The sequence below is a fragment of the Bubalus bubalis genome, chromosome 5, assembly GCF_019923935.1.
Source record: "Bubalus bubalis isolate 160015118507 breed Murrah chromosome 5, NDDB_SH_1, whole genome shotgun sequence".
Classification (NCBI taxonomy): domain Eukaryota; kingdom Metazoa; phylum Chordata; class Mammalia; order Artiodactyla; family Bovidae; genus Bubalus; species Bubalus bubalis.
The window spans coordinates 50315281-50458993 of record NC_059161.1 but is presented as its reverse complement, the minus strand read 5'-3'; the positions used below and the strand labels follow the sequence as shown (position 1 = coordinate 50458993).

The 143713-nt window shown below is 38.6% G+C and overlaps 2 protein-coding genes and 1 pseudogene across 3 annotated transcripts; 1 reads left to right on the top strand and 2 right to left on the bottom strand.

Moving 5' to 3' along the window:
- Window positions 1-7357: 7357 nt before the first annotated feature.
- LOC112585102 lies at window positions 7358-14524 on the bottom strand (annotated as a pseudogene).
- Window positions 14525-27905: 13381 nt separating this feature from the next.
- Window positions 27906-125707, bottom strand: CNST (consortin, connexin sorting protein). 2 transcript variants are annotated; one of them, XM_006062416.3, is made up of 11 exons: window positions 125573-125707; window positions 93723-94151; window positions 67317-67522; window positions 58708-58738; window positions 56570-56656; window positions 56028-56142; window positions 53821-53842; window positions 53544-53640; window positions 43774-44660; window positions 32485-32620; window positions 27906-30859 (listed from the first exon to the last, which is right to left on the bottom strand). In XM_006062416.3, exons 2-11 carry the CDS (start codon window positions 94099-94101, stop codon window positions 30654-30656), a joined length of 2166 nt encoding a protein of 721 aa, XP_006062478.3. In that variant the 5' UTR covers window positions 94102-94151; window positions 125573-125707; the 3' UTR covers window positions 27906-30653. The 2 variants fall into 2 exon arrangements, with proteins under 2 accessions (XP_006062478.3, XP_044799016.1); XM_044943081.1 differs by lacking the exons at window positions 93723-94151; window positions 125573-125707 and adding an exon at window positions 89656-93716.
- Window positions 125708-125951: 244 nt separating this feature from the next.
- TFB2M (transcription factor B2, mitochondrial) lies at window positions 125952-143188 on the top strand. Its single transcript, XM_025286021.3, has 8 exons — window positions 125952-126408; window positions 127222-127310; window positions 132893-133046; window positions 133380-133528; window positions 135562-135651; window positions 138146-138208; window positions 140851-141002; window positions 142460-143188. The coding sequence occupies exons 1-8, from the start codon at window positions 126099-126101 to the stop codon at window positions 142635-142637; spliced, it is 1185 nt and encodes a 394-aa protein (XP_025141806.3). The 5' UTR covers window positions 125952-126098; the 3' UTR covers window positions 142638-143188.
- Window positions 143189-143713: the final 525 nt, after the last annotated feature.

The following is a 143713-nucleotide window of genomic DNA, read 5'->3' as shown; positions in this document are numbered from 1 at the left end:
CTAAGCATAGCACAGCATAGGTGAGGTTACTAGCCATATGAATAGTTCTGGGAAAAGTGTCTCAGCAGAGGAAGCACATGTGCAATCTTGGACATCTCCTTAACCTCAGGAGTGATAGATGTGGTCATCTTATCTCTTTGCTCCAGCAGAGCTCAGCTCCTGCCATTAACTTTGTCCTTGAACTGAACTGAGGTATCAGAGGAAACAAAACTCCAGTTCATTCCACTTGACGAACTCCAGTTATTCAATCCAGGGGCCCAACTACCTCCTACCTCAGTGTGAGACCAAGTTTGTTTTATCCTAAGCAGCTAAAAAGATAGGTATGAGAAGGTTGTAGCTGATTTTTGGTTGAAGTAGAGAGAAAGAGATCAGAAGTAAGGTTTTAGGCATGTTAAGTTTGAGAAGTTTCTCAGACAGCCATGTGGAGATGCTCAGAAAGTATTTACGATATCAGTTCAGTTCATTCACTCAGTTGTGTCCAGCTCTTTGCGACCCTATGGACTCACAGCACGCCAGGCTTCCCTGACCATCACCAACTCCAAGAGCCTGCTCATACTCATGTCCATCAAGTGGGTGATAGCATCCAACCATTTCGTCCTCTGTCATCCCCTTCTCCTCCTGCCTTCATTTTTTAACAGCGTCAGGGTCTTTTCCAATGAGTTAGTTCTTCCCATCAGGTGTCCAAAGGATTGGAGCTTCACTTCAGCATCAGTCCTTCCAATGAATAGTCAAGACTGATTTCCTTTAGAATGGACTGGTTGGATCTCCTTGCAGTCCAAGGGACTCTCAAGAGTCTTCTCCAACATCACAGTTCAAAAGCATCAATTCTTTGCTGCACAGCTTTCTTTATGGTCCAACTCTCACATCCATACATGACTACTGGAAAAAACAAAGCTTTGACTAGACAGAGTAATATCTCTGGCAAAGTAGTATCTCTGCTTTTTAATACCGTGTCTAGGTTTGTCATAACTTTTCTTCCAAGGACCAAGCATCTTTTAATTTCATGGCTGCAGTCATCATCTGCAGTGATCCTGGAGCCCGAGAAAAGAAAGTCCGTCACTGTTTCCACTGTTCCCCCATCTATTTGCCATGAAGTGATGGGACCAAATGCCATGATCTTCGTTTTTTGAATGTTGAGATTTAAGCCAGCTTTTTCACTCTCTTTCATCAAGAGGCTCTTTAGTTCTTCTTCACTTTCTGCCATAATGGTGGTGTCATCTGCATATCTGAGATAATTGATATTTCTCCCAGCAATCCTGATAGTTCAGTTGGTAAAGAATCTGCCTGCAATGCAGTTTGATTCCTGGGTCAGGAAGATTCGCTGGAGAGGGATAGGCTACCCACTCTAGTATTCTTGGGCTTCCCTTGTGGCTCAGCTGATAAAGAATCTGCCTGCAATTTGGGAGACCTGGGTCTGATCCCTGGGTTGGGAAGATCCCCTGGAGAAGGAAAAAGCTACCCACTCCAGTATCCTGGTCTGGAGAATGCCACGGACTGTATAGTCCATGGGATTGCAGAGTCGAATACAACTGAGCAACTTTCACTTTCACTTTCCCGGCAATCTTGATTCCAGCTTGTGCTTCATCCAGCCCAGCATTTTGCATGATGTACTCTGCATAGAAGTTAAATAAGCATGGTAACAATATACAGCCTTGACATACTCCTTTCCCAATTTGGAACCAGTCCATTGTTCCATGTCTGGTTCTAACTGTTGCTTCTTGACCTCCATACTGATTTCTCAGGAAGCAGGTCAGGTGCTCTGGTATTCCCATCTCTTTAAGAATTGTCCACAGTTTGTTGTGATCCACACAAAGGCTTTAGCATAGTCAATGAAGAAGAAGTAGATATTTTTCTGGAATTATCTTGCTTTTTCTATGATATAATAGATGTTGGCAATTTGATCTCTTGTTCCCCTGCCTTTTCTAAATCCAGCTTGAACACCTGTAAGTTCTCAGTTCATGTACTGTAGAAGCTTATACAAAGATCCATGTATCTATGCATTTACTTATTACCTATAAACCTGTTCTATTTTAATTTTTAATTCAATGGTTTTGCATGATTATTCTTTTTATATTACTGTCTAATGAAACTTCTACTTTGTCTAATGTGAGTGAATCAGTAATTGGCCAATTAAAAAGCTCAAATTGGCAGATGCATAGCTGACTGTTCCCTTGAGATCAATGCTCACAGATAGATGTAAACTACAGAAAAAAAAATCCTCATTTGATATTTTAAGGATTATGGTAACATATATTTTCTAGAAATGTTTAAGGCAAAAGGAGATGAGAGCAGCAGAGGATGAGATGGTTGGATAGCATCAAGGGACATGAATTTAAGCAAACTCTAGTGGATAGTGAAAGACAGGGAAGCCTGGTATGCTGCAGCCCATGGGGTTGCAAAGAGTTGGATACAACTTAGCAATAGAACAACAACAATAAATATTTTCTAGAACCTAAATTTTTCCCATGGAACAAATATAATTGGTAACATTAAATATTCAGATAAATATGTTGTGTTTTCATATGTAATTCAGTCATATATGCATGTAAGTGGTATAGATTTTAGAAATACAATCCCATATTCCAAATTTCAAAAATGTTGATGTTTACTGAAAGAGATACTGTCTGAGTTACTGGCCAATTGGCCACCTGAATCAATCAGTACTTACTGTAGAAAAAGACATATTTATAGGTTTTCAAGTCAAAGGTATCAAATATAGGGAATCAGACACTTGGAAAATTGTTTAGGTACTAAAGAATTAAAAGCCAAGGGGAGAATTTGTAGGTTTCAAATTTTACTCATGAGTTTTGGGGCTTCCCTGTTGCCTCAGATGGTAAGGAATCTGTCTGAATTGCAGGAGACCTGGGTTCGAACTCTGGGTCAGGAAGATTGCCCCTGGAGAAGGAAATGACTACCCACTCCAGTATTCTTGCCTGAAGAATTCCACGGACAGAAGAGCCTGGTGGGCTCTAGTCCATCGGGTCACAGAGAGTTGGACATGAGCGAGCGACTAATGCTTCACTTCACTTCTCCCCTCACCACTTTGTCAAGATACTGTCACCATTACTGCTCCTGCCTTGTAAAGCCAGGCAAGTGCATGAGAAATAGGTGGGGAAAGACCCCGAACCCTCACTTATAGAAAAGCACACAGTTCTGGCCTTTCAGCTGGAAGCACCATCTTCCAGTAATTCACCAAAATGACTGAAACAAAGGGAAAGAGGGGAAGCACCTGCTGTGTGATCTCTGTGTGCTCAGTTGCTCAGTCGTGTCTCTTTATGACCTCATGGACTGTAGCCCACCAGGCTCCTCTGTCCAAGGGATTTCCCAGCAAGAATACTGGAGCGGGTTGTCATCTTCTTCTCCAGGAGAATCTTCCCGATCCAGAGACGGAACCCACATCTCCTGCATTGGCAGGCAAATTCTCTACCACTGAGCCACCTGGGAAACCGTAGGCCTTCAGAAAACATGGAAATGTTCCTTTGGCCACATACATGTGAGTCTACAAGAAAGCTGATATTGCAGACATCAAGGGAATGGGCATTGTTCAAAAGGGAATGCCCCACATATGTCACCACAGCAAACCTGGAAGTCTATAATGTTACCCAGAATGCTATTGCCATTATCATAAACAAGGGCAAGATTCTGGCCAAGAGAATAAATGTGTGATTGAGCACATTAAGCACTCTAAAATCCTAGGTTGCTTTTTGAAACATGTGAAGGAAGATGATGATAAAGAGGAAGCCATGGGACTTCCCTGGTGATCCAGTGGCTAAGACTCCACGCTCCCTAGGCAGGGAGCCCAGGTTCAATACCTGCTTAGGGAACTAGATCCTGCATGCTGCAACTAAGATCTGGCTTAATCAAATAATTAAATATTTAAAACGAAAAAAAAAGAAGGAAGGCAAAGAGAAAGATTGTTGGGTTCAGTTGAAGCACCAGCCTGCTCCACCCAGAGACACACACTTAATGAGAACCAATGGAAAGGAGCCTGAATTATTCTAATCCATTCCTTGTGAATTCATGGCATAACAGATGTGAGAAAAAATAAAAGACCTGGATGGTAAAAACCACATATAAAAACAAACAAACATGTACTTCTGCTCACCACTACTAACAGGAAGAGATATAAGACATCTACTTCCTTTCTACCTTCTCAATCTCATGCAAGCTTATCTCGTTGATAGAACTTAAACAACCCATCCAGAAATCTGGAGAAAAGGAAGTTGAGATATTCCCAGGCTTACAGTCCTCCAACCAGAAGGGAGAGCAGAGAAGGAATTTGGAATTGATGTTGCCAAAATGCATTCTTTCTCAGAGTTCAACCCAATGGCTTATATTTTAACTTTTGAACGACGGCAAATTGACAATAGCATGTGTTAATCTAAGATAATACAAACCATTCCTCATTTAAGTGAAAATGTCCTCAAACTCTCTCAAGGTAGAGATCCACAGTTGAATCAATCACTGTATCCATCTCTGGGGAATGGTTATGTCTTGTTTTTCCTAATGAAGATACACTGTTCTATGATAATTAGAGATAAAATTATAAGGTAGAGGTGCACCAACACATCTTACATGTAATATTTAGGAAGAAAGAAAACAATGGCTAATATATGCTAATTAAAATGAAGAATTTTTTGCTGCTGCTGCTGCTGCCAAGTCACTTCAGTCATGTCTGATTCTTAGTGACCCCATGGACTGCAGCCCACCAGGCTTCTCTGTCCATGGGATTTTCCAAGCAAGAGTACTGGAGTAGGGTGCCATTGCCTTCTCTGAAGAATTTGCTATTTCTAAATGCTTAAAACTAGTAATGAGATGCTGGTGCTTTTAATTTCACTTTTCCACTACATAGTCGGTCTCTCTCTTGCCCTCAAATCATTTTTGTTGTTTATGATTATTTACTTGGTGAAAACTTCTCAATAGCCCTACATGCACTAGATTCAGGAGTCTTCAGGGAGTACAATGAAGTACCCTTTGGAAATCTTCTGGATTCCAGACACACATCCCTTCATAACCATTAGGTAGCAGGATCAATCACTCCAACCACCATAATAACCCACACAATTGCCTGCTGGTTTCAGAGCCATGAAGCACTAACTATCTAGGATGCAGTCTCAATGTTCAAATCAATCTAAATCCTTCTGTATATATTCAGTTGAAATTTAAAGGTGATACTTCTTCCTAATTAATGCTCTAAATTTCATGCAAGACTTAGTTATGCTATTAATTCATTCACCTCTTAATTCTGGGGCCAAAAGTATTAGATGGGGCTATAAAAATAGCTGTGTCCTGCTACTATAAAAATATAAAAGATCAGGACTTCCCTCGTGGTCTGGTGGCTAAGACTCCACACTCCCAAAGGAGGAGGCCTGAGTTCAATCCCTGATCAGAGAGTTAGATCATGCTACATGCCACAGCTAAAGATCCCACATGCTGCAACTAAGACCGAAGATCCTGTGTCCACAACTAAGACCTGACCCAGCCAAATAAGCACATGTTTTAAAAAATAAGTAAAAGATCACTTAAGGGTGATTGAAATGCTCTTTTTATCACATTGCTTGAAAGCTCTTTTTATCACATTTTGACTGAGAATTTAAATTCCCAAACTAGTAATTTCCCACTTACAGGCTATTCCATGTTGACAAAGTCAACCAGTCCACCATCAAGTCTTGTAGTGATTAATCTTTCATACTGTTTCTTTTATAACAGCTAGTTTACCTCCCTAACTAAGCCATGCCGTCAAAGAGCACATTATTCAGGCACGCATAATAATTTAAGGAGTTATTTGCTATTTCATACTGTGGGAAACCAATATATATTTTCCACTCAGGACCTTCCAAAACAATCTGCAGAAGTAAAACAACTTCCAGCTGCCATTTTTGATGATCTAGTTCTTGGAAACATTTTTGGTTCTCTTTTCTATTGTATTCAAGTCATGTAAAGAAGCCAAAAACCTCTAAGTATTCCAAGCAAGCAAAAGTTAACATAGAGAATTGGTACTTACAAAACCATTAGAAGTATTAGATGAATGAAATCTTCAGATTGCTTTTTGGGTTTTTTAGTTGTGATCGAATTAATCAGAAATTTACTGTTAGGACAAATGTTATAAAATGTTAACTGGAAATCCTCACTGATTACTGAGACTTCCATGAATATTTGTGGGGTCAAGGGAGAATAGCGGCTTCCCACGTGACACACTGGTAAAGAATCCACTTGCCGGTGCAGGAGATGCAGGAGACATGGGTTCAATCCCTGGGTGGGGAAGATCCCCTGGAGAAGAAAATGGTAACCCACTCCAGTATTCGTGCCTGGAAAATTCCAGAGACAGAGGAACCTGGTGGGCTACAGTCCGTGGAGTAGAAAAGAGTCAGATACAACTGAGGACAGCACATACAAGGGAGAATAACTTGCAGGACCTGTAATGTGTGATTACAGGACTCACACAGAAGGGAAGGAAATAAATTCTACTGAAATAAAAGAGACAAGAAAAGACCTCAACATAGACGTCCACCTCGGGGTTTTGATGTAAAGAACATGGAAAATATGATAAAGATTGTTGCATTTTGATTCACATTTTAATGGATACTCTCTAAATGATACAACATGAAAAATAGTTAACCTTGAGAAAGTTACAGCAAACATTCTCTCTCTTCTCCCACAACTTACAGTCTAGGGAGAAATACAGATGAGTAAGCAGAGTATCTAGGGGCACTTTTCCAGATTCATGAATCGATCCTTCTCACCCCTGGCTCTGGAAGAGCCAAGAAGGCAGGGGCAAAGGGCCCTAAGGAAATAAACCACTTGTATACTGAAAATTTCAAAACATTGCTGAAAGAATTATATAAGACTCATTAATTGGAATGACATGCTATCTTCATACACTGCAAGACAACATTGTTGACATTTCCATGGGTAATGTTGACATTACCCAAAGTGATGTACAGATTCACTGCAACACCTAACAGAACTCCCGAGCCATTTTAAAAGAAATGGAAAAAAAATTCTTAAAATACATATGGAACCACAAAGGACCCCAAAGAGCCAAAACAATCTTGACAGCAAAGAACAAAGATGGAGGTTTCACATGTCCTGACTTCAAAATATTACAAAGTCTGTAGCAATTGAAACAGAATGGCACTGGCATAGAAACAGGCAGATAGATCTATGGACCAGAATAAAGAGTCCCAAATAAACTCACACATACGTGGCCAAGTGATAATCCCTGAGTATCTAAGATAACACAATGGGGAAAGGATAGTCTCTTCACAGTAGCAGAATGAAAAGGCAACATACTTGCCATCCTTATACCTTAAAAAAAGACTTACACCCCAAATACATAAGAACTACTACAACTCACTTGAAAAAAATTTTTTTTAATGAATGAAAGAGTTGGATATATATTACTCCAAAGAAGACATACAAATAGCCAACAGACATTTGAAAAGTTGCTCAGCATCGCTAATCATCATGGAAACGCAAATCAAAACCCCAGTGAGATATCACCTCACATTTGCTAGGATGTGTATTTTAAAGAAAAAAAAAATTTAACATAGCAAAGTTGGCGAATAAGTCGAGAATTAGAACTTTTGTCCGCTGTTGATGGGAATGTAAAATGGTGAAGCTGTTATGGAAAACAGTATGGAGGTTCCTCAAAACATGAGAAAAGAAGTCCCACTTCCAGAAACATGACCAAATGAAACGAAATCGTTATAGCAGAGAGATAACTGTCATTCCCTGTTCATTGCAGCGTTTTAAACAATAGCCAAGAAAGGTCAATCTCAGGTGCAGTGGGAAGCCTGGAACTCACATGTTCCAGGACCAGGGGAGCTTGTCGTTGCACTGAGAGGACGCAGCAGGCAGAGCTCCCAACCCTGGCCCAGCCTCTCAGCATACCCATCCTTGCCCTGGACGGGCAGGTATGTTTACGTAAACTATTAATATTTCCAAGCCATTGTCTGGGACACCTTTGTTGGCATACACTGTTCCCCAGAAGTACTCCAGGTACTTCCAAGTATGTCTGCACAGCCTGAAAAGCCTTATAATTACCCTATCTGCAACACTCCTATTGCCACAGACAAGAGGAAAGATGAGATGGTAAACACAAAGAGCTGTGTATTCCTCTGCGAGAAACTATTCACACATTTGTATTTACAGATGACATCCTCCCTGTGATTTCAGGCCCTTGGGTAACTGTAAGCTATTTGGAAGGCCCCCAGGGGTTACTCCTGTGCAAATGAGCAGCCCTAAGATTTCCATCTCCCTCAAAACAATCGTTTTCTTTCTTCCAGGCCCTTCAATTCATTAGTAAGGTGACTATATGTCCCAGTTTGCCTGAGACAACCCCTGTTTGCATCTGCTGTCCTGGAGTAAGTAGAACAGCTCCAGAGTATCCTAGTTTGTTCCATAAATTGTAGACCATCCTATCCCTTAGCCATACCTGTGTTTCAAGTTAATTCTGTCCTCTAGTGGTTAGAGAGTCTCATTACACATATCCCAGACACAGATGGCCCTGGAGGAGGACCCTCTAGGGTAACATCTCGGCCCTCTGGGATCCCAACTTCAGTGAAAAGCTGAGCTACTCTAACTGGTGTAGATGGAAGTGACAATGAGTCTTTGTCCAATTTAAAATGCTGATTATTAATGAATTCCCAGGGCTACCCACGGGCACTCACCAGGGAGGTGATCTTTCTGGGGGAAGGGGTGACTCAGGTCAAACATTTGCATAACTGGGTCTAACTTGCTTTCTTGAGGATTTGAGGGATTCTGGTCAATTGCTGAGCCATATCTGGAAGACTCCCGTATTCCATCTACTTCCTTCCCCTGCTGGTCACCTGTTCAGCCACTGACTTGATGGAGAAGACCTAGGTCACTCAGAATGACCTCAGGCACCTTCTAACCTTTCTTCTCTGTCCCCTCACCCTCACCGCTCTTCTCTGCAGAAGTTGGTGCCTGCCCCTGAGCCCTTGGTCTCTCTCTCCCTCCTCTTCTGGGGAGCACAGGCCATCAATCATTCCTCTCCCTCATCCTCATCCCTCCTCCCCACACACCTCCTCTTATCTGCACACTTCTCTTGACCTTGCTGTTCCTTCCAGTTACCTCCTCTTTCTTTTTAATTTCAAACTTACTTTTTTCTGTTTGAAAAGCATTATCTGTATATTAGAGAAATTTGGAAAATACAAAAAGGTATTGGAAGGAAAAAGATTACCTATTATTCCACAACCATAAGACAACCACTTTTAAATTAACAGTCCTGTTGATGCCTAAATTCCTATGTGTGTACAACATACATCTTCATAAACTTGGTGGCCTGTTGCATTCACTATGTTATAAAATAATTTCCCATTTAATGTATCTTGGACAATTTGTCATATGATATTGTTAAAATATATATTTTATGATTGCTATCTCAAAATGTATTTAACCAATTTTTATTAGATATTTAATGTTTTCTATCTTTTTTCTTTTAAAGAGATAGTTATTATTTTAAGAATTTTTATACTGAAGAGTTCAAAAGAGGTGAAAGTAAGTGTTACTCATTTAGTTGCGTTAAACTCTTTGCGACCTCATGGACTGTAGCCCGCCAGGCTCCTCTGTGCATGGGATTCTCCAGGCAAGAATACTGGAGTGGGTTGCCATTTCCTTCTCCAGGGGATCTTCTTGACCCAGGGATCAAGCTCACATCTCTTGCACTGCAGGCAGATTCTTCACCGTCTGAGCCACCAGGGAAGCCCATCCAAAAGTGGTAGGTGTTTTAAAATTTATTGATCTGTATTTAAAAGGAACGTTTGACAAAGATTCATTGGAAATAATCCGAACAAACAGGAGAATAGTTATTACTACTGAAACCTACAAAAACAATTCCAGGACATACAGTTTATCTGATATAACGACACCTCTAAATACTGTCACTGATATAAAACCCTGGTTCTCACTTTTGCAGACACACACTGGTATAATTAATAATATTCAATCACTTCTATTCTTTATTCAGTATATAAAAATTAAAATATCAATTAAAAATGAACATATCCTCCTCTTTAAATGCTTCTCACAGATACAATTTCAATATTTTTATTCAATAGTGGTGTGGTTTAAGAGATTTTTCATTCATGAGTCCAACAACAATCCACCTCAAAGGGAACTGACAGGCTATAGGCTCACAGTGCAAATAAAAGAGTTCAGGAATGCAGCAACAGACATTTCTAAAATACAAAACAGATACAATTCTTAGAAAATACATGCAATAAGCTCTGCTAAGCAGCTGGCCACAGAACTAGAAGATTTAGTAATTCTACTGATGATTTCCATGGGACTCCAGATGTTACCAAACTCAGCCTGAACTCTCAGCTTTGGATTTGTATTTTGCTTTTCCAGTTTCACTAATGACACAAAGATGATTCAAATCCCTGAAGTATTCATTATAGTCAAGGGCATACCCTATTACAAACTTGTCTGGAATTTCAAATCTAACAAAGTCTGGTCTATAGCCAATGCTTCGAGGGGTCCTTTTCACCAGCAAGCTGGCAACCTCAACCATCTTTGGATGATGCTGCTGGACCAAGGATAGGAAGATTTGCATTGTTTTGTGCAAGTCAATTATATCTTCAACAATCAAGATGTTCTTTCCAGCTAAAGTTGAGAGATTATCTCCACCAAGGACTTGGATGGCACCTTTTGACTGGTCATTACAGTAGCTCTTAAAAAATCTAGTCTGATAAAATCTACAGTCATAGGAATGAACCTATCACTATTTCTGTTCAGTGCTTTAACGTAGTCCAGCAGGTCCACAAAGAACGTATAGCCCACCTTGAGCACACGGAGGGCCACGATGTGGTGGCCTCCCATATCCCCCACCACATCTTGAGCCAGCTTTTCCGTCCTGTCCAGAATGAGTTCTTGAGGAATAAACACCTTTTCCAAATTCTCAGCATAATGGTTAGGTACACAAAATAGATCTAGGTCATCACCTGGCTCCTCATCACTAATTGTGACGCAGGGGCTGCGGCGCGCCATAATGGACTTGGCTGGTGCGCGGGCCGAGGGCAGCCTGGCTAGGCGGCGGCGGCGGCGGGGCGGCGCGGCGCGGTGGAAGCCAGAGGGCCCACCCGGCCTAGTGTCTTCCTAGTGTCTGCTGTTTTCTGCTGTCTTAACTGTGGCCATCGTTTATTATTTATGGGAATAAATTCCTAGAAACGTAACTATGGGCGTATGTCAACATTTTTCAGGCATTTGCTATTTTATCAAATTATGAGCCAAAATATTTGCATAAATGTGTATTCTCCCAACAACTCTGTGTTTGCCTTTTCTGAGCACCTCCAGGGGATATTCCCTCCCTCAATGGGGTATTGCCGTTTTAGACAGTAATTGCTTTCCCTGTGCTATACAGTAAAAGAATATGGAAAATAACATATATGTATGTGTGAATAACTGAGTCACTCTGGTAGACAGCAGTAATTAACACAACATTGTAAATCAACTATAATTTTTTTTTAAGTTGCTAATCTAGCAATGTTCTCTGTCTCCAGGTTTTCCACGTTTTCACCACCTATTTATTTTTTTAATCTCTTGCAATGTGACTTCTGGTCTCAGAGCTTTTCTAATTCAAAAGTCTTTTTCAGACTTGATTCTTCTTGTTCCTTTGATTTATTTTCTCAATCTCTTGAGGCTCTGCATGCCATGCAGCCTGGAGCCCTGAAGTTAAACCTTCTGTTCTGGGGCTCCTCATTGGCAGCCTCTCTCAGTGAGCTTGAGATTCCGGACTTTGGGGGCAAAGTTTAATATACCCCACATCCAGATGGATGGGTGGATCATAAACCTATGTCCTCTCCTTGGGCTCTGGCTCTTCCTACCCCTTCAGCTTTCCTGCTCAGACTACAAACACCTGTCTCCTTCTACCACCAATAGTCTCCTTTTCTGCTCCAGTTGGGGGTGACATCTCTAGGGATGGATCCCAGCTTACCTCTCTACCCAGATACTCAATCCTGAGACCTGGACAATTTCTATGTCTGCTGAACGTCTTCTTCTGGACTTCTGTCCACTTCATCAACTCCTGTTGACAACTTTGATATCAAAGTCTCCCTCTTTCTCTAAGATCCTCTTCCTTATTTCTTCTACTTTTGTGTGTGGCTAAAGGGACCATGACACACTTGACTCCTCTTCCCCTCTTGCTCTCTATCTACCACCTATTGTCCACCAAGCCCCATAGGAGAACATCTTCCTGGTGGGTTTCTCCATCTGCAGCCCTCTTGCCAGTCTCACGGCCACTGCTTTAGCTCAGGCCTTCGTCTTCTCTTCTCTGGACAATCTCATTAATTTCTTTGCTACTGGTACCCTTCGCCTAACCTCTCCTTGCTCCAATTCAGCCCATACGCTCAGTGGTTACCAAAGGCTCTTACCTGAGCCGTCTCCTTGAAGCATTTCTAATCATCTAAATTATCTGCTTAAGATTTGTCACTAGTCAGTAGTTCCTCACTAACCACAGAATACCCTCCTCAACCTCTTCAGCCTATCTTTTAAAAACACTTTCAGTTTTAGCTCTGGCCTTTACTCTTAGCCTAAACTCCCACCCCACCCAGCAAAGCTCAATCTGACACGATTACTCACATGTTACAGGAACGTGCTTTACTCTCACCCATCTATACATCTTTGTTGATGTCATTCTTTCCAATTGATTTGCCGTGATTCAGGGACCAGATTAAATCTTACATCTTAAACAGAAACAGTCCTCATTCTTAAAAAAATTAAGTGACCCTTTACCCTCTGAATTCTTGTATCATTTACAAGTAACATACTTGAACATCCTTGTGTAGGCTTGTCTGGCACGGAGGAGGGTTCCTGAGATGAAGGTTGGAGGCTGGAGGGACTGGGATGAGCTAATTACTACACGCTCCTAGTACTTACTACAAGATCCCTTAATAGTGCTAGCGTTTACTGGGCATTTACATGAGAAAGCATAGTGCATACATTGCCTCGTTTAATTTTCACAGTATATGAGGCAAACAGGTAGCTATATAGGAGGGACTTAAGGGCTGCCGTCTAACTGGAAGCAGAAAATGCCAAGTAAATATGTTGTTTTTACTTAGATTTTATACTGATTCAAGGTGGCTTTGGAGGATGCTGAGAGCAGTTATGGAAAAGAGGGACAAAATCTTCCCAGCCTACCACTTGGAGATGCAAACTGCTACTGTAAGAGTTATTCTTATGCTCATTACACAAATGAGAAAATTGACGCTTAGAGAGGTGGAGTGACTTGCCCAAGGTCACACAGCTGACCCAGGTGGAGCTGGACCTTGAGCCCAGTCCTTGCGATGACAAAACCCAGGTTTATGGCATCATCATTATCACAGTACAGCTTGTCTTACCAAAAGTTTCCCTCTTTGGAGGTAGGAGTTTGCTTTTTTTACAAAGTTATTTTTCCCAAATCAATTGTCACAATGCTTACCATGTAGTTAGAGCCCAATGATTATGGTTTGAATGGATGAATAAATGAATAGGGAGTGAATACAAGAGACAAAGCCATCATAGTAGCCTTTTTCTTTTTATACTCAGATTACTATCCTCAGAAAATCCAGTGATCCTCTTATGTCCAGAAACTCCCCTTGTCCCTCCTTGGGTATAGAGTCTATGTTTGCCTGCATACATTGGTGTAAATACACTGGCTGGCCTGGCCAATGCTAAGATTTCCTGGATGAAGTAGTGTGGATATAACGATACTCATAGCTACTAGATAAGAAAACAACAGTATTTTAAAAAGCTAAGATTGTGGCATGACTCACAGCTATCAAGCATCCTTTATTCCTCTAAGGGAAGGAACCATTTCCTGTAATTTTCAAAAAACTTATAATAAAGAGAAGCCATGTATTTTAAAAAGGCTATGATTGGCTTCTTGTTTAGCAACTTTAATTATGTAGCTGTACAATTACTCATTCAAGCATAACCTGGCTAGCTCTGTTACTGAGTTTGGTCTTTTACAACACTGGGCTGGATGTGTGCTGAAGTGTACTGTCGATCTGGAGTACAGTAAAACCTCGGGATTTTGTTATGGACTGAACTGTGGCCTTCCAAAATCCTTATATTGAAGTCCTAACCCCTGTACCTCAGAATGTGACTATTTGGAAATAGGGCCTTTAAAGAGATAATAAAGGTAAAATGAGGTTATATGGGTGGGCCCTAATCTATCATAACTGAAGTCTTTATAAGAAGAAGAGAAGAAAACACAGACACAAGGACTTACCCAGTGATCAAGATTCCGCCTTCCAACACAGGGGGCGTGGGTTCAATCCCTGGTCAGGGAACTAAGATCCCACACGCCAAAAGGTGTGGCCAAAAATTAAAAGTAAGTAAATAAAAAGTTTGCATGTATGCACTTCCACTTACCACCTCACTCTGCTTGACTCCCTCAAATTGTATGTAATCATTTTATATTGTTAAGTTAGTCATGTTCCCATTATGGCTTGCAATTGTAATTATCTGTTGTTGTTTTTTTTTTTTGTCTGGCTATTGGTTGTGAAAACTGATAAACATGTTTTACTATTGTGGAAAAACAAAACAAAACAAAAAACCAGGGACTTCCCTGGCAGTCCTGTGATTAAGACTCACTTCCACTGCAGAATCTGTCTGCAATGTGGGAGACCTGGGTTCGATCCCTGGGTTGGGAAGATCCCCTGGAGAAGGGAAAGGCTACTCTCTCCAGTATTCTTGCCTGGAGAATTCCATGGACTGTATAGTCCATGGGGTTGCAAAGAGTTGGACACAAATGAGCGACTTTCACTTTCACTTTCCACTGCCGGCAGAGCAAATTTGATCCCTGGTGAGGGAACCAAGATCCTACATGCCACGTGGCCTAAATAAATAAAATTAAAAACAAAAACAAAAACAAAAACAAACAGACACAGAAGGAAGACTATCTGAAGACAGGGAGAAAGCAGTCTTCAGCTAACCTAAGGAGAGAGGCCTCAGAAGAAATAAAACCTGCTGACACCTTGATCTTGGACTTCTAGCCTCCAGAATGGTGAGGAAATAAATTTCTGTTGTTTAAGCCACACCGTCTGTGGTACCTGGTTATGGCAGCCCTAGCAAACTAATACAGATCTTAAGGTCTTGATGTGGGAAAAAACCTGGAGGCCATCCGGTCCATCCACCCTTAGGAGTCTTGCTTTCACCACTTCACATCCCCCTCATCTTTCTTACAGTGTTTTCCTTTGAACAGCTCCTCTTTGAAGATCTCCTCACCTTCACAAGATGCTTATTTCATCTCAGGCAGCTTTGACTAACAGTGAGCTTTGCAGATAGAACAAAATCTTTGTCCAAATTCTGAAGGCAGCTCTGCAAGTGTGCTATAACCAGCATAGAGCAGAGAACTGGCACAATTTCTTTGCAGGATGGGTTCCCTGGGATGCAGACTCTGAAGTGGAGTTTAGGGGGCAGGATGTTTATAAAGAAGCGTCCTCAAGCTCAACACCTATGGAAGAGAGGGGGCCAAAGCAGGAGTGAGCAGAGAGAGACATGGACCTGAGTACAGCCCCAACCACAGCCCTGCAGAACCCACAAGGGTCTCTGGCTTTGACTCATCATTGGATGTGGCCCCCTGGGTGGGGCTGTGATCTTGAGAGGCAGCTCATGGAAGCTGAGGGAATTCCAGATGCAGAAGAGACGCGTATGTGGAAGAGCCGCCTCTCAGTCAAGGCCTAGCCTGTGGAATCTCTTATCTGAGGATGAACAGTGAGAGCCTGCCATGGAGTTTATGACACAAACTCACTCACAGAGCTTCCCTGAGCAGCTATCTCCAGGAATCTTTCTAGCTCAACTAGAACTGGAGCTGGGTCACCAAGTAATCTCAGCATAGCACCCCAGCAGTTGAAGCGACAAGTCTGGGCGGGCTCTGGAAGCACACCACTGTGTTTACCACAGAAGCCTGGGTTTACAAAGGACATTTGTATGGAAGCACATACCACTATTGGCTTTTAATGACTGTCTGTGCACGCATGCCAAGTCACTTCGGTTGTGTCTGACTCTTTGCAACCCTATGAACTGAAGCCCACCAGTCTCCTCTGTCCATGGGGATTTTCCAGGCAAGAATACTGGATTGGGTTGCATGCCCAGGGGATCTTCCCCACCCAGGGAATCGAACCCACATTTCCCGCAGCTCCTGCATTGCAGGTGGATTCTTTACTGCTGAGCTACTAGGGAAGTCCTAATGACTGTCCACTGAACCCTTAATTTTTTTTTAATCTCTGCCTGCCTAGATCCAAAGGACCCATGAGACTGGTTTTCTTAGAATGAAATTAAAAAAATTTTAAATTTTGAAACCTGTACCTGTTTCTTCCCTCGTCCTCACCAAATGCCTCCCAAATAAAACTCCACTTGCACAAGAATTTTATTAGGCAGTGACTGGAGGGACTGTACTAGACTGATTTCTTTAATCAGAGATCTGTATTGCAAAGGGCAATAAATTCCATTTAATGAATTAGGAAAAATTTTCTTTGTCTGCAATGTCAAAAGTCCTGGGAACATTTGTGTGGAAGTGATATGCGTTCGATTTATTTCTGTGATGATTCAGACTCTTACTGCCCAGTGAAATGGTCTGGAAGGGCTTCCATTAATCTGGTTTTATGGGAGCAAAGGGGAATGTGAAAGACAATGTTCCTGCAGAAGTAGGAGAGGCGCCAAAGCAAACACTCCCAAACATTATCAACCCAAATGACTGGAAGGAGGAAATAAGGGGAAAAATAGCTGAGCATGTGGTCCAGAGTTGGGACCATGCCCACAGAATCCTGGGCCTTCTGACAGAGGGAGCTTGAAGCCACATGTGCAAACAGGGAGGGGTGGTCTCTACCTGTTTTGCTCTGCCACCCTGCACTCTGTTTTCAAGACACACATAGGGGTCTTTAAAAAAGACAAAACAATCCTGTTAAATTTAAATTCTAAAAACTGCCCTACCTTGCCCTGCCCTCCCTTCTCTTTGCTCTTCTCTTCTTTCCTGTAATCATAGGAACAGAGCAACAAAGACCTGGACTTACAGCATTTATGCAGAGTCACCATCAACCTACAGGATGAAGCTAATTCCCATGGGCTTTGATGAAAAAACGCTTTCTTTTTGTCTGCAGCCTTGATTGGTAGATAAGAGTTAGAAGGTTGGCTCTGCTGGCAGGGGAATTGATGGGCAAGGGGGAGGGTGAAAGCCCTGATTGGAGGAAAGATGAGGAGATGAGGGCCTGGCTCTGATTGATAGGGGAGCCTGCCATTCGCAAACCCTTGAGTGGTGGCGAGGAGAGAGGAGTCATGCTCTGATTGGCTGGGAGTTCTCTGGGTGTAAGCCATGTTTACCTCTGTGCCTCTGAGAACTGGTGTTGCCTGTTTCAAACCTCTTGTCCCCAGCGCTCCATGTCTCCAGCATGGGGTCCACTTTGGAATCTGTCTGGGTGCTAATCCCTCCTCACCCCAGAGGGGTGCTGCTGAATCCTCACCTGCCATGCTGTCAGCCTCCCCAGGTTGTAAGAAGGGCTGTCTCCAAGCCACCCACTCTGCACTTTTTTCAAGGGCAAGGCCCAGCTTGGCCCCAATGATCAGTGTTGCAGAAAAGATGACAGGCATTAAAATGGCATGTCAGTAATTCTCTTTGAAATTTACTAGAAAATATGAAAAATAATGCACCTCACCTCCTTGTCCCCATCTGTAGATTTAGAAGCATTACCGAAGAAAGCAAAAGGCTTTATTCCCAGTGCCTGACTCCTCATTGGTTTAACTGACTTTGAGGACATGCATTAACATCTGCTGAAGACAGGCTTTGTGCCCTTTCCAGCCCCCACTTCCATCCCCTTCTCCAGCGGTCCATGTGTTTTCACGAGGTCTTCAGGCTCAGATTGGTGTACCCACCAAACATTCCTTCTTGTAATCATGTGAGGCAAGAGCTGATGTCTCAGAAAGGCATCTGGAAATTGAAAACTGGGTTTCTCTCCTTTTGAGGTCTCTGAGGCTTCTCACTTCTCTCAGTTTACCCTTAATGGGAATAATAAAACTTTTCATTTTTACCAGAGTATTTCACAGAAGAACTAAACAACAACAACAACAACAACAACAACAACAACAACAAACCTATAGGTGACAATGTAGGGAAAAACAATACTATTAGAAATAGGAGCTAGAATATTTAAGGAGGAAAGGGCGACGTGTGGGAAGGTCCTAACCCATAAGTAACCCAAGAAAGAATGTGGTGGCTGACTGCACTTTCCACCTTGTAGCTAAGACAACATACAGAATGTGAGGTCACAGAAAGGTTGCTGTGGAAGTTTCCCCAGGGACACTGTCTCTGGGCCTCTGGGGAAGGGAAACACAGGCGCTGGGGCAGAGGTCTGTTGGCTGTGTGAGCACCTTCTGAACAAAGGCTTTTGCAGACAGGTACCTCTCATCTCAGGGCTTCCCTGATAGCTCAGTTGGTAAAGGATCCGCCTGCAATGCAGGAGACCCCAGTTCGATTCCCAGGTTGGGAAGGTCCCCTGGAGAAGGGATAGGTTACCCACTCCCGTGTTCTTGGGCTTCCCTTATGGCTCAGCTGGTGAAGAATCCACCTGCAATGTGGGAGACCTGGGTTTGATCCCTGAGTTGGAAAGATCGATCCCCAGGAGAAGGGAAAGGCTACCCACTCCAGTATTCTGGCCTGGAGAATTCAGGGGGTCATCTGAATGTAATGACCCCAGTTTTCAATTTCCAGATGCTTTTTCTGAGACATCAGCTCTTGTCTTACATGATTACAAGGAGGAATGTTTGGTGGGTGCACCAATCTGAGCCTGAAGACCTAGTCCATGGGGTCACAAAGAGTGGGACATGACTGAGTGACTTTCACTTTCACCTTTTCACCTCTCATCTCTTCCCACCCTGTCCTCATTCAGGCCTGCATTTGGGATTTTTGTTTTTTATCATTTTGATGTTAGCCATATGAATTTATTGTTCTTTAAATGATTGATCTCTTAAGTGTTTATGCCTTGCTAGTCTGAATAGTAATGAACCAGAGGGGGGAAACACACACACATACACACACACACACACATGCTCAAAATGGATGATTTCTGAAATCCTGTTTATCTTTCATTGTTTTCCCCTCTTTTCTTACTATATTTGCCTCTGACAAATCAAGGCTGCTTTGCAGACGTGTAGGCAGACATGGCATTTACTGTGTCCTATATTATATCTGCTGCAGCCGGAGAGCTCTGGGGAGGGTGCTTCCCAGGCTGCACTAGGAGCCTAGCATCTGTGAACAGACTGTGGCTCTGCAGGGCCCGGCCTCGCCTGCTCCCCCACCCTCCCCTTCCTGTCCTTTTGCCAATTCATCACTCTGCGCAGAAGGGAAGCAACCAGATGGATTTTGGCCACCGCTAATGTACTTCTATTTATGAGTAATCATTTTAAACAGAAAATGGGGTTTGCTGTCCTGAGAGAAGGTCAGAGAAGACCAAAGCTCTCATCCTGAGAATCCGGTTTCACTGAGTGAAGACAAAAAGGTAGAGGGGCTAAAAGGTAGTTGTTGGTGAAAAGCGGTGGCAGCCGAAAGCTAAGCCTATGGATACACCAAATGGAAAAGCCATCTTTTTTCATTAGAGGAGGAAGTAAATAATTTAGTTTTGGCTAGGTACAACCACCCCAGTCATATATCTGGAACAAGGGCTCAATAAAAGCTAGATGACCTAGGAGCTAAAACAAAAGTAGTAGAGACTATATCTTCTATTTGTGTTATTGTTGTTCAGTCACTCAATCGTGTCCAACTCTTTGCGACCCCATGGCAGCACACCAGGCTTCCCTGTCCTTCACTGTCTCCCGGAGCTTGCTCAAACTCATGTCCACTGAGTCGGTGATGCATCCAGCCATCTCGTCTTCTGTCATCATTAGGTGGTGCCATCTGAAAACCAGGAGTAAAACACAATTCCGTGAATTCAGATTGTTGACAGTCACGAGCACCGTAGGACAAACACCACACTCTAGATCCACATTCGGAAGGCTTTTCACCTCAGGTAAAGTCCTACATTAAAGTTTCTGCATCACATTCTAAGCTCTGATTAGATTCTCATTTCTGTGTTAGATTGAAAGCGCTTTAAAGCCTACAGACTAAGTTTTGAGTACTCCTTGTGTGTGCGTGCTCAGTTGTGTCCGACTTGTTTGCAGCCCCACAGACTGTAGCCCACCAGGCTCCTCTGTCCATGGGATTTTCCAGGCAAGAATACTGGAGTGGGTTGCCATTTCCTTCTCCAGGGGATCTTTTTGACCAACAAATTCTGTCCGCTTTCTGCCCTTTTGTAGACACGTTGATTCTAATTGCTGAGTTGATGTGCTGTCTTCTGTTTATACACCGAGACACTGCAGGGGCTGAGGGAATCCGGAAAGGGGGCTGAGCGCTGCTCCCCAGAGCTCCTCGCGCCTAAGCCGCTCTGCTTCTCTGGCTCTCGTGAGCCCCTCCCTCTTGTTCTCTGTGTCTGTGCTATGCTGTGGCACCGATAGGGGTTGCCTTCATTTAGTGAACAAAGATATAGGATGCCCATAAATCTGAATTTCAGATAAACAACAAACAATTGTGTAGTATAAATTTGTCTCATGCGATAACTGGCATCCTGTATTTTATCTGGCATCCCTAGGCTATGTTTAGACTGTCTGCCAGGGAAGCCCCTGCCTTCTCACTAGGGTCCCTAGAGTCCATTACACCAACTGCCCCATGCCTGTGGCCTGCAGTACGGAGTACCTGCCTCTGCTGTTTTTTCCCACGTGTAAGACCCAGAGTGGACTTCCCTGGTGGCTCAGTAGTAAACAATCTGCCTACCAATGAAGGAGTCACAGGCTTGATCCGTGAGTCAGGAAGATCCCCTGGAGAAGGAAACCCACTCTAACCCACTCTAGTATTCTTGCCTGGGACATCCCATGGACAGAGGAGCCTGGTGGACTACAGTCCATGGGGTCACAAAAGAGTCGGACACAACCGAGCAACTAAACAAAAACAAAGACCCAGAGTAATAGTGATCTAGGGCACAAAGTTGTAGCTAATAAAAAACAGGAAGAGGAGGATGCAGTGGCACCCCCACTCTGAGGACAAACGCTCTGTAGATATTTCCAACTTCACGTTGATAAGTGGGAAATCTTTGACTTATTCTCTTGATCTTGACCTTAAGGAAGTCACTGGAACTCCCTGGATCCCAGCTTCATTTCTGACACAACAATTCCCGCCTGATAACTCTAAAGGAACATGGTTTTAAAGAGCCAGGCAATACTTACATACAAGAGCTGTTGCTTAGCTAGTTTGTCCTCTTCATTTGCAGGGAAGAGATACTTTGCAAGGTCACCAAGTGCCAGGGCTTCTGGAAATGGAGTGTTGTTTGGGTGATGGATCTTGGTGATTCCAGACATTTCTGCTCTCTGCTCTGGAGGCTCTGTTGTTTGGGGGACTGCAGCTTATGTGGTTTCTCTGATGTCTGCTCCACTTCTCCTTCTTCCTGTTTGCCAGGGCTGGATGCATAGTCTGGACCCCAAATTCTAAGGACCTGAGAGAGGATCTGCTGAGGCAGATACTATTAACTGAAACTCCTGATTCGATGTTGTTTTGGAGACTAGACATGTGTCCAGATCACCATCCTTCCTCATGTTCAGGCGTGAAGGAATGCATCAGGCTGGGGTACCAAGCCCCAGATCTAAACAACTGTGGCCTGAGTTTCAGGATGATGGGACACAGCACTTAGCACTTTGTTGAGAAGGGACCACCTGGCAGTCTCTTCCTCCAAAGGGGCTTTGGGCACAGTGGGCACTTCAAGTTTCTGAGTGGATTTCCACCTTTTATCCTCATGCACAGCTTCAAAGAACCTCCACCGACCCTGATGCCACCATTGCATTTATCCACCAAATACAGACTTCCAAGTGGTCCTTCCTCCGTGATGGCAAACAGAAAACTTTTGGTTATTCAAAAGATCATGAAGTTACATTAGAAATATATAGAAGAAGGGGTACTTCCCTGGTGGTCCGGTGGCTAAATGCTCCACTTCCAGTGCAGGGAGCCGGGGTTTGATCACTGGTCAGGGAAGTAGATCTAACATGCCACAACTAAAGACCCCAGATCCCATGTGCTGCAGCTAAGACCTGGCACAGCCAAATAAATAAAATACTTAAAAAAAAAAAAGAAATATATAGAAGGGGAAGCTGACTAAACAGCTAGTTGCTGTGATCTCATTCATCATCCAGATTCCAACTGTGGGGACTGCCTCCCTTCTTTGCCTTTTATTTACCACTAAACTATCCTATATGCTAATCTCCTCTCTGGTGATGGCCGAACTACTATTCCTATCTAGATAATTTAGTTTTTCCAATCAAGAAAAAATGAAATTAAAGAAAAAGCAGACTGCCTATATTTATAGTTACTTTTAGACTAAGTTCCTGTCTGGACCAGAAGCTTAGGCAAGGATTTTTTTTTTTTTCTTCCTTGTTTAGTTTGTGCAGATCTTGTCAACCCCCCAATCTTGTACTTGGAAAATAACAAGCAGCCATTTATGGGCTGTCATCATTCTGATGAATGATATGAGCCTTCTCTGTTCCCTAAGTGCATATCTTCTTCCTGACTCTTGATCCGAGGCAATTAAGAAAAGCAATAAAATCACAAAACCTCACTCTTGATCAATGTATTCTGGCCAGAGGGAGATCAGGTTGTCCTTACAGAATACCTATAATTAGATTGGGTTTGAAATTTGGACTGCTGCATCAAGTAGAAAAAAAAAAAAGGCATAGTCTTTTTTCTATGCATTTTTTAAGCATAGAAAAAAATCACCATCCCAACATTTCTGAAAGAGCCAGAGCGATCCAAGAGCTGTGAACAGACTTAGGACTGAAATCAAGGCCTTTCGAACTAGGGCCCTTATTGTGACACTTTCTAAGTAGCGAGTTGTGTAGTCGTTAGGTCTTGTACAAACAAGGGGTGGTACTTGGAAGTCACCAAAATTTTTGTGTAGCCCAAATAAGCAACAACAGTGAAAGGGAATAAAGTATTCTAATAGCAATGATTCCCTTACCACTCATGATACCTTGAGATGCTGTGAGGCTACAATCTGAACTTCTTTTTTAATAACAGTTTTATTGAGGTATAATTTATGCACATAACTGCATCTATGTAAAGTGTACAATGCATTTTGAAAGATGTATAAATCCATGAAACTATGACCACAATCAAGGTACATTTCTATCAATTTCAGAAGTTGCCCTGTGACCTTTATAATCCATCTTCCCACCATCCTTTGCCCCTCAAGGATCTGTTTCTGTCACTGTGGGGTTAGTTTGCACTTTCTAAAATTTTATATAACCGGAAACATACAATATATAGTCTTTTGTCCCTGGCTTCTTTAACTCAGAATAGTTAAGAGACTTAACCATGTTCGTCTGTGTATCCATAGTTGGTTCTTTTTTATTGCTGAATAATATTCTATTGTGTTTGTGATGAACTACGGGGTGTTTCCATTTTTTGGCTATTATGGCTGCTATGGACTTTTGTCCATTTTCTCTCTCTTAGGTAAGAACCTAGGTGTGGAATTGCTGAGTCATGCAGAGATCTGTACTTTATAAGAAACTACCAAGCTGTTTTCCAAATGGTTGGTGCCATTTCATATTCCCCCTTGTTGTGTATGTGAATTTGGTTGGTTCACAACCTCACCAACACTTGGCAGCAAGTGTGCACACATGCATGTGTAAAATGTGTAACATAAAATTTGCCATTTTAACTATTTTTAAGTGTACAATTCAGCAGCAATAAGTATATTTACAAAGTTGTGAAGCCATCGCCACCATTATCTTAAAGAAAAATTTATCCTCCAAACAAAGTTAAGTTTTAGCTTTTACATTTAGACTCATATAACTTTCCTTTCCCGCTTCCCTCAGCCCGTTAACCATTGTTCTACTTCCTGTCTCTTTGAATTTGCTATTACAGGTATTTAAGTCAAGTCACACTATTTGTTCTTGTGTCTGGCTTATTTCACATGACGTGTTTTTGAGGTTTGTCCATGTTGTAGTATGTACCATTTCATTCATCTTGTGGTTTTGATTTGCATTTCCCTGATGATCAATGCTGTTGAGCATCTTTTCATGTATTTATTGGTCATTTGTAGATCTTCTTTGGAGAAATGTGTATTCAAGTCTCTTGCCCATTTTAAAATTGGGTTGCTTGTCTTTTTGTTGAATTGTCAATGATCTTTCTATATTCTGGATATTAAACCTTCACCAGATATCTGAATTGCACATGTCTTCCCTTTCTGTGGGTTGTCTTTTCATTATCTTGATAATTTCCTTTGATGCACAAATTTAAAAAATATTTTTTGAGGAAGTCCTATTTACCTGTTTTCTCTTTTGTTGCTTGTGCTTTTGGTATCATACCTAAGAATCCATTCCCAAATCCATCGTCATGAAGATGTACCCTTATGCTGTATACACCCCTAAGAGTTTTGTGGATTTAGCTCATATTTAGGTTATCAAACCATTTTGGGATGATTTTTGTGTATGTTGTGAGGCAGGGGTTCAATTTCTTTCTTTTGCATGTGGAAATCTAGGTGTCCTGGAACTCTTTCCTTACTGAATGAACCTGATGCCCTTATCATAAATCAATTGGGCAAAGAGGTACAGGCTTGTTTCTGGATTCTTAATTCTATTCCATTGGTCTATGAGTGAATGAGTGAGTGAGTGAAGGTCACTCATTTGTGTCCGACTCTTTGCAACCCCATGGACTATACAGTCCATTGAATTCTCTAGGCCAGAATACTGGAGTGGGTAGCCTTTCCCTTCTCCCAGGGATCTTCCCAAGCCAGGGATCGAACCCAGGTCTCCCTCATTGCAGGCGGCTTCTTTACCAGCTGAGCCAAAAGGGAAGCCCCCATTGGTCTATAGGTCTATCTTTATGCCAGCATCATACTGGCATAAAGGTTACATACTGAAGTTTTGCAGTGAGTTTTGAAATTGGGAAATGTGAGTCATCCAATTTTGTCTCTTTTTTCAAGACTGTTTTGGCTTTTTGGGCCCCCTCGCAGTGCCATATAAATTTTATAGTTGGCTTTTCTATTTTGGCAAAATAGGCTCAAAATAGGGATTACATTCAATCTGTAGATCACTTTAGGTATTATTAACTTAACAATATTATCTCCCCATTCATCAATATGATACCTTTCCATTTATATAGATAATTTCATTTCTTTTATAATGTTTTATAGTTTTCAATGTACAATTTTTTCTTTCTTGGTTAAATTTATTCCTAGGTATTCTTTCAGATTCCATTGCAAATGAAATTGCTCTTACTTTCCTTAATATCATTAAAGAATGTTGAATTTTGTCAAATGTTTTTTCTGCATCAATTGGGATAATCATGAAGTTCTTTCCCCTTATCCTATCAATATGATGAATTACATTGATTTTCTTAGGCTGAACCACCCTTGCTTTCTTGGGGTAATGTCAGTCTTCTAATCATTCTAGCAGGTGTGTGGTGGTATCAGTTTTCATTTGCATCTTGATGACTAATCATATTCAGCAACTTCTCATGTGCACATTAGGCATTGTTTATATATACACAATGCCTAATGTAAATAAATTTATCCAGTAAAGGCCTTGTATTCAGTACTGAAAGGGGCTTTCAAATGGGTTGTCATAATATTGAGTTGCATGAGATCGTCACATATTCTGAATACAAGGCATTTACTTGATAAATTTATTGTGAATTTCCCACCCTCCATCTTCAGCTTGTTTTTTCATTTTCCTAACCATGTTCAAAGAGCATTGTTTTAACAGTCCAGCTGATTAATTTTTTCTTTTATGGTTTGTGCACTTTGTATTCTAAGAAATCTTTACTTACTCAAAGGTTGTGAAGATTTTCTCTTGTTTTAGAAGCTTTATAGTTTTTAGCTTTTACATTTAGATCCATTTATTTCAAGTTAATTTTTATGTTGTGTGAGGTAAAAGTTTAAGTTTATTCTCCAGTGGGACATAGAGTTGTTTCAGCATTATTTGTTGAAGATGTCCTTTCTCCCCTAACTGCCTTGGCATGTTAGTAGATCATTTGAACACATACACAGGGCTTTCCTTTTGCCAAACCACAGTTTTGATTATTGCAGCATTCGGTTTTGAAATCAAGAAGTTCAAGTCTACCAGTTTTGTTCTAACAAATTCACTGCTATCTTCTAGGTCATATGCATCTCCAAATATATTTGAAAATCAGCCTGTCAACTTCTAAAAATTGCTGGAATTCTAAAAGGGACATTGTCAGGTCTATGGATCAATATTATTTTCGTAAAATGAATTAGCAAATGCATTTTCTCCTTTTGAAAGAGTGTTTTGTTGGATAGGTACTATTTCTTACTTAAATGACTGCTAGAATTTACTGGAGAAGCATCTAGATATGCAGTTTTGTGAGAAAGTTTTCCACTGTGCTATTTAGTGCTATTCAGACTTTAGATTCTGAAGAAGGTTCCTACCAAGAAGCTTTTTACTCTTGGAAAGCCCATCCACTATCAATGCCACAAATGCTAACAAGAAGCAAAAAGGAGCAATTACCAGAATTTTGGCTGGAGAAGATTCCTGTCTATCAAGGTGCTATGCAGGTGGCCTAGACAGACTTTTACTTTTACTCCTAATGCATGATACATGGTGGAAAGGAATGAACTTAAGCTTCCACCTCCATGAGCAGTAGTATTCTGTTCCTTCATTCTCCCCTCCCTTTCGCAAATATATTTACCTTGCCAGATGCTAACTTCTTTAAGCTGGTACCATTTCTTGTTTTGAGAGCCCCAGCACCCAGCTCAGTGCTAGGTAAACTGTAGGCACTCCAGTTTGTCAAGGTACAGATAACAATTAACACTGTCCCTCATGGTACTGCAGTGTTTTTGGAGCAAAAGGCAAGAGACTGAGTTTAGGACTTAACTCTTCTTAGGACTGCGAAGAAGAGATGCCTAGTAGCCTCCATCAAGAGAGACTGAAATGCTACCAGAATTCCTTAAAATTCTTTAGCACATAAGGCTCACTAATTTATCCTTGAGGTTATTAAAATATCAGCTGGCACCAGAATTTGTACCATAAACCTTAGATCACTCTTACTCTTTTTGAAGATGGAAGCAACACGATAGAAGAGGATGTATAATGGATTCTGGAAGTACAAGGCCTGATTTAAGGGATGTATGCTTACTGATCCAAGCACCAAATGAATACACGTGCAAAATCTATGTACACTTCATAGTAAGTATGCAAGTGTACTGAAAATGTTAGTTGGTCAGTTGTGTCCGACTCTTTGTGACCCCATGGGCTGTAGCCCACCAGGCTCCTCTGTCCATGGAATTTTCCAGGCAAGAATACTGGAGTGGGTTGTCATTTCCTCCTCCAGAGGATCTTTCTGACAGAGATTGAACCCACATCTCCCGCATTGGCAGGCAGATTCTTGACCACTGCGCCACAAGGGTAAGTTAATATCAACTGAGCCCACAGAAATGAAGAGTTATAAGGTCACCTTAGTGGGAACACAAACACTTAGTCTCTCTCTGGATTGGGGTTAAATGCCACAAAGTCAGCTTCAGCGATACAGGTACTAGGTAAAAGATTTCTTTGTTCTTTTCCCAGTCTTCCCTCTTCATTTCTCAATTCCTATCCCTTTCTCCACCTTACCATTTCGGCAAGACCCAATTCACATCTGTCCTTTCAAAACAAAGCCTACCTCCAAATTTTAAATCCTCTTAGCATAATACACAAATTCACAGCTCAATATAGTAAACCTCCCAGGGAGATTTGATTTTTAAATCTGAAGGAATGAATTTTTACAGTGAATTTCAGTGGCTGTTTCAGGCAGATGGGGAGATGTTTTAGAAGCACAGGAGCATTATGTAGGGACCTATTAGACTATCCAAAGTAACCTACTTACGGGGCCAGACCAACTTCTGAAATTACTTTACTTTCACTTTAAATAAAACGGTTTTTCTCAGTACCCAAGAGGTTCAAATAAACTCTCTGAGACATTTTGTTGGTGTAGATTTTAAATTACAAGCTTGATCTGTTACCCCCAAATACAGTTTTTAAGGAAGATTAGTTACAAATCGTTGTCAGTACTTTCCAATGACAGGAAAAAATTACATGATAGTAAAACTGGATGAATTCTTTATGTGAGAGATAACAATTCTCTCATCACCAGATGGAATTACTCCAATTCATGCAATAAATTACCATTACATTTTAAAAAGCTGCCCTAGTTTTTCTAGGTGAGATTTCATGCCTATTTTAAATCAAGACATCAGTATGCTCTTGAGCTCAGCTCCCTCTCCATGGGACGCAGTGAGGACAAGCGTGGCTTTCCTGAGATGCAGCTGCCTCCAGGGACCAAAGCGTCATCTCAGATCTTTCCCCTCAGTGTGAAGGCACCTGGGAAATCTTCAGTTTCAGAAGCAATGGCCCTGGTGGCCAATGTAATACTACAGATTATTTAGAACTTCAATAGTGATTGAAAAAAGGAACAGGAAGGAAATTTTGACTTATCTTGACATAAAACCGGCAGAAATCAGCATTGCCAAATTTCTGTAACTAGAAATCATGAGGGTAAAACAGAAGAGGTTCGTCTATGTTGGGGATACCCACACAGTAGACTCTGTGAATGTCTCTTACAGAACCACATAAGATAGTACCATCAACATTTTATATATTTACATACAAGTTGAATACAAATTCTTAAAATTTATAATAGAACATTAAAATAATCTTCTAATAAAATCAGCCTTAAGTATAAGGAATCTAGATTTCAGTATCTTGTACACTTCTAAATAAATATCTTTGATCTATAATCCTTGAAAATATTATAGTTTATGGTGGCATGATAGAGACAAGTCAAACAGTATTGTAAGTAAAAATAAAACATCAATTTAAAAATAAGCCTAAAAACACACTGAGTTGAAATTATAGAAAATAAAAACACTAAGTATACAGTAATTAAATATCAGGTATAACCAAATGCGTGCTAAATGACACAATTTCAACTTCTATAAAAAGCCCTTTTAAAAATCATAAGTCTAAATAAATAAGCTGAAACACGAAGGGATGTACTGTACCAGCCAGTAACAACTAGTAAGAAAATTCTCTTTTTCTTTCAAATGATTCTAACTGAAAAACATGAAATAATGATCATTGCTAAAAAACTATAATTCATGTGTTTTGTTTCTTTTAGAATGCTATCAATGAGATAAAAAGGTTAAAGAAAGGCTTCCTAATTGTTAGATCACTGTACTTTAGAAAAGGAAAACTGACAGATTTAAATAAAAATCAGACATTTGTCTATTTAAGATATGATTGGATTTTCATCTAATGACCCTATATTAGGTCTGAATTAAGCCCATGATACGAATGCATATTCAAGCATCTGAGTGTCTGATCTGTTAATACTGAATTATATATGATGATTTAATTTCATTCATTAAAGTATTAGTTTATTTTACCTAAGACCAGAATCAAAACATCTAGAGCAGGAACTAATATCTTATTTACTTTTGTAGAAAGGGTCTTAGATTCTCAGAACATAATAGGTGCTCAGTAGGTCTTACTGAATTGAGCTGAATCCGGCATTCATTACAGGAAGCATTGAATCCATGATGAAACTGGTTGCCTGAGACTCAGGGGGAGCTATTCAGCTTTATCTCTAGGCCTGTGATGAACTTCTGGCTAGTTAATCAAGGTAACTGTCACTGTGTCTGTCACAGTTTCTCAATTCAGGGCCAAGACTTCTATAATTCATCTGTTCCACAGTTACGCCTTCTTGAAAGTTTTGTGCCTGCACATTTATAGTCATGTTGAAAGGATAATCTTTGTTATTCTATGTTGGGTTTTTGCTTATGGTAACTGTCTGAAACACACACACACACACACACACACAAAACCATTTCGCAAGTGGAAAACAGAATCTGGAAAGAGTGCACAAAGCCTAAATTATATAGCTCCCAACGTGAACTAAAAAAGACACTGAAACCATAAGGAAACTCCTTTTCATTACACACAAACTTATTGCGGGATGGCTGGAAGCAACGTCTTTGGACCAACAATTGTAAATCAAGAGTGTCCTTTAACCATTAGCTTAGTGAAGTGAAGTCGCTCAGTCGTGTCCGACTCTTTGCAACCGTAGCCCACCAGGCTTCTCCGTCCATCGGATTTTCCAGGCAAGGGTACTGGAGTGGGTTGCTATTTCCTTCTCCAGGAGATGTTCCCGACCCAGGGATTGAACCCGGGTCTCCTGCATTGTAGGCAGACGCTTTACCATCTGAGCCACCAGGGAAGTCAACCATTAGCTTGAAGGTAGCCAAAAATGGTTTGGCTCCAATACTGCCCCGTCTAATTCTGCTCAGTGCAGCTCACTACACTGGGAGGCAGTGAGGAGGAGGTGGACATGCTGTCCAAAGACCATGCCTTCCATCCACAGTGCTCAGATCAATAGCGCGTCATTATGTGATTATTCTGAGAGTTCCTCTGGATTGCCATTTACAGTTGCTGTTGCTGATGTTTGTTGTTCCTCTGTGGGGAGTGGGGTGGGTGGGGGGCGGTGGGGAGGGCGGGCGCATGTTACGGAACTCCTGAAATAAAAGCTGCTTAGAAAGGTTCACTCTTTGATTCTCACTGCCAGCATGCCTGTCCCTCTTGAATGCTTGCTAGGAGAGGTAGATCCAGTGTTTAAGTTCTGCTATTCCCTGTAGTAACTTAGTGTAATAGAAGTCCACGTTGTCTGCAAAGTCTGTACAAACGGGTGACTCCATGTCACCAAAAGTGCAGTATAACGCAGTTCCTCCCACACTAAGCAAAACCGTCATTATGCACAGCAAGACCAGTAAAATACAGGAACCACCTCCAACTTCATCTGCAAATAGGAAAACAGAGTAAGGTTAAGCTGACTCAAGAGTCAAATTCCAGTATCTTGTCTCACCGATTAAGATAACCAGATGTTTGTAATGTTAGTCCTCTAAGGATGGTCCCTGATAGAAAGCTAGTGTACCAATGACTACGAGGACCTGTTACCATAAAGATACACACTTGTGGAACTTGTGAATGCTAAAATGAAAACTAGTTCATTTATCCAACGGATGTAACCACTTCCATAAAAAAAGAAGAAAAAATCTGGCAGTACATCTCAAACACATGTGGTTAAGGATTTTTATAGAAACAGGATTATGTAATTGTATTCTCCTTTGACATATTTAGTTTAGTAGCTCTTCATAGTTAATAGACCTTAAGAGATTTAATAGTTTATACTTAGTATACTTCTTATACATACAAATAAAAAGGACTGTATCATTTGTGCTGTGTTTCTTAAGTTTTTTGGGGGGTTTTGGTCAGTTCAATACTTTTATCATCTTTTCTGTTTTTGCCATGATTCCCACTCACCCTCTTATCTTTGTTAGCAATCTATTTTATGTATTTTTTCAGCTATTTCTTTATCATATATTTATGTACAAACATTTAGATATAATTTATTTTAAAACACCTATTTTGTTTTATTTATCTACATGCACTGACACGGTTTAGAGCTGTGCTGTCCGGCATGGCAGCCAAGAAGCGCAGGTGGCTACTGAGCACAAGTTATATGACTTAGTCTAAGATGAGATGGTTCCTAAGGGAACTAGGGACTGTCAGTTCCAAATCCAGGGTTCCTCCTACTAAATTCAGTACCAATTGGTACAAACAAAGAACTGAGCACTTTATCTAGAGAAGACTCTGATAGGTACAAGCAAGGTTCAGAGGTAAAAATGAGGAGTGAGAATAGATTATTTCCACGGCTCCTGCCAGCTTTATAGTTGTAAAAATTTAGAAACATCTACAGCTATCACTTTATGTCATACTTAGAAACTGTGTCTACACGCTGACATCATTATTTAATAATGCAGTTGTTTTATAAACATGAAAAGCACACTGAGAGATTCTAGGCCATGTTTCTACTCACTCTGATTTACCCAGGCCTTAGGTAAACTTAACAACAACCTTAAATACTAGCCCAGGAGGAAAGAAAAAAATCAAACAACAGCAACAGTGTTAAACTACTGCTCTTGAGAGACACTTTTTCCCATAGAGTTGAGAAGAAATCACCAAAGAGAATATATTTGTAATTTATAAATATTTTCCACAACAATCAAGGAGTACTGACTGCCACTGAAAAGAAGACAAAAACAGCAGGCTCACTAAAAACAAAAAGTCAGAAAACAAAACACTAAACAAGAAACTGAAATGAGCTCTGAACACTGACAACTATCTGTGGGCCAGGCAGGCAAGGAGGTGAATTTTGCAACTGGTCACTTATTTGAGCAAACATAACACTTAGGACTTACTTAAGAACTTATGATAGTTCACTTCTCTGTGTTCCTTTATATAATGCAACTAAGTCTACATATTCTTTACAAATCCTATTAACAAACATCTTATTGTACATTAATTCATTCTTTTGGCAAACACGGATCAAATCTGTGCCAGACACAGTGCTGAGCACGCTACCTTGATCTAGGCTGTCGTCTATTTCTTGGAACCTCACTCTTCGCTTGGATGGTTTCTGCTGCATCTGGGCAGGACGATCTCCTACAGTATCATTCCTCTTCTTCAATATAGAGACCAGTCCTTCAGCAGGAACAACCTGTCAGAAACGACAAGCACCGTCTGTTATATCATGGTAAGACACCTCAGGGATATTTTACATGTAATGGTGAGAAGGCTAATTCAATTCAACAAGTGTTGGAATGCCTATTAGAGTTTTAACCATAGGAAAAAAAAAAAAAACATAACAATTATCAAAATTTTACAAAATAATACTTTCACTTGTATTCAGATACTGCCAAATACACACTTCTAAAACACTGATTTCTAAAGCCTTGAATTGAATCCAGGGCCAGGCAGCGTGACACAGCATCGACTGGAAATCAGGCCTCCTTTAAAGCTCCCCTTACCTGTTATGTCATCTATAAAATGATTCCTTTCCGACTCTCTTTGCTTAATCATGAGTGCTGGGTTTTGCTTTACAACAGAGGCTTTTTTTTCATTCATCAGCAACTTTTAAGAAATGAATATGTGAGGCTAAAAATATACTTGATACCAACTTTTTAACATCAAAATCAGTGTTGTCCTCAATTTCTCTGAGAAACTACACGTTTACTAAGTAATGTTACAGTGCTCTAAACACTAAGAACTTCTCTTCTAGAATATCTCTCAGACCCAGTTTACTAGGCACGTATTACCCTGTAGTATGCATAGTGTGACAAATTATGGCCACTAGGCCAAAGGTCCACGGCCTAGCTCTGTAAACACAATTTAATTGGAATACAGCCAAGCTCACTCATCCACATATTGTATGTGTCTGCTACAAAGGGAAAACTAAATACAGGCCATAACATCTAAAATATTCAATACTTGGCCCTTCATAGAGTTTGGTATTATCTCTTAAGTCCCCCACCTCTGCCCCTTTCTACGCTGTCTTTCTGGTTTTCACTTGGGATACCTCTCCTCTCCCTCCACCCCACCCTTTATTTAGGATCAAAGACAAAACAGAAACCCTTGCCATTTTGGAATGAAAAGACTCCGAAGTGTAGGGAGAAACGGAAGAGAATTGGTTCGTAGAGCCAGGCTGGGAGACTAGAGGCCTTACCAAAGGCCCCCTAAGCAGTATGTTGATTCACACAGGTTGACTTGAGGCTGCCTGCTTGGACAAGCTGCAGGTGATGACACAGTTGGGCACTGTGTGCCTAACACTGTACATGTCAGTGATCTGTAGGTATCACATCACTGTAAGCTGGCCACTTCCTGTAATGTCATTTATCTGATCAATGGTATAAAATACTTAATATGACTTGGAGTTCCAGCCAACCATCTCTGATAATACATTATTTGGAGTTCCAGCCAACCATCTCTGATAATAAATTATACATAAATATTATAGATTCTATTAGTTCTTTTTATAACTCAAGGCTTTTAGGGTCAAATAACTCAATATTGTCTTCTACTGGGCTTCCCTGAACATGGGTCTATAGAAACCATTATCTCAAAAAAAAAATCAATATCAGTAATTTATTCTTTTTATAGAAAATATGTATTTCAGATGATGTATTTCTTTTGAGAAAGCTAAAGTACTTTAGTGACATTAAAATGGTAAGTACAAATTATGTAAAGGAAGCTTTCAATCTTTCATCAGAAAGTAAAACATTAAAGAGAATCTTCATAAAACAAAGAAAAACTTTACAAGCATCATGCTGAAACTGGGTACTTAAGGGAGAAAAAGAAGTCCTAATACGTTTCTAAAGGGCAAGACATGGAAAATGGAAATTAACTTTTCATTGACTCATTTACTATCAATTTTCTTGATAAAATAGTATTTACCAAAAGTGATGGCACCTATCACAGGTGCTTTCAAATTGCTTTAACTACTTAGAATAAACAATTCTGTTAAGAATAGCTCTGAAGAAGACCCCCAGAATTGCATTACTATTAACTGTATATCATTGTGATCTGAGTTTTGAATCTGTAAATTCAAGAAACAGACTCAACAGAAAATCTAAAGAACTGCAACTATGAGTAAATGGATGGTGAAAGGCCAAGAGAAACTCTCAGAATCATCTGGAAAGACACAGATGGTGCTTCTAAGACCTAGAAGCTATACTAGGTGCAGGAGCTGTTAGGCCCCCACTTTAGCTTCTGCCTGGCCTAATTTGGGGTGTTTGGCTCCAGAAGTCAAGTAGTTACGGGATACAAGCCTTTCCAAGTGGCCCCATCTTATTTACCATGGGTGGCAGTGAACTTTGGCAAATTTTTTAAAGAGGGAAGAAGAAAGAGTATGAGAAATTACAGTTATGTGGGATGAGCCAACATGCTGTCTTGACACCCTCCCCACTCAACCCTTAATTCCTAGCAAAATCTAACCACAGGCTTTACTTTCTTTTCCTTTTTCTCTCCCACCAAGAACATGTTTCAGCAAGACAGTGTCTGAAGTGAAGGAATGTGCTGTTTTCCGTTATTTCCCTTCAGTCTTGCTCAGGGATCTTCTCCAGGGATCCTTTTCTAACTGCCCTTTGGTCCTACAGACTATAGGGATGGTGGGACCAAGTTTAGGCATAGGAGATGCAAGCCAAAAGGGAAACTCTTAGAAGACAGGTCTTTTCTGTTCCGTGAGGAGCTTTGAAAGGTCTTAGAACCTACCCCTAGCGTGGAAATTCCTACTTACCATGCTAAGGCAATTGAACAAAAAATTAAAGAAATGGCTTCGGTAGAGTTTAATTTTATGGTAGAAGGGCAAGTTAGTTAAAACAAGATCATGGTGTTAGTCTTGGGTCTCATTCAAAAGTTTGCCAAGTGTTTCTAAGTTTAGGTGACACAGAAATGTGTCTTCTTCAAACTACTTAAAAAAATTTCTATGCTTCTATGCCTTTTAATTTTTTTATCATAATATCAAGATTAAAAGGTTAAGAAATTTTAAACCTCAAAAAACAAAGCTTTAAAAACTAAATTTAGGTAATTCTCTGGTGATCCAGTGGTTAGGACTCTGTGCTCTCACTGCTGAGGGACCGGGTTCAACCCCTGGTTGGGGGAACTATGATCCCACAAGCTACATGGTACAGCAAAAAAAAGAAAAAAATAAAACTAAACTAAATTTAGTTTCCCACTTCAATTACCAAATTCCTTTCCTACTAAAACAAAGTATACCAAGCCTTTACACTGATAACAAGAAGAATGTCTAAGCTGCAATTAGTGTAACTGTTACTGGTCTACACTATGAATTAGTGCAGAATTAAAAAAAAATAATGAAATATCCACCTGACCTAGCTCTGCATGGGCTTCCCAAGTGGCATCAGTGGTAAAGAACCGGCCTGCCAATGCAGGAGATATAAGAGACACGAGTTCCATCCCTTTGTAGGGAAGATCCCCTACAAAGGAGGAGGGCATGGCAACCCACTCCAGTATTCTTGCCTGGAGAATCCCATGGACAGAGGAGCCCGGTGGGCTACAGTCCATAGGGCTGCACAGAGTTGGACACAACTGAAGCGAGTTAGCATGCATGGTAGCTCTGTATATTTGTAAATAAATAGCTCTCCTGCACTTCCCCTCAAATATCAATGATCATCACAAACAGCATTTTAAGAATGAACTGGTTATAAAAACAAGATTATTCTGCAACTCTGCTGGCACAAGAAATCATAATATTACAAGGAAAAAAACAGACAGGCCTTGCTATTAAATCTGCCTCCTTAAAGGAGAAAATAGATATGAAATAATATTATTTTATTGACCTAGGCTTTGCTCAACCCAGAACCTTAAGGCTGGTAAATTTTGCTTGGTTTGCAACTAACTTGATAATATTCATAAATCATATTACAAATAGCTTGAACGCCAGCATTCTCACTGTAGAAACACATGTCAAGTTTTCTGTTACTATTCTTCACTGAAGGAAAAAGTCATGGTTCTCTGTTTGGTCCTTTAGATCTAGGTTCCATAATAAGAACTATAGTTTAGTGAATCTCCACACTTTCTGTAAATACATTTACATAATATGTCATACTTAAGTCCTATTTTACAGATGAAGAAGTCAAGCTGAGACAGATTAAATAACTTGCTTACATTTGTAGCACCAGTTATTGGCAGAGTTGAATACAAAGACAAGATTAAACCTCCTGCCATGTCCTTAATGTGAAGAGATCTTATTTTCCATGATTATTAAAATTTTGCTTAGTGTCATTTGTTATATACTACAATTAAAGTGAGATGAACAGAACTTTCAAATGAACCTAATAAGTTTCTTTTGTCTTTCCAAAGCACTTTATACAACAAATCCTTATCTTATAAGTCACCTGAATTAAGAGATACTTAAATTAATGGCTAAATCTATCTAGAGACACGGGAGGAGATGGTTAGATGAAAGATCATTTGTGTCATTCAATTCATCTGGAAGTAGATTAATGTCATGGCTACTACAGCAAATTAACATGACAAGTCACAGCTGGAGCAACAGGAGCTGAGGCTAAATGGAGGAAAGTCATCTTCTAGAAAGAACACAGTGGTTATCTCCCCACACTGCTGCATCTTAGAACACACTGCAATTCGGAGAGTGAAAAACAAATGATGACGAAGTACAGTGATACTGAATTTTTCCAAGATTAATTTAAAAAGGAAAAAAGTTTTTTAAAATAAAAATATGAGTTTTATAATGCACCTAAGTTTCTAAATTAGGCACTATCTCATATTTTTGTATTTAGGTTTTATTTGTTTAAAGGGACAATTTAGTAAGTATAAAATAGGAAAAGAAACGGGTAAGAATGTCAAGACACCATCCCACGTTTTAATCCCCAGTAAATCATTTTAAATGATTCCAAAGGTAGATTCCAAAACAGAACTCCTGATTCTCTTTCCCTCAAAACTGCTCCATTAGCAAATCTTGTTAGTTCCTCCTTCATAAATATATATCTTCACCACATCCATTGCTACTGAGTCCTTCACTATTTCTCACTTGAATAATTGCAATAACTGGATTGATCTCCTTTCTCTGGCCTCTGCCTCCCCTTTTCTAGTCTCCGTAGAGCAGGCAGGAAACAAATAAAATCACATCTTCTGCTCAAAATCCATCTCAAAATGTTACCACTGATTAAGTTAATTCCAGTGCCTTATCTTGGTCTACGAGGCCCTCAGGGAACTCGCTCAGCTTGTCTTCTCCACCTGCATGTCCACCGTTCTGTTCGCTGTGCTCCAGCTTCGCTGGCCTTCCTGCTGGTCCCCTCACTGCCCTCCCCTCCACCCTGGTTAGCCAGAGCCCATTCCTCCACCCTCCCCAGCACTTTGGTCTCTCTATACCCCTTCATCCTGCTAAAATTTCTTCACAGCCATTATCAATATATAAAACGGTACTGTTTATTTTTATGTGAACTTAACTTATTATGTGTCTCTCCCTCTAGAGAGTAAGTATCATGAGGGCAGGCACTTGATCTGTATTCACTGGTATCTCCTTAGTTTCTAAAATATAGTAGGTGCTCAATAAATATGCCAAAGAGCAAATAAATATACACATGAGCAATTTATATAAAGCCCCTAGCCTATACTTACTCAAATAACATAGCCTTTCCCCTTAAAATAATCAAAACCAAATCTATCCTTAAAGGTGATTTATTTTTCTAAGTGAACTAGGTCAAAATAAGAAAAGAGGAGCAGAGGAAGGCTTATTGTATACAGGTGGCTGTTGGGCTTTGCAGAGAATACAAAAATGCATTCAACAGGATCCTCGCCCTTCAGGAGCTTGCAATTTAGTGAAGAGGGCAATATACAAACACGTGTGTGTGTCCTTTAATAACAGGACAGGTAGATAGAACTTTGGGAGGAATGATGTTCAGGCCCCTCCCTCATCTGCAAGTCAAAGGAAAAAACATTATGGACTTTGGTGATCAAGAAACAATGCCAGCAGCTAGCATTTATTGAGTACTGCCCATGACGGGCACTGTGCTTGGCACTCTACATGCTAAAAAGGCAGAGCTTAGACCTCGAGAGTGGACAAGAAATAAATGTGTGGGGAAAGAGTTTGTCACTCCAGAGCAGAGTAAGACTAACACAGAAGGTGAAGACCAGAGGTGACAATATTCGAGTAATTCCTGGGAGGCAGCAGGGAGGCCAGGCTGACAATAGTTAACAGTTTGAGAACAAAGGAACAGCAGGAGATGGTGTTGGAAAGGCAAAGTGGGCCAGATCACCAAGTGTCTGGAACATCAAGCCATTACTATAGAGCCCTTATCCTGGAGCCAAATGGAGTCATGGGAAAAGACAGACAAGCAAACATTATTTTATAGCAGAGGTTTAAACTCACAGTCTATGTGTTAGATCCAGACCCTCAGGTGTGTTTGGTTGCACCTAGAGAATTTCAAAAAGCTATTCAGCTTTCTAGACAAGAAATGGGAACGTTCCCCCATCACCTATAACCGAGTCATTTCATTTACCCGTGTTGCCTGAGTGGCTGGGGGATCCTATCGAGACACGACTTTTATACAGTACTAAATATAAGACCATTTGAAGGAGGAGAAGATGATATGAGCAATGGGGACACTTATTAAGTAGCTACTGCAAGAGTTCAGAAAGAGGCAGTAAAGATGTAAATTTAAAGAACGATTTAAATGGAAAAGAAAAGGAGCTGGGTCCACGAGACCTGACAAATAAGAGATGAAGTAAGTAGTCAGAAAATTTAGAGGGCAGGATAAAAAAGAAAGGCAAAGATGAGACCATCTGGCACAGAGAAAGGATAGGTAATCCCTGGATAATCCTCTGGGGCTCATTAGACACTTACATAAATCCTGGGTCAAGCATTTTCCATGCACCCTCTTACGTTATTAGAAGACTATATTTCCTCTATGGTGACGAAGCTGGGTTAACCCTGCTCCCCTTAAAATAGTCATTCAAGAAAACACCATGATTGCTGTTTCTAAGATTCTCCTTTGTCTGAGATCCACGGAAGAGCTAATTATATGATTTCCTAAAATCCTGCTGCTTGATCTTAGCCTTGCATCTTACATTGGTAAGGGAATCCCACAGTGGTTACTTAATGTAACTTAATCCCCGATCCCACCCAAGAGACAGAGATGACTACTGCACAGAAGTCACTTAGATTAGTTTCTCTGGAGACAAACTCAACACCAATTCTGGGTTGTTACCTTTCTCCCCATCAGAAAGTTCTAGGTTATGTCCTTCCCTATTTTGGTTCCCGTGAGACAGGTAGACCTAAAGCTAAGTAATGCTGCCGATATAGACACAGGACAAGGAACACGTGTTGCCCTCTTTCAGATTAAAAGTTTTTTTAAAGACCCAAGCAGTAGTAAAGCAGTAAAGAAATTATGATATTATTTCTAAAAACAAAAATCGCTTGAATCTGAAGCCTTTAGTTTTCTGAACATATGACATCTCTGCCAACAGATTACACATACATATGTTAAATGAAAAATGAATGGTTTACTTTCATATGGCATATCATGTTGCCAAAATCTGCTCATAAAGGGATCTCTGAATTACATACTATGATTATTTTCAATGTGAATAGATTAACTTTTGTAAAAATTTATCCAATACTTGATGTGATACTTATTTAGAAAACAAAACAACTCCCTCTTCTCCACATATGTAGCAGCCTACTATGGGCTGAGTGGACTTTTATTATCTATAGCAGTATGAGGCTGGTTCCTAATGCCTCCTTGAACTTGTACAGCATATTTCCTCCTAAGGTTCTGATGTTAGGAATAGCTAAAGAGTTTAAAGAGACGATAATGCAATCCTCCCAGGTTCCAGAACAAAGCAAGTCAATGATGTGTTAGCATTACTAGGTTGCTGGGTAAGAGGAGTTTGCATTCTGACATTAAAATGTCAGGGTATTATGGGTATTGAGAAAAAATTTCATCTTTTTCTAGAAACTAGGATAGTCAAATTCAGTAAACAGGTAGCACCTGCAGTCAGACAACTGTTAGACTGAGGCTTCACACATATAGCATCCTTCTCTGAATTTTTAATCACTGCATCTGTAATGTCATGGCACTCAGAAGTTACATAAAAATCACTGAATGAGGGGATAAGTGAGTGAATCGCTCTAACGTACAGACACTCCACATATGATGAACTTTTTTCTTAAGAATCTATGAAATGAACATAAATGTTTTTGATGCTTTTTGAAAACAGTAGAGAGGGGTAGAATGGGGAGGGAGGTGGGAGGGATGTTCAAGTGGGAGGGGACATGGGTAAACCTATTGTTGATTTCATGTTGATGTTTGCTGGAAATCAACACAATACTGTAAAGCAATTATCCTTCCATTAAAAACAAATTTTTTTTAAAAGATTAAAAAAAAACCATTAGTATGATACGTTTGATGACAGTGTGTCAGGTTCTAGGTTCTTTTTTTACATAAGAAAGAACAGCAATGCTTCGGATACTAAGCTATTATTTTACTTAGCAAAATTATTCTGGCTTTGAAAACATTTCCCAAACCTAGAAAAGTTTCATTTATACATATTTCTTTATTAATGAATTAAATTACTGTACATGTTTTTAGTTCTTTTTTGTTTTGTTTTGTTTTTAGTTCTCTATGAGATTTTGTATACATTATCTCATCTTAATGAAATAATGATGTTTAAGAAAAACAACAAACACTTCCACTGTGCTGGTAATGGCTATCAGGGCCAAGCTCCACTGAAGCCAAGGCTGAGCAATGCAGAAATGGCAAGAGAATGAAGGCAGAGAGAGATATGGCAATGAGAGAACATACCATTATATTCTACCATAAACACAGTGGTAGAAAGTGTGACAGGCTGTGAGGGGGTCTGTGAGGGGCGGAGTCACTGACAAGAAATGATGAATTTGGGAGAGAAGGACTCACAAGGAGAGCACAGTTATGTGGAGGAACACAGGCTAGGAGCCTCAGTGGCTCCTGAGGGCAGGAAAAATATCCGTGAATATTATTTAGTTATTAAGAAATTATGTTCTTTATCCTCTGTTCACAAAAGTATGGACAAGTGTGGCAGCAGAGAGCCCCTCAAATGCCATGAACTTCATCTGATTCCTCACTGTATCTTCATCACCTGACACATGGAAGACATCCTTAACGCAATTTCACTGAAAGCATGAAATAAACAGTGTTTGGATTAAAAAGAAGTTTGCGCTTAAAAGCAAACCCCCTATTACCTGAACATTTTACTTAGCTCAAAACTTCATTCTTAAGGCACTAAGGAAACAGTAAGCACAGTGATTTTCAGTTTCAAAGTTTAAAAACTTTTCCTGACACAGTTAGGCAGATTTTATGAAAGTATATTTTTTAGGATGGAGAAGGAGTGTTCAGAAAACAGTCTGTTTAGCATTATCATAGAAAAGTAAACTAGCTTTGTCAGTCATATGCAGCTTCTGGGGTTTTAAAAACAGTACAATTTAACAGACTAACAGACTTTTAGGAAAGGGGACCATCGTGCATAAAAAGTAATTTCACAGGAAGGACGATTTTAAGATGTACATAGCATAATCTCCATGGAGGAAACCTAGGAAGAGCTGACATTATGAGTTTTAGGAAGGACTATTCCATTTAGTTGTAGTACAGTGTTAATTCAACAGTAATTCCCCACCATAAATGGGGAGGAGAGACTCAACAGGAGTCTCTCTTAAGGCAGGAAGACTCAACAGGAGCACTCTGTCCTTCTCCGCAGTTTATACTTAAAAAAGTAAAACTAGACCGTACAACAAGTCAGCTTGATTCTTGAAAAGAAGCAGTTAGACAGTAGTAAAGTTCTGGTATTAAACCTAGATTTGGATATGGTTGTGACTTTGCTTTGATAATTCCCTGTACCAGAAGTCTGATGAAAATAAAGAGAAAGGAGTTCTGGGTCCAGTGTTATACTATTAGATCTATTTAAAATCTTTTTTTTTTTTTTACTATTCTTAAAAATTATGATACAAAAATTATATATACATACACACACACACATAACATTGCCATTTTAACCATTTTTAAGTGAAATTATATTCATGTTGTATAACCACCACCAGTATCTAGTTCTAAAATTTTCATCATCCCAACAAAAACTCTGCACTCATTAAGCACTACTAAACAATTTTCAGGAAAAAAATTAAGAAGAAAAGTCAGTTTATGGAGGGTTGACTGTCAATGGCAATAAAAAGATCTAGTTAAAAAGAATGACTATTTTATCTATTTTGTGAAGAAAAAAATTTTAAATATCATAGTTAATAGAGAGTTGACTATAAAATGCAAGAAAGCAAGCTAGTAACATGACAGTAATTATCTTAGAAAGCTCTCACAGGGTTTCATTTCCATATGTATTCTGTTGTCTACTTTGGCTTGGCTACATTTCCATCTTCTAATTGATGGTTTTTTATTTCAGTGATAATGCAGAATCAGAAAACAACAGATACAAATTAAATTAAAAGCTTAATTGGAAAAAAATATAAGATGAGACAAGAAGAAAAGTAGTTAGCATCCTAATTCTCAAAGAAATAAACAGAATTAGATGGTAGCTCCATAAGGCTGGTAACAGTATTTGAAGTCAGTATTTGAAGGCTGAGTCAGTATTTGAACTAAGGTTGTCACATACCGCTCTTTCTACTAGGTCAGGCTGCCTTTCGGAGGTGCTGTAGTTTTGGTATGGTACCTGCCGCCCTGGCCTGAACTTTAAAAAACTGTATTTTCAAACAAAGGATTTGGTCACTTTGATATTCTCTCCTGCCCTCTTTTTTGGTTTTGATTAGCTTAATTACTATTTAGAGAAACTTTAAAACTTTGAATTATTTGTAAAATTTGACTTAGTCAAGGAGTATTTAGTTTGTTCAAACCTAGAGCTGATAAATCCAGTCTGTATTTCCAACTCTTACTGTATTTTAAAATGTTTCATTCATTGTTATACTGTTTTAAAGAATTTCAAAATATGTTAGTATTAAGAAGAAACAGTAGTATTTTATCTTCTAGATGTATGACAAGAAACGTAAGATTTCCTTACAAGAATGTAACTAATCTTGTCTTATTCATAATTCCCAGGCCTGCCGAATGAAAATCGTAAAAATACGAAAAATGGTGTATATAATATTTACTATACTGGAGGCATGCAATATAATTACCTGAGGTATAAACATCATGATTATACATTGTGAGTCAAAGTTTATGCTAACTAATTTTCCCTGTCATGTTTGAGGCCAGAGAAAAATTCACAAAAGCAAGGCAATACTTAACATATATGTGCTTTCAAATTTCATTTTACTTTTAAAATTATATTTATATTAAATCTCAAATTTACCTCTGCGATCTCTATCCTTTTTGCAAGATCATCGAGAGAGAGACAGCTTTCATCAGAAGGCAGGTTCTCCTGTAGGCTATAGGATGCTTCTTCAGGAGAAAGATCTTGAAGGAAATCAGAGTCTTCCTCTTGGTTATCTTCATATGAGAGGGAATCTTCAGTATCTTTTAAGCATCCTTCTAAAAGGCTGTTCAAATAGTCGTCTGTCTCTTTACTGACTTGTTCTTCCTTATCTCCCTGTTCCTCTGGGGCCATATACACCTCTGGTAGCACTGTACTTAAATCAGACACTGGATTATTTTCACAAAGTACACTCTCAGAACCCTCTGAGTCAGCCTGCCCCTGTGGTGATTTTCCATCACGCTCTGTGAGATCAGGTTGCTGCAGCTCATTTAATTCATTGTTCTCAAGTTGGTCTGTGGGCAACGCCTCAGAAGCATCCCGGAGTGGCAACCGGAGTTCCTTTCTCTGTGAGTATTTACCCTCAGAAATCAACGCAGGAGGTATATGGTCAGAGCCTGGTAAAATCAATGGTTCTGTCACTGACGGGCTGGAAACCTTAGGGTCCTTAGCAATGCGCTCTGTTTCGGCCACGTCTTGGCAGGCCTCTGTCTGAGCCAGCTGCAAGCGGCTGTCATCCTCAGGAGCGTTCCCTGAGGAGTGGGGGCTGGACCTGCTCCCTGCCGACTCCGAGGGCTGGGCGTGGAGCTCCTGCGTGGCTTCAGAGCTGCAGAGTGGCTCCTCCGTGTGGCCCTTCCCTGCAGTTACCGGGAGGCTCCGGGGATCTGCCTGCCTGACCATCTCATTACAGCAGGGACTGCTCTCCGGGGTCTCTTCTTTATGTTGGCTTTCTTTTCCTGATTCCATGACAAGACAAATTTCACTCTCTGAAGATGAAGAAAAACAAGTGGTTTTAAGATTCAACACGGCACTTTGTACAGAAGGGAAGAGAAAGGACATGAATTATACGTGGGACACAGTAATGCTCTGCACCTCTGAAATGGAAATTCAACCTGTTGGATTATAGCATCTTTAAGTAGAGGAAATACTCTAAACATTTAGTAAGTAATCCTTTAGATATAAAAATTAACAGAGATTATTCAAAAGCATGTTAAGAACAAGAATATATTGCTTAGTCTTCATTATAATTGGAAAAAAACGTCATTTTTCAAAGGTTTAAAAGACATTCTAAACTTGATTAGCTGCATCTATTTAAACAAATATTTTAAAGTGTGGGAGAATTATTTTCAGTATGTTTATGAAATATACTGTATCATATTGTAAGAAAAACAATACTGGTTCTGATCTATTAAGGCTAATTAAGGAACATGCTGTGCTGTGCTTAGTCACTCAGTCATGTCTGACTCTCTGTGACTCCATGAACTGCAGCCCACCAGGCTCCTCTGTCCATGGGGATTCTCCAGGTAATAATACTGAAGTGGGTTGCCATGCCCTTCTCCAGGGGATCTTCCCAATCCAGGGATTGAAACCAGGTCTCCCACATTGCAGGTGGATTCTTTACCATCTGAGCCACCAGGGAAGCCCAATAATACCGGAGTGGGTAGCCTATCCCTTCTCTAGGTATATTTCTGACACAGGAATCAAACCAGGATCTCCTGAATTGCAGGTGGATTCTTTACCAGCTGAGCTTCCAGGGAAGCCCCTAAAGAACATAAATCTGTTTAAATTTATTTAAGCATCCTGAATAATAGCATCTTTAATTAATGTATTAGAAAATTACTTGTAACTTCTCAAGGGGAAGTAGTAACAGGCAGTGGTAAAAAGCAAAGCATAAGTCTTGGAACCAGGCAGAAATGGGTTTGGAATTTTGATATTTCTTTCAATTTCTATTTTAAATAAAATCAATTTAAAATACTTCCCTTTGACTTAAAAACTTTCACAAAATATATACTGAATGCATACATAAACTAGTAGATCACAGAGAAGCTTGTTCTTGATTCAGCTTTTGGTTGACTGTGCTACGTCACTTTAGTCACTTTCACTTCAGCTAAGTCAAAAAGTCACTGACTGTGATCCTATGGGCTGCAGCCTGCCAGGCTCCTCTGTCCATTGGATTCTCCAGGCATGAATACTGGAGTGTGTGGCCACGCCCTTCGCTAGGGGATGTGCCCGGCCCAGGGATTGAACCTACGTCTCCTGCATTGGCAGGTGGGTTCTTTACCACTAGTGCACCTGGGAAGCCCTTTTGGTTGATCAAGCATTCCTAACTCCTGGCATGCTGCACTTCATGGGGTTGCAAGGAGTCGGACTTAGCAACTGAACAACTATCACAGAAATTTTAACTTTTTCTTTTATCATATATTATTTAAAAATGATGTAAATTAAATAATACATGATGGGCCAAAGGTTAAAATCAAGGATGCAATATAGTGATGATTATATTATACCTTTTCATGTATTGGTACTTCAATAATTACCAGTTAGCAATGGTGGCACATACCGTAACAAAGAAAAGGCAGGACGTAAATGCCATCTTCTGATTTCAGAGAATCAGGGAAAGAAACTGGCAACCTCAGCTCTGTACTGCTGAGTTCATATTACCTCTCCCAATGCCTTAAGTCAAAGTCAGATGAGGAGAGGACAAGGAAAAAGAGGTCTCTTTGGGGGAGAAAAAGCATTCTTTCTTTTGTTCTACTCCAAAGAATCACTCGGGGAGATTGTAAAGCTCCACGAGATGGTGAAGGACAGGGAAGCCAGGCATGCTGCAGTCCAAGGGGTAGCAAAGAGTTGGACATGACTGAGTGTTGAAGAACAACAAAGAATCATTCAAAATTGGGAAGACTGCAAAAAACCATTTTAATCCCCATTAGGTTGTCAGCTTCACCACTGAGCTTGCTGGTCTGCCTCTCTGTTAAGATGGGGGAGGTCAGAGCAAGGAGGGCCCCAGCCAGCTGCAAAGGGATCCAAGCTCTCCTCCCCAGCTTCCCAGTACCCAAAGGTTCAGAAGACAGCCCTCCAAACACACCCATAGAATTCAAAGAGTAAAGAGCATAAACGCATGGCAGAGAGGCCCTCACATCAGAGGAATGGGTATGCTGTCTCAAGCTGAAGGTCAGTTACCTGAAGGACCACAAATGTCCAGGAAAGTGACTTGGTAGTAAGCTCCTCCGCACTTGGTCCTGCTGGAGCCACCAACATCCCTATAGACTAGATTCAGGCCTATGCACTAATCTAGATAGCTCAAAAGGGAACAGACCATGCGCCCAGCCCTTGCAGAGCTGGTGGACAGAGAAGAGCTTTGAATAAAATGAGATTTAAGTGTTAAATTTGGAACAGAATAGGACTAAGTCATAAAGAATCAAAATGAGAGTATTTAATAGCTCTAAGTTACTGAAAAGTTAGGGAATCAGCCTGAGATGGCATTCTATTGTAACAGGGAAGAGCAAATTCTGACTTTATGTTGGATCTGTTTCTTTTACTTTAACCTTTGCTTTTTATGCTTTTGTTATTATAATCACCGTCTACCACTGTAAGCATACACAGTGGCCTGCCACAGGGAACCCTGCCCCTCCAACCTGAATGTTAAACTAGAGTACCTTTGCTCAGCTCACAGAGAGACCTTCCGACCCTGCTCACCTGTGAAAGGCTGCAGAAAAGAAATTAACATAACCCCTCCACAAGACTGGTTATTTCCGGAGATTTCTGCACGACTTAGGACCTTTTTACTTTACTTCCTCACCTCCTTCCCCTCTCTGTTCTATAAAAGAACCTAACATCCAGGCTCCCATAAGATGGTTATTTTGAGACATTAATCTGCCATCTTCTTGGTCTGCCAGCTTTTTGAATAAAGTTGTATTCCTTGCCTCCAACACCTCATCTCTGATGTACTGGCTTGTCGTGCGGTAAGCAGAGTGACCTTGGACTTGGTAACAATACAACCAGAAAGAGAAGTGGCTGACTATAGTTACCAGATAAAACACAATCAATTTAAGTAGTTCCTAATGAAGCAAGATAGCACGTAAGTGGTGTGTAATAAAGACTATCATTGGTACAATGTATTATTTATAAAATACTAGCCTGAGAACAGTTGCTTCATTCCACTATTAGAAACAATATAAAATATAAAAAATTTAGTAATTTAAGATGTAAAGGGCAAAAATTTCAGACTAGATCAAGACAGTAGCTGTAATTTATGTGTGATGCCATATAAAGTATAAATGATGTTTTTAATACATATTCAGTCTCCAAATCAAACAAGACATATGCTATTTTATAATTTGTTGTATCAAATTATGCTTTTGGAGAAAAGCTTAAAAACCTGTCTTTACTGGTAATGCAAAACAGTCTTCTGCCTTAGTCTTCCATCTGTCTGATTCCTGCTCTCTAGGGGCAGCTACTTTTCAATTCCTTTAACTGTTTCTGCTCATATTTACCCTCCATTTCTAGAGAAGACTTCCATTGTTATCTATTGACTTTTCAGTTTTAGAGACCACCTACTAACTTCCTACTAAGGAAGAGAGTTAGTTCTCATGGTTCTTTAGATTCTTTGCCCCCACAGTGATGTTTTCTTTCCCCTCTCGCTCCCATTACAATTCAACATAAATCTGGGGCAAATCAATATTTAAGGTTTACAGTACTATGGCTTTGTAAGTATTATTCACAAGATACCCAGACTGCATTTTTCTTTCTCATTTATGCTGTTTTTTTGTGTGTTGATTACTGCCTCATTACTCTGTTAAAAATAATTTTAATCTATGCATCTTTGAACTCTGACAGATGGACAACTATGGTATATGTAACAACAGATAATCTTTCAGCTTTAAAACATATTCTTCTTGAGTCCCTGACCTGGAACTCCTTTCCAGGCTTGCTACACAGGTATTGTCCTGGAATTTCCTTTCCCAATGATCCTAGGAATTCATTTTGGCTCTATTTTGGAAACCTTGTTTTCTCTCAATCCCAGGTCTTCCTCTTTGTTTATTTTCTCTTATTATAAGGACACTTCCTAAGAAAACGTACATGGAAGGTAAACTTTTTAAGATTATTCACATCTTAAAGTCTTTACTCCTTCACCACTGACTAAAACTTTGGTTGGGTAAAGTTTTCTAGGTTAGAAATCCTTTTCTCTCACAATTTTGAAGACACTGCTGTATTATGTCTAGCTTCCAATAGGGCTTCCTATTTGGTAGAGAGGGGACATCAAGGTCTAAATGCTTCCTACACAGCTTTTTAACTTAAATTTAGAGGTACTCTCTGTGCTTCCAATTCCCAAACCCTGTGCTCCCAATTCCCAAACCCTCTCAGGCAGAAATCAACCTTTTCCCTGTAGACACTTAGTTTTTGGCTTTCTCTGGTATGTAAGTTGGGTTTCCCAGGTGACTCAGTGGTAAAGAATCCATTTCCAATGCAGGAGATGCAGGTTCTATCTCTGGGTGGGGAAGATCCCCCGAAGAAGGTAATGGGAACCCACTCTGGTATTCTTGCCTGGAGAATCTCATGGACAGAGGACCCTGGTGGGCTACAAACCATGGAGTTGCAAAGACACAACTGAGCGACTGAGCATGCATGGTATGTTAAGCCAGTTGTCATCCATCCATCTGCTTCCCAGCTTCCAACATTTTCTGGATGTCGTATCTGCTGCTGGTTCCTTGCCAATTCTGTCCTTCTGGCTTTCTGCCTTTAAGGATTCCTTTGTGACATTTCAATAGTATTTAAAAAAAAAAGTAGAAGTAAATGGTCGATCCACTATGTTTAACCAAAAATATATTTTGAATTTTCTTCAGGCAGGTATCACAGTATAAACTTATTGCTAATGTTTCTGTTAATACTAACATGAATTTCTGTTAACTTGCTTTCTTGAGCCCAAAGATGTAGTAAGGTAAGTCTACTAATCCCTATTGCATTGACTTAAGACACACTAAAAAAAAAATTCTACTCTGATGAAATAACAATGGAATAATAGTTGAAAGTATGACATACTTAATAATACCAAATTAAGGAGGTAGTTCTCAAATGAGAAGTTAGACTTAATCTAAGTTCTAACATGTGCTCTACAAATGCACATGCCTTTGAGTTACTCTCGCAACCCTCCTTCTGCCATGAATTCTCTTTAGGGCAAAATTCCCTATGTTATTTATGGATGAGACTAAAGGATTCATGAATTAACATGTTTCTTATACTTTCTCAATATCTCACTAATTATCATCAGGTAAAAACATTTGAGTGATATATCAGGCTTGAAAAAGAAATTTTCAATGTTAATATTTATTTTGGCAGATTGATGAAAAAAATGTGCCTTTATTAAGTCTGAAATATTGATAATAGTATAAATTAAGTACATCTTCTACAGAGATTAATGCAAAACTAAAAATGTATACACTTGGTCCTCAGGGAAAAACAAGTTAAAAACCACAATGACATTCATATCTACTAAAATGACTTAAAAAAAAAAAGACTGACAATATTAAATGTCAGCAAGGATTTGAAATTTTCATATATTGCTGGCAGGGTATACAATGGGACAACAGCGTTGTAGAACTGTTTTGACAGTTTCTTACAAAGTTAAAAATGTACATTCCATATGACCCTGATTCTACTTTCAGTTCTTTACCCAAGAGAAATGAAAACATATTATCTACAAAACAAACAAACAAACAAACAAACTTCCTATTAGTTTTATTCATGATATCTCCAACTTGGAAATTACTCAAATATCTATCAACAATTATGTGGATAAACGAATTGTGTAAAGTTAAAAATGGAATACTACTCAGCAACAAAAAAGAATGTATTAATGGTACATTTAGTCATAAGGGTAACTCTCAGAAGAAAGTATTCTGAGCAATTCTATTTCTATTACATTCTAAAACAAGGAAAACCTATTGATAATAACAGGAAGCACTGGGTTGCCTGGGACTGGAGGTGGGAGAAAGATTTTGGAGTGATTAAAAATGATCCATATTCTGACTGGGGTAGTAGTTACATGAGTGTACAAAACTGCCAAAACTCATCAATTTGTACACTTAAAATGGGTATATTTTATTACATGGAAACTGTACTTCAATAAAGTTGATTAAAAAGTGGGAAGGGAATGATAAATGGAGAACTCAGGATAATGACTACCTTGGGGCAGGGGAGTGAAGCAGGTGATGGCATAGAAAGGAACACAAAGGTAGTTTTAACAGGAGGACTGACAATAATCTAGTCCCTCTGTTGGGTATAAGGTTCATAGGTCTTCATTTTTTTTAATACATTGTTATAATGTATATATGTAACATATTTTCACATATAAGTAATACTTAATAAAAATGAATTAAAATATTATAAAATACATGGGCTTCAAGGCCAGAAAACAGGGTTTTAACTTTGTGTTCTAATTAGTTCTGTTTGGATAAGTCACTTACCTTCCCTGAGTTTCTTAAAATGACTTAGTCTACCTTAAATTGGTTGTTAAGAGGAAAAGATGAAATAATATACATAAAAGTACGCTGAAAATATAAAGTAATATGTAAATAACTTGGAGACTTTAATCATGGTAGATTAATTAGAAAAGTAGGAGTCGGATGCAACTGAGGGACTTCACTTTCACTTTTCACTTTCATGCGTTGGAGAAGGAAATGGCAACCCACTCCAGTGTTCTTGCCTGGAGAATCCCAGGGATGGGGGAACCTGGTGGGCTGCTGTCTCTGGGGTTGCACGGAGTTGGACACGACTGAAGCGACTTAGCAGCAGCAGCAGCAATGAATAACACATAGAGAACATTAATGGAATACTAGCCATAGGGGGTGGTGATAACATGGGAGGAAGTGGTGGAGGAAGGGTAATGAGAGCTGTCAGCACGTAGATTTCTTACCTTGTGCCAGGTACTGTTCTAAACCTTAATGAAATTACTAACTTAATCCTCATAAAAATCCTATGAGGTAAAAATAATCCACATTTGGAGGTGAGCAAAGGCAGGGACAGAAAAAAGTTAAGCAACTTGTCTATGGTCACACAAATTTTTCCTTTTGGCCACGTGGCATGCAGGATCTCAGCTCCTCAACCAGAGATTAAACCTGTGCCCCTGCATTGGGAGTGCGGAGTCTTAACCACTGGATTGCCAGGGGAAGTCTCTTAAGGTCACACAAATTTAAGTGGTGGAGAGAGGATTCAGACCAGACAAGTTTGATACCAGAAAACAACCACACACAGAGAAAAGCAAGTTACTTATTATACAAGGAGCTTAAGACCAAGACATATATAAAGAAAGAAAAGCAAAACTCTAAACTGTAGAACACATAAGATATTAGAGTATCTTATGGAATATCTTAAGGAATACGGGGTAAAACAAAGAGAATATATTAAATACAAATCATTTAAAGTAATATTTTCATATTTCTATTTTTTTCTTATTCTTTCTTACATTTCTCTGTATTTATTCATAGAATAACCTGTCTGAGTAGACTATGAGAGATTTGACATTTTTCTTTAAAAGATACTATTTTATCAGACTTGGCAAGATTTCTTTCTCTAGAATTTAGTTCACACCCTTCCCATAAAATGGTTATTAATGAAACGTCTGCACTGTGGAATCGGATAATCCACACAACTTCCTTAGCAGAAGTCTGCTGCAATTCAGTTAGAAACCAGAAGACACAGGTTCTGCTTGTGAGTCAAAGCACCAAGTAAGTGGCTTATGTGTGGTATCTCAGTTTCCCTGTCTGTGCCACTCATCCTGCGGCAGAGGCTAAGCTGGAAGTAGTGCCGAGCTATTGCTGGGCAGTGTCAGACTCAAACTTAGAATAGCCTTCTTCCCAATGTGCACAACACAGAGACATATTCACACCCAAACTAGGTGACTACTTTGTGATGTTTTCCCATAGGATGTTTATGAAGCTCATTATATTCTGATTTCCATAAAAATGACCAGAAAAAAGAGACAGGAAGAATAGAATATAGTAGGATTGACCTAAGGCAACCCAAATTTGCCACATAAGAAAAGAGGGGATAAAGTAAAGATCTGAGGGGAAAAAACTTAAAAGAGAAAAAGGCAAGTGAAATTGAAGGCATCATCATCATCATTTTATCTCTTCAGGCAATTCAGTTAAGACACATGATGCTGCCTGTTTAATATCAGAGTTTTCAGGCCCAGGAATATAAAGTAGTACTAAAATCATATACATGGAAAAACAAATACTCTAAAACACATTTTTAAAAATCTATCTTTAGTTTCTAAAGTTTTTATAATGAACATACATTATTACTATAAGAAAACAAATTTCTAAAACTCGTAACTTTTGATATAAGACACAGTGATATAAAACATAACTATAAATGCTTTAGAAATATATATATACAAATTAAAGTATACCATGTTAGCCAACAAAAAAGGAAGAGAATAAATTACTACAGATAAGCTGTCAAGATACAGAGCTTATCTTGATAATACCTAGATTTACAGAAAAAAATTTCTGGTAAAGTTTGTAAAAAAATTGTTGGTTTTTATACAGAAAAGAATGCCTTAATGCACTAAAACCAATTCGCTTTCACAGCTTATTTGCAGTCTTGTCATATTCTCTTAGATACATAAAACCACCTACTGAAAACATGAAACAATTTTATGTTTTTATAAGAATTTAGATTTTATAATTTCTACTACTAGATATCTAAAAATAGGATTATACAATGTTAAAAAAAAAAAACCTTGCTTTGCTGTTTGTCTAGGAGCAGTATGCGTAAAAAAGCTCCTTCACAGCAACTCAGATGTAATACTTGTAAAATATTATATGAGGCAGGCATTTTTAATGTCTACTTCTAATTTAAAAACATACCCAGCTCTTTGGCTGTAGCTCCTCTTTCCTTTGGATCTTCAGACACTATTAACTGCTTAAAGCATTTCCTTCCCAGGGACTTCTGGACAGCTGCTATCTAAAAAGTTTTTCAAAAAGAAAAAAAAAAAAAAAAAAAAACTTTGGGGGAAACTGTTGCATTAAGTTAGAAAGCTGAAAACAATTTGAGGAAGGTTTCATTCTTTTCTAAACCAGTCCATACAACAAAACATGACACTCTACGTTTTTCCTATAAACATTTTCAAAGAAAATCTCTTACCTTATCTTTGGATAAAAGAGGACTGTAGGAAAAAAGAGAGAGAGGGGAAAAAAGAATTAAAAAAAATATTATAGCAGCAAAATGCTTCCAAACAAATGTCACTGAAACGGCTGTAAAAAAAAAAAAAGAAAGAAAAAATACAGCTTCTCTGGATTCTAATATTAGCACAGAACATTTCCACTGCTGAAACATTACCACTGGTTCACACAGTTCAAAGTGCAACTATATCATGTGTTAATCTTCTTAGATGGCCAATAACTAATGAAAAACCTCCAAAGAAGCTATAAATACTGAGAGTCAGCAGGGGAAAAAAATGTCAACCTTTGCTATTCATGTATTTCAAGAGTATTTTACACATATCAAAATTTCAGTTTATGTCATTATCGTCTAAAGTTGATTATGGTAGAAGATAATTTTATTCACATTTTCCACAGAAAAGGATAAAAAAAGACGTAATCTGTAAATATATTTTAGGAAACACTCAAGATAAAAGAATGCATACATTCACCAAAAAGTATACACAGTAATGTTCACAGCCATTTTATTCATAATATTAAAAAACTGGAAACAATCCAAATGTCTATTAACAATATAATGGATAAATAAATTGCTGCACAGTCACATAATGAATCCACACAGGAGTAAAGCAGAGCAAATTACCACTGCAGGTAACAACATGTAACAGACGTAATCATGCACAAAAAAGCTAGATACAAAAATCTAGTCTGTGTGGTAACATTTATGTAAAACTGCAGGACAGGCAAATACAGTGTTACAGAACTCAGAGAGCAGTTACTATCTGAGGGGGTGGGTGCTGGCTTTGTACACAAATTAGGGCGCTAATTCTGAGGGGCTGGACTGTTTTGATTCTTGGTCAGAGTATTAGTTACATATATGTATCTGTACATGTAAAAATTCAGCTGTGTACTGTAATATTCAAACATTTTGTATTAATTTTAGGTGTATAATTTTGGGGAATTATCAAATATAAGCATAAAATTTTAGGTTTGGTTTATAATACTATCTACTGTTCACTAGTCAGAAATTCTCTAGAGATGTGAAGCAATGTGACTGAAGACTAGTTTTTAAATTATGTGTCGGCACTAATAAGGACCTATTGTATAGCATAGGGAACTCTACTCAATTCTCTGTAATGACCTATATGGGAAAAGAATCTAAAAAAGAGTGGGTATATGTATAAAAGTATAACTGATTCACTTTGCTGTATACCTGAAACTAACACCACATTATGAATCAACTATACTGCGATAAAAATTAAAAAAACATTATGTGTTGGCAAGTTGCCTTATATTTAAAAAGAGGAAAAAAAAGAAAAAGAGTCACGTCTATATTAGATTCAATAACTCTTTATTTTTAAATAATTAAAACATTTGTAACAGATTAAACAATTATTAGTTCCCTGGGAAGAGCAGAAAAGTATCTATATTGAATATTTTGAAAGTAAGAAAACAATCTCCCTTATCTATTTTTAATATTCCAGTATTTAAAAGTTTTACAAAGCCAAAAGTTAACCTATTTAACATATTAAAATTAGGTCATAATGCAGAATCCATAAAAAGACTGTTTCAAAAGTTCAAACTAACACAAGAAAATTGTACATCCCAGAAATCTGCACTAGTTTAATAATTATCATATCCCCTCACCTTTATAATTCTGAGTCTTCAAATAATAAATTAAAATATATATACTTAAGTTCTTTATTATTACTATGTTCAGTTTTAAAAATCCAACTCTTTGATACAAATCAAATAATTTAAAATTATCTGGTATTCTGATTAAATGCATTTGCATTCCAGTATTAGGCTACTCTTAAAAGTGTGTTTTTACTACAACATATAAACAGTGACAGACATAGAAACACTGGAAAACAATTGTAATAAAAATCCTAACACAAATTTTTCCATCGGAATCACCTAACCTCTTAAGCAAAAATTAATCGAAATTAGAAGTTACATTAAAAAATTTCTAATTAGAAGGTGCTTTGAATTTTGTAAAACAGACCTTTTGCTAAGTTTTGTGTAAGAAACAGATAAAATCTGAGAAAGGAACCTAATCATTTTATTAATTTTAATTTCTCCAGTTAGTATTAACAAAACAAAGAAGTGAATTCTGCATTTTAAATACTCAGTATTACAATGCTTCTCCAATATTCTATTCCAATTCATTGTAAACAGTCAAGTACTTACTCTTGATGTGTTGCACAAAATTTAGCAAGCCGTTCAAAATCTTCACCATTAAATCCTTTTTCTGAATTCCTCAAAGGTGTAACTGTATGTTGTTGTACAGTTTTCCATTTTGTTTCTAAATTTAAAATATTTGTTAGTCACTAGCTATTACAAAACATGTTTAGAAGGGAAAATACTTAACTGGCACTACTGATAAAGATTATCATGCAAAATTATCTTTTCAGCCCAAAGTTAACACAGAATTAGCTAAGTGATTGCTTTTAGATCTAAGTATATATCCCAGAGACTAAATCAGCCAAGGACATCAGAAGAAATGAAAAAGTTGCAAGTGTTCTTTTCTTGGCACTGGTATGAAAAACAAAGACAAAAACTTTCTTAAAATGAGGTAAACTTGCCGTAAAAATGCTACTTTCTTTGCAACACTAACTTGACTAGAAACATCTACTTCCTGACCTAGAAAACCAGGTCAAATATGTTAACTTTCTAGATAGCAACTTGTTAGATTATTGATAATTCTGCATTCTACCTTAGTTTGTACTCACCCCACTGTTCTTGAATGGCAGAAAGATTTGCGAGCAATTGCTCGTGATACAGTCGTTCGAGCTGAATGAATTTCATTGCTTTCTCATCTGAACAGAAAATTTAAGGAAAATAGGAATCCAGGCTACAGAATAATGTCTTAGATCAACTGAGAATTTTGAAGTTTATAAAAAACTGAGAGGGCTCTAAATAATTTTAAATTTAAACAAAAAAGTAAGGGTTTTTGGTTTTGAAGTAGGTAAATTTTAATGTTGCATATCATGCATTAAGCTACCTGGTTTCTATTCTATCAGTAAACAGAAGACGCAAAAAGAAGGTTTTAATGTTCAAGAAATGCCTGCTTGCTAATAATACCTCTAGCAGAGTCAATTAAATATAATTTAATTGGAAATAGGGCCCATATGGAATCCATAATCTAAGTGTTCCCCCTCCTTTTTCTCTCCTTAAATTACCTTCTGTCAAGCCACTATGTTACCCTCTAGTCAAATGTTTGTTTCTGATTTCAACTCCCTGTGATCCTTATTTCTCACTGAATGCTTTTTTTTTTTTTGTAAATTAACTTGCCATAGTGATTTTTATAATTATGTGATTTTACTTTTTTTGGTAGATTTTCTTAGGAATTTCTGCCTTCTCCATCTGTATCACACATTTAGCATTATATGAGGTCAAGACAAGCTGTCCAACTGTCTACCTTCCTTTGGGCCATGTTCTAAATGTTGACCCAGAAAGAAGGAAGAGAAAAAACTCATTGTTTAGCTTTTTAGTCCTCCCATGGTCACTCAGAGGTTCAGTTCTCTCTCTCATTTGTGTCTTAAATATATGCCAGGGATCATAAAATAGACCAGGGAGAAGCAGAGACAATTCTATTTTCCTCTGCTCATAACTTAAAAATATACCAATGTTTCTCACACTTTACTGAACATAAATGTTATTTGAAAATCTTGGTAAAATACAGATTCATGAGTCTGATCCCCAGAAGCTCTGATTCTAAAGCCCACGAGTCTGCATTTCTAGGAGCTCCCAGGGAAGTTGATGTACTCTGCACTTTACTACATCATACTCATCCTTTGGGTAGTCCTAAACTTCATTTCCTTAAGAATTTGATTTCCTTCAGACTTAGTGATTAACAGCCACTGCCCTAAGTTTCTACCACACTTTACTAGTTTACTTGATAGGGGTTCAGGATGACAACTGCTTGTCCCCCAATCTGTAGTGAAAATCAGTAAGGTTAGGAGAAAAAAGAAATCACACAAATGGGGAAATAAAGATACTTAGGATGAGTTCTCTCTAAAGTGTATATATTGGACCTTCTCTGAAAAAATAAAAACAATTTTAAGAGAGGGAAATTAAAAAATGGAAGGAATAAATCTTTCTTTTACTAAAGTTATGGGCTTTCCAGGTGGTGCTAGTGGTAAAGAACCTGCTTGCCAGTACAGGTAGACGTAAGAGATGTGGGTTCAACCCCTGGGTCTGAAAAATCCCCTGGAGAAGGGCATGGCAACTAACTCCAGTATTCTTGCCTGGAGAATCCCATGGACAGAGGAGCCTGGCAGGCTACAGTCCATTGGGTTGTATAGAGTCAGACATGACTGAAGAGACAGCACAAACAACAGTTAACATGCAGTCTTCCTTGACAATGGTTATTCTGTTTATCACTAATGAAGAACTCTTCATCAGCAATAGCTATAGCAAATTTTGCAAATTAGATATAGCAAATCTTCCCTTTGCTATATATATAGCTATAATAAGAGTCATGAGATTTGCTATGTATAATATGGCTGACAAACTCTACCATATGAATATTACTTGCTTTGTACTTCTGTTTAATTCAAAAGAAAACAAATCCAATGGGTTTTTATTTTTTTGCAACATGCATTCTCCCCTTCCTCCACACACAAATATTTAGATTTTGGTAAAATTGGAGCTTGTCCACAGGAGGTCAAACTTGGGTGGTTCTAGAGAATTTTCTGGAGTAACAAATTTCCTACATCTTGTTTTCTGAGATGGTTACATGGGTGCATGAAACAAAATCCAGTGACAACAGCAGATCATACATTCATTGTAGGTAAATCTCAATTTTAAAAGTGGGCAATTCACTAAGCGTTCTAGGCATTTCTTCTTGTAATTAAAAAAAGGATACAGTCCTCCTCCTGGAAATAAGACTCTGCTATCTGTTAAAAACAAATAAAAAACAGAGAAAGTTAAATTAACAGTTGAATAAAAAGACAAATTTGGAAGAAACCAAAACCTTGAAACTCTCAAAATCTTTGATATCAAACTAAGAATACTCTTAACTATATTCGCCAGTTCAGAAAAAAATATGACTCTAGGCACAAGACACATTTTTGAAGTCACTTGTCTCAAGAAAAGCAAACACAGACATTCTTTGGTCTGCACACAATCTCATTCTTTCTATTCTATTTCAAGTCAAAGCAAACATCACTGATTCACGAGAGTTTAGAATAAGAACTCTAAAGAATGAGAGAGATGCTATCGAGGCTTATAAAGTAGAACATGAATGAAAGGATGGCTGTATCATAAACTAAAAAACTGAACTATGTCAGGTCACAAGGGATCTTAAAACGCATTCCTCTCATTAGTATTTCACAAACTACCTCAGGGGGACACTGACTTTTCATTCTCTTTGGATATTTCAGAAAAGGACAGACCAAGTGCTACTAGTTGAGCAATGATGTTTGGAATAGATACCAAGTTCTGCACAGGATAAAGGGCACTGGATGGGAGGGCAAGGTCCAGGGACTCAGCCTCTGCACCCAGTTGAGGGATATCCCTAGGCAGATCCATTCTAGGGCAACTTTAAATTTAAAAATTCTTTGAGTCTAAAAACTTTGGAATCCTTTATTCAGATATAGCATTTATCAATAGAACAGTAAAACCAAAAGTATACATGGAGAAATATTTGCATGAATTGACTATCATCATACTTAAAATACTTCATTAAGTAGTTTACACTTTCAGTTTGCCCTGATTTTTCCTGTCTCTAATGAAAAAGGTATTCTGTTTATGGATCATGATCTCTACTTTCCAGGAAGCTATCAGTACAAAGAGCAATAAAGTACCAGTCAAACCTATAAATTAGAAATAAAAAAGGAATGTTTTTTTCTCTAAATCCCACAGTGGAAAAAGTATAGTTTTAAAGGAAATAGTTGCCTAGCTTAAAATTTATTCTATATATCTAATATTCTTCCAGGAGCAAAACAACAATATAGATGGACCCAATCACCTCTCTGTAAATTGTCATTTAATCAATTAGCTTTCAGACTTCTGGGACAGTTCCAGTCCCATAAGTGCAACCATAAAGACAGGATCATGAAACCCAAGGTCTCAAAAGTAAAAAGGCACTTACAGGTGAAAGGGCAGCTTGAAAAATAAATACACAGGGTGCCTTCTCCTATAAAAACCTACTCCTGGCAAGTCGAGCAGGGTAAAAGAAGGTGTGATTTTCTTTGATGCCCCAAATGTCTAAATCCGGGAGGTAGCTTGGTAGAGCAGAAAAACATGAACGTTTGAAGGTGAATAACCTGACTGTGTTCTAGACCGACTTTGCCACTGCCAGCTGTGTGACTCTGGACCTCGGCTTCCTTATTTGTAAAACAGGGTCAGTAATATCTACAACTCTAGGAGACAGAACGTGTGTCTAGTACAGCGCCCAGGACACAGCAGCAAGTGCTTAAAACGGTTTGCACTTGCTGACTCTGGACCAGAAATACTCTACCGGTGCAGAGTAGAATCGTGAAGAAGTGAGTTGAAAATCACTTTGGGAGGGTAGTAATTTTAAGGTTTTCCTGGTTTCAGGCGTCTTTTATCTACCGGGAACAAAAAGGAGTTAGGAAGGCGTATGTGTTTGTCCGCAGTCCCACAGAGTGGCTTCAAGGATCCCAGTGAAGCCATTTCCTGCTTGAGTCTGAGATGAGTTTCATGACGTGCTCACTGAGCACAGAGTACAGCACTTGAACTTCTTCTTCTCATGTCTATATGAAAAACTCTCAAGTTTATGACTTAGGTTATACACTTACAGCTAACCTGCCATTATATTAACTAAGTCAGTGTATAAGAGATTACTTACACCCAAGAAAAGTAATTTTTCTTTTTTGGCCACACTACACGGTCTGTGGAACTTCCCTGATGAGCTATCAGACCCATGCCCCCTGCAGTGGAAGTGCAGAGTCTTAACCACTGGACCATCAGGGAAGTCCCCAAGAAAAGTAATTTTTAAATGGAATCTTCGAGAGATCCAAGAACTTTAGTGTGGACTCTGGAACCAGACATGGACTTGAATCTTGTCTCTATGACTTATTGGCTGTGTGACGTCAGACAAGTTAAAAAAAAATCTTCTTTGGTTGTAATAATGTGTCATTCTGAAAGTATTACTGTGAGGATTAAATGGCCTAAAAAACCTAGAATAGTGCTACTAAAACAGTATTTCCTATTTTAGTATTCTTATCATTGAGCCTGTTATTACTACTGTTATGTCAATACTGACGGAGATTTACAATGGATGCTTGGAAAACAAGAATCAATAAAACATATTAAGTGCCAAAAGAAAAAAAGAGTTCCAAGAGCTAAAAACGTAAGTGAATATCTGCAGTGATCATAGTCATTAATATCAAATGTCCTTTAGCATATATTCATCCATATAATATGTTAGAAATAGTAACTATCCTGTAATTAACTCTCCATTAATACTTCCTTATTTCTGTCAGTGGTACTACCATTCCTCCTAACTGGGTATTCCTAGAATTATTCTTCTCTGATTTCTTTATCATCCCTTTTTTCATTATCTACACCGAGTCCCTAGGTCAAGATTTCAAATTCACCTCTCTGTGTTTCCACTGTTACCACCTTAACCTAGAAACTATTCTCACTTTATGTCTGAATTATAAACTTCTTCTTTTACCTCTTACCTTTATCAAAAATATATATATTTACATGGTTTAAAGAGTTAAACGGTTCTATAAGGTGTGTTTAAGAAAGGCCCTGCTGTTCGTGTCCGATTCTCCTTTCTTCAGGAGCAAGCACTTAGATATCTCTTTTTTAAAAAATGCTGTATCTCTTAATATTATGGCTTATATTTTCTATTTCTTGATTTTTTTTTTCAGTTTTAGAAAATGGGGGATTGAGTCTTTTGCTCCTTCCCCTACAAACATATACCACACATACTTTCTCTCACATATTGACCTATCCCACGCTGTTATATTGTAGTAAAAGGTAGGCAAACATTTAATGTTTACCTTATTATGAGTAAGTCATGTAATAAACTCTCATTATTTTTCCTTTCATGAAAGCTTTCTGTTTTCTCTGGAGTTTCTTTTTTCCTTTTTTTTTGGTATAGTTTTCCACGCACTTATCGCTTATACAACGCTAGTCTATCAAGAGTTGAAAACTTCCCTCAATGTATTCAGACACACCAAATATTCAGAAATCGGAAAATGATATAAAAGTTTCTCCCCAGACCCTTCTGATCTGCTCAAATAAAAGTGGGTACACTCTCCTTCTTGGTACAAAGCTGTCATCTAAGACTCTCTCTTCTCCTAGAGACCCCCTTCACCCATCTCCGGGGTAGCACCCCATTTTCTTTTATCTTAATCTTCCTGTTCCTTGGTTTACTCTCTTGTTTTGGTGGAGTACATCATATACTGACTTCCTGAGAAAGGATGAAAAGGAAATACCACAGGCCCTGACGTAGGAACATTCCTGGTATAGCTGAGGAAGTGCTAGGAGCCCAGTGTACCTGGAAAGAAGTGAATGAGAAGGAGTTTTAGGAATTAAGGTCTAAGAGGTAAGGGCCAGATCATGGAGTCTCTTGCCACGGTAAGAATTTTGGCTTTTACTCTCAATGTGAAAAGAAGTCAATGGATGGCTTTGAACAGAGAAGTCTCGTGATCCCAACTAACATTTTATCTGGATCACAATGACTGCTGTGTCGAGGAAAGGGAAAAAAACCTAAATGGAAATAAAGGTAAAGCAGGCAGGGTTCTACAATTAGTTTACTGCAAGAATCTGAATGAAATCTGATAGTGTCTTGTACTATCAAGATGGCGGCAATGAAGGAGGAAAGAAGACATCAGAATCTGCATATATTTTTAAAATAGATTGGCAGGATCTGCTGATTAGATACGGACGTGGGGAAAAGTGAAGGATGACTTCAAAGTATTTGGTCTCAGCAACTAGAGGGATGGATATGCCATCTAACAAAAGGGAGGAAAAAAAAGTCAAAGTCTGATTTTGGGCATCTTAAGTTTGAAAGGCCCATGAGATGCCTCAGGAAGCTGGACGTTTAGTCTATACTGCAGGACTGAATCCTCAAAAACTCCAATGTTTAACAATCAGTAAAATTTGGAGGACTCAACAAATGACCCAGAGAAGGCATATCCAGTGAGGTAAGATATAAAAGTGGAAAGGGGGGGGTTCTAAAAAGCAAAAGAAAATGCTGCAAAATAGAGCATGCGATCAACTTGTCAAGGCTTCTAATACTTCCGGTAGGAAGAAAACTGAGGACTAACAACTAGATTCACATGAGCGTGCAACACGGAGATCAATCCTGGCATTTACAGTGCAATTCTGGCGGGGTAGTGGCACAAAGGCCACTCTGGAGTGAGTTCAAGAGTCATCTGAATATGTTATGTTACCTAGGTAGAATTCTTGCCCAGTGTATTTTCAGTTCAGTTCAGTTCAGTCGCTCAGTCGTGTCCGACTCTTTGCGACCCCATGAATTGCAGCACTCCAGGCCTCCCTGTCCATGACCAACTCCTGGAGTTTACTCAAACTCATGTCCATCGAGTCGGTGATGCCACCCAGCCATCTCATCCTGTGTCGTCCCCTTTTCCTCCTGCCCCCAATCCCTCCCAGCATCAGAGTCTTTTCCAATGAGTCAGTTCTTTGCATCAGGTGGCCAAAGCGCTGGAGTTTCAGCTTTAACATCAGTCCTTCCAATGAACACCCAGGACTGATCTCCTTTAGGATGGACTGGTTGGATCTCCTTGTAGTCCAAGGGACTCTCAAGAGTCTTCTCCAACACCACAGTTCAAAGCATCAATTCATTGGCACTCAACTTTCTTCACAGTCCAACTCTCACATCCACACATGACTACTGGAAAAACCATAGCCTTGACTAGACGGGCCTTTAGTATGATGTCTCTGCTTTTTATTATGCTATCTAGGTTGGTCATAACTTTCCTTCCAAGGAGTAACCGTCTTTTAATTTCATGGCTGCAATCACATCTGCAGTGATTTTGGAGCCCCCAGAAATAAAGTCTGACACTGTTTCCACTGTTTGCCCATCTATTTGCCATGAAGTGATGGGACCAGATGCCATGATCTTAGTTTTCTGAATGTTGAGCTTTAGGCCAACTTTTTCACTCTCCTCTTTCACTTTATGAAGAAATAATCAGACAGATCTTAATTATGGGACATTTTTACAAGGACTCTTAACTCTTCAGATGTGTCAATGTTATAAAAGCAAAAATAAACCAACAAATAAAACAGAAGGCAGGGAATTGTTCTGGATTACTAAGGATTAAAGAATGTTCACAACCAAATGCAATGTGTGCTCCTTCACTGGATCCTGGATCAGAAGGAAACTAGTTATAATGAATATTTGTGGAACAACATGAAGAAACAAATATAGGCTCTATATTAAATAATATTAAACCAACATCTCATTTCTTGGGGTTGATAACGGCATTGTAAGTTATTTAGGAGAGTGTCATTGTTCTTGGGAAATTTATGTGCAAGTATTTAAGGGTGAAGTGATGTAATGCCTGAAAATTACTTTAAGATGTTTCATGGAAAATAAATATGTGGGGTAGGGTTGAGTGGGAGGAGGGGAAATGAAAATCTGGCATAATGTTAACAGCTGTCAAATTCAAGTGAAAGACACAGTGTGAACTTCTGGGAATTACCAAATAATGGGGAAAAACAAGTCACTCCACTTCTCTCTAACTTGTGTTTCCCTTGAGAGTAACTGACAGGATATTTTGTATTCTTGGACTATGGAAGGCAGTCATCAGCTGACTGCTGTTGCCCTGGTGTCTCAGCTTACTGCAGTCTCAGCCATCTCTTTCCAACAAGCAATGTTTGAGTTAGTGACAGAGAAATATAGTTATACCGCTTAATGTTTAATTACTTTTATGTTAAGCATACCAAGTGTTATTGATATGTTAAGTACTTGTACATGCAGTATTTCACTGAGTCCTCTACAACATTACAGAAGATGAAACTAAAAGCTGCTTAGTTTGTTAGTATGGGTTAGGGTTAGATTTTAAAGTAGAGCCAGAGCCCATACTTTAAAGTCACCACTATACTCTCTAATCTTCTTTGCCAGGAGAGCACAGACTGCTGAGGTATTTCAGAAGCATAACCTACAGGGCTCAGCAAACTGACATGTTCCTAGGGGATGAAGGTGGAGTTCTACTTTGAGACATTAAAAAAAATTAAATAATCTGCATCTGATCAAGACTGGTATCATCTTCCTGCCTAAAAATGTGATTTTCTACTAGATCTGCTTCAGCTATAGGATCACCTGCTAGTAGAAAAGAGCATTCTCCCTTCATTTAATGTAACAATAGCCCAGTGACATAAACTGCTTGAAAAGATTTGGCTACACTTAGCTGTTTCTATTTACTCCAAATGTCCATTTCCCCCAACTTTTTATTGAAATTCTACAGAAGACTTCAAAGAATAGTAAAATCAACAGTCACATACCTTTTATTTAGATTTGTCAATTATTGACATTTTGCTAAATCTTCTCTTTTTCTTTCCCTTTCTTACACATTTTTTCCCACTGAAATATCTTAAGTTGCAGGGATTATATAACTTTACTCCTAATTACTACTTGCACGTGTGTTTCCCAAGAATAAAGACACTCTCCTACATGACCTTCAATTCCATTATCAATCTCAAGAAAATTGACAATGATGCAATAGTATTATTATTATACAGTCAGTATTCAAATTTCTGTCAAGTTGTCCCTAAAACACATGCTTTGAGAGATGTGGGTTTGATCCCTGGGTCGGAAAGAGACCCTAGAGTAGGAAATGGCAACCCACTCCAGTATTCTTGTCTGGAAAATTCCATGGATGGAGGAGCCCGGTGGGCTACAGTCCATGGGGCTGCAAAGAGTCAGACACGACTGAGCAACTGAGCACAAAACAAAGCCCTACAATTGTAAGGAACTTGCTTTGTGAGGGAGTCTTTTATCTCCCATTTGTAAAGATGATGATAATGTCTCTCTAGATTGTTTGGAGAATGAAATAACCGTTAGTGTAAATATCCTTTACAAACTCAATCCATTGTACAAATTCAAAGAAGGCTGAAAGATTAGAAAGTTGCCTTGGTATTGGTGGTTCTCAACTCTGGTAAACATGTACTATATATGTTACCAACACACCAGAGGTCAAAAAGTAGTACACATTTTTTCAAAGGCATTCTTCAAGCCCACCAAGGAGGTAATATAAATTTGTAAGAATATATGTTTTCCTGCATTGGGACAAAAGCTATTTTACTTTTAAAAAATTATTCCCTGCTTATTGCAAATGTTTAATGAACAGGAAGAGTGAGTGAAATAAAATTGAAGCTTCTTCCGTTCCCATATATGAATTATTTTCATTTTAAAAAAAGAAAATAAAACACAGCTTATAAATACCTTAATCTTTTCAGAATTATCTCATGTGAAAAACCTTCCGTATTACTGTCCTTAAGGTCTCCCAGTCTCCAGGCTCTCCATCTTCTAGTTTACCCTCTCAATCATCAAGAATTATATTTCTAGAATTCTAATTTTGGCACCTTCATAATTAAAAGCTCTCAGCCTCTAAAAGCAAGACCTTAATGTTACAAGTTATCCAATCTTAATTCTCATCTCTCTTCCATCTTAATCTTCAAAATGATATCCCAGTCATGTCTTTGCAAAGGCTGATCTCTTTCTGTACCAGTTCACTTTCTTTATCTATTGTGAATCTATAAATCCTGCAAAACCCAGCTCAAGAATCACCTTCTTTCCACCTAATGCCCAAAGGACAAAGTTAATCATGCATTTTGTGCTTTTGCTGAACCTGAAGCACATACCTACTCCAATACTTTATACAGACTTCTACCATTAGCTACATAATTGTTTTTCCTACTCCACAGTGTCTATCTTAAGGACATGTTCTTATGCAATCTGTTTCCCTAGTGTCCAGCTTAGTTTTGGGTACCTTGTTGGTACTTACTAAGCACTTTCTACATTGACTCATTTGTAGACAATGACTCTCATTTGTACACACTAAGTAAAAGAAGGGGTTTCCCTGGCAGCTCAGGAGTAATCAATCTGCCTGTAATGCATGAGACGCAGGAAATGCGGGTTTGATCCCTAGGTTAGCAAGATTCCCCAGGAGTAGGAAATGTCAACCCATGCCAGTATTCTTGCCTGAGAAATCCCATTGAACAGAGGAGCCTGGGTGGCTACAGTCCATGGGGTTTCAGGAGTCAGACATAACTTAGTGACTAAACCACCACCACCACCACCAAGTAAAAGAAGCTAGTGATTGTATGAGCCATAGATTGATGATCCAAGCCAACATGTGGCCACCAGTCAGTGATATGCCAGATTTCCTACTGATCCAAGGTCACCTTCTCCTGGACTCACCAATGACAGGTGGAGCAGAATCAATTACAGAGAATTGGATTTTAGATTATTACAAATATTGGCCCCAGAATTTCAGTGAGGCTGCAATTCAAAGTTCAGCAAGATACCTGGTGAAGGCAAAGGGGAAGTGCTCTTGAATCCAACTGCTCAACTTCACCTCGTATAAGTGAGAACAGAGATTGCAGAACCAACTTTGAGGCTTCCAGTTGATCGTTAGCATTTACTTCTGCAGATTCTTCATCACTAACGGCATGTGTGGCTACATGTAGTATATTTTCTTGCATTAAAGGTGTGGTATCTTCTGAAGAAAGTCCTTTGAGAGTAAATAAAATGCCCATGTTAGAATAAATTTCCATTATGGTAGAACACTTTATAATAATTATGCCTTTTAACCATAAAATTTTCAAATAAAACTGATTACAGGAAAAAAAAAAAACCCCACAGAAGCCACAAGTTATTTTCCTCATTAAGTTAAGATTCTGCTTGACATCTGATTCTTTCTATTAGCAATTAGTTAACAGAAGCAATTCTGTTAGTTCTATATAAACTTTCTATTTACAATACATTATAGATTAAGAATCTATATTCTTAATTAAGAATATTAAAAAAAGAGAGATCTAAAGAAAAGTATGTAGGTTAAAATCTGACCAAAAACTTGACTCTCCCAAAGGAAAAATGAATTAACTATAATTTGAAGTCATACCTTGCTCCAAATGAAATAGCACTAAATAACAAAGTAAATGTGGCTATCATATCAAAGGCTAAAGAAGTTAAGCCTTCTTCTCTAAACTCTGGTCTGATAACTTTAGAACTACCTCTGGAGCCCAGGAGAGCAGAGGGAATCAGATGTCCAGAGCTAATGGTCACAGAAACTTTCTTCCTAGTAAAAAAGAGTAAAACAAACTTGGAAAAAAAAAAAATCAGCGAATAAATCCTTGGCCCAGAGCTCCTGAAATAACACACCAAATTTTAAAACTCTAAACATAACACATTATAACTTTACCCTTCACTGAAATCTCAGCATGAGTTCTAATTTTCATACTGAAATTGAATAGACTGTGTGAATCTGTACTTACCTTCAGCTAGTCCATCTCAGGAAGGCTCTTTCTCACTAATTTAGTATATGCACACCATGATTGAAGATGCCTTTGGCCTGGAGATGGCCTGCCATTTTATTTTGTATTTGTGAAAAACAGGAATGATTTTTCTGCTTTCTAATTTTCTTTTTTTTTTTTTATTTTATTTTTAAACTTTACAATATTGTATTGGTTTTGCCAAATATCGAAATGAATCCGTCACAGGTATACATGTGTTCCGCATCCTGAACCCTCCTCCCTCCTCCCTCCCCATACCATCCCTCTGGGTCATCCCAGTGCACCAGCCCCAAGCATACAGTATCGTGTATCGAACCTGGACTGGCGACTCGTTCCATATATGATATTATATGTATTTCAATGCCGTTCTCCCAAATCATCCCACCCTCTCCCTCTCCCACAGAGTCCAAAAGACTGTTCTATACATCAGTGTCTCTAACTGCAATGGTGGTAATGCCAATGTAGGAAGAGAAGCTTTCTATAGAGAACTACAAAGAAACTAAGATAAATACTGTTTTCTTTCCTTTTCCTCCCAGCCACACTACTATACCTAAGACATTAAATCACATAAGACTGCGATAAGGCTAATCACCCAAATTCTATATTTTTCTTAATTAAATTCTTAATTTTTCATTAAATGTTTGGTAGAATTCACCAAGGGGCTTCCCAGGTGGCTCAGTGGTAAAGAACCCACCTGCCAATGAAGAAGACCCAGGTTCAATCCCTGGGTCGGGAAGATCCCCTGGAGGAGGGCATGGTAACTCACTCCGGTATTCTTATCTGGAAAATCCTGTGGACAGAGGAGTCTGGAGGACTATAGCCCATAGGGTCGCAAAGAGTCAAACACGATTGAGTGACTGAACAACGATAACAAAATTCACCTATGAATTAAATGTCTGGTAGAATTCATTTGATGAAAAATTAGTGTCAATCCTTCTCAGACTTTTCCAAAAATCAAAGAGCAGGGAACAGTCTCAATCTCATTTTTACAAAGCCAGCATTACCCTGATACTAAAGCCAAATAAAGATACTACATAAAAAGTAAACTACAAATAAATGTCTCTGATGAATACAGATGCAAAAATTCTCAACAACTTAACTCAAAAGCACATTTAAAGGATCGGACACTGTCATCAAGCAGAATTTATTCCTGGGACGCAAGGTTGATTCAACATACATTAACCAATCAATGTCATACAGCACATTAACTGAATGAAGGATAAATAACACATGGTCAACTCAATGGATGTGGGAAAAATTATTTAACAAAATTCAATATCCTTTAATGATAAAACTCTCAACATAGTAGGTACAGAAGAATGTACCTCAATATGATAAAAACCATATATGACAAACTCACAGATAACATCATACTCAACAATGAAAGGTTAACATATTTTCCTTGAAGATCTGGAAGAAGACAAGGGTGCCCTCTCTCACCACTCCTATTCAACATAGTACTGGAAGTTCTGGTCAGAGCAATCAAGCAAGAAAAAGAAATGAAAGGCATCCATCTCAGAAAGGAAGATGTGAAACTGTCTCTGTTTGCAGATGATATAATCTTATAGATGGAAAACCCTCAGGACTTCACTAAAAACCTGTTAGAACCAACAAATGATTTCAGTAAAGTTACAGGATATACAATCACCATATAAAAATCAGTTGCAATGCTATATACTAACAGCGAACTATCTGAAAAAGAAAACCATTTTATTTACAATAGTATTAAAACAACAAAGTACTTAGGAATAAATTTAACAAAGTACATGAAAGCTACTGTTGTTGTTCAGTTGCTCAGTCACATCTGACTCTTTGCGAACCCATGGACTGCAGCACGCCAGGCTTCCCTGTCCTTCCCTATCTCCCGGAACTTGCTCAAACTCATGTCCATTGAGTGCGTGATACCATCCAACCATCTCATCCTCTGTCATCCCCCTTCTCTTCCTGCCTTCAATCTTTCCCAGCATAAGGGTCTTTTCTAATGAGTCGGCTCTTTGCATCAGGTGGCCAAAGTATTGGAGCTTCAGCTTCAGCATCTGTCCTTCCAATGAATATTCAGGATTGACTTCCTTTAGTAATGACTGGTTTGATCTCCTTGCTGTCCAAGGGACTCTCAAGAGTCTTCTCTAACACCACAGGTCAAAAGCATCAATTCTTTGGTGTTCAGCCTTCTTTATGGTCCAACTCTTGCATCCATACATGACTACTGGAAAAACCATAGCTTTGCCTATACAGACCTTTGTTGGCGAAGTAGCCCTCCAGAGTCCTCTGTCTACAGGGATTCTCCAGGCAAGATTACTGGAGTGGTTTGCCATGCTGTCCTCCAGGAGATCTTCCCAACCCAGGGATAGAACCCAGATCTCCCGCATTGCAGGTGGATTCTTTACCATCTGTGCCCCCAGGAAAGCCCATGAATACTAGAGTGGGTAGCCTCTCCCTTCTCCAGGGGATCTTCCCAACCCAGAAATTGAACCGGGGTCTCCTGCACTGCAGACGGATTCTTTACCAGCTTAGTTACCTGGGAAGCCTGAAAGCTATTGAAGAAGACAAAAATAAATGTAAAGATATACTATGCTCATGGGTTGGAAGAATTAAAAAATAACTACGCTACTCATAGCAATCCTCAGATTCAATGGAATCCCTATCAAAATTGCAATGGCATTTTTGAAAGTATTAGAAAGTATTAAAATTTATATGGAACCATAAAAGATCACATATAGCCAGAGCAATCATGAGCAAAAAAAAGAAAAAAAAAAAAAAAACAAACCAACAAAGTTAATAGCATCTATGAGATTTCAAAAACTACTACAAAATTATAGTAATCAACAGTAACATAGTTGGCATAATAACAGATGCACAGAACACCGGAACACAATAGAGCATCACAATAAAGCAATAGATTTGTTTTTACACATTTATGATCTTTATAAAAAATGCAAAGAACACACACAATTAGAGAAAGGATAGTTTCTTCAACAAAGAGTGCTACGAAAATTGACTTTCCATATGTGGAAGAATGAAATTGAACTCATTTTACTACATATGCAAAAAATCAACTTGATATGGAATTGAGATTTGAATGTAAGACCTGAAACCATGCAACTATTAGAAGAAAATATAGGGGAAAAGCTTCCTGACACTGATGTGGGTAAGACTGTTTTGGACATGACACCAAAAGCACAGGCACCAAAAGCAAAAGTAGACAGATGGGATTTCATCAAACTAAAAAGCTTCTTGCACAGTAAAGGAAACAATCAACAAAGGGAAGAGACAATCTATGAAGTGGGAGAAAATATTTGCTAACCATCCATCTGAAAAGGGGTTAATATCCAAAATACATAAGGAATTCAAACCACTCAATAGCAAGAAAACAATGTGATCGAACTGTTGGTGGAAATGCATATTGGTACAGCTATTATGAAAAACAGTACAAACACTCCTCAAAAACGTAAGACTAGAACTACCCTGCTGCTGCTGCTGCTAAGTCACATCAGCAGTGTCTGACTCTGTGTGACCCCATAGACGGCAGCCCACCAGGCTCCCCCGTCCCTGGGATTCTCCAGGCAAGAACACTGGAGTGGGTTGCCATTTCCTTCTCCAATGCATGAAAGTGAAAAGTGAAAGTGAAGTCGTTCAGTCGTGTCCAACTCTTAGCACCCCCATGGACTGCAGCCTACCAGGCTCCTCCGTCCATGGGATTCTCTAGGCAAGAGTACTGGAGTGGGGTGCCACTGCATTCTCTGAGATGATCCAGCAATTCCACTTCTGGGTATGCACACAAAGGGAACAAAATCAAGAATCAAAATGATTATCTACACCCTAAGGTTCATTACAGCATCACTTACAGTAGTTCAGATATGGAAATAACCCAAGTGGCTTATTGTCAATGGATGAACACCTGAAGAAAAGGTGATGCACAGATACAATGAAGTATTATTCAACCGTGAGAAAGAAGGAAATGCTACCTTGTATGACAACTTGGATGAATTAGGAAGTCGTCATGCTGAGTGAAATAAGCTAGACAAAGACAAATACTATATAATTTCACTTATGAGTGCAATCTAAAAAATAAAATTTTAAAGTGAAACTCAAAGAAGCAAAGTAATATAATTATGGTTACCAGGGGCTGGTGGGGGCAGTTGGGGAGATATTGATCAAAAGGAACAGAGCTGGGAGGCGGTCCTAAGATGGCAGAGGAATAGGACAGGGAGATCACTTTCTCCCCCCACAAATTCATCAAAAGAACGTTTAAACGCTGAGTAAAATCCACAGAAGAACTTCTGAATGCCAGCAGAGGAAATCAGGCACCCAGAAAAGCACCCCATTGTCTTCGAAAGGAGGTAGGAAAAAAAGAAAAGACGAAAAAAGAGACAAAAGAGATAGGGACGGAGCTCTGTCCCAGGAAGGGAGTCTTAAAAAGAGACAAGTTTCCAAACACCAGGAAACACTCTCACTGCCTAGTCTGTGCTGAGCCTTGGAAGCACAGAGGGCAACATAATAGGGAGGAAAAATAAGTAAATAATTAAAACCCACAGCTTAGGAGCCCAACGGTAACTCCCCCAGTGGAGGAGCAGCGCAGATGCCTGCACCCGCCACTAGCAAGCGCGGGCTGGGCAGGGAGGCGCGGACTGCATTGTTTAGGGTAAGGATCGGCCAGAATGCCCTCGTGGGTAATCACAGCGAACTAATTTGGGCTAGCAAACCAGACTGTGGGATAGCTACCACGGGAAAAGCCCTAAGACACCGCCAGGCCCGCGCACAGAACAAAGGGCGGAACAGAACTAGCTGGCTGCAGACCATCCCCCTCTGGTGACAGGCAGCCAGAGCCAGAAGGGGGCAATTGCAGCCCCAGAGAGACATTATCTACCAAACTGTAAGCAGGCTTCTTTGCTAACTAAGACTTCTTGGGGTTCTGGACAGTCATCCGCCTGAGAAGGCGCACCGGTTGTACACCCAGAAAACTGAGCGTCAGGGACAGGAGAGGTGACCGCGCAGTGACCGTGCTCGCCAAATACCTCATCACCTGAGCTGCTCCGAGCTGGGAAGGGCACAAAACGCAGGCCCAATGGAGTCTGTGCCTCTGAGGACTACCCGAGTGCCTGAACCTGAGTGGCTTAGACCTGGGAGGTGCATGCAGCCCAGGCCCGGCCTTGGGCTGCATGGGCAGGGAGGGTGCACACACCGTGAGTGGGGGCAGGCCCAGTGTGGCTGAGAAACTAGGAGCACAGGCCAGTGTTATTTGTTTGCAGCGTCCCTCCCTCCCCACAGCGCAACTGAACAAGAGAGCCTAAAAAAGTGTCCACCACCGCCCCCTTGTGTCAGGGCGGAAATCAGACACTGAAGAGACCAGCAAAAACAAGCTAAAACCGAGGGAACCGCCTTTAAAGTGACAGGTGCAATAGATTAAAACCCTGTAGTTAGTACCGACTACATAGGAAGGGGCCTATAGATCTTGAGAAATATAAGCTGGACCAAGAAACTATCCGAAAATGAACTGACCCCACACTGCCCACAACAACACCAGAGAAAGTCCTAGATATATTTTTACTATTTTTATGATCACTTTCCTTTTTTCTTTTTTTTAACTTAAAAAAATTTTTAAGTCCTCTATTACTCCTTTAATTTTCATTTTTATAACCTACTATTACTTTTCAAAAAAAAAGACTTTTTAAAAGCAAACTTCATATATATAGTTTTTTAAAAATAACTTCTGTGACTTTTTTTTCTCATCTTCTTTTCTTTAATATTGTATTTTTGAAAATCCAACCTCTACTCTAGAATTTTAATCTTTGCTTTTTGGTATTTGTTATCAGTTTTGTACCTTTAAGAACCCAATCTTCAGTACCTATTTTTATTTGGGAGCAAGATTACTGGCTTGACTGCTCTTGCCCCTTTTGGACTCTCCTTTCTCTCCACTAGGTCACCTCTGTCTCCTCCCTCCTGCTTCTCTTCTCTACCCAACTCTCTGAATCTCTGTGTATTCCAGATGGTGGAGGACACTTAGGGAACTTATTACTGGCTGGATCTGTCGCTCTCCTTTTGATTCCCCCCTTTATCCTCCTGGCCACCTCTGCCTCCTTCCTCCCTCTTCTCTTCTCTGTATAACTCCATGAACATCTCTGAGCGGCCCAGACTGTGGAGTGAACATGAGGAAGTGATTACTGGCTAGCCTGCTCTCTCCTCTTTTGATTCTACCTCATCTCATTTGGGTCACCTCTAACTCCCTCCTCCCTCTTCTCTTCTCCATGTAACTCTGTGAACCTCTCTGGGTGTCCCTCACTGTGGAGAAACTTTTCATCTTTAACCTAGATGTTTTATCAATGGTGCTGTATAGAAGGAGAAATCTTGAGACTATGGTAAAAATAAGACTGAAAACCAGAAGCAGGAGGCTTAAATCCAAATCCTGAGAACATCATAGAACACCTGACTTCAGGGAACATTAAGCGATAGGAGCTCATCAAACACCTCCATACACTGAAACCAAGCACCACACAAGGGCCAACAAGTTCCAGAGCAAGACATACCACGCAAATTCTCCAGCAACACAGGAACACAGCCCTGAGCTTCAATATACAGGCTGCCCAAAGTTACTCCAAATCCATTGACATCTCATAACTTGTTACTAGACACTTCATGCACTCCAGAGAGAAGAAATCCAGCTCCACCCACCAGAACACCGACACAAGTTTCCCTAACCAAGAAACCTTGACAAGCCACTGATACAACCCCCCCCACAGCGAGGAAACTCCATAATAAAGAGAACTCCACAAACTGCCAGAATACAGAAAGGCCACCCCAAACTCAGCAATATAAACAAGATGAAGAGACAGAGGAATACCCAGCAGGTAAAGGAACAGGATAAATGCCCACCAAACCAAACAAAAGAGCAAGAGATAGGGAATCTACCTGATAAAGAATTCCGAGTAATGATAGTGAAAATGATCTAAAATCTTGAAATAAAAATGGAATCACAGATAAATAGCCTGGAGACAAAGATTGAGAAAATGCAAGAAAGGTTTAACAAGGACCTAGAAGAAATAAAAAAGAGTCAATATATGATGAATAATGCAATAAATGAGATCAAAAACACTCTGGAGGCAACAAATAGTAGAATAACAGAGGCAGAAGATAGGATTAGTGACATAGAAGATAGAATGGTAGAAATAAATGAATCAGAGAGGAAAAACGAATTAAAAGAAATGAGGACAATCTCAGAGACCTCCAGGACAATATTAAACACCACAATATTCGAATCATAGGAGTCCCAGAAGAAGAAGACAAAAAGAAAGACCATGAGAAAATACTTGAGATAATAGTTGAAAACTTCCCTAAAATGGGGAAGGAAGTAATCACCCAAGTCCAAGAAACCCAGAGAGTCCCAAACAGGATAAACCCAAGGCAAAACACCCCAAGACACATATTAATCAAATTAACAAAGATCAAACACAAAGAACAAATATTAAAAGCAGCAAGGGAAAAACAACAAATAACACACAAGGGGATTCCCATAAGGATAACAGCTGATCTTTCAATAGAAACTCTTCAGGCCAGGCGGGAATGGCAAGACATACTTAAAATGATGAAAGGAAATAACCTACAGCCCAGATTACTGTAACCAGCAAGGATCTCATTCAAATATGAAGGAGAAATCAAAAGCTTTACAGACAAGCAAAAGCTGAGAGAATTCAACACCACCAAACCAGCTCTCCAACAAATGCTAAAGGATATTCTCTAGACAGGAGACACAAAAACGGTGTATAAACTCGAACCCAAAACAATAAAGTAAATGGCAACGGGATCATACTTATCAATAATTACCTTAAATGTAAATGGGTTGAATGCCCCAACCAAAAGACAAAGACTGGCTGAATGGATACAAAAACAAGACCCCTATATATGTTGTCTACAAGAGACCCACCTCAAAACAAAGGACACGTACAGACTGAAAGTGAAGGGCTGGAAAAAGATATTCCATGCAAATAGAGATCAAAAGAAAGCAGGAGTAGCAATACCTATATCAGATAAAATAGACTTTAAAACAAAGGCTGTGACGAGAGACAAAGAAGGACACTACATAATGATCAAAGGATCAATCCAAGAAGAAGATATAACAATTATAAATATATATGCACCCAACATAGGAGCACTGCAATATGTAAGATAAATGCTAACAAGTATGAAAAGGGAAATTAACAATAACACAGTAATAGTGGGAGACGTTAATACCCCACTCACACCTATGGATAGATCAACTAAACAGAAAATTAACAAAGAAACACAAACTTTAAATGATACAATAGACCAGTTAGACCTAATTGATATCTATAGGACATTTCACCCAAAAACAATGAATTTCACCTTTTTCTCAAGTGCATATGGAACCTACTCCAGGATAGATCACATCCTGGGCTATAAATCTAGCCTTGGGAAATTCAAAAAAATTGAAATCATTTCAAGCATCTTTTCTGACCACAATGCAGTAAGATTAGATCTCAATTACAGGAGAAAAAATATTAAAAATTCCAACATATGGAGGCTGAACAACACACTGAATAACCAACAAATCACAGAAGAAATCAAAAAAGAAATCAAAATATGCATAGAAACGAATGAAAATGAAAACACAACAACCCAAAACCTATGGGACACTGTAAAAGCAGTGCTAAGGGGAAACTTCATAGCAATATAGGCATACCTCAAGAAACAAGAAAAAAGTCAAATAAATAACCTAACTCTATACCTAAAGCAACTAGAAGAGGAAGAAATGAAGAACCTCAGGGTTAGTAGAAGGAAAGAAATCTTAAAAATGAGGGCAGAAATAAATGCAAAAGAAACAAAGGAGACCATAGCAAAAATCAACAAAGCCAAAAGCTGGTTCTTTGAAAGGATAAATAAAATTGACAAACAATTAGCCAGACTAACAAAGGGAGAAAAATCAAATCAATAAAATTAGAAATGAAAATGGAGAGATCACAACAGACAACACACAAATACAAAGGATCATAAGAGACTACTATCAGCAACTATATGCTAATAAAATGGACAACGTGGAAGAAATGGACAAATTCTTAGAAAAGTACAACTTTCCAAAACTGAACCAGGAAGAAATAGAAAATCTTAACAGACCCATCACAAGCATGGAAATTGAAACTGTAATCAGAAATCTTCCAGCAAATAAAAGCCCAGGTCCAGACGGCTTCACAGCTGAATTCTACCAAAAGTTTAGAGAAGAGCAGACACCTATCCTACTCAAACTCTTCCAGAAAATTGCAGAGGAAGGTAAACTTCCAAACTCATTCTATGAGGCCACCATTACCCTAATACCAAAACCTGACAAAGATCCCACAAAAAAAGAAAACTACAGGCCAATATCACTGATGAACATAGATGCAAAAATCCTTAACAAAATTCTAGCAATCAGAATCCAACAACACATTAAAAAGATCATACATCATGACCAAGTGGGCTTTATCCCAGGGATGCAAGGATTCTTCAATATCTGCAAATCAATCAATGTAATACACCACATAAACAAATTGAAAAATAAAAACCATATGATTATCTCAATAGATGCAGAGAAAGCCTTTGACAAAATTCAACATCCATTTATGATAAAAACTCTCCAGAAAGCAGGAATAGAAGGAACATACCTCAACATAATAAAAGCTATATATGACAAACCCACAGCAAACATTATCCTCAATGGTGAAAAATTGAAAGCATTTCTCCTAAAGTCAGGAACAAGACAAGGGTGCCCACTCTCACCACTACTATTCAATACAGTTTTGGAAGTTTTGGCCATAGCAATCAGAGCAGGAAAAGAAATAAAAGGAATCCAAATTGGAAAAGAAGAAGTAAAACTCTCACTGTTTGCAGATGACATGATCCTCTACATAGAAAACCCTAAAGACTCCACCAGAAAATTACTAGAGCTAATCAATGACTATAGTAAAGTTGCAGGATATAAAATCAACACACAGAAATCCCTTGCATTCCTATACACTAATAATGAGAAAACAGAAAGAGAAATTAAGGAAACAATTCCATTCACCATTGCAATGAAAAGAATAAAATACTTAGGAATGTATCTACCTAAAGAAACAAAAGACCTATATATAGAAAACTATAAAACACTGATGAAAGAAATCAAAGAGGACACTAATAGATGGAGAAATATACTGTGTTCATGGATTGGAAGAATCAATATGGTGAAAATGAGTATACTACCCAAAGCAATCTATAGATTCAATGCAATCCCTATCAAGCTACCAATGGTATTTTTCACAGAGCTAGAACAAACAATTTCACAATTTGTATGGAAATACAAAAACCTCAAATAGCCAAAGCAATCTTGAGAAAGAAGAATGGAACTGGAGGAATCACCCTGCCTGACTTCAGGCTCTACTACAAAGCCACAGTCATCAAGACAGTATGGTACTGGCACAAAGACAGAAATATAGATCAATAGAACAAAATAGAAAGGCCAGAGATAAATCCACACACCTATGGACACCTTATCTTTGACAAAGGAGGCAAGAATATACAATAGAGAAAAGACAATCTTTTTAACAGGTGGTACTGGGAAAACTGGTCAACCACTTGTAAAAGAATGAAACTAGAACACTTTCTAACACCATACACAAAAATAAACTCAAAATGGATTAAAGATCTAAACATAAGACCAGAAACTATAAAACTCTTAGAGGAGAACATAGGCAAAACACTCTCCGACATACATCACAGCAGGATCCTCTATGACCCACCTCCCAGAATATTGGGAATAAAAGCAAAACTAAACAAATGGGATCTAATTAAAATTAAAAGCTTCTGCACAACAAAAGAAACTCTAAGCAAGGTGAAAAGACAGCCTTCAGAATGGGAAAAAATAATAGCAAATGAAGCAACTGACGAACAACTAATCTCAAAAATATACAAGCTTAACTCCTGCAGCTCAATTCCTGAAAAATAAACGACCCAATCAAAAAATGGGCCAAGAACTAAATAGACATTTCTCCAAAGAAGACATACAGATGGCTGACAAACACATGAAAAGATGCTCAACATCACTCATTATCAGAGAAATGCAAATCAAAACCACTATGAGGTACCATTTCACGCCAGTCAGAATGGCTGCGATCCAAAAGTCTACAAGCAATAAATGCTGGAGAGGATGTGGAGAAAAGGGAACCCTCTTACACTGTTGGTGGGAATGCAAACTATTACAGCCACTATGGAGAACAGTGTGGAGATTCCTTCAAAAACTGGAAATAGAACTGCCATATGACCCAACAATCCCACTGCTGGGCATACACACTGAGGAAACCAGAATTGGAAGAGATACGTGTACCCCAATGTTCATCGCAGCACTGTTTATAATAGCCAGGACATGGAAGCAACCTAGATGTCCATCAGCAGATGAATGGATAAGAAAGCTGGGGTACATACACACAATGGAGTATTACTCAGCCATTAAAAAGAATACATTTGAATCAGTTCTAATGAGGTGGATGAAACTGGAGCCGATTATACAGAATGAAGTAAGCCAGAAAGAAAAACACCAATACAGTGTACTAACGCACATATATGGAATTTAGAAAGATGGTAACAATAACCCTGTATGCGAGACAGCAAAAGAGACACAGATGTATAGAACAGTCTTTTGGACTTTGTGGGAGAGGGAGAGGGTGGGATGATTTGGGAGAATGGAATTAAAACATGTATAATATCATATAAGAAACGAATCGCCAGTCCATGTTCGATGCCGGATACAGGAAGCTTGGGGCTGGTGCACAGGGATGACCCTGAGGGATGGTATGGGGAGGGAGGTGGGAAGGGGATTCAGGATGGGGAACACGTGTACACCTGTGGCAGATGCATGGTGATGTATGGCAAAACCAATACAGTATTGTAAAGTAAAAAAAAAAAAAATAATAATAAATTAAAAAAAATGTACAGAGCTGCAGTTATGTAGGATGAATAAATCTAGAAGTCTGATATACAGGCATGATGATTCTACATAATAATACTGCGTTGAACACTGAAAATACACCAAGAGAGTAGCTTTTAGTTGTACTCATCACACAGTAATAAATGATAACTATGAGATGAGACATGTTAACTGGTTTGACTGCATTATGTGTATCAAATCATCATGTTGTACACCCCAAATATGTACAATTTAAATAAATGAAATGTAAAATGCTGCCGTGAACAAGGCTGTTCAATCATTTAAGAAAACTGAAGGTAAGGGTACCTGTGTAATAAAAGTATCTTCTAGCTGCTCCACACCCCACATGCTGTATTTTTTAACCCCTGTGACTATCTTGCATAAACTGTGGATTGCATAAACAGAAGCATATCAGAGTTTGCAAGAAAATAACTGAATGGCCTTGCAAAGAAGAATTATGCAACATTCCACACTAAAGAGCAGGTTTCTGTTTTCAGTGTTGTTAAGCTTTTAGGGAAATAATTTTGGGGCTTCCCTGGTAGCTCAGATGGTAAAAAAAAAAATAACATCTGCTTGCAATGCAGGAGACCCTGTTCGATCCCTGGGTTGGGAAGATCTCCTGGAGAAGGGAATGGCAACCCACTCCAGTGTTCTTGTGTAGAGAATTCTGTGGACAGACCATGGGGTCACAAAGGGTCGGACACGACTGAGTGACTAACACAACGCGCGGTGGCCAACGGTGAAGCACCGCCTGCAATGCAGGAGGTACAAGCTTGACCCCTGGGTGGAGAAGAAGCCGGAGAAGGGAGTGGAAACCCACTCCAGGATTCTTGCCTGGGAAATCCCATGGACAGAGGAGGCTGGCAGGCTGCAGTCCATGCGGTCGCAAGAGTTGGACACAATTAGTGACTAAACCCCCACCACCAAAGAAACATAAATTGTTATCATACATGTAATTAAATGACAAGGATATACTTTACACATAAAATTCAACAGGAAACAATAGTTGGCCAAATTCTAGCTACATCAATTTTTAAACTACTTAAAATACATCCTGATTAATTTCACATTGCTAGGATAAAAAACTCGCATTGAGAAAACTATTCCCAAAAAGTTGGAAGAAGAAGGACAGGGGACATAAGGGCAGCCCTTCCTGTTTCCAGTACTTATTAGCTATTCCTATGGCACATCAGTCAATCCTTCACTCCCTAGCCTCCCAAGCGATCTCTAAACTGGGTGTTCTACCATCTTATAAAATTATTGTGAGAATTAAATGAGACAGTGAATGTAAAAGGCAGGTATCCTCCCAAAGAGCATCTTAAAATAATATCCTGAGGCTTTACTGTCACTTGAATTAAAAAGGTCACAGGACTTGTAAAGCACTTCTGAGACAGCACTGTTTTTTTAATTTGAAGAAAACATTAGAGGGAAGTGTAAATAAAACTAATAAAGCTCATATTTCTATTGTCACATTGAATAACAGGAATTATAAAAAACTATGTTGAAATATCAAATTGCTTATTTATTACTCACCAATACTGTAAGTTTGAACATGCTTGAACTTATTTTTAGTAAAGACAATAAGGAAAATAAATATTTGCGTAACCATGAGTACTCAGAATGACTAGCATGTTGTGAATTGATACGTTCATAATGTACTAAAACATTTTAAAGTAGTCATAACAAAGCATTTATGTCATAACATGGAAGTTCCAGTATTTTTCCATGTGAATTTCAAATTAATTATTTTTCATGTCACATTGGTCTTACAAAGTTTTGCTTGAAAAAATTAAGAATATGTCATCAATTAATAGGAAAATTCATTCTAATTAAAAGTTTTGTTTTAATGGTAAAGACATATTTTAATGGTAAAGATATATTTATCATTAATGAGAAAAGCCAAATCAGAACATATACTGGTACATATAATTTCACCTTCACTACAAACTGTCATTCAACATAAATGAAGCTTTCTTGTGTCAGGTATGAACCTATACATACAGACAGGAACAAAAAATTCGATTTGTCTTCATCTGTGGGCTACGGTTAAAACTTGCCATTAACCAATTTGGTGTTCTTTTTATAAGTATATGTAGGTGGTGACAGTCAAATCATAGGCCTTCATTTCACTTAATATCTGTCAACTTCGTCAAGCTCTAAAATAGACATCACAGTTTACATGTACCTATTGAGGTTTTACTCTTTAAAAAAAAAATTACTTGTAACTGCCTTGGGCCAGAGATTAGAGGAGTAGTCTTACCTGACAGATTTTACTCAATTTATCATACGATAAAATTCATAACTGAATTCTGTGTCAGTTTTGACACATAGTTTTATTCAACTCAGAATCTCTCGTGGTGGTCAAGAGACATACGTGGGGATGACAGTGTTGGTACCCTTGCCCCTAACTCACTGGGAATGCACTCTAACACCAAATTGCTGGCAGTATTCTCCTTTAACAGTCTAGCATTGATCTACCATTTGTTAATACATTGAAGAGCTATTAACTGTTTCTCTGCGTGACAGGGAGAATGATGTAACTAGATAACTTAAAGGTTAAAAATCTCATAGCTAGTACTTGAGGTAGTAATTAATCAAGATAATGAAAAACTATCACAGGCAAAATGGGGTTGAAAAGATGCTACAATGAGACATCCAGCTCTAGGTAAAGACAGAAGCAATGACTATACTCAGGATAAAAGAGTGAAAGTAATGATGTAAACTAAGCTGATGGGGATGTTTGGGGATGGAAGAAGGGTTATTGAAAGGCTTAATGTATTTCACCCTTACGTTCATAGCACAACTATCCACAATAGCCAAGAAATGGAAGCAACCTAAATGTCCACTGGCAGATGAAGGAATAAGGAAGATGTAGGACATACATTCAGTGGAATATTCCTCAGCCATAAAAAAATGAAATAATGCCGTTTGCAGCAACATGGATACAACTAGAGAATATCATACTAGGTAAGTCAGAAAGATAAATATCATATAATATCACTCATATGTGGAATCAAAAGTATGACACAAATGAACCTATCCAGGAAACAGAAATAGACTCATAGGCACAGAGAACTGATCTGTGGGGGTTAATGGGGAGAGAGTTGGGAGAGGGATGGAGTGGGAGGCTGGGGTTAGCAAATGTAAGCTACTATATATATATATATATATATATATATATGAATGATAAACAGCAAAGTCCTACTGCATAGGATGGGGAACTATATTTCAGTATCCTATGATAAACCATAATGGAAAAGAATATTAAAAAAAAAAAACAATGTCTATTTATATAACTGAATCATTTTGCTGCACAGCAGAAATTAACACAAAATTATAAAACTATACTTCAAATTAAAACAATAAAAGTTCAATCATTTCAAATACTGTCTACTACTTCAGAGTATAAGGATGCTTTCTTATATGCAGGTTGGTGTGATCTGGTTTTTGTTCATGCTGGTCCTTCTGCCTGGTCAGTCAGCTTTTAAAGAGTAAAGGTATGTTTCATCACTGTGACATCAACAGTAAGCATAGTGCCTGACAAACAGCACGTACTTAAAACACTTCTTGGGGAAAATGTTGGTTAAACGTTATATACCACAGAGTAGACTACAAGCCCATATTCACTATGCCACTAAATCCTCACAACATTATAGATGAAGCAACTGAAATTAATCAGAGATTAAATGAGAGCCTTGGCTTGGTCAAGTGCCTGCCTGTGAATTCAAAAATCAACTGCTTTCTAGTTCTGCAACTCTAGGCAAAGTCAATCTCTTTAATCCTTTATTTTTCTATCTGTTAAACTGGAATATACCCTATATGGACTCTCCTAAGAAACTTCATTTAGATGAGAGGTAAAGAAACAGTCATGTCTGACTCTTTGTGATCTCATGGACTATACAGTCCATGGAATTCTCCAGGCCAGAATACTGGAGTGGGTAGCCTTTCCCTTCTCCAGCGGATCTTCCCAACCCAGGGATCGAACCCAGGTCTCCCTCATTGCAGGCGGCTTCTTTACTAGCTGAGCCACAAGGGAAATCCAAGAATATTGGAGTGGGTAGCCTATCCCTTCTCCAGTGGATCTTCTGACCCAGGAATTGAAACGGGGTCTCCTACATTGAAGGCAGAATCTTTACCAACTGAGGTATCAGGGAAGCCTGCCCATCAGAACAAGACCCAGTTTCCCCCTCAGTCAGTCTCTCCCAACAGGAAGCTTCCATAAGCCTCTTATCCTTCTCCATCAGAAGGCAGACAGAAAACCACAATCACAGAAAACTAACCAATCTGATCACATGGACCACAACCTTGTCTAACTCAATGAAACTATGAGCGACGCCATGTAGGGCCACCCAAGATGGACAGGTCATGGTGGAAGAGTTCTGATAAAACATGGTCCACTGGAGAAGGGAATGGCAGACCACTTCAGTATTCCTGCCTTGAGAACCCCATGAACAGTATGAAAAGGCAAAAATATAGGACATTGAGAGATGAACACCTCGGGTTGGTAGGTGCCCAATATGCTACTGGAGATGAGTGGAGAACGAACTCCGAAAAGAATGAAGAGACAGAGACAAAGCAAAAACAACACCCAGTTGTGGATGTGACTGGGGATGGAAGTAAAGTCCGATGTTGTAAAGAGCAATATTGCATAGGAATCTGGAATGTTAGGTCCATGAAGGCAAATTGGAAGTGGTCAAACAGGAGATAGCAAGAGTGAACACAGACATTTTAGGAATCAGCAAACTAAGATGGACTGGAATGGGTGAATTTAACTCAGATGACCATGATATCTACTACTATGTGCAAGAATCCCTTAGAAGAAATGGAGTAGCCATCATAGTCATCAAAAGGGTCTGAAATGCAGCACTTGGATGCAATCTCAAAAATGACAGAATGATCTGTTTCCAAGGCAAACCATTCAATATCACAGTAATCCAAGCCTATGCCCCGACCAATAATGCTGAAGCTGAATGGTTCTATGAAGACCTACAAGACCTTCTAGAACTAACACCCAAAAAAAGATGTCCTTTTCATTATAGGGGACTGGAATGCAAAAGTAGGAAGTCAAGAGATACTTGGAGTAACGGGCAAATTTGGCCTTGGAGTACAGAATGAAGCAGGGCAAAGGTTAACAGAGTTTTGCCAAGAGAATGCACTGGTCATAGCAAACACTTGGAAGGACTAATGCTGAAGCTGAAACTCCAATACTTTGGCCACCTGATGCAAAGAATTGACTCCTCTGAAAAGACCCTGATGCTGGGAAAGATTGAAGGCAGGAGGAGAAGGGGACGACAAAGGATGAGATGGTTGGATGGCATCACTGACTCAATGGACATGAGTTTGAGTAAACTCTGGGAGTAGGTAATGGACAGGGAGGCCTGGCGTGCTGTAGTCCATGGGGTTGCAGAGAGTTGGACACGACTGAGTGACTGAACTGAACTGAAATTAACACTGCTATTTATTCACAATTCCATGATCTATCTACTTTCAACTAAGAACATTGAGTTTTCGAAGAAAGATATTAGGAAACAAAACTACATTCACTGCTTAAAAAAAAAAAAAAACTTTCCCCTGGAGAAAGAAATGGCAACCCACTCCAGTATTCTTGCCTGGAAAATTCCACGGACAGAGGAGCCTGGTGGGCTACAGTCCATGAGGTAGCAAAGAGTTGAACATGACTGAATGTCTAAATTACAACAAGAGGCAGGATGAAGATTTCCAAGGTGTTCAAAAAATGGTTTGAGAGGACAGGGAATGGTGATTGGCTTGATGTATTTAAGAGAATACTTGATGAGGCTTGAACTTTGAACTTCCAGTTTGTGTTAAAGGGAGTCCTCAGGCTTTTTTAATCAGCTTGCTCTGGCTAAATGGGAAGAAACTGTCCAGAAGACTAAAAGATGTCATTGGGGATTCCCAGGTGGTGCTGGTGGTAAAGAACTCCAGGAACCTGCCAACGCAGGAGATGGTAGGATAAATGGGTTCAATCCCTGGGTTGGGAAAATCCCCTGGAGGAGGGCATGGCAACCCATTGTAGTATTCTTGCCTGGAGAATCCCATGGACAGAGGAGCCTGGTAGGTTTTCTATGGTCCACAGGGTCACAAAGAGTCAGATAAGACTGAAGCGACTTAGCACATAGGTATTTTTATCCTAGATTAATAAAAAGCAAAAAAGCCAAAACTTTCCTTGACCCAATTGTTGACAGTCCTTCTCCACTACACTGAGGCTAGATCAAATAAAGAATCTGAGATTCAGAGACAATTAATGAAACAAACCAAACTCTACCACTTCCTTCAGGGTGAACCAACACCCTTTTCTCTGATCGTGTTTCATCTGGCTAAGGCTGGTAGGCAGGAATTGTTCTGAAGAAGCATGGCTGCAACATACTCAGAGAGAAAGTGTGTGTGAAATGGTCCTGTGGCAAAGCACGTTAAGTTGGACATGAAACAGAGCTTTTCTTTAAACATACTTCAAAATTAGAAAATGTCAAATACCACAGTTTAACAATCAGGCTCAGTTTGAAGTCAGACTGGCTGGGATCAAATCCTGAGAGTGTCACCTGTCAGCAGTACAATCCTGGGCAAGTTACTTCTCTCTGTGCTTTCAGATTTCTCCTCTAGAGATTGAGGCTAATCGTGGTACTTAATAAGAAGATTAAATGAGATATTTCATACAAAGCAGGAATCATGGTGGCATTCATACACCAACTGCTCAGAAAATGTTCAAGAACTTTTGTTTTTAAAACTCAGAGAGCTGCAATCAAATTAAATTAAATATGTCCATGACAGTGAATTTGGAACTCTATGAATTGTTATTTGGTGATTTTTTTATATGTAACATAAAACTTAACATTTTAACCCTTTTGAACTGTACGATACAGTGACATTACATTCACAATGTTGTACAACCATCACCACTTACCATTTGCAGAACTTTTCATCACTCAAACAAAAACTCTGTACCCATTAAACACTAACTCCTCATTCCCCTCCTGCTTTACATCTGGAATCCTCTGTGGATGAAAACTGTTGCCTGCCATATCAGTAAACAAAGAATGTTGCGGCCATCACGTCATTAGCCCCTGCAGCTGCCCGGCTGCTAAGCCCTGAGAGAAATCAGGATGGACACAATCAAGCTGCCAGCCACTGTTATTAGCTACCGCAGCCTCTCCCCAATGGTGCATCCTGAGGGGATTTGGGATTGAAAAAAGCAAGATACAGGCCCTAGATAAGTAGTCTCAGTGAACTCCGGGAGTTGGTGATGGACAGGGAGGCCTGGCGTGCTGCGATTCATGGCGTGGCAAAGAGTCGGACACGACTGAGCGACTGATTTGATCTGATCTGATCAAAGGAATGATTTCAGTGAGCCCAGACTTTCACATCTTCCTATACATAGAAAATCAATAAATTCATTGAGTGTTTTCTTTATTTAACGTTCTCTAGTTTCCTTTAATGGTAATTTTTCATCTGGTTTTTGTTGCAAAAATTGCTCGTTTCCCAGTTCTTACCTTACCTCTTGGGAACAGTCTCTCTGGAAAAAGGTTGACTCCTGGGTTTAAATCCTCAGAAAGTCTGTCAAATTAAACAATCTCTCTTCTAGGCTGTACTTTTTCTCCAAGTCAACGGCTCTACTCTACTTTCTGTCTCCATGAATTTGCCTAGACTAAGTGCCTCATGTAAGCAGAGCAACACAATGTTTGTCTTTTTGCCTCTGGCTTGTGTCACTCAGCACAATGTCTTCAAGATTCATCCATGTTGCAGCATGTATCAGATTATTACTCCTTTTAAGGCTGAACAATGTTTCCACATATATATATATATTTTTTTTCTTTATGTATTTTATCAATGGACATCTGGGGTGTTAACACCTTTTGGTTACTTTGAATAATGCTGCCCTGAACACTGGTGTACAGGTATCTGAGGCATTACTTTCAATTACTCTGGGTACATATCTAGAAGTAGAATTGGTGGATTTAATTTAACTTTTCAAGGGACTACCAAACTGTCTTCCTGGAGCTCTATAGAATTTAAACTCCTCAACCAACGTATCTTTATGAGCCTGCAATAGTTATGCGCTTCCCCCTCCCCCCATCTCTAAGACAAAAATAATATTACATCCCAAAGATTGAGGTGATGTTTCTTAATCAACAGTATGTACACCTCAAAGTTTCTATCATACAAAAATATTATACAGTAGTATTCTTCAGAGCATTTAAATCCATGCCTCTGGACATAGTTCACGATTCTTTTTTCTGCTTGCTGAAATTTGCTGTTGAATCCTCTTAAGTGAAATTTTCATTTCAATCACTGTATTCTTAAGTTCCAGAATTTTGGCTTCACTTCTATTAATAATTACTAGACTAGATTTTATATACAACAGATGTGAAAAAGTACTTCAAGAAATGAACTTCATGAAACTCCAAGGGAATTTAATAAATGCATGCCCATGAGAGGTCCCACAGGCTGTCAGAGAAAAAAAAATTCCACCTGTCATATCAGTAAACACAGGATGTTGCAGCCATCAAGCCATCACATTACAGCTGCCCAGAGGGTGAACCCTGAGGGAACTCAGGATAGAAACTGGATGCCCACTATCTAGTAGCCAGCCACTGCAGCCACCCCAGTGAGCTACCCCGAGAGTCAGGACAAGAAAGCACAGGAGGATGGTCCCAGGGAGCCGAGGTGCACGTCAAAGAGATGATTTCAGCAAGTCATTGACTTTCCCATTTGTAGAAAAGCACTCAATTCCTTGAGATGTCTTTTTTTCTTTAAATAACAGTGATCTTGTAATATTCCCACTACCTGGCCTTTGTTGCGAAAACTCTATCTTGGCTCCTCCCTTACCCATTTGGAGCAGTTCTGTAGAGCTGTATGAGAGGCTGCATGCTGGGCTTAAGTTCTCAGTTTTGTCTGTCAAAGAAAGTATGATTCTCAACCTTTAGGCTGTGATTCTTTTTAGCTGACAAAGATAATTATCCTATCAGACAACAATTCAATCTTGAAAACTGTGCTACTACTCGTAGTGTCTCCTAAGTGCTTGGGGTCATTCGATTATATCTTTAATTTAATCCTTAGCTATTAATTTATAAGGACCCAGGTTGAGAGGCGGAGAAGGCGATGGCACCCCACTCCAGTACTTTTGCCTGGAAAATCCCATGGACAGAGAAGCCTGGTAGGCTGCAGTCCATGGGGTCGCTAAGAGTCAGACACGACTGAGCGACTTCACTTTCACTTTCCACTTTCATGCACTGGAGAAGGAAATGACAACCCACTCCAGTGTTCTTGCCTGGAGAATCCCAGGGACGGGGGAGCCTGGTGGGCTGCTGTCTATGGGGTGGAACAGAGTCGGACACGACTGAAGCGACTTAGCAGCAGTAGCAGCAGGTTGAGAGGATTCAGGTCGCTTACCTTAGGTCACAGGGCAGCTTGACTGTGGCCTGAGAGCTTAACCACAGTGCTGTGCTGCTCCTCTAAAGGCAGAGGCTGCCACCTGAGTGCATAGGAGGAGAATGCGTTGCCCCGAGCAGCCAGTAATTACGCTATAATTACATAAGATAACCCTCTGACCCCAGGTCAGGTCAGAAAGGAGCTGACTCATTTTTCAACCTTGTCTCTCATAATACTAGTATGTAGTGTTAAGGAAAAGGAAGGAATATTTCCTTTTAACTGCTTAAATGTGTTTAGCCAACATCTGAAGATATTTAAATGTTGAGCACTCTTCTATTTTCATAGCACTAACTTGAACCTTTTTGAAAGAGGAAATTTTGGAAGGAACAAAGCACAGCAAATTTAGCATAGAAACTGCATACTCATATATTGAAATTTATTTCTGGTTCATCTCCCAAATTCATGGCCAAGATAGGCATCAGCATACACAGGCGATTTGAGGAATTTTAGTTATGCAATGGTTCTAAGAATCATAACATGAAATCACAGCAATGAAGATTTTTTTTTAATGTCACTATAAGGAAGGAAAGACATAACAATAGCCACAACTTTATTTTATGACAGAGGAGCCTTGGTGGGCTACAGTTCTTAGGGTGGCAAAGATTCAGCCACAACTGAACGACTGGAGCCATGAAAATTACTATTAATACTTCATGACTTTTGGGGGATGGGACTCAAACAAGGCTGAAAGACCACTCCTTTCACTACCTAAATCACCTATGTTTTAAGTGTTTCAGTAGGAATGTGCCATCATAGCAGACTCTGACATAAACATATTCAAAAGAATATCCTTATTTTCTTCTCAGATGCTACAAAGGACACTTATCTGGAGAGGAAAGAACAGCACTTCTTTCAGCTTGCTTGCTTTGCTGAGCTCCTAAAGAAGCAGAACTTCAGAAAATTTAATGAGCCACAATGAAGCCACAGTCTGGTTCTATAAGCTTACCTTATTATTTAAGCATCTCGGCATCCAGCCAGACTGTCTTAAACTCAGAAACCATTATTTACTTTCTCCTTTCATATTAAAGGCTCACTTAGGGCACACAACTCTGAGTAACCTAAACTCAACACTTAGATTTTATATATAACAGATCTGAAAAAGTACTTCAAGAAATGAACTTCATGAAACTCCAAGGGAATTTAACAAATGAATGCCCATGAGAGCTCCTATAGGCTGTTTCAGGGCAGAGTAAATGGAATGACTGTTAATAGGTACGGGGTTTCTTTTTGTGATAATGAAAATAAACTAAACTGTCTAAAACGGACCATGGTAATGACTGAATGGCTTTCTGAATATACTAAAAATCACTGAATTGTATACTTTATTATATGAGTGAATTATATGGTATGTGAATTATATCTCAATCAAGCTGTTAAAAATTTATTGGTTTTAACTATAATTCAATACAAAATATATTGATTTTTACTTGTTTTTAGGATATTTACCTAAAGCTTCACCAGATTTAGCCACACGGAAAATTTGATGGAATGCAGTTTGAAACCCTGTTTGGTTGAATATATCAAGGGGATTCCATTCTCTTAAGGAAAAAAAATTCTCGTAATATAATGACAACTGGATTTTCCTGGGGACAAGTTCCAGGTTTTAGCATGTTTACAGAAATGTGGCCTCCAGAAAACCAGTAAATAATGATGTCTCCTAATACTATTACTCCAATTTTTTCCCCCCTAGTACTAGCTACTGGATACATGAAAAATTAGTACAAATTAAGCATAATGTGTGCATGTGTGCTAAATCACTTCCTTCATGTCTGTTGAGTCCCTGTGGGCTGTAGCCTGCTAGGTTCCTCTGTCCATGGGATTCTAAAGGCGAGAATACTGGAGTGGGCTGCTATGCCCTCCTCCAGGGGATCCTCCCGACCCAGGCACTGAACCCACGTCTCTCAGGTCTCCTGCACTGGCAGGCGGGTTCTTTACCACTAGCACCACCTGTAAGCATGATAGTAAATAAATTCACCTTAATGTCTGTTTCCAAAAAACAACTGTTTGAGAGTGCACCCAGCTATAAAAAACTTACTTCTGGTTTGGGATTGAACATCATGTTCTATATGTCTTTCAAATCACATTTGAGAAGCTATTCTATTATTAGAAAAGTACTTATCTGCAAAACTGTGAGACTTTATTTATGTAGAATCTTGGAATTAAATAGTGAAGAGAGTAAATAGGCTCATGTCTAGAACTCTAACTATAAACTCTTCGCCTTTTTAATCCTAACATGCAGAATGGATTGGCAAAACATAAGATGGAAGAAATGTTTGCAGAGGGCTTTTGCAGTACTCCAGTTAAAGATGATGTTTAAAAACAAATATGTACCAATGTATTGCTTACACATGAAAAACTCAACAGATACACTAGAGAGGAATTACCAAATTTTAATTGAGTTTAGACTGTACCATCTCGATTCAGAAATCTGAGAAATTCACAGCTCAAAAAGGAATTTTATAGATATATGGAGATGAACATCATCATTACACAGATGTGGAAACTAAAATACAGAATGGTTAAGACTCACCAAGTGACCAAGAACCAGGAGTAATTAGATTTGAACTTAGGTTTTACAACTCATAATTCAGTTTTCTTACACTCTTAAACTCATTTTATTAAAGGTATATAAAATAATTTTAAAAATGATCTGTATAAAAAGTGTCCCTAAGTTTTATAAATCATATATTTCAAATGCATTAGGAATACTAATTCTATACATATCTGCTCACTGGATAATAAGTACTAAATAACCTGAAATTATATAATCACCCCTAAGGTAACTGGAATAAGATCATGGAAGAAATAAAAGGAGCCATCAATCTTAAAGCTATCACTGGTTGTTACACATATGCAACTAGGTCTCAGTTCTTAAAAGCATCACAAAGTCACATCAGAAAGGAACAAATAACTTTTGACTTATGTTTACAGAGTGAATCAATTTACATACAAATAGCGCTGTATATGTCATCGGTTTACACTTAGGTCTTTTAAGAAAATGCTTTCAAATCTCTCATCAAAATTTTTTTTGCTTTACGTTTACTAAGAAAAAGCAAAGAAAAAAGGATCCATTAACTGGAAAGCCAAATGATGAGTTACAGTAAAAAGTTGTCAAATTGCCCTACTAAATAAACAAGAATTTGTAGAAACTGAAAAGTTTCATATTTTACTCCAAATAAACAAATACAAATAAAAAACAGGATATGGATAGACTGACCATATTTCTCAACCAGCCAAAGAAGTAGAAGAGAGCAGATGAGACAGTCCATTTTGTTCTCCAGAGCCTCACACAGGCCGTAGGTGTAGGTAAAGTAGTGCTACACTAAGGTGTCCCAGACTAAGGTGTCCAGAACTCTCTAGACCCACGTGGTTCTGATCAAAAAATAACCAGAGGCTGCCTTTTCACAAGGGTGCCTTATGATTCAGGCAAAAAAAAGTCCATAGCTCCAAATTTTAACTGCTAAATTATATGCCAGATGAAAAATACTCTGTAACCAAAGTAATATAAAGCTAGATGTCTTACTCAATATTGTTATATGATGTATATTAACATACATTAATGAAGTAAGATGTAAAGATCCAAAAAAGCTGTGTAAGACTGGACTAGCCCATAAACTCACTGGTTAGAAATCAAAGCCAAAGTGACAATGGAAGGAAATTTTTAATGCTGATATTGGTAGAAAATGGTCTAATAGATATAGGAAAAGGCTATATATATATACATACATACATTAAAAGCATCTAGTGAGAAGACATGTACAAAAAATGCCACCTTCAACACATTTATTATAGAATACTGGGAATAGCCAAAAAGTGGTTAAATACTTCATGGTACACCTATACAATGAACACTATAGAGACACATGTCACATACATGGCATACCACACAGCTGTGGTTTGTACATGCGATCACAGAACTAGCTCTGGAACATAGTAAGAGAAGAAAAGCAAGAAGCAGGACAATACACACAGTATGGGATGCGAAGACTGTTTATTCTTAGTTAAAAATAATAATTAAAATAAAATACCTTGTGGTATCTTCTTTACAGTGCCTCTTTTGCTTCTTGAACTTCTGCTTCCAGGTATCTTGTGGTCCTTTCTCAAGAAGGCCTGCCCGTCTTTGGGGCTTTCACAAGAAATGTTTTCCGAGTTCTCGCTTGCAGCCACCTCACAGCCTGGTGTGCAGCTTTCATTATTGTTCAGACTGTCCTGCTCCAACACTTCAGGTTTGCCCATCGCACTGCCACTGCTGGTCAGAAGCTCAAGCCCGTCCCCATCAAGCTGATTTTCATTTTCATCTGATGCAGAAGGCAAGCATGTTACTTTACTTTCCACGCCGTCACCAGGATGACATCCATCTTGTGGTTCTATCTGCAGATTATATGCAGGAGTTTCGCTGTCATCCATTAGAGCATCTTTTGTTGAACCGTTTAAGTTTCATTAAAGTCCTTCAATGTCTACAATGACAAAAAGAAAAATCTAGTTCATTTTTGAACTCTGGATTTTCAGTGATCTTTGATTTTCCTCTTCTCCTGGATTGTTTTACTGTAAATATGGAAGAGACAGAAATGACAAAGGCTCACTCCTACTATATCTATTTTTCTCACAACCCTACCCCACCTCACCTGAATACAATGCTTGAATACAATGGCTCTAAATCCTGGGTGCATGTTTATTACCTGTGGAGCTTGTCAAATTTCTATTGTAGACCTATGAAATCAAAATTTCTGAGGACTAAGCCTAAATATTGATGTATTTTTTGAAGTTCTCAAGATATTCTAATGGTGCAACATGCTGGAACCACCTCCTTGATGAAAGAAATTATTGGTTAAATAAGGTTGTCTGCTAAAACCAATCATTCATCTTATCCCTGGACACTTAATAAACAAGTGAAAGTTAAGTTTAAGTCCTTGTGTAAGTCCTTATATGGCCAAGCAGCAGCAATATTTACAAATGAAAACATTTAAGAACAGTTTTAAAATAAAATTTTTAAAAAGTATATGAGGGAAAATTCAGGTAGCATATATTCTCATTACATACTTTACTTTCTAAAAATAAGCGCTGAAAAGTACTTAAGAATTGTCAGCAAATTTCTTTTATTCAGTTTAAAAAAAGAGAGAACCATGATTAACTCTAGGCTACTTAGTTTAGACTTGGAAAAAATGTAAATCTACTCCAAGAATCCTTGTAACATTTTAAAGACATACAAAACAGACTTTAAGCCCTGTATCAGTCATGTTTTTTTCCCTTCTTCTCATCCAAAAGTATATCATATTTTAAGAAAAATGATGCCAGCCAGATTTAGGTATTTTATGCTTGCCAAGTTTTGCTTTGGGTTTGAATCAAATATAATTCAGCAATTTTGAGAAAAACACTGTGGTAAGAGTTTTGTAAATTCTTCAAATTAATAAACAGAAATGCTATTTGCTCTTTAGAAACAGTAAATATACACAGTAAATAAATATCATATTTAATTTTTTTTAAAAAACAGAAAAACAAAGTATAAAACAAAACATGAGCTTTACATTGACTGTATCACATGCTTTCAATTATCTCACAACTGGAATATTTTATCTGATTCAGAATAAATGTACTGCTTATCAAATATAAAAAATATCTAAATCTGGCTGGTATCATTTTCCTTAATATATACTATATTTCTTCATTAACAGATACATAAGGTAAAATGATTTAACTTGACTAAGAATAACTTAGTTTAGACCTAAAATGAATTCAAACTAGAGTATAATTTTTAATTGAAAAGTGGTTAATAAAGTATTTTCAGATCTCTATCATGAGAAAATCCAAATTCTAACAAGAGCTTAGAAGTGCATGTGGCTAATATAGTGTCCCAAGATGGATGAAGAGATAAGCAAAATGCAATATATTTATACAATAAATTGTTATTCAACCATAAAAAGGAATAAAGTTCTGATACATGCCACATCATGGATGAACCTTAAAAATAGTAAGCCTGACACAAAAGGATAAATACTATATGATTTCACTTATATGTAATACTCGTAATAGGCAAATGCATAGAGATAGAAACTAGATTACAGGGTCTGAAGGCAAGGGAGGAAGTTACAGCTTAATGGTTACAGAGACTTTGCTTAGAATGACGGACAAGATCTGGAAAGAGATCGTGGGGACAGTTACACAACAGTGCCACTGAGCCGCATGCTTGAAAATGGTTAAAACGGCTTATTTTTGGTCATATATTTTTACCACAATAAAAGTAAAAATAGTGAAAAATTTATGTGGCTCTGTAAGAGAAATGTCAGTTCTTAAAACTGTCAACAGCCTCAGCTGTTTTCTACTGTAAACAATCAAGTTATTTTCTGTCATGTATCTGCAGTTGAAAGCATAAAGGTTTTATTTTTATCTGAAAGAGACACAGAGATTTCTTGCCAAGGCGGAAGGCAGAAAGCGATCTAGAGAGCCCCAAATAATACCAGTCACCTCTTGCTGAGTCTCTGTCATGTGTTAGAAGCTGTGCCAGGCACTTCATGTATCTTATTTCTAATCCTCCAAACAAGCCTACATGGAGGTATTCACACTGTGTTTGAGATGAAGACTCTGGGGCTCAGAAAGACAAAAATATCTTGATTAAAATCATATTTATTCCTAGAAATAAGTGGAATTGAATCTGAAACCAGGTCTTCCTGATTTGAATCCTGTGCAGTTCAGCATAATGTCTGAGAACACAGGTAGACCAAGGCTCAATTTCTGGCTCTGCCATTTAACAAACTATGTATGTGACCTTAGGCAAATTACCTAGCATCTCCAAGCTTTAATTTTCTCTTTGTAAAAGTGAAGAACTGTAATACCTACCTCGAAGAGTCATTTGTGAGGCTTAGATGACATGGCAGGTAAAGCATGTAAGCAGAGTACCTGGCCCACAGTAAATGTTCAAGAAAGTCAGCCATAAATACTGCCCCCAAAATCTCACAGATGGGCATAGTAACAGGTTTATTCGAGTGGCTTAAGGTTCAGAAACAGTGCTTTTCTAAACCTCCTGAAAATTATTAGGTTCCTAATAACAGACTAACACTAAGCAGCATCATTTGAGAATGCTGCAGTATTAATTTATGATAGGGATATCTCAGCAAGCTCCTGGAACTTTTAACTGTCTCTTCTATAAACCATTTCAGATGATAAAGATATCTAGAAATTAGTGATTAAGGCTCCTTGTTGAGTATAAAATTACAAATCACATTTTGCAACTTTATCGAGCATCATGTGCCAGTTACACTGTTCAGACCAACACTCTATTGAATTCTCACAATTTCTCTAGCACATAGCTAATTTTTAGTCCTATTATAGGCTTCCCTGGTGGCTCAGACGGTAAAGCATCTGCCTGCAATGCGGGAGACCCGGGTTCGACTCCTGGGTTGGGAAGATGCTCTGGAGACGGAAATGGCAATCCACTCCAGCACTCTTGCCTGGAAAATCCCATGGACGGAAGAGCCTGATAGGCTACAGTCCATGGGGTTGCAAAGAGTCGGACACGACTGAGCGACTTCACTTCACTTCATACTAATGAAGAAACCAAGTCTCATAATCTCGTCAAAGGTCAGCTAATAAGTTTAGAAATAGAACATGGAATGGTTGTGATCCTGAGGCTGCACTCGTTAATTATGCTCTATGGACAATGGGGCAAAAGCAAGTTAATATTTCACTCCAGCTGTGGTATACCTCAGAGAAGAATCACACCCTACAATAGAGGATACACTTCTAACAACCAAGAAGCTCAAGTTTCTGGAAGTTCTCTCTTTCCCTGGGAACTGCTGGATTCACACAATATATAATTTCTTCTCTAGCCCACCTTCTTCTGCTGAGAACTTAAAAAAAAAAAAGATATATATACTAATATACTATTTATGTTAAATATCTATTACCAGTAAAGTATGTCTTATTTCTTTGGGCCTAAAGACATTTTGCCTCCTATTATTTTGTGATGATGTAATTAGTTGAATTCTCAAAAGCCTACTTTGTCAACTATTTTCTAATGCTAATACTTTTAAGTATGAATGTTCTGTAATTATTATTAGACACTGACTGATTCTTTGTGGCTTGGCGCAGAAGTCACTCCATTTGTCTTCCCTGACTTCTACATTCTGTAAGATATAGTGTATACCTACCTCTACAGCATTCATGCACAGAGTTTCTCCCAAATACGGTTTTCTGCAGTGTATGTATGTACATATGTATATATGAAGGAGTACAGGACTTATTTTCTACAGTTTCCCTCTGAAAAGCAGAAAGGCACACGGATTCCTATATACTCCTCTGCCCATACTCTGAGAGGTAAAGGAACCTATTACATAATATTTGGCGTCTATCTTCATTTCTAACAAATTTCATTTGGAACACTTTAAGCAGTAGGATAATATTCTTAATGGGATGTCAAATTAGTACAGTCCTACTGCTTTTAGAAACAGTTATAAATTAAAGTGTTATTTTTGTCTCCTCTTCCTCCTCTTCCCTTTCCCTCCATGCTGCACTGACAGCATTTCAAAAGCTTGATATTCAGGTACACCTGTATGCACTACATAAAAGCATTTAGCCAAGAGAAAAGCATGGCAAGAAGCCTCAGTTAACACACAGTACTTTAAATATGCCCTAATATTATACTGGCTTTCCTAGTGGCTTAGTGGTAAAGAACCGCTTGCCAATGAAGGAGACGCGGGTTCAATCCCCAGGTTGGGAAGATCCCCTGGAGAAGAAAATGGTAACCCACTCCAATATTCTTGCCTGGGAAATCCCACAGACAGAGGAGACACAGTCCATGGGGCCGCTAAAGAGTTGGACACAACTTAGCGACTAACAACATTGGAAGTTAGAAGTACAGTTGAAATGGCAATCTAAGTTATTTGTTGTATCTAAATTGTATGTCTATTATGTAAGAGTCTCTATGACTGCACCAATTCTCACAAAAGAAACAGTGGCACAGTACAGTGACTGCACAGCACTGACTCGGGCATAGTTTTTGCCGGTTTTTGCCTTTTTAAAGCATGATAGTAAGTGCTGCCCAAGTTTTCAGCCTCTTGTGGCAAAAAAGCATACCAAATATGTACACTGCATAAAAGTTATTTGATATGTTGACTCCATGCTGAAGAATTTTAAGCAATCTATTCATGAGGCTTACATAAAACTTGAAAAAAAAAATTCTGAGGAGCAGTTTTAAATAAAATAGACTAACAAACAAATCTACATTTTGTAAAAAAAAACAACAACAACAACAACAACAAAAACAACAATCTCACTCCCAGATATGATTTGACTTCATTTTTTTTACTATCTGAATCACCAGGGAAGCCCCTGACTTCCTTTTTTTTAAAAAATTTAAATTTGACTTTATTTTTTGATACATCTTAATGGATTATCTGGCTAGACTAAATATTGTGTCACTAAAATTAAAACATTAATTTATAGGAATGGTTAAATATGTAACATTATTCAATTTTTTTATTAAAATGCTTTAAGAAGATTTTGAGTGCCATTTTTCTGTAATTCATGTAAATGAGGCCTAAACACTACACTTTTACCTTTGCAAGAAGCCAAGATTCTTCTTAAAAATTAAGATGCAATCCCAAGTTTAAATTTGATGACTTACAGTCAAACCAAAATTTAGAAGAAGACAAATTACCAAATCAATAACATATTCTATTAACCATAAATTCAAATCTGCCTACTCATAACAACTCAGAATTGAGGAAAAATTCACGCCAAGCCTACGTTGTGTCTATGAAGGTAACTACATATCACTTTATGTTTGCCATCTTACTCACTTGATGTGTTCTAATAGTACTTATACCTCATTACTAAACCTACAGTTTTCTGTGATTAATGTTTTGTTTAGACATATGTACCTGTAGGAAATATTTAGTATATGAGCAATCAAAAGCATGCCCCAGAAAAAACAATTCTCAAAAATTTTGCAGCCCCAAATTAACAATTCATTTTTTCATTGAGATCATGTACATACAAAATACACACTAAAAAATTAAAAAACTGAAGCGAAGGTTAGACTACACACACATGAAGCACTGTGATACATTCTCTATTCTGTTCAATACTATTTCTTATTTTCTTTAAATGCTACTCAAGGTCCACCAGGCAGATTTCATACCCCACTAATGAGCACCAGTCACAGCAATAAGGCACTTTCTAGGAAATAACAGAATCTCAACCTGAAGACCACAAACTGAGTAGCAGATAAGTTTGCAATTATCTCCACAGCTTTTCTGAAAATGATGCAGACCATATGCATCATAACATAAACTCAGACATAAACTTCACTTAAAATGTTATCCCTATAATATCAATAAAATAATTTTTGCTAATTTATATCATTCCCTTAACATTAAAATTTAGCTAAAATAATATGCTTGATTCAGGGTTCTTTTGTTGACATTTTCAGTTGTTAGCTATATTCTGAATCTATGTTAACCAATGGTAGCCACTAACTACATATGGCTCCTGAGTACTTGAAATATGAACAGTGAGACTAAGGAACTCAATTTTTACTTTAATTTTAGTTAATTTAAACTCTAAAACAGTTGTTGATTCAATTATTGAAAAAATTATGCATGTTTGGAGTAAACTGGGTATGTGAATGTGCTTTTTCACCTAAATTTTAGGAAATTTAAATATAGATCAAACATTGCCAATTAAAAAATGTGTCCAAATTGAGATGTGCTATACTTGTAAAATAAACACCTTATTTCAAAGACTTATTGGGAATGGCAAGAATGTCAAATAATAGACCTTTAATAATTTTAAATGTTTATTACATGCTAAAATAACATTTTGATCTAATGGATTAAATAAACTATTAAAATTAATCTCACCTTTTAAAAAATAAATTAAAAAAAACTAGTCTCATCTTTTCAAACACTTTTCTAATGTGGTTACTAGAAAAGAGAATTCTATACATGGCTCACATCCTGCTTCTATTAGACCACGCTGCTCTCCACTATACTGCACTGCCAGTGCCACCATGGCCAAAGCCACGGCCCACAGTGACCCACCCCATTTATGATTCTTGCTAACGCGAGTTATTCGGTTAGCATTTCCTGAGTACAGACATTATTATTACTATAATTTAACAAGGTAAATACCTAGTGGAAGAAATAGGTACTAAAAGCTTTTAAAATTAATTTGTAAGTACTTGGTTATATCCTATTTTCAGGATCATGTTGTCCCCCTTTTGGGTACTTTCCCATATTCAAAATACTCCTGGTACTTAAGAAATGCTGAATAGTAATTGTAATAAGTAAGATGCCTGGTTCCAAATAGAGAAAGGAGTATGTCAAGGCTGTATACTGTCACCCTGCGTATTTAACTTATATGCAGAGTACATCATGAGAAACACTGGGCTGGATGAAGCACAAGCTGGAATCAAGACTGCCGGGAGAAATATCAATAGCCTCAGATATGCAGATGACACCACCCTTATGGCAGGAAGTGAAGAAGAACTAAAGAATCTCTTGATGAAAGTGAAAGAGGAGAGTGAAAAAGCTGGCTTAAAATTCAACATTCAGAAAACGAAGATCATGGCATCTGGTCCCATCACTTCATGGCAAATGGATGGGGAAACAGTGACAGACTTTATTTTGGGGGGCTCCAAAATCACTGCAGATGGTAACTGCAGCTATGAAATTAAAACATGCTTGCTCCTTGGAAGAAAAGTTATGACCAACCTAGACAGCATATTAAAAAGCAGAGACATTACTTTGCCAACAAAGGTTCACCTAGTCAAAGCTATAGTTTTTCCAGTAGTCATGTATGGATGTGAGAGTTGGACTATAAAGAAAGTTGTGTTGAAGAATTGATGCTTTTGAACTGTGGTGCTGGAGGAGACTCTTGAGAGTTCCCTGGACAGCAAGGAGATCCACCAGTCCATCCTAAAGGAAATCAGTCCTGAATATTCATTGGAAGGACTGATGCTGAAGCTGAAACTCCAATACTTTGGCCACCTGATGAGAAGAAATGACTCATTTGAGAAGACCTTGATGCTGGGCAAGACTGAAGGCAGGAGAGGGGGACGACAGAGGATGAGACGGTTGGATGGCATCACTGACTCAATGGACATGAGTTTGAGTAAACTCCGGGAGCTGGTGATGGACAGGAGGCCTGGCGTGCTGCAGTCCATGGGGTCACAAAGAGTCAGACACGACACAGTGACTGAACTGAACTGAAGATACCTACATAGTAACCTTTCTAAATAATTTCTATATGATAATATGTACAAAGGTAAGCTAGAATGTTTTACTTAATAAGAATAAAAAGCTCTATCTCACAATAAGGAATTTACTCTTAATAAATTGAAAAGTCATAGAAAACTTAGGTCTTAAGAAGGTAGATAAAAATATAGCAAAAGACACAGATGCAAAAAATTACATATAAAATGGATACACAACAAGGTCTTACTGTATAGCACAGGGAACTGTATTTAATATCCTGGGATAAACCATAACGGAAAAGAATACAAAAAAAGAACGTATATATGTGTATAACTAAGCCACTCTGCTGTACAGAAAAATTAACACACTGTAAATCAACTATACTTCAATTAAAAAATAAATTAAAAAATAATAAAAACACAACAAATTATATAACAGATTCTTTACCAGCTGAGCCACAAGGGAAGCCCAAGAATACTGGAGTGGGTAGCCTATCCCTTCTCCAGCAGATCTTCCTGACCTAGGAATTGAACTGGGGTCTCCTGCATTGTAGGTGGATTCTCACCCACTGAGCTAGCAGGGAAGCCCAAATGAAAGTGAAAGTGGCTCAATCATGTCTGACTCTTTGCAACCCCGTGGACTATACAGCCCATGGAATTCTCCAGGCCAGAATACTGGAGTTGGGTACTATTCCCTTCTCCAGGGGATCTTCCCAACTCAGGGATCGAACCCTGGTCTCTTGCATTGCAGCCGGATGCTTTACTGTCTGAGCCACCAGGGAAACCCAAGAATACTGGAGTAGGTAGCCTATCCCTTCTCCAGCGGATCTCCCTGAGCTAGGAATTGAACCAGGGTCTCCTGCATTGCAGGCCGATTCTTTACCAGTTGAGCTACCAGAGAAGCCCTATATAACACAACTAAAAGAATATAAAAAGAAAATCAAGAAAAACAAATGCACGATTATTGTAAAATGTGAAGGTAATGATTCTAAGAGAGAATACAACAAACATGGATTTTATTTATGCATAGAAGGTACTCTTGCAACAACCTAGAGGGGTGGGATGGGGAGGGAGATGGGAGGGAGGTTCAAGAGGAAGGGGATATACGTATACTTACAACTGACTCACGTTGAGATTTGGCAAAAACAAAATTTTGTAAAGCAATTATCCTTCAATTAAAAAATAAATTAAAAAAAGAAAAAAATTACTTTTGATGTACATTAGATTTCTTTACTGTATGACCTACATCACTGACTCTTTTATAATTTCTCTTTATATTTTTGTATTGAGATTGGAGGCTTGAATTCCAAATCAAACTTCACGTATCATCCAGTGAACTACTGCTTTCTTCAACTGTATAAAATTTGTTGCTTAATTTGTTCGCTTAGTTTATTTTTGTGATTTTTATTTTTAGAAGTCATACAGTACTACTTAAATATCTTTAACTTTTTGATAGCACCTTTTTCCTTTTTATCCCATTTTATTAATTTTATTAAAATATTTTAAGTATATAATTATAAAGAAAATACTCATTCTTAGGAACCTGAATCTATTGTTTGTTGTTTCTGTCGACTCTTGATCGTGGTGAATTATTCTGTGATTTTGGACAAGCTGCTCTGTAGGGATCTTGCATAGGCAGATTTAAGGACCACTTCTTCCAGACTGCTTTAGCTTTTGCCTGGTATCCCTGGTTATGTTACCAGTCAGGGCCAATTATTGTATTAATTCTTAACTGAGGAAAGCATTAATATGAACCTCAAACTTCAGAGTTAATAGACTCATGATTACCAACACAAAAAGCAGCAGCCACTTTCCAACAGAGTTATCACGGCAGAGACAGAAAAACTCATCTCTTTGCTACTAGGCAGAGACCCCCTTCCCCTAAATCTATCACTGGAGAACTGAGGTCTTCAGGGTCCTGGCTGCATGTGCAGCTCTCGGCTCCAATGCCCTGTTCAGGTTCCTTGGCTTGGACTTAAGGCCCCCTTTTCTGTCCCAGTGTGGCAGTTAAAACCCAAGTCTACTGGATAACTGTCCCTCTTCTGTTGTCCTAAAACAGCTGCTGATTATACGTGATTATTTATCAACATTTAATGAATGCCAGGTATTACACTAACACTTTATGAATCTTATTTTATTTCATTCTCATGGAAATCCTTCTATTTTTCATTTCATTCTCATGGAAACATAAAGGGAAATGAGAACTTGCTCAAAGTTTATATAGCAAGAAAGAAGCAGGGCTGAGATTTGAACGGAGATCTATGTCAATCTGGAATACGCCCTGTTAATTACCATACACTGCCACTTTTTAAACATCTTTCTACTGCCTAGGCTAGTGCTAGATGCAAAGAAACCACTCAAGAACTGTCTGTTGAATGAACATTCTCCTTCAGTGTGTACGCTTGGTATTGGGAATCCTGAGAACAATTAAGTATTTAGCAGATTTTTAATGTGCTTAGTCGCTCAGTTGTGTGCGACTCTTTGTGACCCCATGGATTGCAGCCCGCCAGGCTCCTCTGTCCATGGGGATTCTCCAGGCAAGAATACTGGAGTGGGTTGCCATGCCCTCCTCCAGCTGATCTTCCCAACCCAGGGATCAAATCCAGGTTTCCCACATTGCAGGCAGATTCTTTACCAACTGAGCCACCAGGGAAGCCCAAGTATGAAACAGTGGGTAGATTACAGGATATCATCCAAACTACTGAGTAGAAATAATGTTGGATAGCACTTCCAGCTATGATTTACACTTGAATCACAACATTAAAATGTTTGATGGACTAGTTACGAAATTCTGATGATAGCAAGATGCATGATATTGTGATGAATAATTGTTACATTTGTCATCATTATAGAGACAGAATACTTCCTTGAGAAGAACTTATAGGCTAGTGGAGAGCACGTGTATAACGTACATAGTCAGACATGATGAATAAATACTTAACAGAAAAAGAGAAAACAAGGGGAAAAAAGTTAACCAGGGATCTGTAAATTCATAGGATGATAAGCGAACATTTCCTGATAACATCAGTTCAGTTCAGTCGCTCAGTCATGTCTGACTCTTTGCGACCCCATGAACTGCAGCATGCCAGGTCTCCCTGTCCATCACCACCTCCCGGAGTTCACTCAAACTCATGTCCATCGAGTTGGTGATGCCATCCGGCCATCTCATCCTCTGTCATCCCCTTCTCCTTCTGCCCCCAATCCCTCCCATCAACTGACTCCAAAAATTGAGGTGGGAACTATTTGTATGTTAAAACAGATGTTATGAAGCATAATTAAAAAAAACATAAAATTCCAAAAAGTATTTAGGTTCAAATACGTGCCTTCACAAAATGATTACACTTATTGTGAGGAATAACCGTAACAACAGAGTGTGAGAATAAAAGCAAATATTCATATGGTTCTTACGCTGTGCCCTGTATACACTGATTCATTTAGCTTCACAACAATCCTCTTAGGTAGTTATTATTAGCACCTCTATTTTATGGGTGAGCAAGCCAAAGCACTGATAAGTACAGTACGTATCAGGTCAAACAGCTGTCCAGAGTCTGTGCTGCCTCTGGTGACGACACACAAGGTAGAATCTGAGCTAAGCTATTGAAGATGAAAAGCTGGGACAAATTAGGAGGAGGAGGAAAGGAAACTGTAATATAACTTACAATACATATAATACAAATTTATTCTTTGTCCTTAGAGAAGTCCAGTCATAGATGGAGACAGCTTACACTGGATCTATGCTAAAACATTTACAAAGACCTTTTTTTTTTAACGAAGTAAACACTGTATTTATTAAAAGATCTAGTGTAGCCTTTTAGGCATCAGGGACTGGTTTCATGCAAGACAATTTTTCCACGGATGGGGGGTGAGGGGGTTGGTTTCAGGATGAATCAAGTACATTTACTATGCACTGAATTTCTATTATTACATTGTGATACATCATGAAATGATCATACAACTCACCATAATATGAACCAGTGGGAGCCCTGAGCTTGTTTTCCTGCAACTAGATGGTCCCACCTGGGGCTGATGGGAGACAGTGACACCTGAAGTGTGTTGCTTATGTCCAGTCTACTCTGTGATTTTGTTTTGGTTGCTGTCCCTGCAGAAAAAACTCTGCTTCACAAAAACAGGATGGTGGAAATATAAGCAGGCTTTTCAGGGCTTTTGTGGAAATCTCAGGATATTCTGCCTTGACTTTGATCTAGAACGTGTGAAGATTTGAAGGTGACTTAAACCTACTTTTAAGGCCACCATCATTTGCGATCTCAAGTAGTTGATCCTCTTCTACAATGGATAAAACTGATTCACCTGGCATCCATTCCTTCCCAGTCTGAGTCTTTTGTGGTAGGGGAGTAATGCTCAAACTCTTTTGAAAGCTGAGACAGGTGATAATGCATCCAGTTGGGAGAAAGAAGGCCCTGGGTCAGTCTCTTTCAAAATCTCTTTAAATGTTCAAAACATCAAAAATTCCAATTGTTCACTCATTGCTCCCATAATTCCAGTCTGCTTCGAATGCAGCCACTGTACCTGCTGACTTGAACACAGCTGTCGTTCTCCCCTAGAGTGACAGAGTGAGTCCTTTGAGCAGGCTGACTGTGTCACACAAGTTAATAAAGTTTTGCCACCCATTCTGTGTCACTGAAATATACTGCCAGTGGTGACTGTTCTTCTGAAAGAAATCTCTGGAGTGACTCTTGTAACTCAAAAACTGGCCAGTGATCCTCCTTTATAAAGACACCTCACTTTTGTGTGTAAGGGAAGACGTGTGTGCTCTTGTGTCCATCTCACTGAGCTGTGCTAACAGACGTGAATTAAGGGCATGTACTTAAATGTGATCATTTTAATCACACCCTGCAAAATGTTGTTATGTTCAGGTGACATTTTTCAGCTAACCAGCATTTCTGCATGGATGACACAGTGCATAGGCTCACATTCAGAAGCAACCTCTTGGTGACCTGAGTAGTGTACCCAGAAAGTTTTAGTCATGGCAGTAGCTCTGTCTGTGTATACTGACATGGAATGACCAATTCCATGTATCACCAATTTCCTGATATGTAATCATTCAAAGACTTGAATAGTTCTGCAGCTGTGGTGTTGGCTAGCAACAAAGGTTTATGTAACATATCCTCACGTACATCCTCCTGAAAAATATATGCACAAAAACAAGCATTGTTGCCTTGTCGTCAACCTGGATTGTGTACCACAGTGACTCATTAATCCTCTGATAATTATGACTCAATATCCTCTCCTATTTCATCAGTTTGTCTAGTTATGGTGCCAGCCAAAGGAGGAACACGTGCCGTCTTGTGAACTGCAGTCTCTTCTAAAAGTTCATGACAAATGTCCTAAGCAGCAAGCAGGATCAACTCTTCACCAACAGGAAAGGGCTTCTTAGCTTCAGTAATGCAGTTAGCTACTAAGAATGATGCTCTTAGTGCAGACACGTTTGATGAAGTGGTGGCCTTCAATAATTGCTTCTGTTCTTCATGTTCACACTTTTTCCTTTGGAAAATCTCCAAAGGCCTGTCCTTTAATGCAGGGTGCTTCGTCTCCATGTGGCAAAGCAGTTGTGAAGGTCTCATGACTTCATTGATAGTCAGTCGCCACGTATTAGAAAAAGCAGGCTTGGAGAATGTGAATCACTTGTTGCAATGAACCCATAACTTAAATAGGACTCTTGGTATTTTCTTTAAAATGCAGCTTTCTTTTTGTTGGCAGTCTTAGAGTCTTCTGCTGTCTCATCATTGGGTCTTTCCCCCATTTCAAAGACGCTCTCCAGCAACATTTGTTTTTCACTCATTTTGGTGAAGGTTATATTGCGGGCTTCCCAAAATTGTGTGAGACACGTGTGCAGTGTGGGAAAAAGAAACGGATGGAAATGGTATATAAAATAAAGGGTGGACCATACATGGACTAAAATAAGTGTTGGATTCTGACTTAGAGCCTGCTACCAGATGTGGCTTAATTGTCACTTGCCACTAACTCATTGACAGAATTTTGATGAGCCTGCAAACAATTGATTATTATGGTCTCTGCTGTTAACCTCTTTGCTAATGAATCTGTATCTGCAGTCACTCCCCAGCGCTAGCATCACCGCCTCAGCTCCACTTCAGATCATCAGGCATTAGATTCTCATAAGGAGGTCACAACCTAGATCCCTCACATGCACATTGACAGTAGGGTTCTCATTTCTATGAGAATCTAATTACAGGAGGTGGAGCTCAGACAGTAACGTGGGCGATGGGATGTGGCTGTAAATACAGATGAAGCTTTTTACTCACCCACTCACCTCCTGCTGTATGGCCTGATTCCTAATAGGATTGGGGACCCCCATCTAGTGGGTGCTGCCTCAAATTTGCTTACTTATTGTTTTAGGGCTTTTTCACAAGCTATTCCAATGCAAGTGTATTATTTCCCAAGGTAGAATCCAAGTAAGTAAGAGAATGTGTAAGAATAAGGAAGAATCCAAGCCTGAAGAGAATGTGTTACTTCTCTTGCAACACTTACCATAGCAAAGTCTGAGGCACATAATAGGTGCTAAATAATGATTGTTCAATTGAACTAAAACACTAACGTATCTTTTTCACTACCTCTTACCTAAGGAAATAAACTTAGAAAAATTGGTTATATCATTCAATATTTAAACTTTATTTAACAAAAAAGACCCCACAAATATTATCTGGTAGGAAACAGAAATAGAGGGGTAACTCTAAAAGAGCACTTTTGTCATTGAAAGATTAAATATAAGGGCAATTCAGCAAATCTGAAAAAAAAAAAAAAAAAAAGCATGAATTAGAACAAAAAGCAAAGATTCAATTAAATGGGCCCACTCTACTTTCTGATCCAGAAAATTTTGAGTCTGTAATTACAAATCCTTCATTTTATGCTACGTAAATTAAAGGATAAGGTTTAACTATTCAAAGAACATACAGAATTGTTTTATGTTCCTTTCAAATATAGAGATGAGACAAACGGAACTAGACCAAGGTCAAATTTATTTTAATCTAGAATTTCCTTTTTTTTCAACAACAATTTTACTTGAAAGTTTCATCTTCTCACATTCTTGACTGGATTTCTCCACTAAAGAAAAATATAAAGATATTTCCATGCTCATTTAAAAGACAAAATGAAACCTAAGAAATAAATGGAATAAAACTGGTTCCAATAAAAATTATGACCACTCTTACTGAAATTAAGAAAATATATTATTTTACTAATAGGGCTCTCCTGAAAATTTAAAAGTAAAAGGCTAAAATCATAGAGTAATCTCAGGGGTCCAAGTGAAAATAGCAATATAGTTTGAGAATCTGAATGATGGGTATAAAATAGTGGATGCATTACAGGATTTCACCCTGACTACTACTGAGTTTCCCTGGCCCAAAGTTAGTTCAAAGTCAGACCCAGAAGAATGGTCAGAAGGTCTACAAAGAGAAGTAGAATAAGGAGGTAAAGGCAGGAGAGGGAAGAGGCTATGGGGTGGGGGAGGGGGGAAACAACAAAGTCATAATAGTGAGACAGGATTCCTGTTTACATTTTTATTTCATAAGAATTGCCAATTGTGAAGATGTTTTAACCACAAAAACATCTGCACCTGAATCATTCTAGCACATGTTCTTTTCTTGACTAAAAGGAAGATGTCCAACTTAGCAATCTTCAAAAAAAACCTACAACTTTGCAATGATCCATCAACAACAGAGGGTAGGATAGCTTCTAAAAAGCTAAGAATTGAATTAAGAGAATTCTCTGGTGGCCAGTGGTTAGGACTCCTCGCTCTCATTGCTGAGAGGGCTGGTTCAGTGTGACCAGAAAAAAAACAAAACAAAACAAAACCCCAAATCAATATTTTACGAAAAAAGTGTTACTTTATTTGCTCCATATCAGAACAAGACTTCCAAAGGTTTGCACTCTGGCCCAAGCTTGAATTTTGAAGGCCAAGTTTCCATGGCTCCCAGAAGGCAAAGTTAAAACCCTTTATTAACATCTACCGAGAGCCAGCTAAGTATATAACACCAGGCTCGGTGCAGTGTACACTGTGCATGGAGTAGGGTGGAGCGGGGTGAAGAGGAGCATAGGACAAAAAGAACTGAGGTGTAATTTGTGTCCAAAAGTGCTCTATTTGAGGTGACAAAGCATATATGAAAGAAAGAAATCACAGGAGATGGCAATAATAATTGAGAATAAGTCAAAAGAAAAAAGTAATAAAAGCATAAGAGAAAAAAAATTAGGCTACAAATACTGAAATCTTAATTCTAACCAAGCCCTAAACTTGTTTGAAAAGCTTGAGCAAGAAACCCCTCTGAGCCTTAATTTCTTAAGCAATAAAATCATGGGCCCTTTTAATTCTAACTATTTATGCCATTATTCCTCTTGAACGGCTATTAAAAGAAATAATTATGATAGTCCTTATGAACTGACAAATTATTTTTACTTAAAATTAAAAGATGTAAAAAGAGAATTATGTGTTTATAACTCCAATACAATTATTAAACCAAAACAAAATTTAAAATTAATACAAGCAATAAAAACACCAATATTAAAATTAACATTAATTTAATTTGATGTATGATGCTGCTCTGCAAAAATTAAACGTCTGTTCATAACCTGAATTTGGTATTAAACGTGATAACACAGGTTCCTTCAAGTTCAGCACCTCTATTTACCACAAGCACCTTAAGACTCAGCTTTCCCACCACTTTTCTCTACTAACTACTGAGAAACCTTTGTTTTTACAACATGCTATAATGTTGCTCCAAAGACATAACTTATTAATTTTACCCAGTGATTATAAAAAGACATTTGAGCACTGAAATCCCATAGCAGAAAGTTGTTTTATGGCAATGTTCATGATGATCTTGAATAAGCTTATGCTACTTTCTTTGGGGAGAAGGAAATGGCAACCCACTCCAGTATTCTTGCCTGGAGAATCCCAGGGACAGAGGAGCTCGGTGGGCTGCCATCTATGGGGTCACACAGAGTCGGACACAACTGAAGCGACTTAGCAGCAGCAGCAGCAGCATTTTCTTTTATCTTATCATAAAAATGAAAATAGGAAAAATTTTAAATTCTAACAATTTTTTTCTTTTTGTACTTCTCTATGTTTTATACATTCTCTATGATAAACATGCATTTTTTCCAACTGAGCTTTTAAATGATAGCTTTACTGAGATACCACTCACATACCACACAATTTACACATTTAAAATGTACAAATCAACTGTTTTCAGTATAGTCACAAAGCTGTGCACATACATCACAATAAATTTTGGAACATTTTCATCATTCCAAAAAGAACCTCCCTGCTCCCCAATACCAACATACCCATTAGTACTCACTTCCCATTCTTTCAGCTCTCCCAGCCAGCTCTAGGCAACCACTGGTCTACTTTCTTTCTCTATGATCAATCCATTCTGAATATTTCATATCAAGAGTCATATAATATGTGGTTTTCATAACTATCATCTTTCACTTAGCATAATATTTTCAAGGTGTATCTATGTTGTAGCATATTATCAATACTGCATTTCTTTTATTGCCAAATAACATTCCATTACATTGGTTTACCACTTTATCTATTCATCAGTTGATGGATATTTGGGTCGTTTCTACTATCTGGCTATGATGAATAATGTTGCTACAAACATTCCTATATAAGCCTTTGGGTTGTTTTTTTAACATCTGTTTTCAGTTCTTTTCAGTATGTACCTAGGAATGGAATTATGAGTCATATGCTAATTTGGTGTTTAAGTTACTGAGAAGGCACCATACTATTTTCCACAGAGGGCGTACCATTTTACACTTTTACCAGCAACATAAAAGGTTACAATTTCTTTATCTACAGATATGAAGTAGTATACATAGTTTTGGTTTGCATTTCCCTGACGGCTAATGATGTTGAGCATCTTTCCATGTATTTACTGGTCATTTGTGTCTTTGGAGAAATGTCTATTCAGATCCTCTGCCCAATTTTTAAGTGGGTTATTATTTATTGAGCTGTAAGCTGTATTATTTCTGTTCTCAGAAAAAAATATTTTTTAAGGCATTGAACATATGCTAATATATGTTTTTTAATCACTAAGAATGTGGCAAGGTTACTATAAATACTGAGAGTTATGAAGGAACTTCCCTCACTCGTGATGTCTTCCTTTGGATTCATCTCTGGGGAGGTAAACTGATTTATGAGTTTGGTAAATTTGGTAATACCTAAGCTTAACTGTTTCGGAGAAGGCGATGGCACCCCACTCCAGTACTCTTGCCTGGAAAATCCCATGGATGGAGGAGCCTGGTAGGCTGCAGTCTGTGGGGTCGCTCAGAGTCGGACACGACTGAGCGACTTCACTTTCATTTTTCACCTTCATGCATGGAGAAGGAAATGGCAACCCACTCCAGTGTTCTTGCCTGGAGAATCCCAGGGACAGGGGAGCCTGGTGGGCTGCTGTCTATGGGGTCACACAGAGTCGGACACAACTGAAACGACTTAGCAGTAGCAAGCTTAACTGTTTCAGCCACCTTTCTCTCTTAAGTGACCCTGCCAGCAGAAAATAGACTGCTCTGCTCTGTTGTTCTGGCTGGGTAGGCCTCCCATACAGGAAAAGACAGAGGAGAAAAGATTGAAACAAAGACTAAGGAAAAATTAGACAGATGGACAATAAAGAGAGGTGGGATGGGACAGGCACTATAGTACAGAGACTAGGAATTGTTAGCGGAAATGAGTGTGATAGGTTGGCTGGATGGGAAAAGTTTAAGAAGTAGCCAGAGGCCTACTAAAGTTGCCTTTTCAACTCACATTGCCCTCTGTTGTTGTTTAGTTGCGAAGTTGTGTCTGACACTTTTGAAACCCCATGGACTGTAGCCTGCCAGGCTTCTCTGAGGGCCTGAGGCTCCTGGACGGCTACAGTCCATGGGGTTGCAGAAGAGTCAGACATGATTAGTGAATAAACAACAACAATCTTCTACTGAAATATAGGCATTGTCACATGCTGTTCAGTTCGAATATAAACTGGCACAATTTATCAGAAAACAATTTCATAACATGTTCCTGACAGCTCAGTTGGTAAAGAATCCACCTGCAATGCAGGAGACCCAGGTTTGATTCCTGGGTTGGGAAGATCCGCTGGAGAAGGTAAAGGCTACCCACCCCAGTATTCTTGGGCTTCCCTTGTGGCTCAGCTCATACAGAATCTGCCTGCAATGCGGGAGACCTGGGTTTGATTCCTGGGTTGGGAAGATCCCCTGGAGAAGGGAAAGGCTACCCACTCCAATATTCTGGCCTAAAGAATTCCATAGACTGTAAGTCACAAAGAGTCAGACACGACTGAGCGACTTTCACTTTCACGGGAATGATTAAATAAATTAGCTTATACCCTAGATGTTACAACACCACAAAATGTGCACATTGTGAATCTATAATATAACTTAAAATCATAAATATGATCTCAACTATGCCTACACACACTCCAGGGACACTGAAAGTACATATACAGAAATGTTCACAGTTCTTGCTGTTGGCTGATGGGAGTACAATTTTTTTTTTTTCCACTTTTCTGTATTTTGCTGTATTTGTTTTCTGTGTTACTTTCTGTATTTCTGTATATTTAACACACAATATTTTTTCTATTCAAGAAAAACGTTAAAGCATTGAATCAAGGACACAATATTTTTTAATAACTCCTCAGAATGCTACACAGTGAATCAATGTATTAATACTGTTCACCTCTTTACAAATAATCCAAATAAGTACAAGGTTATCATGAAGTTTAGCAAATTAAACACAAAACAGCCAATTTACTAAGTGCTCTGTGCGCATAACATTGAGAAAGGCAGTCACTTTAACATGCATTATATCATGTAATAAATGTGTTTTTTTTTTTTTCTTTTGGAAACTGCTTTTATCCACTATCTCAAAGGACTCTCATTGCCTTAAGACCCTATTTTAGAGCAGCAAATAATCACTGGATACATTTGCCAATAACCTACAGAAACAGGAGTTCCTACAAAGCCAGTTCTCAAGCGCACAAAGTAGAAACCTCTATGGTGGAACACTACAGATCTTAGAAATGAATTCATCTAAACTGTTACATAACTCTTCTCTATTATGTTTACCAAACCCTAGGTCAAAAAGGTTGCATTTAAAATTCTGGAAAAATGAAGAAATAAATTCTACAAAATATTTAGTAAATTAACTATAAGTTAGACAAAACCAAAAAAGGTTTTCATGTAAATTTCCTTCCTTTTCTTAAAAAATTACCTGTATATATTTGAGACTTGTATTTTTCATCAAATGTTTTGGTGAAAGGGCTCATCTTTATTGCATTTCACACAGTACTTAGTATAATTCTGATCACCTATGGGCTCAGTTCAGTTCAGTTGCTCAGTCGTGTCCCACTCTTTGCGATCCCATGAACAGCAGCTCGCCAGGCCTCCCTGTCCATCACCAACTCCCAGAGTTTACCCAAACCCATGTCCATTGAGTCGGTGATGCCATCCAACCATCTCATCCTCTGTCATCCCCTTCTCCTCCTGCCCTCAATCTTTCCCAGCATCAGGGTCTTTTCCAATGAGTCAGCTCTTCGCATCAGGTGGCCAAAGTATTGGAATTTCAGCTTCAACATCAGTCCTTCCAAAGAATACCCAGGACCTATGAGCTCAAACATTAGCCAATGAACTAACAGGAACTAATGCTAGGTTCAAGGTCATTGACAAGCTACCATATTTCAAAACTATTCACTAAAGCATATATGGACATTTTAATGTGCAGGTTCAAAAGGATATCAGATTAAAATCAACTTATCAATTCAACTAGAATAAAGAACAAAACCATTTTAACAGTATTTTAAAATTATAAACCTAAGCTAGGAGCTCTCCAGTTTACTCTCTAGTCCCCTTTTGAACAAAAGGTAAAAATTTATTAATTTTATCATTTCAGAAGTTACGAAATTTCAAAATGAGTTTAGGCTGATATGTTTACTTTTAATTAAGGTTTTCTCTCATAAGCCAGAGGCAGATTACTGTTCAGAAAACACTACCTTTGAAAAGCAATGATACTCCAATAAAAATTAATTAATTTAAAAATACTAATAAAATTTTAAAAAAGAATACGCTTTGTGTTCTACAAAGGAAAAACAGTGACTTAACAGACTTATGGAACGCATGTTTCTTTGTATCTCAAAAATCTATAACGACATTATTGTCTGGTCAATTTGGCAACTGTCACCCTAGTCTTAGATTTTACTGCACACCAAAACACTGTATTCATCTCAGGTGAGTCTCCATATCTCCAACTACCAATATTCCATTGTCTGGTTCTAAATTCCTATTCTTTCTAACTTCAATCTTTACTGTCATTACCTCACTACCATTACCCAGTTTAACCACATCAAGAACTCCAGACTCAGGAGCTCCCTTATGGCCAAGTGGTTAGGATTCTAGGCTTTCACTGCCAAGGCCTGGGTTCAGTCCCTGCTTGGTGAACTGAGATCCCACAAGTAATGCATCATGGACAAAACGAAAAGAAAAAAAAGAACAAAATTAAATTATTAAAAAACAAACTGAAAACTCCAGACTCCTACATTTTCTTTATTTTTTTTTTTAAACATTAGTCAGACTCCTGGCATCTTTTCTTTTCAAGCACTGAATTCATGTATCATCTCTAGCTACTTCCTTTGTTATCTTATATGTCTACTGCACCCACCCTATAAACCCCAGACCTGATCAACCTGACCACCTTCTCTGCTCTTATACCCAGGCTGCTAAAGAAAAGCACAACTATGCAGATTGGGAACTATAAAAGCAGTATCCTTCCAACATCAGGTGCAGCCTCAATGCTGGCCTGACATCCTTCCCCAATTAGCCCCAGAACCACATCCCCAGAGCGACGTTAACCTTCACCTCTGGCCTCCAGTCCTCTTCCTATTCCTAGCTCAGCAGTCTCAACTGGGCCATAGGTAAACAGAAGTTACCAGATGTCAGTTGGTAATCAGTTATTTCCCTTTCTTATCTCAGTAGCAGAATGTTTCTATCTGCTGTTCAAGGGTAATCTTTCTACTTGTACCCAGTTTCTTACTTTTTTCTACTTCATCAGGAGCATGCGTATATAATCAACCTATCTGTGAACGCATGCCTCTCATTGGGTAGGGGAGCCTCATAAAATGCAGCTTTCCTTTATCCTGATTCTGAATTTATGAACAACTCTTTGAACTGCCAGGAAAAATTCAACCACTAAGAATTAATCATCTTTCTGTAAAATGCATAGATGGTAAACAAATTTTAAAAACAAAGTAACCACAGAACTGTGTAAAGGCATACAAAATAAAAGGTAAGATAATTGAGGAAGATTTGCTTTTTTAAAAAGAATCACTGTGCCTTTTCTTATAAAATAATCTATTAAATTATTTTTGTCATAAATAAAATATTACCAAAAAAATAAAGCATATATATATAAGAATGTTTATAAAACTATAGCTGCTTATAAGGATTAGCAATTTATAACCAAGCTCAAATTAATTCTGAGTCTTATCCTCTTCTGGGTCATGGACCCTTTGAAGAATCTGACAAAAGCTAAGTAAGGAATGTCTCCTCAGAAAAATATACATTAAAAAAAAAGAAAAATGGACATACACTACCACTAAGTTATGAGAATTATTTCAGGTGGCTAACAGACCCCTTGAAGCCTGTTCTTGGACCCAAGGTTAAAAAACTCTGTTTCCAGAGATTGTATTTTATCCATGTCAAATAGGTAGATACTCTTTTCCTCTCCTATAATAAAATATCTAAATAAACATTAATGATATTAATTCTTACCGTGATGTGACACAACGGCGACATGCTAATTTATATCTCCAGTGTACCAAAAGTTAATAAGAAGGCAAGAATGGAGATAGGTGCAAAAGTGAATATGCCTTCTCACTGTCAGCCATTCAAGAGAAATATTTTGATGGAGGTTTGGGGAAAAAAAAATTCCAGAATAAGGCAGCTTATTCTAGGTAAGAAATTCTTAGAAACGAATTAAAAAAAAAACAGTACAGAAAAAACCTGTCTCAGAGGAAGATAACTTGCAATGTTTTGAAAGACTGCTGATAGAATATTTTTCCCCAAGATATTTTATTTCAGTGGAGAATACTCCCTAAAGGAAACACATATGACAAAAGAGACACTATTAAATTTATTCTAGCAGGAATTCCTTGGCAGTCCACTAGTTAGTTAGGCCTGAGTGGTTTACCTACTGAGGGCCCAGGTTCAATCCTCGATTGTGAGATCCCACAAGCTGCATGGCACAGTCAAATAAATAAATACACACACACACAAACACATATACTGGTTGGGGAACTAAGATCCCACAAGCTGCATGGCACAGCCAAATAAATAAATACATAATATATATAATAAATACAATATATATGTGTATATATATTTCTAGCACTGTCTCATATTAGTGCAAAGTTTCCCTGTATGATAGGGAAGAACAAATCTGACATCTTATTGGATCTATTTCTTCTCCTTTAACTCTTTGTATTCTATTGTTTTTGCCAGAAGTTTAGAATGTTGCCAATAGCCTAAAACATACAGGATAGCCTAATCTCAAGACTCTGATCTCTAAAGGTAAAAACACTTTCCTATTCACATAGGGATAAAAAATAACATGTCTGGCTGGAGGTTTATAGGAACACTGTGACTGGCTACCTGGAAAGCTGCAAGAACAAAGGATTTCCGCACCAAGAATTTCCCAGCAACCAACCACAGGCACACTCCTTTCGGTAAAAAGAAGCCTGACCTCTAACTGGAGGAATGGTTCTTTGGGAAACTAGTCCATCACCTTCTCAGTCTGCTGGCTTTCTGAATAAAGTCACTCACTATTCCTTGCCCCAAGAACTCATTTCCCAAGCAGTATTGCTAACACTTGTACCCAAAGTTTCTTCCTGGCAAGTCCACCAGACATCAAAGGTCGGACAAGAGAGATCAATGGATTCTGACTGCTAAATTAAAGCTTCTGTTCAACTTTCATTATAGGAAAAAACACTAATTTTTGAAAAACCATGTTTTCCTTAAATTAAAATTTAGCTTCCTTCCCCCTCCCCTTCTCTGGAGCACAATTACTTCTATAATTGAGAAGAAAGAGAGGAAAAAAGAAAGGAGTAACATTTGTACTCCTACCACCCACCCACCCCCACCGCCAAAGTCATACTAAACCATGACCTATTCTGACTTTTGAACTTTACATGGAAGACAGAATAGGAAAAAACCAAAAGGTGAAGCTAGGCAGAATAAACTAGAGGAGATATTATTCTGGATATTTTTTTACATACTCCGAAGCACTGGAACAAAATGAAAACTCTCCAGCAAAATACACAGTTTTATGCAAAGTTTTATACAAGTACATGGAAACTGTCGTTTTAAGATAGTCTTAGAATATCTGTTTCATCACCATAGGTAAGTGTTTCTGAAGCAGAATTTTTGCTCATAAGTTTCTGCACACACACATTTACTCTTGGAGGCTGTCAGGGAAGGTAAGCCATACTCTCAAGCATCAAAGACCTGTCATGATTTACTAGGGAATCCCTAGGTTTTCCCCAGGTAAACAGCTGAAAGAGGACAAAAATGCTGTAGGCATCAAAATCCACAAAATTATAATTAACCAAGAGGGTACCTGATATAATAAAAAATTATCTCCTGAATTAAATAGTTTACTTTAGGTTAATTTGAAATACATCTTTCTCTGACTAGCAAAAATATGAACTTTGGTTGACATAAGACCTATTAGGTCAATTTTTAACTAGGGTTCAACTGTAAGACTAATGAGACAAACCATTTCATCTTACAAAACATTTAATTATATGATCAAAGAAGTCTCACGACATTGCTTCTCATTTTGGCTCTTTACAGTGCTGATGCAATGCTATAGGTATAGAGTTATAGGTATAAACTCTAAGTGGAATGACAAAGAGCTCCACAACAGTTTTTTTTTTTTTTTTTTTAACTATTGAAGCAAAAGGAACCTAGTGATTACTTTGTAAACTGTTGAAGAAAATAAAGCTTAATGACTGATTTTGGATTAAGAAGTCACAAATGGATACAAAGTCTTTTCCTCAGGAAACTAAACTTTGCAATTTTCTAATCAGCATAGTTTCTACAAAATTCCATTCCTCTTTTAATTTGGGTTGAACATGAGGGAGGAAATCAAGTCTGCTACTTGCTATGAATCTTTCTGAGTCCTGACTTAAGAAAACCTGTTCATCCCCATAGTGGAAAAAACAAAAATCTAATCTTTGGTGCTTCATAAGGGGGAAAAAAAAAAAAAACTCCATGAGGATTCAATAAATAAAATGCAAATTCACAAAAATAAGTCCTTGCTGAAAAATCTTATAGGAAGATGTTTCAGTTCATTTAATAATTACTTTTAAGATTTATCTGTACAGTGTTAATAACTGCAGAAGAGAGAAACAGTGAACAAGAAAAACAATGCATGCATAAATTAAAAATGCAAGTAGTATGCTCTCCAATATCCAGGAACAACAGCATTCTTTATGTTATTATAAAGTTCACATCTTTTAAGGAAACTATTTACCTAAAAATCTATAACATAAAAGGCTCTTCAAAATGGTTGTTTGCCTTCATTCAAATTGCAAAACCACAGCCACCTAATTCACTGGGTTTTCAAGATGCAGCAAACATAGAAAAAAATGTAATTATTTATTCAGGTAGTAGTTTTCCAAAAAAAATCAGTATTCTTATAAAGAGGATTTAATAGGTATGGGAATTACAAGAAAGCAAGAGAGTTCCAGAAAAATAACTACTTCTGCTTTACTGACTACACCAAAGCCTTTGACTGTGTGGATCATAAAAAACTGGAAATTCTTCAAGAAATGGGAATACCAGACCACCTTACCTGCCTCCTGAGAAATCTGTATGCAGGTCAAGAAGCAACAGTTAGAACTGGACATGGAACAACAGACTGGTTCCAAATCTGGAAAGGAGTATGTCAAGGCTGTATGTTGTCACTCTGATGATTAAACTTATACACAGAGTACATCATGCAAAATGCTGGGCTGGATGAAGCACAAGCTGGAATCAAAATTGCCAGGAGAGATATCAATCTCGGATATGCAGATGACACACCCTTATGGCAGAAAGCAAAGAACTAAAGAGCCTCTTGATGAGGCTTCAACATTCAGAAAACTAAGATCATGGCATCTGGTCCCATCACTTCATGGCAAATAGATGGGAAAACAGTGACAGACTGTATCTTTTTGGGCTCCCAAATCACTGCAGATGGTGACTGCAGCCAAGAAATTAAAAGATGCTTGCTCCTTGGAAGAAAAGTTATGACCAACCTAGATAGCATATTAAAAAGCAGAGACATTACTTTGCCAACAAAGGTCCATCTAGTCAACGCTATGGTTTTTCTAGTAGTCATGGATGCATGTGAGAGTTGGACTATAAAAAAATGCTGAGCGCCAAAGAATTGATGCTTTTGAACTATGTGTTGGAGAAGAGTCTTCAGAGTCCCTTGGACTGCTAGGAGATCAGACCAGTCCATCCCAAAGGCAATCAGTCTTGAATATTCATTGGAAGGACTGATGCTAAAGCTGAAACTCCAATACTTTGGCCACCTGATGCAAAGAACATATTCCTTGGAAAAGACCCCGATGCTGGGAAAGATGGAGGGCAGGAGGAGAAGGGGATGACAGAGGATTAGATGGTTGGATGGCATTACCGACTCAATGGACATGAGTTTGAGCAAGCTCCAGGAGTCGGGGATGGACAGGGAAGCCTAGCGTGCTGCAGTCCATGGGGTCGCAAAGAGTCAGACACGACTGAGCAACTGAACTGAAACACAAGATACTGTTAATTCCTAAAATCTCCTGTGAAGTTGCCCAGTCATGTCCGACTCTTCGCGACTCCATCGACTGTGGACTGCTAACCTCCTCTCTCCTTGGGAATTTCCAGGCAAGAATACTAGAGTGGTTTGCCATTTCCTTCTCCAGGGGATCTTCCAACCCAGGGATTGCACTGCAGGGAGACTCTTTACCATCTGAGGTACCAGGGAAACCCTTAAAATCTCTTATGTACAGTCAATTAAAATATCAAATGCTCCAATGTTAATGAAAATGACTAAATCGGTCATTTAAAAAATATCTGTCCTACAGTCAAAGGGAAAAATAATCTTGAACCGTATTTTGACAAACACACACTACCTTTCCTCTCCACATGGCTAATGATGATGAACGGGGGTGGGGGTCGGGGGGAGGCTCTAAGAGATGGCAGGGAGGAGGTCATATAAAGGCAAAAAGTTTTCATCTCCAAATATGGTAAAGAGCAGAATCTGAAAACTGCGACCAAAACAATTTAAGAAATCTCAAGCTATTATAAGATTCAGAACTTTTTAATGATGTATTGCTTTTTTAAAGATTGTTCAGATATGATTTTTTTTTACTTTTTATTAAAGAATATTCCAAAAGTTATTTCAAATGCATTTTTAAAAAGTATCCTTTGGTTAAAAGGAAATATAATTTCCCCCCAAAGGAATGATCCATAAATAAAGAGAAGCCTATATTCACAAGAATCTTCAAGGCCCTAAACAAAAGAACACACTCATAAGAGTACTGAGACATAGATTATTGAATGTAGAACTTCTCAATAAAAATATAATCCTCATAGAGGCCACTTAAATTGAGCTTTTTAAAAAAATTTCAGGACTCTGCTGGTGGTCCAGTGGTTAAGAATCTGCCTGCCAATGCAGGGGATACAGGTTCAGTCCCTGATCCAGGAAGATATCACATGCCATGGGGCAACTAAGCCCATGCACCACAGCTAGAGAGTAGCCCCAGCCTGCCACATCTAGAGAAAAGCCCATGCAACAGCGAAGACCCAGCACAGTCAAAAATAAAACTGAAAAAAAAAAATGCAAATTGCCGGGCTATCAATTATTCATTCTCAACTAACTAAAGAAAAATTAGCTAAGGCTAATTTGTAGGAACAAAACAGTGTATTTCCTCTTATCCAACTAAAATGATAGCAACGGATAGCCACCTATATTTAAAAACAAATTAAATCCTACATTTTCCTACATAACATGCATGCACCTCTCATGAAACAAGCAACAACCAGTAACTGCTGCTGCTGAGTTGCTTCAGTCGTGTCCGACTCTGTGCAACCCCATAGATGGCAGCCCACCAGGCTCCCCTGTTCCTGGGATTCTCCAGGCAAGAACACTGGAGTGGGTTGCCATTTCCTTCTCCAATGCATGCAAGTGAAAAGTGAAAGCGAAGTCACTCAGTCGTGTCCGACTCTTAGTGACCCCATGGACTGCAGCCCACCAGGCTCCTCCGCCCATGGGATTTTCCAGGCAAGAGTACTGGAGTGGGGTGCCATTGCCTTCTCCGAACCAGTAACTATCCCTTGCCCAAATCTGTCCCTGATCCTTTAACACTGCACACACTGCCAACACTGTGCTAGGTCTATACGGACTAGATTTTACAGAAGGAATTTGTTTACTGATCAGGTACCATAAAAGTTGTGGAGGAGGCAAGTTTCTCACATTAAATTACAATGAATATTAATTAATCCTTCAAGAACATTTTGACATTAAGTGTAAATGTAAAACCATGCAGCTAAAATAGTATTTAGGTAAGTTTAACAGAATACAGACATCAGGATAAGAACAATGAAGGATCATAGTAACCCACAGAAGTCTGTGAGCTGCGGTTACCCTTCCAACAGGGCTATCTTTCAGCCCTAACAGCTCTGAACAAGAGGCGTTCCATGTAAATCACCATCTCTGTTGCAAAAACAAGTTAAAACACATTCCTAGTCAATATGTCAGTACCTTTCTCTAAAAACTGCCATGTTTCTTTTATAGCTTACCCAAACCACCATGTACATTTGTGTTTTGCTGCTACTCCCAGTGTTTGGGAGTCAAAAAACATACCCTCTTCCTTCCTAATTTTTGCTAAAAAGGTTTTATCTTTCCTTTGATAACACCATCATACAGAGAAGCACACACACAAAACTCTTAGCCATACCTGAAACTGCTTCAGAACATGTCTCCAAAAGCAGATAATTCTACCTGTTCACCATAAAGTTCAAACTTCTTGAATGTCTTCAGGTTCTCCCTACTTAATGCCAACAGACTTAGTAGACAAAGACTCATACAGTTCCTTGACACATTGTTGACATGCAGATGTAAATAACTGCAACAATGACACCCCAGGAAATGACTGAGCACTCTATACATCTTATGACCCTCACTAAACAAGCACAGGGCAACCTGTTTATCCTCCTCAGTATTAACAGTCAACACTAAGAGGAAGAGACCCTCCAGGGCTTTCATCCTGCTTAGAATCATCTCAGTTAGAACACTGTAGCACTTCAGGAAAAGGATTTTTAAATTTGCCTCACAGAATTTACCCCAGACTCTTAGGATAAGAAAACATCTTAAGAATCACAGAGAAATCCTATAGATAACATGCTAGCCAATAAGGTCTTAGCCACAAGCTAAGACCAGTAGCTAGTCAGAATTCAAACGTAGCAGAAATGTAAAATACACACGAAATTTCACAGACTCAGTATGAAAGAATATAAAATATCTCATTGTTAACTTTTAAAACAGATCACTTGTTGAAATGATATATATAGGATTAAATAAAACATGTTGAAATTAATCCCATTTTTTTGGTAATGTGACTAAAAACCTTTAAATTGCTCGTGTACTAATGCCTTGTATTTCTATTGGACAGTACTACTGTAGACCCACAGCCTTAATTCTGACAACAAACTTTTACCACCTGGCATTTCCCAATCACAACAGTAACATAAAAGTCAAAAGAAAATAAGTATTTTGGCTTCTTTATCAGTTAAATTGAGGTAACAATAGAAAAAACTTTAAAATAGTCAGTGGAATCACTTTGACTGACACCAAAGAGATATTTTCAAAAAGGCAAAAATAGTACCAGATGCAAAAACTATACTTCTTAAGAAAATAAGATGGGGAATAAACAACCAAGGTTTTTCTAATAAAGTAGGTCTAAATGCTGATTATAAGGTTCATCTTTAAAGTAAAATGGACATTTCTTTCATTTCTAGCAACTGGGACCTCAGAAAAATAAAATATGTAATATTCTGTCTCTTGTGTTGTTTAAGCACCTACAACCTCAAACAAACCACTATTAACACTATAAAAGGGGAGATACTTATCATAACCTAATTCTCTTCTCCAAAATCAGAAGAGAATAACACCACTCAAAAGCAAAATTAAAAGTGACATCATTTTCTCCAGGGCTGAACATTATGAAGAAACCAAATTTTAAGATAAGGATTTTTACCACAATTTTTAAAAGTATATTTTAAAAGTGAGAAATTGAACCATATAGTTCTCTAAGTGAACTATTTCTTCTTTTACTGTAACACATCTTTCTGCTTTGATTTTAACAATATTTAGACCTCCAGAGCTTGCATATTTCTGAATCTACAAAAATATTTTTATAAGGAGAGAGGGGACAGCTCAGTAAAAGGATGGGGGGCAGGTCTGGTGTTCACTCAGGTATTCAGAGGGTGCAAGAATAATAACTTCTGGAGAACTGTCAATGGCAAAATCCCATTTTAAAAAGAATTTTTAAAAATTAAGACCAAAGGGTCCCCTGGGCTCCACAACAGTTGAGAAGATACTTTCTATGCTGTCCTAACAAATTTATAATCGGAAAAGATCACAGTTGGCCACCAATACCTTCTCCATTTGATATTTACCAGCTGAGTAAACCCTCAGACTTCTATTTGCTAAGTGATACATTCCTTAGAAACCTTTTCCTTGTGCATTTAAAATGCCAAGATCAATTACGCGGCCAGTAAAGTATGCAGAAAGGATGGTGCATATTTTAAAATAGGAAGTTGAATGCCTGCAGCTTCCTGCCTTGGTACAAAGAGTGATGCTGGTAAAGCTCTTGAGTATAATCCTTAAACACTGAAATCACTCTCAAAGAACTGAGGCTTCTAACACTGCCTAAGAGGTTAAAAAGACTGCCAAATTTTCCATTAGGGCATCCTATTTTTAGAGTCTTTGGAATCTCTCTTTTAAATTGCATTCCACAGTAAGATGTGTTGGACTAAGTTTACAAAAGCAACAACATAAGCATTCTAAGACCTTAATGTTTCCAAGCTTAGGACGAAATGCTAAGCTTTTACATTTTTCTTCTTTAAGTCTTAACTTTACACCTTTAACAACACGCAAATAAAAATAAAAACAAAGGTATATATTGGCCCGGAGGGAGGAATGGGAGGCACTAGGTGCTTCTTGACAGCCTAAGTGGTGAGGCGAGGGGGGGAACAGGTATGAAGGAAAATACAAATCACCCGCAGAGGTGGAGAGACTGTGGGCAACAGAATGAAAAGGAACAGAAGCGCAGAGGAAGCCGCAGGCTCCGCGGGCAGCCGGGCGACGGAGGACCTCTGGCGCGAGTGCCCTAGGGAGGGAGAAATGGGCGCGCGGCGCAGGGAGAGGCCACGGCGGCGAGAGAAAAAGAGGAAAACAGGGGAGCGGAGAAGGGGCGGAGGTGAGCGAACGGGGCTCCACCGCACCCGGAGGGCAGAGGCGGCGATGCCAGAGGAGGACAGCGCCGGGGAAGGAACGAGGGGGGTTCCCAATGGCTTTCCCCTCGGCCACCAGCCGGCCGGTCTCCTGCATCGCGCTCTTCCTCTCCTTACCTAGGAACAGGAGACGCAAGGAGGGCTACCGCCGGGCGCCGAATCTGTTTCCAGCCCCGCTCGCTGACATGGCGGCCGACGAGCTGTCACAGAGGTTGCTCAGGTCTCCCGCCGGTCGGGTGGAAGAGACACCTCTCGCCTTCCCGCCCCGCCTCCTTCTGCTCACCCCTCCCGGCAGGCGGGAGGGCGGCCGGCGGCCAGGGACCGCGGAGCATAGAGCGCGGACGGCTAGAGAGGAGGCACAGAGGGCAGACGACCATAGAGTCCCAGTTCAGACACCGCCTAGACGGGCCTTCTCTCTCCCCGGCCGTCCACTCGCAGTCCTCCGGCGTCTGCGCCGGCACGGAAACGGAAGTGACGGCAAAGGCAAGACGGAGAGGTCATTCGCAGGCACAGGGTGGAGTGTTTACTTCCGCCGGCCTAGTCTTGGAATAGGGCTAAGTGGCACGTGGGGTGTGCCCTGTATGGAGTTCGTCGACAATGTAACGATCCTGGGCGACCCTGGGACAGGCCTTAGAGGGTGAGAATGTGGGTCCCGGGGGCGGGAATTCCCTCTCGGCTGACGCTTTCAGCGTTTACCCGCGCTGGGCGATTTTGCGTTTTGAATTCCGGAGTGGCGAGGTGGAAGGACGTCCCGGCAGAGAACTGTCGTGGCTTGTATGACTTTCATACGCAACTGAAGCCCGATGTGGAATTTGGGAAATCGTCCTCGCGCCTGTACAAGTCCCGTTCCGAGACCAAGCGGTACGTAACCAGTCCGAGAGTGGCTGAGACCGTGGTGCGCATGCTGCGGGGAAAACGAAAAGCTGGCCAGCTAATCCTGGAGTGCAATCCAGGTGAGTCCCTCGCGGACTGCGTTTTCACGTCTGCGTACTGTCAGAAACATGACCCCTTCGTTTAATGAACTTCTATGGTCTGTGTTAATCCTGACTTCACATATTTCTGTATCAATTTGCACTTTACAAAATGTTTTGATAAAACATGCTCTTAGATTTCACTGTCTTCCCAAAAGAACTTTTCATCTCTGTAGTGCATTTTCCATAGACCGTAGCAGGATGCTGGGAACACAACAAGATTTATAGACTTACTGAAGAATAATTTTTTTTAAAGCACCATTTCCTATCACGAGCAGTCAAGTTCTGTTTGAAGTGAAGTGGAGTGAAGTCGCTCAGTCGTGTCCGACTCTTTGCGACCCCATGGACTGTAGCCCACCAGGCTCCTCCATCCATGGATTTTCCAGGCAAGAATACTGGAGTGGGTTGCCAGTTCCTTCTCAGGTTCTGTTTAGGTTTCGCAGTATCTTGCTATTAAAATATCCGGATAGCCAATAGTAACTGGTAAGCTAGAGGCAAGCTTTTTTGTTTTTTTCTTGAGAGGTAGTGGAACATTGTAATTAAGAGCGCAGGTTTTTCACTCTGAAGGAATGCTTTCAGAGCCATGCAGCACCACGTACCGGTTTTGATGTTGGAGTAAAGTGACTGTCTAATCCCCGATTTCCTTATATGTAAATAAGGAGTGTAATATCTACTTTGGGGATGTTGTGAGAATTAAAATTAGATCATACAGGTAAAACATCTAATTTCTTCGATATTGAAAAAGATTATGGTGTTTCTTTTGCAAATAAACTTTTTGTTCTTTTAATGTGCTAGGTCCTGGAGTACTCACCCGAGCATTGCTTGAAAGTGGTGCCAGAGTGATTGCCCTTGAAAGTGACAAAACTTTTATTCCAGAATTGAAGGTATATTTTTTTTTAAAAAAAGAATTTATTGTTCAGTCTGCTACATTCCAGTGTTTTAGGGAAGTAAAATTAAGCACACAGATTATTTTTAAAGAATCACTCTTACAGGCTATGCCATGAATATCTCCGTACTCTCAATGGATAGAACAGAGTAAGTATCAATGATTGCTGAATGACTGAAAGATAGTATTCAAACTTTTTTTTCCTAATTCTAGCTCTGCTACATGTGGGTGACTTTGAACAAAATGTATAACTGGTATCTCTAGGCTTGTTTCCTCATCACTAGTGGACTATCCTGTGCCTCTTCTTTCTTAGAAGGGAGCTTAGAATCTAGTTGCTAGTATTAGGATAATGGGACTATGCTAACCCTGGACTTAAGGACTCAGAGGCTGGAGAAGTTTGATGTATTCTTATAAAACTCCGTGGAGTAAAGGTATTATCCAAATGGATTTTTTAGTGAATTCAGCTTCATGTATGGCTGACAAGTTCAGTAAACAGTAAAGTGGAAATTCCTGGCCTCATTGCCAGCCTCTTTTTCTTTTTTTCTTTCCTTTCTTTCCTTCTTTTATAAATCGTTTGGTTCAATTCAGGAAAATAAAACCATACAACACATTAGATGGTTGTTTTTCTACAACTGAAAAAAACCAAGATTATAATCAGGTTATGTAATTGATGTTTAATCTGCTGAAATTCCAAAAACATGAAGAGAAAAAGGACACACAAAATTGTTCAGAGATTCAAGATCTTGAATGTGATTAAGTAAACAAAGCCATCTGTAATTTCAACCTGGAAATTAAAAACAAGATAGCTTTTATTTTGGTATTTAGAAGGGTGCCTACTTTTGAAGATTACACGTTCAGAGTTTTTCCAAGAGAATGCACTGGTCATAGTAAGCATCGTCTTCCAACAACACAAGACAAATCTCTACACATGGACATCACCAGATGGTCAATGCTAAAATCAGATTAATTATATTCTTTTCAGCCAAAGATGGAGAAGCTCTATACAGTCAGCTCAAAGAATAGCAAGGAGAGAGAAGAAAGCCTTCCTAAATGATCAATGCAAAGAAATAGAGGAAAACAATAGAATGGGAAAGACTAGAGATCTTTTCAAGAAAATTCGAGATACCAGGGGAACATTTCATGCAAAGATGGGCTCGATAAAGGACAGAAATGGTATGGACCTAACAGAAGCAGAGGATATTAAGAGGTGGCAAGAGTACATAGAACTACAAAAAAGATCTTCATGACCCAGTAACCACATTGGTGTGATCACTCACCTAGAGCCAGACATCCTAGAATGCAAAGTCAAGTGGGCCTTAGGAAGCATCACTACGAACAAAACTAGTGGAGGTGATGGAATTCCAGTTGAGCTATTTCAAATCCTGAAAGATGATGCTGTGAAAGTGCTTCACTCAATATGCCAGCAAATTTGGAAAACAGCAGTGGCCACAGGGCTGGAAAAGGTCAGTTTTCATTCCAATCCCAAAGGCAATGCGAAAGAATGCTCAAACTACTGCACAATTGCACTCATCTCAATGGCACCCCACTCCAGTACTCTTGCCTGGAAAATCCCATGGACAGAGGAGCCTGGTAGGCTGCAGTCCATGGGGTCGCTAGGAGTCGGACATGACTGAGCGACTTCACTTTGACTTTTCACTTTCATGCATTGGAGGAGGAAATGGCAACCCACTCCAGTGTTCTTGCCTGGAGAATCCCAGGGACGGGGGAGCCTGGTGGGCTGCTGTCTGTGGGGTCGCACAGAGTCGGACACGACTGAAGCAACTTAGCAGCAGCAGCAGCACATGATAGTAAAGTAGTGCTCAGACTTTGGCCACCTCATGCGAAGAGTTGACTCACTGGAAAAGACTGTGATGCTGGGAGGGATTGGGGGCAGGAGGAGAAGGGGATGACAGAGGATGAGATGGCTGGATGGCATCACTGACTCGATGGACGTGAGTCTGGGTAAACTCCGGGAGTTGGTGATGGACAGGGAGGCCTGGCGTGCTGCGATTCATGGAGTCGCAAAGAGTCGGACACGACTGAGCGACTGAACTGAACTGAACAGTGCTCAAAATTCTCCAAGCCAGCCTCCAACAGTATGTGAATCATGAAATTCCAGATGTTCAAGCTGGATTTAGAAAAGGCAGAGAAACCAGAGTTCAAATTGCCAGCATCCGTTGGATCATCAAAAGCAAGAGGGTTCCAGAAACACATCGATTGCTGCTTTATTGACTAAGAAAAGCCTTTGTGTGGATCACAACAAATTGTGGAAAATTCTTAAAGAAATGGGAATTCCAGACTACCTGACCTGCCTCTTGGGAAATCTGTATGCAGGTCAGGAAGCAACAGTTAGAACTGGACATGGAACGGACTGGTTCCAAATTGGGAACAAAGTACATCAAGGCTGTATATTGTCACTCTGCTTATTTAACTTCTAGGCAGTGTCCATCATGACAAACACTGGGCTGGAAGAAGCACAAGCTGAAGTCAAGTTTGCCGGGAGAAATATCAGTAACCTCAGATATGCAGATGACACCACCCTTATGTCAGAAAGTGAAGAATTAAAGAGTCCCTTGATGAAAGTGAAAGAGGAGAGTGAAAAAGTTGGCTTAAAACTTAACAGTCAGAAAACTAAGATCATTACATCTGGTCCCATCATTTCATGGCAAATAGATGGGGAAACAGTGACAGACTATCTTTTTGAGCTCCAAAATCACTGCAGATGATGACTGCAGCCAAGAAATTAAAAGATGCTCTGTTGATGGACAGGGAGGCCTGGTGTGCTGCAGTCCATGGGGTCGCGAAGAGTTGAACACAACTGAGTGACTGAATTGAACTGAACTGAAAGTGAAGAGCCATTCAAAGTTTTGAGTGAATTCATATATATGTGCCAGAATAAAAGAGAAGTAATTAAATAGAACCTTTGCAACCCTAAATCAGAGCCTTAAGTGGTGCTCTTAGCAAGCAGTGCTTCTAGCCACCTAAAGGCTCTCAGTTGTACTAAAAACTAAAAGGATTTTCAAGGTTAATGCTTGACTCAGCATGTTTACCTAAATTTAAAATCCTTCTCTCCCCTAGTCCACTCCCCTGATAAAATTCTCAGATTCCACATTAACAGTGTTTCAAATAGGAACAGTTTGTTTTCCTATTTGGATGTGCTAGAGATACACATGTTGTAAATTGTGTTCTATAACGATAAATCATCACAACTTGCGTAAGTCAACTACTCTTTAGTTTTGTTTTTATTTAAATAGATGGAGTTATATCTCATTTGAATATTGAAGAAATAGCTATGTGTATTCAGTAGAAGAGACATCATCTTTTGTGGTGGTTATTCAGTCGCTCAGGTGTATCCACTCTTTGCGACCCCTGGACTGCAGCACACCAGGCTCCTCTGTCCTTCACTATCTCCCAGTTTGATCAAACTGTTGTCCATTGAGTCAGTGATGTCATCCAACCATCTCATCCTCTTGTCTCCCCCTTCTCCTCTTGCCCTCAGTCTTTCCCAGCATCAGGGTCTTTTCCATTTGAGTCAGCTCTTCACAACAGGTGGCCAAAGTATTGCAGCTTCAGCTTCAACATCAGTCCTTCCAGTGAATATTCAGGGTTGATTTTGTTTAGGATTGACTGGTTTGATCTCCTTGCTGTCCAGGGGACTCTCAAGAGTCTTCTTCAGTACCACAATTCGAAAGCATCTATTCTTCGGTGCTCAGCCTTCTTTACGGGCCAATTCTCGTATCTGTATATGACTACAGCAAAAACGATAGCTTTAACTAGACGGATTTTGTCAGCAAAGTGATGTCTCTGCTTTTTAATGTTATCTGGGTTGGTCATAGCTTTTCTTCCAAGGAGCAGTTGTCTTTTATTTTTATGGATGCAATCATAGTCCATGGTGATTTTGGAGCCCAAGAAAATAAAGTCTGCCACTGTTTCCATTGTTTCCCCATCTCTTTGCCATGAAGTGATGGGACTGGATGCACTCTGCTCTCTCACTTTCATCAAGAGGCTCTTCAGTTCCTCTTTACTATCTGCCATAAGGGTGGTGTCATCTGCATATCTGAGGTTATTAATATTTCTCCCAGCAGTCTTGATTCCAGCTTGCACTTCATCCATACCAGCGTTTTGCATGATACACTCTGCATCGAAGTTAAATAAGCAGGGTGATAATATATAGCCTTGAAGTATTCCTTTCCCAATTTGGAAACAGTCTGTTGTTCCATGTCCGCTTCTAATTGTTGCTTCCTGACCTGCATACAGATTTCTCAAGAGGCAGGCCAGGTGGTCTGGTAGTCCCATCTCTTTAAGAATTTTCCACATTTTGTTGTGATCCACACAGTCAAAAGGGTTTAGTGTAGTCAATGAAGCAGAGTACATGTTTTTCTGGAATATCCTTGCTTTTTCTATGATTCAACGAATCCTGGCAATTTGATCTCTGGTTCCTCTGCCTTTTCTAAATCCAGCTTGAACGTCTGGAAATTCTCAGTTCACGTACTGTTGAAGCCTTGATTGAAGGATTTTGAGCATTACCTTGCTAGAACTTGAGATGAGTGCAGTTGTGCGGTAGTTTGAACGTTCTTTGGAGTTGCCCTTCTTTGGGATTGGAATGAAAACTGACCCTTTCCAGTCCTGTGGCCAATGCTGAGTTTTCCAAATTTGCTGGCATATTGAGTGCAGCACTTTTAACAGCATCATCTTGTAGGATTTGAAATAACTCAGCTGAAATTCCATCACGTCCACTTGGTTTGTTCATAGTTATGCTTCCAAAGGCACACTTCCTAAGGCTTTTGTGGTAAACTGTGTCTTAGTTCATTTATGTCTTCAACCTGTACTTCAGTATCCAGGTCTACAACTTCCTACCTGCATCTCCACTTAAGTCACGTAATAGGTGTCTCAAAATTATCATGACCAAAAATGTATTGTTTCCACTCCCAGCTCTGTGCCTTTTTCTATCACTAGTTTTTTTTAAGGGTCCTCTTGAAAGTAATCATTAAATGCTAAATAGAAATAGAGTCATTTATAGGTTGAATTCAAACAGTTAAGAAAGCTTAGTTTTTTCTTTTAACTCATAACTTTAAATTGAAGATTCACTGAAACCTTGTTAATACCTGTAGAATTTTTTGTGCATGAGAACCTCAGTGTGCACATAAAAATGTTGCTTTCTTCTGTTTGATTTTTAGTAACTTCGAATTAGGTTTGTAGAGTCAGTAGCCAGTACTTCCTTTCACTAGTAAGTTCTCAAGCGCTGCCAGGTGAAAAACGTATGGGCAGTAAAAAGATTGAGGTATATTTTTTGTCTTCTAGCAGGCAAGGAACTTTCCTTCTGTTGCTGCCTCTGACTTTAGGAAAAGTAAAGGAAAAATTAAGAAGCTAGAGAGGGACCTACAGAATGGGCCATGTTTGTTTGGTAAAGGACTTACTAAACTGTTCTGGGAAAAAATGGAATACTCTCTTGAATCTGTCTAGAAATATTCTCTTGGATCTATCTGTCTTTCACTTTAATATTTTTATTTTCTGTTATAAAACATATTCCCATTTTTAAACACTAAAATTTCTAAACAAGTTCTCTCTTTCTCTCTCTAGTCCTTAGGAGACAGTGTGAATGGAAGACTAGAAGTGATCTATTGTGACTTCTTTAAACTGGACCCTAGAAATCATGGTACAGTGACCCCTCCCGTTATGACTTCAGATATGCTTTTTCAGTATTTGGGAGTGAAAGCACATCCTTGGAAAAAAGGTGATTTTTGTCTTTCAGTAGAGAAGTAGCTTAGAGTTTGTCAGTTTTCTTTAGCAGTATACCAGGTTTGTTAAGATTTGTGTAAATATTTACATAGTATAGTTTATGGGCAGTTGCTCTTAAATTGATTATGGCTTTTCCGTCACCTAGATTCAATCAGAGCAGTTTTGTAGGGGCTAAGTTCTAGGTCATGGAATGATGCTAAGGCTTAGTTTTCATTGAAGTAACTTTAAAACAATATAGTTTGTTAACCTAATTTGACTCAGTAAAGTATACTCATAGGAAAAAAATGTTAAGAATTTATTTAAATACTTTTGCTTGTATCCTTAACAGGTTTCCCTTTAAAAGTAGTTGGGATCTTACCAGTTAAAACTGAGAGAAACACACTTTGGAAAATTTTACATGACCTGTATTCCTGTTCTTCTATTTATAAATATGGACGAGCAGAACTAAATTTGTTTATTTCTGAAAAGGAATGCCGGGTAGGTTGTTACAAGTACCTGATTAGGTTTTTGTTTTGAAAGAGTTCTGTGATTTTTATCAGATTAGTCTTAATCTGCGTGATTTTAATTTGGGCTCATGACATTTAAGAGTACCGAGGTTATTTTTAAATTTCTGTAGAGCGCTCCTTAGGTTTTATTTTTAAAAGGTTTTTGTGTGATAAAACATACGTAACTAAAGTTGACCACTGTAGCTGTTTTGAAGTGTACAGTTGCACGGCAGCGAGTGCACTCGCCTTGTGGTACAGCTGTTAACAGCACCTGTCTCTCCACAGAACTTCTTCATCGTTCCATTCTAAAGCTGTGCACCCACTAAGCAGCTAATTCCCCTTCCCCCATCTCCTGGACCCCTAGTAACCGTATTTTCTGCCTCTATGAATTTGACTAGTCTGTGTTCCTCATGTAAGTGGAATCGTACAGTATTCCACTTTGTGTCTGGCTTATTTCACTTACTGTTCTGTCTTTTTAGGGTTCATCCAAATTGTAGCACATGTCAGAATGTCATTCCTTGTTAAGGCTGAATAATAACTCTGTTGTATATTTACACCACCCCACCATCTTTCGTTTATCCACTTTTATCAATGGATATAAGTGACATGTAGCACTGTGTAAGTTTAAGGTATATAGTGTAATGTTTTGACTTATATACATAATGAAGTGATTGTCATAAGTTTTCTAAGCATCATCTCATACAGATAGAAATTAATAAAAAATACTTTTCCTTGTGAAGAGAACTCTTGGGATGTATGAATTTGTTTCTTGAAGTATAATTGATCTAAACAGTACGTTAGTTCCTGATACATATAACATGGTGATTTAAAATGTCTATGTTTTAAAAATGATCACCGTGGTAAGTCTAGTTAGCATCTGTCAAAACACAGAGATGCATTATCATTGACTATATTTCCCAGACTGTACCTTTCATCCCTCTGATAAATTTATTTTGTAACTGAGAGCATGTGCCTGCTAATTTCTTTTTCCTATTTCATTTATTCCCACACCCCCTCACCTCTGGCAACCTTCCGTTCTATCTGTAATTCTGTTTCTGTTTTATGTTTGTTATTTGTTTTTTAGATTTCACATATGAATAAAATTATACAGTATTTGTCTTTCTGTGTCTGACTTATTTGATATAGCTTAATACTCTGTAGGTCCATCCTTTGTTGTCAAAAATGGCAAGAGATCATTCTTTTTTAATGCTGAGTTATATTTTGTGTGTCTGTGTAATGTATATATTTATATGTCTCTCTCTCTATATATATATACACACACATATTTTTAAAGAACATACCCATCTTTATCCGTCTTCTTTACCCATTGAACTATCAGTGGGCAGTTAGATTATATTTCTTTCTTGGCTGTTGTGAATGATGCTGTAGTGAACAGTTGTAGACTTTTTATTCTCTGAAAGCTGAGGGCCTCCTAAAGTCCTTGAAAGTTATGTTTCTTTGCTGCTCAGAATGCTTCATGTTATTCATGTTTTAATCCAAGATAACTGGAAATGCTTATTTGTTTAAGAGCTACAGATTGGGATGGGGGTTGTGGGGGACCAGGGTCCAGAGATGAAAAGATGATTTGCTCACTCAGATCCAAATAGTAAGTAAATGGTGACTGTCCCTGGAAAGAGAAGAACTTCCCAGATGGCTCAGTGGTAAAGAATCCACCTGCCAATGCAAGAGCCACAGGAGACTCGAATTCAATCCCTGGGTCAGGAACATCCCCTGGAGTAGGAAATGTCAGCCCACTCCAATGTCCTTGCCAGGGTAATTCCATGCGCAGTGGAGCCTGGTGGACTACATTCAGTCCATATATAGCCCATCAGGCTCACATATTAAATGTACACGATGATATATTTCAGTATGAAAGTTTAAGGAGACTTTTACTTGAAATGGTTAAGATTTTGCATTTAATTCTCATTTTCTTTTATTTCTAGACACTATTAAGATATTACTGTTACCGTTTCTAGATGCTATTAAGATCTGACAGTTGATTTTGCTGTATTTTCCTTTTACTAGAAACTAACGGCAAATCCCCAAACTCCAGGCTTGTATCAGTCATTAAGTGTGCTCGGTCAAACAGCTTGTGGGATCAAGGTCCTGTGTACGGTGAGTAAAATCCTAAATTTCAACAAAGAGCTTCATTGTTTTTCAAAGAGGCTGCATTTCTGTAAATGAAGAAAAATTAAATTTCTTTTTTCCCAAGTATTTAAGATAATAGAGCACTGTGGCGATGTTTTGTGTCACAAATATGTATTTCATTGTAAAAGTTTTTATTCTTTTACAGTGGAGAGTTTACCTTTTTTTAAAATTTGATAGCTAATAGTCAATTACAAAATTTTTTTCCCTTCTATCTAAACATTTTTCTTGTTTTTAATGGCTATTTAATATCATTATAGAGCATTCTCCTTTTTAGTTTATTTCCTTAGGCAAGATCAAAGCTATCTAATAGAAACATAATACAAGCCACATGTGTAATTTTACATTTTTAAACAGTAACGTTATGAAAAGTCAGAAAAGGTTATTGCATAATTTACATTCTTCTTTGTGTAGTAAAAATCATGTGTATATTTTACACTTAAAACCAATTCAGACTGGATGCATTTTATGTGTTCAGGAGCTACGTATGACTTGTGGCTGCCATTTTGTGTGTATGTGTGTGTCTGCCATTTTTAATAGAGGCCTAAAGTATAAGAAAAAAGTGATAAATACCATTTCTTTCATAGCATAGTTTGCCCATTCTGTTTTTTATTGTGGTAGATTATCCATCAAGTTATTGTTAGGGATATGTCTGTGAATATTCTACGAACCCTTGTTCTTCCAAAGATATATTTGTTTAATTTTAAAGTCGCGTACGGTGTTTCTCCATGTAGTCTCTTCATTGCTTCTGTCCAGGAACACTTTAAGATCTTCAGTACGTACTTGGTCGTTAGAATATGATCTCATTTGATTGTAGCTTTTGTTCCAATTCTGGTTTTTCCCTCCAAAGCATCCCAGGTTCTTAGTTTGGATCGCTCTGTACCTTGTCTTATTTCTATCGTGCTCTCATCCTTTTTCTGTATTCCCAGAAATCTTTTTCGCCTTTGACCTTCATGGCACTGATCCTGCTTTCTGCCCATACTATATAATGCAATCTTGGTGCTGTAGTTCTTGGTTTTCCTAAAATCCTCTCTTAACCCCACTGATCTCTTCTCATTCTGTTGGCTTTTCATCTCAGCTCTTCTCTCCTCCTGACTTTTGTTTAGTTTCTTCATAGAGGCCCTCAGCTTTCAGGATAGTTTTATTGTTTTTTGCAGTATTTATTTTCAAAAGCCATATGTTGACTTTTGCCATTTATTAACCTCAAGAAAGGACAAGTTATTCTAGACCCAGCATTTTAAACAGTTTTCCATTACATTAATATGTCTGCTACTGGAGGGTCCATTGTTAAACCCAGTTCCCAAGGTCTTGTAGGTTTTCCTCTCCTGTGGGTTTGGTAAATAGAAATGAGGTCTCCTCTGTGCCCACTGCAGAGCCCTAAACTACTGTAGATAGACCAGGTGTAGGAGTGTGCTGTGCACTGCCCGCTGCTACTGCTGTTGCTCTGCCTTCCTCCTCTTGGTGACATTCGTGAAACTGCTGGGAACTGATGGGCAACAATTGCATTTTTCATTCTATGTCAGCAGCAACTGCAATTAGTAATAAATTATAATTTTTGACAGTAGACTTTCAAACCTTACACCCAATATTATGTCTTAGTCTTTTAACTCTGTGTCAAATGCTGTTCTTTTGCAATTAAATGTGTGTGTATGAAAGTGAAAATTGCTCAGTTGTGTCCAGCTCTTTGCAACCCCATGAAGCCTATTAGGCTCCTCTGTCCATGGAATTCTCCAAGCAAGAATACTGGAGTGGGTGGCCATTCCCTTCTCCAGGGGGTTTTCCTGACCCAGGGATTGAACCCAGGTCTCCTGCATTGCAGGCTGATTCTCTACCATCTGAGCCACCAGGGAAGCCAAATATGTGTTTAATGTATGTACACATATTAAATAAATTCTTGTGTGTATGTATACACACACACACACACACACACACACATACACACACACAATTTTTCAGTTGGGTCATCTTTTAAAAATTGCTTCACATACAAAATTGTTTATACCAAAGTTAGATACAAAGAAGTAATGATTCTTTTAAAAATTGACATAGTTTGTCTCCTTACATGTCCCAGCATATTCATATCAGTGACTTTTCCACTAAAGCAGAACAGAAACATCCTCAGTATTGATCTAATAGCCCCTAAACTGATTGTGCATATAATAGAGAAATGCTTGCTAACTTAAGAATGTATTTACATAATTATATTAAGGGCAGCCGTGTTTATCTAAGCAAGTAATAGAGTTACCAGTATTGGGATAGACCTTTGACCCTCCTTTTATCTAAAAAAAAGAGAAGAAAAATGTGTATGATTTAACTGTCGCATATTTTTCTTAAATTCAGTTAGACTTGGCTTTAATTTATTCTGCTGTATAGGCAAGACATTTTTTAAGGAGGTAATGATGTATGGCACTTTGTCCAAAAAGAAATGAAAGAAATGTGTATTTTTAATTTATCTTCCCTCAAGGAGCCTTCCTCATCATTTGACACGTATACTATAAAGGGACAGCTGGAAAAGCAAAGGCATAGGGTAAGAATGAATGAATACCTTTTCCTTTCTTCCTCTGAATGTAACATACTTTGTTTTCTTTTGCATTACCTGGTATTCTGTATTTACTGAAATTTTAAATTTTAGAATATCTCGAACTTTTACAAATATATCTTATTGCTTTTAATATATATTCAAATTTTTTTGTTAAAGAGTTGTATTTTTCAGCTATTTATACAGTGAAAGTGAAGTCACTCAATTGAGTCTGACTCTTTGTGACCCCTTGGACTTGTAGCCCACCAGGCTCCTCCGTCCATGGGATTTTCCAGGCAAGAATACTGGAGTGGGGTGCCATTTCCTTCTCCAGGAGATCTTCCCGACCCAGGGATTGAACCTGGGTCTCCTGCATTGTAGGCAGACGCTTTTATTTTCCAGCATAATAATAGGCTTAAACCCAGATTCTGTCTTCTCTTTTTAATTTTTGAAATGAAGATACATCTCAAATTTGGAAAATACGGTTATTTTAATAGTCATCTAATTTGATAAACTAAAAATAAGATTTTTTTTCCCTTTATAAGGTGCCAAAGTGATGATGTTATAAAGTGATCCTCTATTAAGATTATATAGAGCTACTTATAACAATTTTTGGACTCAATTCAGAAGTTCCACTTTGGGATTAAATGCTAATGATGTCCTAATCTCAGTGTATTAGCTCAGTCTGATGTTCCCAATTGCTTCCTACTTTGTTTTTTTCTCACTCTTGCCACTAAAGGAAAACAGGAAAATTTTCAATTTTTAAATAATCCTGACTTCAGACTAACCAGCGATCATTATAATTTTAGTGGTGTTGCCCTGTCTGTAAACATAATTTATGGAGCCTCACAAAATAGGAGTGCATTTTGGCTTGGCACCGCTAGGTGTTTATCCATATGACCTGAAAATGAGTAATGCCCCTGCATTTAATACACTTTCTCATTTTCTCATTGAGAGTGTCAAAAGGGAAAATATTTTTTTGGCTAACATAATTGTTCAAACTTTTAGAGATGAAGATGAAATAACCAAATGTTACATTTCATGAGAAATTTTTATTCAGATATTTCACATGTGTCTTTGATGTTGGTATGTTCATAATTGTTAAGAAGCACTTTTAGATATTTAACAGATTTTCTAAAGCACATGATCTTCATTATCCACATGGTTTGAGGTTTCCACTTTTTTGAAGCCATGTTTTTGTGTTGTTCCTGGAAATTTTTTCTTAAGCTATTAAATACAAATAGCCATTCATTGACATTGGGGAAGTCATTTTTTCTTCCTTATTTATCAAATGAACCAAAATCTGTAACTCCAGATCTATCTTCAAGGTGCTTTTTAAAGTCACCTTCAAAAAACTTGTTAACAATGCTTTCAATTGTAAGGTTATTCCCCTCCCTAGTTAATAATTGCTAAATATTTTAAAATTTTACTGCCTTGCTTTTTTATTCTTCAGCTACAAGAATTCAAAAGCAGAAACCAAAGCTGATTGAAATTTTCTTTTTTGGCCATCATGTCTTCCACAAATAGTATTTTTGTTTACATATGTGTATATATACATTTTTTTTTTAATAAAGAAAGGGATTGTTGTATAGTAGCTGAGTCATGTCTGACTCTTTCGCGACTCCATGGACTGTGGCCTGCCAGGCTCCTCTGTCCATGGGATTTCCCAGGCAAGAATACTGGAGTGGGTTGCCATTTCCTTCTCTGGGCGATTTTCCAGACCAAGGGATCAAACCCATGTCTCCTGCTTGACAGGTGGATTCTTTACCACTGAGCCACCTGGGCAGCCTAAATAAGAGATGACTAGCTAATATGTGAGATTTCCTAAGAACTCAAGCATAAGGCTCCCTCTGCTCTGAGGAATTAATTTTGGGGGGAGAAACAGCTTAACGTTACATCAAGTCATGTACAGTTTTTGTTTTAATCTGTATGACACTATATACTAGAGCAGGTTGGCAAACCTTTTGTGTAAAAGAGAGTACATATTTTATGCTTTGCAGGCCACATACAGTCTATCACATATCCTCTGTGGATTTGTTGGTATTGTTTGTTTTCTAAGAGTCCTTTATATATGTAAAAACAATTTGTAGTTCCATAGTATACAAAAACAGGCAGGCCATGCTTGCTAACCCTATATTTTTAAAAATCCAAATAAAAATTATAAGGCAATAATTTGTTTATGTTTAGTATTTGCTATTATGCCTCAAATACAGAAGAGACTCAGTATATATAAGTGTCACATTTAGGATTTCATTTTCCCTGCTTACAAGTTAATAAGCTGTCACTCTTTCGTAGTGCTGGCCAGAGACACACAGCCCTGTGTCCCTTGGAAAAATGTGAATTGCTTGGTTGAGTGGTGTGCGTGCAGTGGGTTTGCCTTGCAGCTGAGGAACACAGAGCTGGGGGTGTCCATCCCTATTATAGCAAACATTTTGTCCCGTAGAGGGGCATTGTCTCATCCCCCAGGAGAATAGCCCAGGTTAAGAGCAACTGGGGCCTTGCTTTATTGGCACATCCAAAAAGAAGCTCTAGAGACACTCAGGGTCTATGATGATTCTGTCTTCCAAAAGGTAAATTGAATGCATCAGTGAACAGTGTCTTTCACGGGCAATATTTTATGACTAATACATTTTATTTTCCTTTCTCTGCAGGAATCATTAGAACAAAACCTGTGTTTTGTTCAGTTGACTCCTCATAGAAATTTATTTACAGGAACCTTAACACCTTTTAACTATGATGTGTTTTTTCACATGTTAAGGCAATGTTTTATGAAACGCAATGCCAAGCTAATAGACCATTTACCGTAAGTAAGAATTATACAAGCAAATACAAAAGTAGCAACTTAATGTGAGAATTGTGCTTTCATGTTAAGAGCTTTGTTTTTATATCTTTTATGGCTTCGTTAACAGTGAGGGACCATGTTTTCACTCATCTATTAATATTGCTTCAAAATACTTCCTTTTTGCTGGTACATATTTTGAGGAAAATATATTTTCCACACAATTTTCCAGTTAAGGAAATGAATTTTCCAATTAGTTTTCTTAATTTTCCAATTAAGCTCTCCTGAGCTTAATTTTTTCCCCCTTCTTTGGAAAACAACTAGGGATGCTTAAAATTTGTTTTATCTTTGTCGAGATTAATCTGCATGAAGACCTGGCTCCTTGCCACTGGCGTTAGTGGTGGCATACCCACCGTCTGCATCTGGTCATTGCCTGTCCTCGGTGGTTCTGTTTCCTAACCAAAGTAGGCACAAATCATTATACCACCCAGGTCCTCCTACTGTGGGTCATACCCTGTATTTCTACCTAAAGCTTTGGAGATGCTATGAACTGCAAGGATGTTTATACCCGTCACCAGGATTCCATTCACAGTCAGAAAAGTATTGGAATATTTTCCACCAAAACATTTTACTACAGTTGTTTACTTGTTATTGTCAGAGGCTCACAGATGGTTTCTCGCTAGACCAATACAGAATAAGGCAGTGCTTATTTATTTATCGGAGAAGGCAATGGCACCCCACTCCAGTACTCTTGCCTGGAAAATCCCATGGATGGAGGAGCCTGGTAGGCTGCAGTCCATGGGGTCACTAAGAGTCAGACACGACTGAGCGACTTCACTTTCACTTTTCACTTTCATGCATTGGAGAAGGAAATGGCAACCCACTCCAGTGTTCTTGCCTGGAGAATCCCAGGGACAGAGGAGCCTAGTGGGCTGCCGTCTATGGGGTCGCACAGAGTCGGACATGACTGAAACGACTTAGCAGTATTTATTTATAATTTATGTAATTATAAATTATAAGTTTATTATCTACTTCTAATTTATTCACAGTAATAGTTACACAAAAATGTGAAAAATTATTTCCTCTTTGAAAACAGACAGTAGTTTCTGCTGTTTGTATACTTACTGAACTTCTACCTAAACATAAATGGAGTTAATTTTTTGCAAAGAGAGTTAAAAGATGAAGCAGGTGGGCAGAAGAATTTTTTTGAAGGACAAATGTTAAACTAGTGTTTTGCTTAAGAATCGATTAGAACATGTTAAAGCCTAAATCTGCTCTTTTCATTGCAGCAAGCCATGAAACTTTAGGAATAGACATAGTTAAAGCTATTTACGATATGCAGGCTCTTAAACTGAATAAGATTAATTTACATATATTGTTAGACATTTAAAATTGGGCTTAGAAACCACCTCTATCAGCATTCACTGCCAGTTTTGTTATGAAAGATACTTAAGCAGATTTACTTTGTGTTTATTTTGCAGGTCATTGAGTCCAATTGATGCAGTGCATATATTGAAGCAAATAAAAAAACATAAGGATGTGAGAGTTGTAGATATGTACCCTAAAGACTTTCAGCGCCTTTTTGAAACCATAGAATGTTCAAAAGATGATACCTGTAAGTGGCTCTATGATGAATTCATGGAGGATACACTCTCATAGTGAAGTGGACTGCTAAGACATTAACTGGAGCTGTCTATTATTTTGGAAATTATGACACAAATGAAAAAGAACTGAGTTTGAAAAGCTCACATCCTTTCAGAAGATAACTGTTCTTGTTTTGCACAACTCGGCAGATCGTTTCTTCTGCCACTGATAATGGTGTATTGGATAAAACAGTGGTTGCTATTTTATTCAAATGAATGAAATGAAAACATCTGTTAATTGAGGATTTAATCAAATTGGATTTGTTTTGTTTTAAATTGCTGTCTGTTGTAAGCATACTGGTAGTTATAGGGTATTACTAGGTGAAATTTAGTTTTAGAAATTCTTTTGGCCTTATATCGTATGCTGTATTTAAATTTTCCATTTTTGCTGTTGATTTTTATATCCTCCTGGGGGAGCAGAAGAGTACAGAAACGTGGAAGGTAAACTGATTTAATAGGTTTGTTTTATTTTTCAGTTTATTGAAATGTATTATCAAGTACTGTACAGTTATTTAAATTTTAATATGGTTTAAACTTTTTTAGAAATTAAAATATTTTAAGTAATAGGATTTTGTGACTTTTTGTTTGTATCTGTTCAAACATAAAACTGACCCTGACTTATTCACTTAAAATCCTGTCTTGTGTAGTCAGTGTACTTCAGTGAGTTAATCAGTCTGTTATTCAGAAGTTTCATGCATTTTTGTTCCATCAAGAACATCTGAAGTTAAGACTTTTATAAAGAGTCAGACACGACTGAGCGACTGAACTGAACTGAAATGGAATTAAAAATATCTGTTTTCTTAGCTCTTTGAAGAAGCTTCTAGATTTTACCTGAGGCATATCTAATCTCCTCTGTTAGATTTCTTTGGTGTTATATATAACACTTCATAATACCTAAGACATATTATTAGTTACTCACTGTAAGGCACATTAGTAATAATATTTAGCAAAACCATTTCTTCCTGACTTTCCTGCTGTTGTCCTTGGTTTACATTTCAGTCCAGCTAGAAACTCTGAGTCCTTTTTTCTCTTGTAGTTCCTATCCTACTATTACATAATCTGCCTGATCTTCATAAAGTCTTTCAGTCTTCC

Coding starts and splice junctions, on each gene's coding strand:
- TFB2M (XM_025286021.3), top strand. CDS start 126,099: ATGTGGGTCCCGGGGGCGGGAATTCCCTCTCGGCTGACGCTTTCAGCG. Junction 126,409..127,221: donor AATCCTGGAGTGCAATCCAG/GTGAGTCCCTCG, acceptor TTAATGTGCTAG/GTCCTGGAGTACTCACCCGA. Junction 133,047..133,379: donor AGCACATCCTTGGAAAAAAG/GTGATTTTTGTC, acceptor TATCCTTAACAG/GTTTCCCTTTAAAAGTAGTT.
- CNST (XM_006062416.3), bottom strand. CDS start 94,101: ATGGATGACAGCGAAACTCCTGCATATAATCTGCAGATAGAACCACAA. Junction 67,523..93,722: donor TGTAAAGAAGATACCACAAG/GTATTTTATTTT, acceptor TTACTCTCAAAG/GACTTTCTTCAGAAGATACC. Junction 56,143..56,569: donor TGCCATTCAAGAACAGTGGG/GTGAGTACAAAC, acceptor TTTTAAATTTAG/AAACAAAATGGAAAACTGTA.